At 37.7% G+C, this 114,206-nt stretch overlaps 9 protein-coding genes across 12 annotated transcripts; 5 read left to right on the top strand and 4 right to left on the bottom strand.

Annotated features, from left to right (window-relative positions):
* Positions 1-11,134: 11,134 nt before the first annotated feature.
* On the bottom strand, positions 11,135-14,483 carry LOC149018373 (uncharacterized). Of its 2 annotated transcripts, XM_089152657.1 has the most exons (3): positions 14,310-14,483; positions 12,068-12,135; positions 11,135-11,507 (listed from the first exon to the last, which is right to left on the bottom strand). In XM_089152657.1, exon 3 carries the CDS (start codon positions 11,474-11,476, stop codon positions 11,180-11,182), a length of 297 nt encoding a protein of 98 aa, XP_089008783.1. In that variant the 5' UTR covers positions 11,477-11,507; positions 12,068-12,135; positions 14,310-14,483; the 3' UTR covers positions 11,135-11,179. The 2 variants fall into 2 exon arrangements, with proteins under 2 accessions (XP_089008783.1, XP_089008782.1); XM_089152656.1 differs by lacking the exon at positions 12,068-12,135.
* A 153-nt stretch (positions 14,484-14,636) lies between these two features.
* Positions 14,637-21,957, top strand: LOC149018372 (zinc finger (CCCH-type) family protein / D111/G-patch domain-containing protein). Of its 2 annotated transcripts, none has more exons than XM_089152654.1 (4): positions 14,637-14,895; positions 15,463-15,771; positions 19,424-19,484; positions 19,877-21,956. In XM_089152654.1, the coding sequence occupies exons 1-4, from the start codon at positions 14,770-14,772 to the stop codon at positions 20,863-20,865; spliced, it is 1,485 nt and encodes a 494-aa protein (XP_089008780.1). In that variant the 5' UTR covers positions 14,637-14,769; the 3' UTR covers positions 20,866-21,956. The 2 variants fall into 2 exon arrangements, with proteins under 2 accessions (XP_089008780.1, XP_089008781.1); XM_089152655.1 differs by having other exon boundaries at positions 14,782-14,895; positions 15,492-15,771; positions 19,877-21,957.
* Positions 21,958-33,404: 11,447 nt separating this feature from the next.
* Positions 33,405-58,241, top strand: LOC149018370 (dynamin-related protein 3A-like). Its single transcript, XM_089152653.1, has 20 exons — positions 33,405-33,989; positions 34,127-34,409; positions 34,577-34,605; positions 34,700-34,801; positions 39,300-39,368; positions 39,472-39,531; positions 41,756-41,869; positions 42,664-42,712; positions 45,802-45,911; positions 46,422-46,514; positions 46,627-46,719; positions 46,881-47,018; positions 51,966-52,082; positions 52,216-52,314; positions 53,649-53,691; positions 55,928-56,082; positions 56,179-56,325; positions 56,454-56,506; positions 56,740-56,839; positions 57,265-58,241. The coding sequence occupies exons 1-20, from the start codon at positions 33,606-33,608 to the stop codon at positions 57,412-57,414; spliced, it is 2,388 nt and encodes a 795-aa protein (XP_089008779.1). The 5' UTR covers positions 33,405-33,605; the 3' UTR covers positions 57,415-58,241.
* On the bottom strand, positions 44,446-45,741 carry LOC149018371 (protein DJ-1 homolog D-like). The gene is made up of 4 exons (XM_089152829.1): positions 45,730-45,741; positions 44,888-45,021; positions 44,621-44,651; positions 44,446-44,574 (listed from the first exon to the last, which is right to left on the bottom strand). The coding sequence occupies exons 1-4, from the start codon at positions 45,739-45,741 to the stop codon at positions 44,446-44,448; spliced, it is 306 nt and encodes a 101-aa protein (XP_089008955.1).
* Positions 58,242-62,516: 4,275 nt separating the features above from the next.
* On the top strand, positions 62,517-74,954 carry LOC149018369 (uncharacterized). Its single transcript, XM_089152652.1, has 7 exons — positions 62,517-62,634; positions 62,764-62,965; positions 69,608-69,847; positions 70,612-70,723; positions 70,812-70,986; positions 74,025-74,259; positions 74,364-74,954. The coding sequence occupies exons 2-7, from the start codon at positions 62,782-62,784 to the stop codon at positions 74,651-74,653; spliced, it is 1,236 nt and encodes a 411-aa protein (XP_089008778.1). The 5' UTR covers positions 62,517-62,634; positions 62,764-62,781; the 3' UTR covers positions 74,654-74,954.
* A 9,535-nt stretch (positions 74,955-84,489) lies between these two features.
* On the top strand, positions 84,490-94,071 carry SDG4 (SET domain group 4). The gene is made up of 11 exons (XM_089152651.1): positions 84,490-85,052; positions 85,969-86,115; positions 86,829-86,987; positions 87,725-87,751; positions 88,467-88,584; positions 88,781-88,874; positions 89,002-89,095; positions 89,258-89,336; positions 91,024-91,195; positions 92,568-92,648; positions 93,075-94,071. Exons 1-11 carry the CDS (start codon positions 84,606-84,608, stop codon positions 93,259-93,261), a joined length of 1,605 nt encoding a protein of 534 aa, XP_089008777.1. The 5' UTR covers positions 84,490-84,605; the 3' UTR covers positions 93,262-94,071.
* Positions 94,072-94,385: 314 nt separating this feature from the next.
* On the bottom strand, positions 94,386-96,813 carry TIC55-II (translocon at the inner envelope membrane of chloroplasts 55-II). The gene is made up of 3 exons (XM_089152650.1): positions 96,264-96,813; positions 96,028-96,130; positions 94,386-95,925 (listed from the first exon to the last, which is right to left on the bottom strand). The coding sequence occupies exons 1-3, from the start codon at positions 96,737-96,739 to the stop codon at positions 94,804-94,806; spliced, it is 1,701 nt and encodes a 566-aa protein (XP_089008776.1). The 5' UTR covers positions 96,740-96,813; the 3' UTR covers positions 94,386-94,803.
* Positions 96,814-98,255: 1,442 nt separating this feature from the next.
* Positions 98,256-99,989, top strand: LOC149018366 (Peroxidase superfamily protein). Of its 2 annotated transcripts, XM_089154339.1 has the most exons (5): positions 98,256-98,608; positions 98,736-98,836; positions 98,915-99,094; positions 99,202-99,367; positions 99,454-99,989. In XM_089154339.1, exons 2-5 carry the CDS (start codon positions 98,744-98,746, stop codon positions 99,867-99,869), a joined length of 855 nt encoding a protein of 284 aa, XP_089010465.1. In that variant the 5' UTR covers positions 98,256-98,608; positions 98,736-98,743; the 3' UTR covers positions 99,870-99,989. The 2 variants fall into 2 exon arrangements, with proteins under 2 accessions (XP_089010465.1, XP_089010464.1); XM_089154338.1 differs by having other exon boundaries at positions 98,256-98,836.
* Positions 99,990-106,468: 6,479 nt separating this feature from the next.
* LOC149018365 (AP2-like ethylene-responsive transcription factor At1g16060) lies at positions 106,469-110,306 on the bottom strand. Its single transcript, XM_089152647.1, has 8 exons — positions 109,793-110,306; positions 109,565-109,647; positions 109,427-109,435; positions 109,116-109,204; positions 108,958-109,031; positions 108,786-108,836; positions 108,359-108,435; positions 106,469-107,385 (listed from the first exon to the last, which is right to left on the bottom strand). The coding sequence occupies exons 1-8, from the start codon at positions 109,930-109,932 to the stop codon at positions 106,790-106,792; spliced, it is 1,119 nt and encodes a 372-aa protein (XP_089008773.1). The 5' UTR covers positions 109,933-110,306; the 3' UTR covers positions 106,469-106,789.
* Positions 110,307-114,206: the final 3,900 nt, after the last annotated feature.

Raw genomic sequence — 114,206 nt, 5'->3', positions numbered from 1 at the left:
TACGAACCTCTTTTGCCAATTAATTGATTTTTTTTTTTTTAATATGGTTGCAAGGTCCTTTTTTTTTTTTTTTTTGGTTGCCAACCCCGATTTATAAACCGGTGTTCGACCGCGGTCACACACCTGGCTGTAGTGGGTGAGTCTCCCAAAGGGGATTTTTTGCATCCACAAGGATTCGAAACCGGAACTTTGTTTAAGCGAACCAAGCTGCTTACCACTTGGACCAACCCCTGTTGGTTGCAAGGTCATTTTTTAATGTAGAATGATGGAGATATTATATATGCTATGAGGAAGAGTGTAGCCAATTAATTGATTCAATAATTTAAGATTGTCAATTATGTACTAAAACCGAATTAGATTCGGTACGGTATAGGTTTCATTGAACCATGCCATCGGTTCGCACCCAAGTTAAACCGAATTACTGAACTTGTTTTTAAATAGATCAAAATATTTTACTATAGATGAGAATCGAACTCAGACCAATGGGTTGAAAGATGCTAGTTTTAGCGTTGGACCACCTGTGAGCTTGTGGTAAGTCAATACTATATGTTGTGAATTAAGAGTCCAAATCGTCTCCCCAGATGTTTGTGCTCCCCCGATGGCTGTTGACCACTAATTATAGGGGGCCCACAAGGTTAGGATGATGAGGTTTATTTTTTTTAATGTTTTATTATTATTACTTGTGGGCCCCACATAATTTGTGGTTGTAACGTCGTCGGGAGAGATAATCCACACTTTGAAATTAAAATGAAAATTTTGTCACGGAGCATAATCAAACCCAAACATGTTCATTTGAAGGTGCAATCTTTACCGTCTGACAACGGTTGTACTTATAGCATTTAAAATATGCTTATAACAAATATATTTAAACTATTTTTTTCATACTCCCTAATCTTACCTCCGAGAAAAAGAATACAATCATCCGCAAACATTAAGTTTGCCAATGGTTCAACTCTGCTCCTTATCCATATCCCTAAAACCTCCTTGACTCTTACCTATTTGTCAATTAAGCTTGAAAGACCTTGTGAATAAAGAAAAGTATTGAGCTTTATGGTAAGGCAAGCAATCAATTATAAGAGTCAACTCTTTGTTTCAGTCCCAATACATTACCTAGAGTGAAGAAGTGGACTTCGTGTTAGAACTGCTAATCAAACAAAGTAATCAAACTTTACTTAATACTGAATCTCAAGAACCTAACTAATCATGCTCTTGATTCAATTATGCGGAAGACAGGATAATGTACTTACCTCCTGCCATAGAAACTTATTTTTGGAAGTCGTTTGCAAGTTCTTTTCCAAGAACATTGTCGTTTGCTACGTTGAAGAAATCCAGTTCTTCCAGTTTTCTTTAGCGAACCCAATTGATGGAGAAACATGAATAATCTTGCTAACAAAATCGGGGACCAGAAAGTCACAGTAAACCTTCGACAATCTACTTCTCAGAATGCAGGTTTTGTAATGAGCCCAGTAGAATCGGTGTTCCCATCAAACACCTCCAGGTAACCACCAATGCAGTTACCTTGAATTAAGTTGTAATTCTAAAGAATATTTGGGCCACATCATAATTAGGAGAAGTTAAAGGCTTTAATATTTATTTATTTAATTAAATGAAATCCAACATTCTCCCACTTGACCCAAATGCCATTACATCTTAATTCTTAATGTTCAAACAAAAAAAATAGAACTGTACGAATCATAGTGGTAGAAACCTATGACTTAGGCGGTACATTCCTTATATCTCAATACAATCTTTATTTTCCTGCACAAACCCAACTTTATGAATAAACCTCAAATGTTTATTCCTAGTCCAACAACATGCTTGTTATCTCAACATAGATGTATACAACAGAAATGAAAAACAAACCGCATAATATCATTACATCAGAATGTGTAATAATTACTTTTTATAAAAATAAATCTTCCCGAAGTCCCAAACAAACAACATGGTCCTCAAAAGCTCTAGGTGGCATGCCCTTTGTCAATGGATCAACAATCATCTGTTCAGTCCTTATGTGTTCTATGAGCATTTCCTTAGCTTTAATGTGCTCTCTTATTTCTGAGTACTTAATATCGATATGTTTACTTCAACTTCCACTCTTATTATTCTTAGCAAAGAACACTACTGCAGTATTATCATAGTATAACTTCATTGGCCTAGAGATAGACTCAACAACTTTTAAACCCATAAATGAAGTTTCTCAACCATATTCCCTGCACAGTAGCCTCAAAACAAGATACAAACTTAGCTTCCATGGTAGAAGTAGCAACCAATGTTTGCTTAGCACTTCTACAAGATATGGCCCCACCAGCTAGTATAAATATATAGTCAGATGTTGATTTACGTGAATCAACACAACCCGCAAAATCTTAGTCCGAATATCCGATAACCTCTAATATATCGGAATATCTATATGTAAGCATTAACTCTTTTGTTCCCTGAAGGTACCTCATGACTTTCTTTGCAGCTCTCCAATGATCCAAGCCGGGATTACTCTGATATCTCCCTAACATTCCAACGGTGAAAGCAATGTCAGGTCTCATACAGACCTGTGCATACATCAAGCTTCCCACTGCGGAAGCATATGGAATGTTTGCCATTTGATCCTTTTCAATTTCCAACTCTAGACACTAGTTCAAATGGAACCTGTCACCCTTAACAATGGGTGCAACACTTGGTGAACAATCTTTCATCCTAAATCTCTCAAGAACTTTGTTTATATAGGCTTCTTGAGATAGTCACAAAACACGTCAGGATCTATCTCTATGGATCTTAATCCCAATGACATAAGATGCCTCACCCATATCCTTCATATCAAAGTTTTGAGATAGAAAGCTTTTCACCTCATGCAGCAACCCTAAGTCGTTGGTTGCAAGCAAAATATCATCTACATATAACACAAGAAAGATAATTTTGCTCCCACTAACCTTGTGGTATATACATTGATCCATGACATTCTCTTCAAAACCAAACGAAGAGATCACCTCATGAAATCTTAAATACCACTTCGAGACGCCTTGCTTAAGTCCATAAATGGATCTCTTAAGTTTACAAATCAACTGTTCACCACTACTCGAAATAAACCCATCAGGTTGTTTCATGTATACCTCCTCATGCAAATCTCCATTGAGAATGTTGTTTTCACATCCATCTGATGTAAATCTACATTAAAATGGGCAACTAATGCCATGATGATGCAGAAGGAATCCTTCTTTGACGCGGGAGAGAATGTCTCCTTATAGTCAATGCCTTCCCTTTGTGTGAATCCCTTGGCAACTAGTCGGGCCTTGTATCGCTCAATGTTGCCCAATGAATCTTTTTTAGTTTTAAAGACCCATTTACAACCTATTGGTTTTTTTCCTTCAGGAAACTCAACAAGGTCCCAAACATCATTATGTGCCATAGAGTCCATTTCATCCTTCATAGCTTCATGCCACAAACCAGATTTATCACTATTCATTGCTTGTGAAAACGTTTCAGGGTCTATTTCAGTAGTAATATCGTAGTTAGACTCTTGCAGATACACAACATAATCAGTAGGTATTGCTGATTTTCTGACCCTAGTAGATCTCCTTGATGTTGTTTCAGCAGCCTCTAGTTGGGGTTGTTGAACAATAGGTTGCTCCTCAACAGGATGCTCTTGATGAGAAGGATTTTCACCATGATCTTCTAAAGTCGCTTCAATTGCCATATCACCAACCTCTAGAAGAGGTTGTTACAGAATCAGCTGATTCTCCATAGCAATTTCAGCAAGACGTGGGTCTCGAGTCACTGATCTCTCAATGTCCATCAAACTAGGGTGAACAACTAGTATTCCACTAGATGAAGGAGCACCAACCGCATTATCTCTTTTATCAGAGTCCAAGTCTCTAAGGCGATCACTCCCACTAATCACGTCATTCTCAAGAAATTTTGCATTTCTTGACCCATCAAACCTACTAGAATGATTCGGACAATAAGACCTATAACCCTTGCCTTTTCAGAATATCCAACAAAATTTGCACTTATGGTTCTTGGATCTAACTTCTTCGCATGTGATTTATATACTCTTACTTCAACTAGACAACCCCAAACGTGTAAATGTCTTAAACTCGATTTTCAACCCTTCCATAACTCAAATGGCGTTTTAGGAACCACCTTGGTTGGAACTCTGTTTATAATATACGTTGTTTTAAGAGCTTTTGTCCATAGAGAAGGAGGCAGTTTGGAGTTACTCATTATACTCATCACCATATCCAACAATGTCCTATTTCTCCTTTCTACAACATCGTTATGGGATGGTGTGCCAGACAAGGTGTATTGTGCAATTATACCTTGCTCTTGGAGAAATACAACAAAAGGACCAAGTGTCTGTCCATCACCCGTGTATCTACCATAATATTCACCACCCCTATCTGATCTCACTATTTTAATTTGTTTACCACATTGTTTATCTACCTCCGCTTTGTATATCTTAAGAGCATCCAATGCTTCATTCTTATTGTGAAGCAAATAAAGATACATAAATCTAATGTGATCATCAATAAAGGTAATAAAATATTTCTTACTACTTAAGCTCATGTCAAGGCAACAAATATCAGTGTGTATAATTTCTAATGTTTCTGAACTCCTATTGGCACCCTTCTTAGACTTGTTAGTCTGCTTTCCCTTAATGCAGTCTAAGCTAGTCTCGAAATCAGTAAAATCAATAGTTTCTAGAACTCTAGAGTTTACTAATCTTTTAACTCTATTAGTAGAGACATGACCTAGTCTCCTATGCCATAAGAGTGAAGATGTTTCATTCACAATACTAAGTTTAATACCCATTGTATCCTATGAAGCAATTAAACTATATGAAACATCATTCAGCATATTTTTAAATAGACTATCAACCATAATACTACAACCAACATCATCAGAATTCTTAAATAACTTAAATGAATTCATAACAAAGTTGAAATTGTATCCCAAAGGTACTAGTTTAGATACAGAAATTAAATTCCTAGAAAAATCAGGAATATGAAAAGTCTGGTCTAAAAACAAAATATGTCCTGAATTTAACAATAATTTGACTGTTCCAATAAATTCAACTCTAAAAGGCATCTGGTTTCCAAAATAGATGCAATATTCACTTCCCACTGGTTTCCTTCGATTTAGAAAACCCTGCAAAGTATTAGGCACTTGGATTGTAGAACCAGAATCAATCCACCAGTCATTATGTGAAACACAAACATTAGATTCAAAACACACAAGAGAGAGGTGATTACCATGCTTCTCCATCCATGCCTGCCTCTTAGGACAATCCTTCCTAATGTGCCCCTTCTTCTTACAAAAGAAACACTTAAGATTGTCATTCTTCATGGTAGGCTTGACACTGTGCAACTTTCCTTTTCCCTTCCACTTCATATTGGAAGTCGGCTAGTTCGAACTGGGACCACTAGCTAGATTCATAGACTCTCCCATCTCCTGCAATAAACACCCCTCCTCCTAAGCACACATGGTCAAACACTCATTGACTGACCAGCTCTCCTTAAGTGTGTTATAGGAGATCTTAAATGGAATATATTGCTGAGGAAGAGTCTGTAAGACGAAGTGCACAATTAAGTCATCAAAAATCACCATCTTCAGTGCCTTTGAGTTGGGCAAAGATATCTCTGATTTGTATAATATGCTCACACACCCCTCTATAGTCATGAGTCTAACTGAAGCCAACTTACTAATGAGCATACCACCCAATGCCTTGTCAGAGGTTAGGAATTAAGCCTCAATGGCATCCAGGAAATCCTTGACCTTCTCACATTCAGGAATAGACCTACAGATGCTAGGCATAATGCGAGACTTGATGAACATCATACTCAAACGATTGGATCACTCCCATTGTTTGTATAGCTCAATCTCTGCATTAGTATTAGATTCAGTAGGTACCAAAGGCATTGCCTTGCGAATAGCATAATCCAAGTCACGGTAGCCCAAGTTCAATAGCACAGATTCTTTCCAATTGGTATAGTTGTCTCCAATAAGTAGAGGAAAATCATGATCAAAGAAAACAACATTGTGTTCTACTGCAAAGGAATCAATAAATATGCTTACTATAACAAATTTAGAGGCACAAGCATAACCCATCAAACATAATTATTAGTCTACAAATGTACACTAATACAAATACATAAAATCGCATATCATAAAACCTCCTTGTGGGCAAAGATCTTACATATAATGATTTTATCTATAAATTGATGAAACTAGAAAATTATTGAAATTTCTCAACACCTGTGGGCTACTTAAAAAATTACAACAACTTAATATTCCATCATAATCGTACATAAAAAAACAATATTTCATGTGGGCAAGATATCATGTCTTCACGCACAACTAGAATTCAATGTCATTTTCATTCATGTGAACTAAAGAATAATCACTACATATGAACATATTTTTCATAATGAAGATGTTGTGGCTAATCCAAATTATTCAAATATATATACATATATATATATAAATTAAATATGACATTTCATCCCAAAAGGGGGGGGGGGAAATGCATGTTTTTAGCTCAAAATGGCGCGTCTGACGATCACCATCTAAACTACTCATCGCTCCCACTTGCGGACTAATCTATTTGCCCTTTGTGATAATCATAGTGACAGGGCGCACCGTCTTGCCAAAAAACAACCTTCCGTCATCAGAGATGGGATCCAAGGTCCACTCACGAGATCCAGACTTCCAATGGACACTTTCCCGATTTTAAAAACAACTTCTATGGTTATAGATCAAACATCAAAATCTAAAGATCTAAAGCATCATGGATCATCCACAGAAAATTTAGAAACAACTTCTATAAAGGATTAATAAATCAAACATCAAAATCTAAAGATCTAAAGCATCATGGATCATCCAGAAAATTTAGAAACAGTTCCAGGCAGAGGAAAAACTGGCTCTAATACCAAATGTTAGAACTATTAATCAAACAAAGTAATCAAACTTTACTTAATATTGAGTCTCAAGAACCAAACTAATCATGTTCTTGATTTAATTATGCGGAAGACAGGATAATGTATTTACCTCCTACCATGGAAACTTGTTTCTGAAAGACGTTTTGCAAGTTCCTCTCCAAGAAGATCGTTGTCTCTTACGTTGAAGAAATCCAGTTCTTCCAGTTTTCTTTAGTAAACCCAATTGATAGAAAGATAGGAATAATCTTGCTAACAAAATCGGGGACCAAAAAATCACAATAAAGCTTCGACAGTTTACTTCTTAGAATGCAGGTTCCGTAATGAGCCCAGTAGAATCGGTGTTCCCATCAAACACCTCAAGGTAACCGCCAATGCGATTACCTTGAATTAAGTTATAATTCTAAAGAATATTTGGGCCACATCATAATTAGGAGAAGTTAAAGGCTTTAATATTTATTTATTTAATTAAATGAAATCCAACATTTTGAAAATCTTGAAGGTTAAATATGGGGATGGCCTGCAGAAATATTTGGGACTGCCAACGGATTTTGGGGTATCAAAAGTGAATCTCTTTCATTTGTTGAGTGACAAAGTTGAAGAGAAGTTTCACGGTTGGACTAAGAAGTTATTGAATTAACTTAGTAGGGAGATTCTTTAAATCTAAAGGGCCGGTTTGAGTTACATATTAACTGCCCTGACAAAGTGGGGTAGGGTTCAGATTTAGTTCTTGGATCAGTTTGGTCGAGCCCAACCTTACCTAACCGTGTTTTAATTGAATTAAACTATAATTACATATGAACTACGTTTAAATAACTGAGTAAGCCACATCCCCAAATATATTTTAGGCTAAGGAGTTAGCTCAGTTGGCAAAGATCAACACTTCTTAATTAATAGGTAATGAATTCAGTCCTCAAGGCCTTCTGTTCGTATAAAAGCTTTTTCCTGAGAATTAATCAAGATGTGCACAATCTAATATCAAAATGGTGTAGAACCACCTTCAAAACCATATGGACATCTGATTTGCATGGCAATCACCATGTAAAAGAGGACTTCTTAGAAACTCCCCAATAAAGATTTATTTACGTAATATTTGGATCCTCTCTCGATGAGTGTCTTGAAGAGTTATAAGATTCAACCATGTATAATATCTAATCTAAAAACACTCATTAAATTGTCCTAATCCTTATAACTACAATAGCTGAATACTTATGACTCATTAGACACATACAAGAGAAACAAACACCCCCCCCCCCCTTACCACAAAAAAAAAAACCAAAAGGAGCTAATCCATGTAAGCATGTCAGTGGGGGCTCAAAGTATTACGTTTCTCTACATAGCATATAGCAAGTTATCACCCATTATGATTTTCAGCAATAACTCTAACTGTATTATTCCTGGAGATAGTAAAGAAGTTTGGAAGAACCTCGAAAAGGCTAAGAACACTAGAATGAACACTTGAACTATATTCACATAATAAACCCTAAATCATAGAAGAACACCATCCACCCCATTTTTGTCTGTAATCTACTTGGCTGCATTTGCTGATCTTGGTCTCATTTATTGCCTTCTCCAACCAAGCATGGCAATTTTATATCAAAATATTACAAGACAATTTTTTACATGCAACAACTCACAAAAAGAAAAACAAAAGGAATAATTATTATTGCCCCCTATACTTTGATTTTATTACTAATTAAACATCATTCTTTATGAAATTACTATTGCCCTCCCCCTTCTAATAATTTTAAGTGGTTGTTAACATTGAATATGTAATGTCTATTTTGCCCTTTATTAAAATTAAGAAGTCAAAAATATGACATTACCCTCATTTATAGAAACTATATTGAATGTCAATTATAGCCTTAAAACAATTATCTTTGTTGTAGTGTGATACCTTGTTATGAGGGTCTTACTATTGTACTAAAAAAATATAAATCATTTAAATTTTTAGGTAAAGTTCATCTTCAATAGAAGTGTTGTCCTTGTTATAAATAATATTGATTGTGGATATCCATCACCCCCCAATAGACAATACTTCCAATTGAAGATCTTAACCACCTCAAGATATAATCTTGATGATTCACATTCCCATATTTATTGAAGATTCAGTGATCTCAACACGCAATGTTGGCAGTCAATATTTCTATTCTATGCACCTTCTATCCTGGGCTGCAATCTATCTTTCCATATTAAGAATATCTTATTGTGTACAAGAATCATATATTGTATTTCTATATCATAGTAGATGCTCCTTCTACTATAAATATGTAATGCACTCAACTGAATGAATCACTTCTGATTGATCTTGTTTTAGTTTTCTTCTTTGTCTCTGATATATTCTCTTTATTTTATAACACGTTATCAGCACGATTCCTCTCGAAGTAGTTGCATTTTGAGCACAAATCAATTGTGTACGACTCCGCTCAAATTAATTGTGTTTTGAAGTAAATGTTATATTAGTTTTATGTTCAAATATTCTCTTTAATCTTCATTACTTCAAATATTAGAAGATGCACTTATTATTTAATCTTTACATAAGATTTAATTTGATATTTTATTCATCTTTCATAATTGCATTTCCAAGACCTTTGGTGTCAAGGTGGATCTCAGCATCAAGGACCCATGACAAGTAATTCTTGCCCGTTATATCGAGGGCCGCAAACTCCAATTTCGTAAGGTTTGACATCATATAAGCTAATATAAAAGATGAATAAAATATCAAATTAAATCTTATGTAAAGATTAAATAATAAGTGTATCTTCTAATATTTGAAGTAATGAAGATTAAAGAGAATATTTGAACATAAAAGTAATATAACATTTACCTCAAAACACAATTAATTTGAATGGAGTCGTACACAATTGCTACAATTGATTTGTGCTCAAAATACAACTACTTCGAGCGGAATCGTGCTGATAACGTGTTATAAAATAAAGAGAATATATCAGAGACAAAGAAGAAAACTAGAACAAGATCAATCAGAAATGATTCATTCAGTTGAGTGCATTACATATTTATAGTAGAAGGAACATCTACTCTGATATATAAATACAATATATGATTCTTGTACACAATAAGATATTCTTAATATGGAAAGATAGATTGTAGCCCAGGATAGAAGGTGCATAGAATGGAAATATTGACTGCAAACATTGCGTGTTGAGATCACTGAATCTTCAATAAATATGGGAATGTGAATCACCAAGATTATATGCTGAGGTGGTTAAGATCTTCAATTGGAAGTATTGTCTATTGGGGGGTGATGGATATCCACAATCAATATTATTTATAACAGTCCTAAATTTTTTTTTCTCCTTTTTCTTTTCCTTTAGAGAATTTAATCTAGAGATTGGTAGGACCACAAATTTATGGTTGTTGAAACTCTCATACTCCACTTAAATTTTTCACACTCACAATGATGAAAATTTTACAAACAAATTAATATATAAGATGCTAATTAATAAGAAATTTGATGACATGCACAATGGCTAGCATACATTAGGTGATTTTCAATTCACAACTTTGAATTAAATTTGATATTTCCTCATATGTAATTTTATTTAATCACATCTTTAATTTATTCGAGGTTCTTTTTAGAAAGAAAAAAAATCATATCTTTCCTTTATCCAGTCATTTCTTTTTAGAGAAGAAAATCATATATTTCTTTATATAGTAGTTTCTTTTTTGAGAAGAAAATAGATTTAAAATTAAATTTTTTTTTATATAGTTAATTAAGGATAATATTATAACTTAACAAAAGGGTAAATAAGTAAAGAGATAATTTCAAAATAATTTTTGGAATTTTTGAAAAAATATATACAAAGTGTCACATCATTAGTAATGGAACTTGGCAATAAGGGGCATTAGTTTTTTTTTTTTTTTTTAGTAAAAAATAAGGGACATTAGTAATTGTAGACAAAGTTAAAAGTTAGATTAATAATTTTATAAAATACATGGGATAAAGTAATAATAAAATTAAATTACGAGGAACAATACTTATCCCAAAACAAAAACAGAAGAAAAAACAAGAAACAAAGAGAGGCTATCATCAAGTTTGGAACCAAATTCAATCAAAATTACAGTCTTAAAATTAAGATAATCATAAGAAGTAACAATATTTCAATCCAACATTCAGAAGACTAAGAATATAATACCATCGACACCACCCCCAATATACTTGATTTCGTATTTACCCCAGCAATCAGTTCTTTTTTTTTCTTCTTTTTTTGAAGTTAAGGGTTAAGAGTTTCTCAGAGATGTTTCAGTTTTCCTTTGGATACAGATGCTTTTGCCTCCTCCAGTCGACACAATGCCTTCTGTGCTCCTGTCAACTCCGAACAAGGTCCAGTTGCTCCCAGAGTGATAGCAAAGTAGAGATAAATACAGCAGAGGAAAGCCAGAAGCGCAAGAGTTGTTAGAAGAAAACGGTGCCTTTGAAAAAGGGTTGACAGACTTCCAAACTCTTCACGGGCAGAAAACTGTCTCTTAAATGAGGACAGTGGGCTTTGGGCCCTCCGATGTGGAGAAGATAAGCTGTCAAGAACCATCGTTTTTCACAACTCCCTGCCTCAGCTAAACCTGGAATTAATGGCACATCAAATCTCACTTTAATGGGTCTTAGTAAGCCAATTCCATAAGTCAATGAAAATAATACATTGTCCCAGGAAAGAAGGAAAAAAAAAGAAGCAAGAATAAGTTTGTTTCTTCTAGAACTCTTAACACCCTCTTCCAGTAAAAATAATAAATAACAGTTCAGTCTAACAGATTCAACAAATGAGTTAGATTACCGTGAAGGGTTTAGTTGAAGCATAAACTGGCTTGCATTTCATCAACTGAGTAGAAATGTCTCTCTACACCTCAAAGTATATCAAAGACAATAGCTATAGACCAACAGTTTACAATAAAAAGTCACATTTCCACAGAGGCTGGATATGTAAAATGATTAAAATCAACAATGACTGGCTATAGAATGACACCCACAAGCTGTAACATTTCCAGCAAACACACAAAAACAAACTTGACTATATTGTATCTGCTTGTCAGACACACTACATATATGATAAAGGATACATAAGCGAAGACTTCGAAAGGAAGTCCAGTAAATACAGTTACATAAGAGTAAGAAATTATAAACTCACAATGAATAGGTTATGCTACAACTGTTCCAACTCCGCAGTTACACAGCATCTGGGACTCATTCAGCAACCTAAACAATAAAATAATGCCAGCATAAAGGTGGCTCATTCACACTGTGACAAAGACATTGTGCATATTAAATTAGAAGTGTAATATGGCATTTCTTATTCTCTCTCTAATTTTACTTCTCTATACTCAACTTATTTCTCAGTGAGGGAACAATTCGATTATCACTAATAATGCCTTCAGAGCTAAACACAATGTCGTCATCGGTCATGCCAACAGGAATCGCTGCAAATAGCTATCCTACGCAACATTCATTAATATACAACAATGCCTACTTTAATGGAATGAATGGGCTCCACCCACCTTAAAGAGATCAAGACAGGCAGTCCCAAGAGCCAATTTTTCTAAGATTCATAAGATACATTCCGTTTTAGGCATCAGAACCACATAGAAAATTGGCAGTAGACCTCAAAACCTTACTTGAAAAGAAAAAAATAAATATGAGAGATAAGAAAGCTGCCACACTCAATGGAAAACTAAGAGCAGAATAAACCATTCTAAGCATGAAAAAAATCACTCCACATATTAAGTTGTTCAAGATGAACAAGCATCCAACCATTGGCCTCAATGGAAAGCTTCACCCAACAAGTCAGATTAGAGACAAACATGTCCATAGATTTCCAACATCAGGCCTGGAAATCTCTTTTCTCTCTTGAGGAAATGACAAGTCTAATGGGAAACAATCTTCTCTTTAGTAGTTAATCTAAGAAGAAGGTCAAGACAGCAATGATCACATGAAGAAAGAACTTTATTTTCAGATTGGTGGGCAAGGTCCAGCATTAATTTGTTACCAGCAGAGTCCATCCTCTGTGATACTGTGCCATGTAAATTCAATAAATTCTTAGACCTGTATAAACCTCTTATAAAGCCCAGAAAACTTGTGGACACATGTGCTACTCAGTCCTCATGCAGATTACTTAATAAACCATATGTAATCAAACAATGGTTCTAAAGAGAATCCATTTCTAACCACTTGTCTGAATTTTAACTAAATAACCAAGAACATGTTCCAAGCATCCACCTACAAGATTACTCCAGTATACCCTCTAGAAAAGACTAGAAGAAATAGCTCTTCTAGCACTATAGGTACATCCTTCAAACTCTGAAGTCATGAAAAGAGATCCCCATTTACTTGACAAACAGTTCCAATTCCACTACTTTTTAATTTAATTGGAGAAGATAGTCAAAACACCCATTTACTACTCAACAGCAATTGAAAAAAAGACTTAATGCCCTGTCAAAGTGGGATCTACCTAAATCTCTAAATACCCTGTCAAAGTGGGATCCATCTATAAGTCATATAAAAAAAATTCAAAATTTAAGACATCAACAAAATTCAATCTTCAACACAGTGCATTTATTCAGAATATTTGCAGACCAGTTGACACCATCTCCACATTATATTCCCAGTTCACCAAATTTTTGGGGAGTTGGCAGCAAGTAACACAGTCTGTTCACTAAAGCAATATAACCATCAATTGCTTTGCATCCTATAGTCTGCATCTTTGACAAGCCTACATCTTCTCTGGTTCTTCTAGCTTCATCCAGACCATTTTTTAACCCTATTTCTAATGTTTAAATATTTCTTTCCCCACATCTCTTTCCAACCTCCGCTCATCATATCATGGTTCCCTTAATAAGCAAATACTGTTCAGATTAAGCATTAAATAAGCCTTTTCACTCCCTGTTTTTTTTTGGATGATCATGGGGATAACGCATAAACTTATCTAGCAACACAATTCCATCAATGCCGTATGAACATTATACTAATTCCTGGAAAAGGAGAAGTCTTTCATACCCAAAGAACCCGTTTCAATCAAAATTCATCAAATACCGATCGTGAACTTCAACATTCCAATTCCCACCTAAGTTCAGGCTGCAACCTCAAATTAAGACAACCAATTGATTTGAATAAGCGCAAAGGAAGAATCTAAAAGGGGATCATCCGACCCCCAGAACACACTAAATTCAAGAATGAATCAAATTTCAAATCATTCCATTGAAACCCATCTTCCACATCAACAACATAAACTTGAAAAGAAGAACATTTTAGGGAGAGTACCAAATCAAGAACCCAATCGTCAATTTCCGTAGAAAAGTGAAACAAGAAAAAGCGGGACATAACAGCTCAGATCCACTGCGAATCTTGAATCGAAGAAGAGGAGAAGTGGAACTTACAAGAAGGCAACAAGAACAAGAACAAGCTGAGAACAGAGGTTGCGGCAACAAAACAAAAGCAACTGGAAACAGAGCTCTCTACAGTAATCGTTTGTATCCACCCACCGTCTTCTCTTTTCTGCAACTTTCCCGTCCCTGTTGCCCTCCGTTTAGAGATCGGGCAAGAGAAATAGAGAGACGCGAACTGAATTGTGAAAGTTTTAAGATGGGCTTTGTTGTTAAGCTTGGTGGGCCTTAAGCAAAGTTATATTCTAATGGACCAAGGCCCATATCAGGCCCACATCAACTAGCAATCTTCTCTATCCGGACAGCTGAGAGAGTCTTCGAGATAATTCTCTAAACGGAGATTGCAGAATGCAGACTATTCTTCCAAAATCCAAACAAGGGAGCGTCTTCATGACCCGATTGCTGGTTTCCTGTTCAATCTGATTCCCTGTTTCGCCCGTTCACAATCAATTTAATGGCGGACGAAGAAGAAAAAGCATTGGAAGAGCAGCTGGAACTTCAATTAGAAGAACAAAGGGAGTCGCTGACGGCTATTAATGATGCCCTAACATCAGATCCATCGAATGCTGAGCTTCTTGCGGTAAGTCGGCTAATACCTCGTCACCAACGTATTTCATCAAGAATTACTTTAGTTTCGTGTATTTTTAATCTGAGTCCTGAAGGTGCTTTCTTCTATATGTAAATAAAATTATCATAGTTTGGAGCTGAAATCTTCGAGTTTTACGCAATAGCTGCGGTTTCGCTTCATTACGTAATTACGTTGGGTGATGGTGTTACTGCTTAATTGACGGTTAGGCTAGTGTGAGATTACTCATCCCCATCAACTCAGAAAAAAGTGATTTGATTGTTTGGATTTCCGAGTTCTATCGTGGGGAATAGTAGCAACTTCACAAAATCTTTTCATCTAATGGGATGAATCCAATTTATAAACGAGCTAGATTTTGTCTGAAATCAAGTTGGAGAACTAATCACCCCCTTTTTTTCATGTTGAAAATTGAAAGCGATATAGTATCATTATCTTGTTCGTGTGTTCTCTTATCGATATTTTTTGGTTCTGATGGTCTTAATTTGTTTATTGTTGAAAGTACTCTTTATTTGGTGTGAAATAATTTTCTGCAGTAAATGTTGACAAGTTTATTGTTAAAAGGTTCATGAGGAGCTTGTTGTGGCAATCAGGGATGCGGAGGAAGGGCTTCTAATCCTCAAACGTTCACGGTTGTTGCAAGAGATTGACTCAATACAAGGACCTGAAGCGACTACTGAAGATGTCGAGGCGGAGCCCCTTGATCCAACAAATGTTGAGGCAGAACCATTGGAAGTAAATGGTTACGATGTCGGTTCAAAATGTAGATTCCGTCACTGTGATGGTCGCTGGTATAATGGCCTTATAGTTGGATTTGAAGGCTCTAATTCAGCAAGGATTTCTTTTCTCACACCCACGTCTGAAAACATGTTGGTGCGTCTATCATTCAATTCTCCTCTTTTTTGTTTTTGTTTTTCTTTTATTTGAATTTTTTGTTTAAGTTTGAACTATAAATATTTGGTTATAATCATCCCTTCATGGGGCTACACTTTGAATTTCTTACATGTACTTATATACTGTTACAATCTTGTCTTACATAACCACTATGAGCTTTCTTCCTTTAAATGCTTTTGTAATTATAATTTTATGTTGTGATAAATAACAAACATGCTCGATGCATCTCTTAGTCTGTTTTTTCGTCTTCTGTGGCATCATTAAAGGTTTGAAAGGACCAGGAACCCAGTATGTAGCCCATTCAAATAATCTTTCATGAGTTTTGTTGCTTGTGTATCTTTTTCTAATGAATAGCAATTGCACAAAAGAGCACTTCATTTCTTGTCTATTTCCTTTTGGATCTTTTTCCTTATGTTATTGGTGAGCCACAGTGATATTTCATTTTCTATCAAGATCGGCTGAAAGCTGAACACCCTTAAATTCTTGACCTGTCTTTGATGTATGTCCGCAAAAAAGCTGAGCGTAGAGATAGGTGCAATGGAAGGATCTCTTGCTACATGCTATTAATGAGCCTGGTAACCAGAGAAATGGTAATTGCTTTCTCATTTACTGTGTCTTTGTGGCTATGGTTCAGTTCCATTTCTATCTGCAATCCTAACCTGTTGAGGTTATACTTGAGATGTATATGTTCCTGTCAGCTTTTGCACATCTTCTTGGAGATAATGAAAATTACTTGGGTTTTTTCTACTTCTACTGACACGGACTGCTGGTGAACAATCTGCTTACTACCTAAGTATATCATCGTGCATCTGAAGTTGACTAGTTCTACTATTTTGTTGGATAATGAGTTGGATAACAGAAAATGAAAAAGAATATTTTTCATGAGAGAATCTAGGAGCAAGATTAGCTTAATTGGAAAAGCTTGACCTCTTCCATTTTTTTTATTTGGATTTCAGAAGAATCTGAAATTCTATTTTATCCTCCTATCTTCATTCATTTCCAATGTGCATACCTTATTCCTAGTCCTGTGAAAATTTGTGTGGGTGATTCTCTTCCCAAGCCACAGACTTGCTCCATGGATATGTTTTACAATTCCCTAGTAAGTATCTCTGGCACTGGAACATTCAATGGTTTCTTGTCTTCCTTGAAAATTTTCATTCGCTGCTCAAAAATTCTCTGCCCTTCAGTTTTTTGCAAACCTCCACTCTGATTTCTACCTCCTCCAACACCTAGGATTTTTCTTCAGTCTTCTCTTTGTCTGATTCATTTGTTAGGTAGTTGAGATTTGATTTTCCACTTAGGGCTCTGACTTCTGATTAGTTAGGCTTCATTTCTTTAATCCTGTTAGTGTGAGTGTATTGGTTTGGGTCGATGGGTGTTCATTGGTGTCTACCTTGGGACTATGTTTTTATCTAGGTAGTAGGTTCTTATTGTTTCTTTCATTTTCCTACTATTATTAAATTTTGATTTTAGCTAGCTAAAAAGTTCTATTTCCATTATTTAATCAGTTTCCTGTTTAGCATAAATACGTTGGTTGGCATTATAGATCAAGTTACTGAACCAGACAGCCTTGCCCTATCTCAATCTCTCATTTTCTAGTTTGTTTTGTTTTTGTCAAGATTTAAAGTATCGATATTGAGTATCATATCGGTCAGGTGATTTTACGAGACATGTTGTCCCATATTGAGTATTGTAACGTACTGGTCAATGTATATTAGTGCAATTCAATTGAGAGACATATTAAGATGTATCGTATCGATTGTGTCCAATATGGATGTGTATCAGATAGTATCATACCGTATCATTGGATACTTTAAACCTTGCTGTCTGTTCCATGCCTTAGTTTTTTAAACAGGAAAATTGTCACCAACTGGTGACTTGGTCTTTGTGCGTAAATGAGAGCATTCAACCCCCAATGAAATTAAAAAAACACGTCCAAATGCCTTTGTGTGCACTTCCATTGGCCATACTGATGCGGACACTACATTGCCGGCTAGTGTTTACCATTTAAAAATAGACCCTGTCTTTTATGTTTTATTTCTGTTTCATCAACTCATTGTATCAAACTTCCAGAATTACCCTTTTTCTTTTAGAATAAACTCTAGCTCCCCTAATAGCGTTTACTTAAATACCTATCTTGATTCAGATTATGGATTTTCAATTGAACCTTTGATTTGAATTATCAATTATCCTTGTGGGCCTATAATGATCCAGTTTGAGGGGTATTGGATCCGGGATCAAGTTAATTCCTTTGGCCTGTGGTCATGAATCAGTGTTGAAATTTCTGTCTGAATACTTTCTTCAGCAAGATATTCTTTGCATACAAATCCTAGAGTTCTACTAGAATCCTTCGACAACTTTGTTGTATTTCATCCCTAGAGCTTGCCGCTTCTACACACAGGATCAATTTCTTACACACTTCCAATTCTTGTAAGTTAAGTTACCTTCTGGTCCATAATTTTGCCTACTACCTTCTACATCGCAGCCTTACTCTGATGTGCAAAGCCTATTTTGAGTTTTGAGGCTGCAGTGTTACTTCTTTCACATAATCTGCTTACTCCTTTACCATTGTCCCCTCTGGCCCGGCTTGTGCTGAAGTTATGGTATTTTTGCTTCTCAGCCAACTTCTCGGTCTATATCCAGGGCCTCTGGAGTATCCACCCACCTTTTTTTATTGTGTATGATTTATGGGGCTTGACTCAGTTTTGCTCTATACATTCCATTACTGGTCATTTGATTCATGTTGGATGGGAATCAGTTTGTCATTCCCTGATCCACTGAATAATCAAAAAATGCTGCTTGCTTGGTTCCCATATTTGAGTGATTCTTATCTTAGATTCCAGAATCAGGTTGCAAGGATTCATCCCAACTTGATGTTAATCACTTGATTCTACTTTGACAAAATATCTGTTATCAGATTCAATCTAAAAAGGGCCTTAGTTTCCATCGTCAAACAAAAAATGTCCAGGGTGTGAACTATTGTTTTTTGCCCCTTTCTTTTTCCGTTCAGGAAAAAGCAAAGAATTCAGGTTAACTGTCTATTCTTTTCTTTTCCTCTGGGTTACAGTGCATTATGCTGTTTAAGTTACTCATCATTGGCATCTGACTGGGTGTCTGAGTTGTAGCCATCAGTGGCTGGGCTTTTTTCTATTTCTATGTTACTGAATCCGTAATTTCAGTTTATAATAAACATAGTGGAGCTTTTTCTTTCTTCCTTTTTTTATCTGTGGATTTAATAAACTATTGACCTGAAAATTAAGTGAGGGGTATTAACCTGAAAATGCTACTTGTAAAGAAAAATCTTTTCCCATTTCTCTCTTCTTCCTTTTTATTATTATTATTATTATTTTTTTTTTTTTTTGGGGGGGGGGGTGGTTTGGAGGGAGGCTGAGGGGTTGGAAGGATAATGGGAAGGGGTAATGGTTCAATACAAAGTTTGGTTAATTGGTGATGTATTTGTCAAACTGGATTTGCTTTGCTAACATATGTGAGATTTGAAGTTGCATGGTCTGCTTGGCATGGTTAAGCAGATTTACATGGAGCTTCCTATTAATAAAAGTCTGCTGGAAAACGTAGAAACCTTTGTTCTTGGTCACATCAACTAACTCATGTCACCGGACCCAAAGTGCAGATGTGCAAGTTCTTCCTACAGCAGCGGTGTCGATTTGGTAGCAACTGCCGCTTATCGCATGGTATGTTGCCATTTGACTCCAGCTGGGGCTTAATACATGGGCACTCCTACTGTAATTACCCCCCCCCCCTTCCAAATGATCCATTTCTTCTTTTGTGATGCTCTATTGTGATTCTCATTTATTAGGTTTATCTTTTCGATATGTATGGTGAGGCCTTACTAAATCCTTCATTGTATTCTGTTAATATGGCTCTTCTTTATACTAATGGAGCATGTGTACGTCAAGAATATGGCTCTCGAATGCCCCCTCCCCCAAAGTTAGTAAGCCTGTAGGGATAATTATGATCCAATGCTCGGTGTTGCACATCTTATTTTGGTTTTAATGGGTTAATTTTTCTCTGGTACTCATCTGTTAGCGTTCAACATGCCATTAACAATGGCTCATTTCTACAGGAGTTGATGTTTCGCTATCTTCCCTCAGAAAGTATATTCCAACAGCATGGAAAGAGTCATTGGTAGGATCCAGCATCTGGGCAGTCTCAGATAACAAGGCTGGGATCTGGAGGGAAGCTGAGCTTGAATCATGGGATGATAAACTTGGCATTGGTCGAGTTGTCTTTCGGGATGATGGAAGCTCTGCAATGTGTAGGGATGATGCACTGTCTCTGTCTGAATATGCTCAAATGGATTCAGAGGAAGAAGATGATTCGGAAGCAGACCAATCAGATTCTAGTTCTTATGAAGAAGAGAGCCCTCAAGGTCTAGGGTTTTTGGAAGCAACCACACAACAGCGAGGCATCCAAACTGAAACTGCTGTGTTTGCAACATGGGAGCATCATACCCGGGGCATAGCTTCCAAAATGATGGCCAACATGGGTTACCGTGAAGGGATGGGCTTAGGTGTCTCTGGCCAGGGAATGGTTAACCCAATTGCTGTGAAAGTCCTTCCGCCAAAGCAGTCTCTTGGTCATGCATTGAAGTCTTCCACAAACAAAGACGATAAAGAGAGTTCAGTGAAGAAACGCAGCAGAGGTGGGAGAAGGAAGCGCGATAAGAAGTATGCTGCAGCTGTACGGGCAGCAAGAGATGAGGACAACTTAGAAACTGATGTTTTCAGTTTCATCAATAACCAGCTCAGGATGCAAAGTGGAGCACAGAATGAGTCATCCAAGAAACAGCAAATTAAAGGTGTAGGGGAGGCAAAGAAAGAAGACAGACGATCTTTGGTAGCTTATGACAATGAAGTGAGGGAATTGAAGCTCCGAGTTGAGAAGCTGGAAGAAATGGCGAACCGGAACCAGAAAGAGAAAGTTGTCTATGAAGCTGCTTTGAGAAAATTGAATGAGACCCGCGATGCTCTGGCAAATGCTGAGGCAAATCAAGCAGCTGCACTGAAGACTGTTGTCAGCAAGGAGAAAGAAAAGAGATGGATGAAATTTTGAGTTAGTAAACTAACCATTCTACCTGCATCAAGTTATGGAATATAATCCCAACAACCCCCCCCCCCTTTTTCTTTTTTCTTCTCAGAATGCCTAGTCTATTTGTTACTTTAAATTCTGAAGTCCACCATCCCACCATATAGTAGTTTTATTTCCCTACATGTTCTATCCTTTTCTGGTCTAACAGCAAACTTTCTCTATTTATTGTATATTTACATTTCTCTATGAGGTATACAGAGCTAGAGGATTTCCCTTTCTATGTGTATTAAGCTAAGTTTATGCTATAAAAGAGGTCTTTTAATGTTTTCCTTCCACTTTAGTTTATGAATTTCCACAATCTATATTGAGAAAAAGGCCTGCTCAGCTAAACATAAGCATATATAAGCGTACAGTGTCTTAACAACGTGGATCTTCATCTCTTGACTTCGGTTTCTAAATCCCTGTTTTACACCTTCCCCATTAGACTGTTTGAAGTTTACCGACCTGCTGTATTGATCAAGATGTTAGGCTTTCCATCTCCTGCATGTCTTGTGTTTGTCTTCAACATTTTTCCTCTTCCTTCTGTAACTTGCCCATAACTTTCTTCTTGCTCTTCTGGGTGTTGTCTTTCTTTGTTTTGGTTACAGATAGTTGGGAGCCATCCTACTTATGATCGTTCTGGTGTTCTCACAGACAAAGACTACATCTTGTGGTGGCTTGTGCATGTTACAGCAAGGTTTTTATTTTTATCTTAATATTCTTATTGCCAAAGCTAGGCTTCTGGAAAAGGTAAACTCATCTGTCTCCTATATCTGTTCTACAGCCCATGGTAGAACTTTTTAGTGTTTGCTCCTACGACATGTTGAAGTGAATTTGTCTTGGCCTCTTCATTGATTCCCACAATCCCATGGTAGGCATCCAAATTTAATGGTTCACATACAGTGTCTGCCTTTAGTTCAGTATTTGTGCTGACCATTATACATACAGAGTCCAGGTCCTGACTAATACTCATGGTTGGATTTTTGGTTGATATATTACAATAAGCTCTAATTTCTAACAAATATGGGGTGAAATGAGCGACCTTGGGAAGTTTCATTCAAATTCGCCCGGCTTGCTTCTACCAGAAACCACATCAGCCATTTTGGGTGCCAACTGATAGAACGTATGAACATGTGTTTCCCCCATCAAGCACATTCTGATCACCTGTTTGTCTCCTTCCCCTCTTCTTCTTCTTGTTCTTGTTATTGTGCAGCTGTGGCAACAGAAGCTGATTCAACCCAGTTTCAACAACGTCTCCCTCTTAACCTCGTCCATGTCCTGCAACCTTTCCAGCATTATATAGTCCATTCCTTCTACCTCCATCTCCTTCTCATGAAACCCCACCCCCCCAAGCATCCTGCCCTAACCCATTATAGTTTTCCCCCCCTTGGATGGAAGCAGGGGGTTTGGCGTTCCTGCCCTACACATTCTCCATTACTCCTCTAGTACCGCCCGACATCAACCCGAGAAGAGGAAGAGTGTTGAAGGTAATTGTTGCAGAGCTCCTTGCAGTGACTTCTAGTCAAGACTGAAAGATAAAACAACACCAGTATTGATGGGTTTATGTTTAAGGTGTAGATTTAACATTTACCTCAAGATGCTTTACATCACCTATGTATAGGGAAAATTTTCCAGATGGACTGATTTTGTCATTTTCGATAGTTCATAGTAGAATATTAGTTGGGCAAGAAAAATTATCAAAAAATAAAATCTATTTGAAGAAAACATTTTTAAAAGTATCTTATTAGATTATTTTTTATTTTTTTTTTCAAAATCAGTCCGGAAATTTTCCCTATGTCATATATTGTACCCTTCTTGGTTAATGATTTTTCACAAAATCATTTCCCAAGATTCATCGCCTATTAGGTAGATACATGATAACAAGGAATTCATCCATACAAATTTGAATATAAAAAGCTCAAAAAAATCCTAGCCAAAAATCAAAATTTTAAGTTCATATCTTCTTTTATGGTCTGAAAGGTTACATCCAATAAGGAAAAAAATCCAACTTTCTTTCTCCCAAGGGTATATCGGTATGTTTCATATCAAAATAATTTTTTTACCTTATCTTTTGATTTCAAAATTCGGCTGAGATGAATTCAGAAAAGGAGTTGTAGTAATTAATGACTTTTCCAAAGCTTATGATAGAGTTGAATGAGGTCTTGTACTACATATTCTTCGGCTTAGGATTAGGCACCCATTTCATCTCTCTTATCCAATCTCCAATTACTTCTTCCACTTTCTCAATTAAACTAAATGGTTATCTTTTTGATTATTTCACCCTTTCAAGAGGACTTTGCCAATGATGTCCTCTAAGCCCTTGCCTATTCTTATGTGTTATGAAAGAACTTTTGTGAATTCTGTCAGCTTACATGGACTTTAATTGGTTCAAAGGAATAAAAATAGGCAAATTTATTCAAAAAATTATCCACTTATTTTTTGCAGAATGATGCTTTACTGTTTTGTAGAGCCTCCTTAAATGACTTACATTCCATCAAAGGGACTCTTTATAACTACTTTCAAATGTTTTTGGACTGCACATAATTTACTCTAAAATGACCTTTTTCTAGTGCTAACATCCCCTCCTCAATGCGTGATTCTTTATCTTTGATTTTAGGAATTCTAGAAATGGAAGTTTTATCTAAGTATTTGGGAACATATTTGTTTAACTCTCGATCTCGTCACAAAGATATGCAATTTGTTGTCAATAAAGTGGCTTTTTGTCTCAGTACCTGTGCCCCGGTTGGGGTCCATTCGTAGGACATACACGAACGGTATAGATCAGCTCATGAGTTGAACTAATTCTTGTACGCACAGTCAAGACACGAACATTCTTCATTGTGAATGCTATAGTCCCCAAGATCTTGTACACCATATGGATCGGTCGTTGGCAACTCGTATTCTTGAATTTCGGTGACATTTGGAACTGCAACAAATTCCCTGGAGGGTGAGCTCAAAAGAACTCAACGAGTAGTTCGCAAACAAATAACAAATGTCACAGTCCAAATCAATACATTACATAGTGCAATATGACATGAGGCAATATGCAAGATCTTACACACACACACACAAAAAAAAAAAAAGGCAATAGGCATGAATGAATGCAACTATACTCTAACAGATGCTAATTTCTAATGGTAGATGTTGCTTGTATCTCAAGATATTACGCAAGTATACGTATCGCAATCAAGTAATAAATGATAAGTAAAGTATCGATCCCACGGAGAATTATATCCTTAACTTTCAATGTAAAAGTAAAATTGATTTAAATGAAATTAACAAGGTTGATTGGTGATTGACTAACTAAATAACCAAATGACAGGTAAAGAAAACTAAGGAACTAAAATGTAGATTAAGCAATGGAAGAAACTTAGTGAGTGACAAGTGTGTTGGGAATCAAGTTTCCCTTCCCTTGAATTTTATAATGCAAATACTAAAGCAATACTACAACCCCCAAGATAATTCAAGAACTTGGAATGAATGGCAATATGGTATTTTCCAATACACATAAGCTAGCATCCTAAATCAACATTTGAATTAAGAATGCAATTTAAACCCAATCCAATCAATGGTAATGTGAGGTTATTGGGTATTCCTACCCAACCTACTAATTAACACAACCTATTTAAAGATTATGCTAATTCACACAATTCAACAAACACCTAGACTCCATTAATTTTCCAATTAATGAAATCATAACATTCATTCAAGAAAGATCATTCAAGAACTGAAATTAGTCAATATAACATGCTGAATTCATTAACAATAAAGTAGATTGCAATAAAACTAAAGAACACATGATTAGTTACATATCAAAATTCAGGTTTAGGTACTACTATCATCCCAACACAACAAAGATTTAGCCCATAACAAAATTCAAATGCATAAAACCAAGTATAGTTGACATGAGACTAGAAAGTAAGAAGATAGAGTTATAAAAACAAGAAGAAACTAAAGCTTCAATGCTTCCACACAAGCTCCAGCTTTCTTCTCCAGCAAATCAGCAACTCCAGCAGCTCCTTGCTTCCACAAGAGCTCCAGCATTTGTTCTCTACCTCCTTGCCTTAGTCAAGTCTCCTCTTTTCTCCTCTTTTCCTCTCCTAGTTTGCCTTCCATGTTTTTGCCTCCTTTGTACCCTTCTTTTCCCCCAAAAGTGCTAGGTTAAAATTGGCTTGTAGGATTAGAACCTTTTCCTTTGATATCAACGGCTGAGAACCATCATGTATTTACAAGAATATTGTCCACTTAAGTTAGCCCTTTTTGGTCATTTCCATTTGAGTTGGATCTGAGAATATTCTGCTCCGTTTTGCTGCAGCAACTTCACAGCAAAGTTAGAGGAAAGCTTCTTCTCCTATTATGGCTCTTTACCTACATTTTTCAAGAGAAAGAGAATCAGTCAAATTCATCCACAAATCTGAAGAGAAATTCATGTAAAGGTGACAATAATGAGCTAAACAAGATTCAACATGTTAAGACTAAATAAGACAACATCTAATGAATATTATCACTAAAACAAAAACAAAATGCTCTTAAATCAAGCCATCTCAAGTATAAAGTTACCAATCTTAACTCTATTTCATAAAGTTATCAGTAGACACGCATTAAGATAAAACACTAACCTCCTCTGGTAGGTCTCATCACTCGATCTCTCACAAGGTTGGTTGTCAGTCTCGAGATCATGGGTAAGGGGTCAAAACATTCCTCTTGGACTACCACCATGGCTGGGGTTTAGGTCACCACTCTCTCACCACACCATTGGTATAAGTATTGGCGTGTTAAGGTTTATACCTAGCCCAGTGCAAGTCAACTACTCAATCACATCAACCTAGGTTCAGATACCTCTCCTCATGCATCTCACACTCTTGGTTCAGTATCCTCCCATACTAGAGTCAACGTATCCTATGGCACCAACTAATTTAGACTACGCCTTCTCATGTCCCTATTGGTAATCCACATATAATGGACGGGAATCTCTCATGTCCTCTCAAGGGTTGGCTACTGTTCTTGAGCGTCCATGAGCCCAAGTCTATTATATGTAACCCTACCAATGAATAACTCCCACAATGTGGTTGTGTCCTCTCACATGTTGATTACCGGTCTTGAGTGCCCACCACCCCACACTACTGCCACAAGTCACTCGGCATCAATACCCATGCCGATAGGGTGTGATATGATTGGGTTCCTAACGAAACTCCACTATACTTCCTATTTATGGCATCCAGTAATCGTGAAAAGCGTCAAGGGGCATCATAGGATTGTGTCCCATACCACATCCACTGATGTCCTAAGACAGAAACACCCGAATAGGTACTCCGCAATTCACAACCACAACTAACATTCACATAGCAAGAAGGTTCAATCATTAATCACTTATATACTAAAATTTCAGAGTCCTAATAATCATTCCTAAACCAAAAAACAACAGCATGTAAACATGTAAACAAGTTTTAAACAATCAATAATGTAACAATGGTTATGTGAAAATGAACGTCATCACCATGCTATTGATTTGTAACCTTGTAAAATACATCAAAGAATATCTTCACGCTTGCCAAAAAGTCCTATTAACATGTTAGTTCAAAATTAGAAATAACCCTAGAAGTATGGTATTGAAAAGAGAAACAAAGGACCAACACTGCAGGGTGTGGTTGGTCGGGTTGGTTGCCTGGAGCAACCTGGGCAATCAACTAGAGCAATGGACCAGAGCATGGGATGATTGCTCAAGGCGACCAGGCCATTCAAGCAACCTCTGTGTACGGACATATTTGGCTCAGATTGTCGGAAAGCTTACCAATTGGGTTCTAAACTACTCCGAAAATACTTAGAAAATTTTAAAATCACACTAGAACATGATCTATCATAGTTTAGACATAAAAAAAATTTTAAAAAAACCCTAATGAGCCCTATATTTGGTCTTCTCCAAAATTGATCTGAAAGGTTCATGGATGAGCTAAGTGAATGGGGATTCACTCTAGAGTAAAGAAGGTAGAAGAAGTAAGTTGATACAACAACTAGGTCTTGGCAGTAGGAGGAGTCAATCATAGAAAAGAATTATAATGAAGAAAATGAATACTAACCTTTAAGAAAGCAAATCACTGTTCAAAAACCTTGACAGATGCTCTCCACATTGTCTTTCACCTTGAGGAGTGTTCTTTGACGAGCTTTGTCGGCTTTAGATCATAAGGACACGTTTTAGAACTAAAACACATTAAATAGGGCTTCAAAAATCAAATTTTCAAATTCACCCTTTTCTCCAGGAACCAGGCTAGTCGCCTTGGGCGACCAAGGCAAGCAACCCGCCCTTGGAACTTTTGTTCCAAGAGCAAAGCCAAGGCCTTGAATGCCCAAGCTCTGCCCTAGTTCTTATTCTACACTATAGAAGAGACCTACCTAATTTTCTAGGACCTTCTACACATGTCATCACAATTTACTTCATCCATCTACCAAGTTTGTCAACGTTCGAATTAGATCTCCTTCCAAATTCTAACAAAACTCCCAACTCAGCATTATCTTCATCTAATTCCATTGGTTCGGAATCCAATCCAATCCAATGGTCTCTACCTGGATGGCCCACAGTTGCCTTCTTCCCACACTCCGGGTTTTAGGTCCTACAATATGGATTTTTGGATTAGGATTTTGAGGGATTTCACATAAGCCATCAGAGAATGTCAAAGAACTCGTGGCATAAAGGAAAAACATTGTAGAGATCTTCGAGAGAGCTTTCCTTTCACCAACTGAACTTTCTAAAGGTTAGTATATCCTTTCTTCTCCTAAGTATCTTCTCTTGATTCTTTGCCGTTAGTGGATTTTTATGGAGAAATCCTTAGAGAAAAGAGACCTAAACCCTATCTCTATCTTGGCTTTAGAGTGATCCTACAATTACTCTATTCTACCATACTTTTTGGATAGATTTCTAAGAAGATCCTTTTCACATTTCATTAGGTTTTCAATTTGAGCTAAGGTTTTGAATGCCTATCAATACTAGAACTTGTTCTTAGATGATTTCAGAGTTTTCAACTTGCTTTGGTTGAGTTTTAGAATCAAATCCCGAAGCCTAGAGTGTTCTAGAGTAATAATTTGTCCGTACTCAGACCTGGGTCTCCCAACATGGGTCTCCCCAGGTGACCAACCCATACCCCCCATGGGTCTCCCCGAGCAACACATACCCACCGATGGGTCTCCCCAGGCAACCCATGCCCCCTATGAGTCTTCCCGAGCAACCCTCTAACCCCCCTCCCCATGGGTTGATTAACCAGGACCTCGGGTTTGTTTATAACCTTTAACAAACATTTAAATATGATTATTTGGGGTGTGTTAAAGCACTTTTTGGTTTTCCCAATCGAGGGGCGGGCGCATATGCTTATTTTTTGGGATAATTACCGTTGTTCCCCGTACTTTGATTTTATTACTAATAAAACCAGTATTTACAAAATTGCTGTTGCCCCCTTCCTTATAACGGTGTTGAGTAGCCGTTAAGTTTGAATATGTAATGTCCACTTTGTCCTTCATTAAAATTAAGAAATCACAAGACGATACTACCCCATTTATAAAACCGATTAAATGTCAATTTTACCCTAACTTCATTTATTTTGAATTAAAAATATTGGTTTTCCACCATTCATGAGACCCCTGAAAAAAGGGAAAGCCCCCCCCCCCCGAGGGGGAGGAACCACCAATTTTGGTTTTGTTTATATTTTCGACATAGGACCTCGAGTGTTGTTTATAACCTTTAACAAACATTTAAATATGATTATTTGGGGTGTGTTAAAGCACTTTTTTGGTTTTTCTCAATCGCAAAGTGAGGGAATTCGTTACTTTATGCTTATTTTTTGGTTCTCAAGAAAGGAGGGGAAAAAGGGTATTGGGATTTTAAATAGAGATCCCGGGGGGGGGGGGCTTGTATTGCGTGGTGGTTGGACTTTGCATTGGTACATTAGTAAAAACAGTATGGGGGGGCTAGTGTTTTTCCCCTTTTTTTTTATTTTAAATGTGATATTTGACTTATACTTTCAATTACATGATGTTGTTTGGAGCGGTTTACAATCTTGTAATGCTCTGAAACTATAGTTTATGATTATTTATATGATTTACTAGTGCCTTTGTTGAGTTAGAATAAATGTGGACTTGATCTTGGGTTGTGGTTTTACCATTGCCCTAAGAACCTTAGAAGGAACATATATAATAGGGAACATCTCTAGGTGGTCTAGATGAAACATGGTTAGGCACCTTGTCATGTCATTACCCTATCGACGGGGGTGTTGAGGCCAAGTGACTTGTGGCAGTAGTGTGGGGTGGTGAGTGCTCAAGGCCAATAACCAATCCTTGAGAGGACACAACCACTCTATGTGGGTCATTCATTGGTAGGGTTGCATATAATAGACTTAGGCTCATGGGCGCCCGAGATTGCGAGAGGCATAATGGGACACAAAAGCTTCTCATCCATTATGTAGATGACCAATAGGGTTAAGGGGAGGCATAGTTCAAATTGGTTGGAGCCATAGGATACATTGGGTCTAGATAGGGAAGGATATTGAAACAAGTTGGTTAGTGTCATAGGGGAGGTATCTGAACCTAGAATGATGTGACTAAGTAGATGACTTGCATTGGGTTAGGATTATCCTTGATACACGCCAGTACTCAGGCCAATGGTGTGGTGAGAGTAGTGACCTAAACCCCAGCCAATGTGTGAAGTGATTGTACCCCCTTACCCAGGATCTCAGACTAGTAACCAACTCGTGAGAGATCAAAGTAACAAGACCTACCTAGAGGAGGCTGGTGTCATATCTTAATGTGTGTCTACCTAGATAGAGACTTGCATTAGTTAGGGTATAGAAGCAGCATTGCATACTCGTGACAATACATACCATATTAGCATGACACCATTATAATTCATGTTTGAATAAAAGATGTGCATATCTATATGAATTACTCGCTGAGTTCTTCCTCATCCCTTTGTGGCTTCTTGTTTTAGATGTTTATACAGGTGAAGAAGAGATCCTAAGCTCGAGTTCGAAGATATTTCCCATTGCTTACACAGCTGAGGAAACAGTGAGAACTTATTGTGGATCGTGGTACGATCCAAGTACTGGTGTGGAGTACTATTATGGCCCTAATTAGCAATGATAGGAGACGCCTAACACGCCGTTGGGACTAAGAGCTAGACTAGACCCGAAGATGCAAGTGTACAAGCGCTTGGAGAAGAAGGCAAAACATTAGAAAAATTAGATTTTTGTCCTAGTTTATTCCTTTTGAGAATTATCTTCATTAGATTAGACTTCACTTCCGCTTATTTGTTTTGAGATCCTTCTAAGATCCTTGAATACTTTTGATATTTATTCTTTAATATTGAATACTTGATTTACTCTTGCTCATGATTGTATTATTATGTGGAATGGTGTGTGATAGACATGAAACCTGATCTTGTGGCTTTAGATCACTCCCTTGGGTATTCGAGTGAATGGATATTGGTTGGGTGGATGTGACACCTTCTCCCTCCATCTAAACACCTACCTAACCATGATTTTAAAGGTAGATGCACCTACATCAATGGGTGATTTTTTACCCATTAATTTATGCAAAATGACATACAAAATTATATCAGAGCTGCTGATGAATAGACTCAAAACCCTGATGCCCTATCTAGTTTCATTCCAACAAACAAGTTTTATTAAGGGGAGACATATCCAAGACAATACCTTGATTGCCCATGAGATAATGCATAAAATACATCACCATACAAAGAGAAAGAAAGGATTTATGACTATTAAATTAGACATAAATAAAGCTTATGACCATTTGGAGTGGAACTTCATCAAAAGTACTTTGAAGCATTTTGGTTTCTCACCAGCATGGACTGAATGGGTCATGTTTTAAATTATAACCCCCTCAATTTTCGATCTTACTACATGGTACTCCATTAGAATCATTTAAACCCACAAGGGGTCTAAGACAAGGCAGCCAACTCTCCCCATACATTCTTGTTTTGTGTGTGAAAGTATTATCAACCCACATAGAGAAAACCATGCATCAAAGGAAATTGAAGGGAATACAACTGTGTGGAGGAGGAGAAAGGTTGTCACATTTGGCTTTTGGAGATGACCTAATACCCTTTGGGCAAGCCACAAGCTGAGAGGCAGGACCATTCTATAACATTATTCAATAGTACTACATTTATTCAAGACAACAATTGATAATGAGAGGACAATGGCACATCATAGCCCAAGGACAAAACCTTCAACAAAGAGAGAATTGGAAACTCATTTCCATATCATTCCAACATCATAGCTTGATATCTATATGGGGATCTCACTCAAACATGGAAGACTCAAACAAAAACATTATCAAACTCTCCTGTAAAGAGTAAACAATAGATTGCAGAGATGGAAATCTAAATTACTCAGGCAACGATAATGAACAATACTTATCCAAACTACTATTGCAACACTCCCCACATAGTATATGTCATGTTTCAAGCTTCTAGGGATAGTCATTCATGAGATGGAGAAACAAGTTAGAAACTTCTTTTGGTCTCATGGAGATTGAACTATGATTCACAATTTGAACTAGGATACCTTTGTCTCCCAAAAGAAGACTGGAGGACTCAACTTCAAAAATCTAGAACTCTTTAATCTCCTCTTCCGGCTTGGAAGGCATGAGAATTATTGGAAAACATGATAAACCCTTATGGAGAACAATGATGAAGCGAAAATACTTCAAACGCTCATCTTTCATGGAAGCTAGCGTATCATCAGTGGATTTGTGGGGATGGAAGTCCATCATGAAGGCAAAATAACTTATCTGAGAAGGTCTTTTCTTGCAAGTTGGTGATGGACATCCATCAATCAATGGATACATCATACACAATTGGATCCCTAAAATGGGAAGAGATTTAGGATGCTTTGCTAAACATGCACCATTTAGGGTAGTGGAACTAATTAACTAATCCACAAATATATGGAAAGGGAAGTCATACAACAATGGTGGAACACCCAATCTGCCTAAAAAATCCTGAGTATTTCTCTCCCAGTGGCTCAATGCAACAACAAAAAAGTATGGAAATACACAACCTTTGGGAATTTCTCGATCAAGTCTGCCTATTGTTTAGCTATGAACCTTGCAACGACAATGGTGCAATCGCCAAACTTCAACTAAAATTATGTATGGAAAATTAAGCTGCCCCCCTCTAACTATTATATTTTATGTGGAAAGTGATTCACCAGTGGCTCCCTACTACATTCATATTATCCCAAAAAGGATGTAATATCTCAACAACTTGCTTAACACTTGGATCGGCTGAGGCTTGCAAGATCATATACTAATGACATGCATCTTTGCTACTTCAATATGGAGCTAGTTTGATTTACATCATTGGGATCAATCAAATTCAATTTCATCACTAGCTTCAACATATCATTCTAGAACTCAAGTAGGATTCCAGCTCAAAGGTAATACTTAAGTCCTTTGTACTTCTTTTGGCCGATCTGGGTGCATATGCATCCCTCCTAGATATCCCTCCCTCTTTTTTGAAGTGGACTTTACTGTTTGATGAGTTGGGTTGTAATGTAAACCGTGATTTTTCCTTAACTACATAAATAAAATCATGTTTGCCATGAAAAGAAACCACGATCTGACTAGAGTTGTGAGAATGGATCAAGGGTTTTAGAGTGAAAACACTTGGTTTTTTTATAAAAGAATGTAATTTTTTCTATTATGTCCTCTACCTGAATTTAGGGATGTAAATAGATAACCGAAATCCACTTCCGAATTTTCATCCGCATCCGCATCCATTTAGGGTATCCGACTGTCCAATTACTAATAGGATGTAGATATGGTATTCCCCTATCTTACCGGTTATTATCCATCTGATAAAATTATCCAATTAAGTTATTTATTTGAATTTGTTTTCTTATTTTTATAGACCTTTTACTTGAGATATGTGATTATTTTTTTAGATTCTTTACTAAAACAAATACCAAAGTTACTAAATTCTAAAATTCCAAACCTAACGGTCACAAATAAAATGATAAAGATATCAACAGGGTAGTAGAAAACTTGTATTTAATCTCTATTCATACCCATTTAAAAGAATGTATTTAAGAAAATAATTATCCGATTATCATCTGAATCCGTCCGAAAACTGATAGAGTATTATCCGAATTCGTCCAGATATAATAGGATGTGGATATGGTATTACCACTATCCGATCAGAATCCGATCCATTTACACCCCCTACTTGAATTGGACTTTTAAAGTGATTTTGTGCAAAAATTAGATCTTTCTATTATGAGGGTTTTATTATTATTATTAATACCAGAGTGGCCCTAACATGTAAGTTTCCTTTGTAACCAGGTCCAAAAGGACAGTCTGGTTCGTTTCTCTTCTTCTTAAGGGGAAAATATTTTACCCCAAAAAAAAGAAAAAGTGAAAAAAAAATTAGAAAATTCGTGTGCTGCAAGAAAAAACCCGAAACTTTCTCTTGTGGTTCACCGTTGCTTACAGGTCACAGTGAGGTCCCACGTTGGGGCCTACTCTCTTCGGCTCCAAGCTTCCAGGTTCTGCTTCCGTATTCGGTGCTCCCACGTTTCTCTTGTGACCTCCGAATCCAAACTCTGAAACCAGAGCTGAACGATTCGCTCTCAAACTTCTCTCCTTTAGTTGCTCCCAATTCGTAACAGTTGAACCCCATATCTAAACCCTAACTCTCTTCATTTTCTGGGTTTAATCTGATGGAAGACACGTTTGATCCAATGGAAGAAGCTCCTTCTTCTCCACCAAATTCGAACGTTGTATCCATCGGTTCTTCTGTGATTCCAATCATCAATAGATTGCAGGATATCTTTGCACCGTTAGGGGGATTGGCGAAAATCAAATTGCCGCAGGTTGCAGTTGTTGGGAGCCAGAGTAGTGGTAAATCTAGTGTTCTCGAGGCTCTTGTTGGAAGGGATTTTCTTCCACGTGGTGCAGACATCTGCACAAGGAGACCACTGGTTTTGCAGCTGGAGCAGCGGACAATTCGATCCGAAAATGATGACAGAAGGGAGTGGGGAGAGTTTTTGCATTTGCCCAGGAAGCGCTTCTATGATTTTTCTGCCATTCGCCGCGAAATTCAGGTCGAGTTAGTAATTTTCTTGGTTTGGCTATCGGTAGTCTTCTTCAGGTTCTGAATTTTATTCTATAACTGATTTTCTCACTCTGGAAACACGTCTTATTTGAGAAGTTATTTGAAGTTAGTTATCGAATAGTGCAGGCTGAGACCGAAAGGGAAGCGGGAGTGAACAGGGGTGTATCAGATAAGCAGATTCGTCTCAAGATATCCTCTCCTAATGTCCTTAATGTAACACTGGTTGATTTACCCGGGATTACTAAGGTCCCAGTTGGTGATCAGCCTACTGATATTGAAGCAAGAATTAGGACCATGATAATGTCTTATATCAAGCATGAAACTTGTATAATACTGGCTGTTTCTCCTGCCAATTCTGACTTGGCAACCTCAGATGCGCTACAGATGGCAAGAACTGCTGATCCTGCTGGTAGGTTTCACATTAAATGTTTTATTGCGTTCGGTTTACTTCAGGTCCTAGTCTTACTATCCACATATTCTAACTAGCTTCTATTTGAATTATTACACGGAATATATGCTTCATGTTACCTTGGTCTTCTCGCCACTTTGCACCACTGACAATGAAATTATTTCCAGGTTTGCGAACCATAGGTGTGATCACAAAGGTTATTTCATTTTCTTTAGAAGAAGATGCAATTCTTTCTTTCACCTCTTTGTGCATGAGCATCACATAGAAGTATCAATTTTATTTGGCTACAGTTGGATATCATGGATAGAGGTACGGATGCTCGCAAGTTTTTGCTCGGTAAAGTGGTTCCGCTTCGCCTTGGTTACATTGGGGTTGTGAATCGCAGTCAGGAGGTAAACCATTTTAGAAGTATTTTAAGTTCTTTTCTTCTTGGTGCAGCTGTTTTCTTTGGGTCATTGGCAATGGATGTTTATTAGAAGCATATGCTAGTCAGAACCAACAATACAAAAATGTTAAATTTAGAAAACATATCAACCTTACATAAACTCAACCTTCTGAAATCATGATAGTCCTCAAAATCCAGTTTTGAACTCCACCATATATACCTACATAAAATTGATTGGAAAAAGTAACTTCAGGGTGGCCCAAAGAAGGGAGCTGTTCATGAAGTGAGTTGAAATTTCAATCATGGGAATGGGTGCCAGTGAAATAGACAATGAAAGAAATGGAAGGAAATAGGAGAACAGGATAAAAGTTCTTCCATATGTTTTTGGATTTTTTTCTCCCCTAGTTTAACAACCATAAAATGTAGTCTTCCAACTTAGAAGATTGGTCAGTGTATGGTAAATCCAATCTCATCATTTTGTTATTTTGAAGATGAATGGCCATATCCTTTTTCTATTGGACACCTCAAAACTTTATTATCTATATGAGAAAGTTTAATGGGATATAACCAAAAATAAAAAAATATATTTTTTTTGAGGATGGGAATGTGTACCCTTGTCATTTGATGCCATCTGTGCATGTAACGTAGGCTTGTAAGGGATTCTTGAGGCCCATTCCTTAGCCTAGTAAAGGGGCTTATATTAGCCGTATTGCACTATTAAGGAACCAATTGTTAGTAGTTTATATTTGAAATCATTTGATTCCTCACCTAGTAACCTAAGAGGCTTATATTTAGCCATACTGCATTATTAAGGAACCAATTTGTTAGTAATTATCTTTGAAATCATTCGATTCCTCACCCACCAATCGACAATGATTAAGTGTCTAATTGAACCAGGGGTATTTTGTTCATTTTGAACATTTTCGTGAAGTCCAAGGTCAAAATGTCATTGGGTCCAGCATGTTATTAGGACCTAGCTCTATTTTCATTTTCGTATTTTCGTATTTGAGTCATTAGTTTGTGAGTTATTGAAGAGTCCTTATTAGGAGTATGATTCCTAGGTTGTTTGGGAATCCCCTAGTTTCAGCCTGCTTCTTGTTAGGGTCCCATAGGCCATATCTACTCCTAGATTCCAAATTGGACCCTTCTAGAGTGAGATATGATAGAATCCTTGTTTGCATTAGAATCTTTTGTCAAGTCAGAGTCATGCTTAGAATTAAAGTGTTCATATGAAGCCAAGTTGGTTTCCTAAATTGAGTCCTAGTTTGTTTTCTTTTACTTTTTAGAGGCTATAAATGAAGCCTCCAACCTCTGTATTTGCAAGTTGAATTGATGGATAAAATTATTGATTTAGAGTAGGAAACAAAATCATGGGCTTCCGTGGGAGGTCTGCGGTAGCCTTGTGAGAGTGATTTCAGCCAGTGTCTTCAAGCTACACCTGTAATTCTTCAACTCCCGCAGCTTTCTTTCATTCCCAAGTAAGAACAGCACACCCCCAGCCCCTTCCCAGACCTTCTCTCTCCCCTAGCCCCCACAAGCACCCGCAGCCCCTTTCCTCTTCCCTACAGACGCTGCTTACTCCCCCCTCCCCTGTAAACTCCTAGTTTCCCATCCCCAATCCACCCTACCCCTTGCCAAAAGGATCACACCTACCCCTACTCTTTTTTTGTTTTTTTTTTTTTTTTGGGGGGGGGGGGGGGGGGGAATGGATCAGTCCTACTTTCATGAAAAGGTCTTCATCCATTAGGTTTTAAAATCCTGCACTTCATCTTCTTCGTTAAATTTTTGCAATTCATTTTCAACCTCTAGACCTAAACCCTGAATCCCTGAATCATACTCCAAACCTACTTAGGATTAACATCTCCTATACCTACTCTACTTCCTTCCAAGTCCTAACCCTAGTTGACTTCCGTAAGAGTCCTACTCCAAGTAGGAAACCTCAAAAGTAAATCCATACCCATTAGGAAACCTGAAATTATAAAACAGCAACAAAAGCCCCATTCATAGCCTAACCGAAACCCAAAGATCCTATTTTCTAAACCCTAACATTAAAATTCAGTTCTGAGAATACAAAACAGCAGCAGCTGAACCTTAATATCTTTCAATTCGACCCTAAAATTCCTCAAACCTAACCGTAAGACATAAATTCAGATCTGAAATTAACATTCCAGCAATGTTTCAAGTTTAGAACCCTAATCCTGGCCGAATTCTTCTAGGCCTTTGCTTAACCCTTGTGAACCCTAAAACCATCCCAAACACCTACCACCAAAGGCATTCTCTGCCCTATAAGGCTGCTGGTTCTCAAGAAAGTGGATCCTGGAGTGAGCTCGATTCTAGGGCATATTTCTAGGGCATATTTCCAACAATTAAACCGTAGAATTTGGTTCATATCAGGGAGGCAACCAGTTATCTTTGAACCACTACTATGGTTCCTCCATGTGATACCAACTCTTCCTCAATTGAGTAATCCAATAACTTACTCACAAAAATGCCATGTTCATCAGTATCAAAGTGACACTCTGTGGTCTGAAAAATCCCAATCACGATCCTGTAAGAAATCTAGTAGAGACTAGAGAGAGAAATCGAGAGAGGTGAGAGAGGGCAGTAAATTTCATTAGGTGCTCCCCTCCTCTTTTATAACCTGGATTGCCTTCTTAGAGTGGCTTCCTAACTAGCGTGCTTTTGGGATTACAAATCCAATGGCTAGTGGCCTTGACAAGGCCTAGTGTCCTTATATGCTATGGGAAGAGGTAGGATCCTCTTAGGTGTCTTACCTAATGCAAACATTATATAATATTAATTGATGTCATTAACAATGGTATGGAGATTTTAATGGTTAAATTAATTCCAAAAACTCCTAAAAAGAGTTATAAACCACAATTTAATCATATTAATTCAATATCAGTAATTCCGCAAAAATATGTCATGGAATTGATTATAAGGCGTGTGTAAAACAACTACTGCCACACGCAGCTAACGTTACCATGGGCGTCGACATTCAGGTATTCCGTCAAGTGAGTGTTTTGATCCCTTCCCTCTCATTTTTAGTCAAGTGGCTTCACTCCTCTCCTGCTTTGCAGTATTAACACAGCCTTGCTACCTTTAACAAGAAAAGAAGAAATAATGAGGGATGGAATAGAGAAGAAAGAAGATCAAAGAAGATAGGGGAAAGAAAGGAAAATCTGAGAAGAATTAGACTTGAAGAAGGGGATGAATGAGAACACTCATAAGAAGAAGAAGAGAAGAGGGGAGAGTTTGGGGGGGGGGGGGGTGCAAAAGCCCAATGCTAAAGCTTAAATTCGTCTTTTTTTTTTCCTTCCTCCAAAAGTCTCTTTTTTTTCTTCTTTTTCTTCCTATTGCAGTGTAAGGGCCTATTTATAGCTTGGCTAAAGCTTTATAAGAGTTAGAAATTTAGTATATTGAAATGGAAACTAATTTCCTAATATTGGTGACAATAGAATCTTATGGAAATGGAAACTACTTCATTTTATATTTTAGCAACATGCATAAAAAACTAAAATAGAAACTACCAAAATAGATACTAAACTAAGATCCTAAATCTCCCAAGAATAAAACCTTCATGTAATCTGATCTTGGGTCTGACAAATCCTCTATAGAACATTCCTGATATGCCACATAATGGGCTGTGACACCATTCACACAAACAGTGTTTTTTGGCCTCTTTTTGGTCTTCTAAAGACCATCTGAAACAAAATGGGCTGGCTTGTGCTAGCCTGGTCCATTACTGGTTCACTTGGTCCTAGTTCCATGTTAGTTGTCCTGCATCAGAAAGTCAGGGTCCCTATCAGTTTAAACTCCCTTTTTGTCCTGTAGCACATCCAGTAAACTAGACTGAGAAATCAACAGTTCAAAGCAATATCATTGATGCCGTTTCTATCAGATTGACATAGATACACAAAGAACTTATGTCAGTGATTGGCTGAGAACATTGAACATGAGAGACTCTTTAGTGATCCTGGAGTATGAATGCGCTGTATGTGCACTCAACGCCCATGAGGCTGTGTCTGGAATCCCCGATTTTGGAGGGCATGTTGTGTGATGATCATAGGAAGTTAGGGACAAGGTGTCTGTCCTTTCCTTAATTGAGTACATTTCTAGGTAAAAGGGACTAAGACAACCTGTTAATATTCTGCAAATAAAGTGAATCTGTAATAATGTTAACTAAAAATATGGACTTCCAATGCATGGTTGATTAGAAATCCAATAATCTAAATCTCTAATTCTGTCTTTTTCATTGACAAAGTCTACAGGTTTCATTGAAAAGTAAGTTCTAAGATCAATCTTGGGCCCACTGGTTTGACTAGCTGGGTGGTAGTACACAAACTAAGATTTAATTGCTCTGGTCATTTCTATTCATAAAATTATTTGCAATTCACTTTCATGTTTTTCCTCAGTTCCAGAGGAAAATTAGATACAGTGAATTAGAATACAGTCCTTGTTCTTTTTCTCCATCAAGTTGACATAATTTTTGTTTGCTGTCATAGGACATTAACCAAAACAGGAGTATTGCAGAAGCACTAATCTATGAAGAGAATTTCTTTCGTAATCGTCCTGTAATTTCCTCTTACCAAATGACCACCTTGAACTTGTTACTTCCTGTGTAGTCTTGGTTTGCAACTAAACATAACACTGTTGAATGCTGTCCATCCATAACAGGTATACCATGGTATTTCTGATTGCTGTGGCATTCCTCAGTTGGCAAAGAAGTTGAATCAGGTTGGTTTTACTTGTGTTGTTCTTTGTATTTTTCTTAGGATTGTGTTTAAATAATGTGGTTCTACTTTGTCCCTAAAAAAAATGATAAATAAAAAAACTCCATAAACAGTATCATTTTTTTCTTTCTTTCTTAATACTGATTAAGACAAAAGAGAAAAGTAAAAACTGGCAGTTATGACAATGAAGAACCCTTCTGATGTCCAATGATAGTTTTGGAGACAGCAAACTTCACCTATTCTTATTGTGGCTTCCCTCCCCCAAGGTTGGAAGTGGATGCACGAAAATTAGTAGTTGAGTGTTTGAGTTTGATTAGGGTATCTAATAAGTAGACAGTTATTTTTCTTGGTAGTCCTAAAGTTTATTGTTCATGTGAACAATAATCCTATTCTATTTCGTAGTCTGTTTCTAATTTTGAGACCTAGTTTGAGTTTGAAAACTATATTATTTTATGTTGCTCTAAATATAGATGTAACTACTCAGATGAGTGATGAATTGAATTTTGAGTTTTGTCTATTGTTACTATTGAGGTGCAATGGCATAACATGGCTGCATGACCATATCTTCTCTCCCCCAAAAAACCCCATCTTTTTCTCTCCTCCTTTTTTCTCTCTACTCTTATGTGATTTCTTTTCTTTTCTTTCCCAAGAGCTTTTTCTATCATTCAAGTTGAAGATTTTCAGCAAATTTAAGTTGAATTATCACCGATTCCAAATCCAATTCTTCTTCTAATCCTCTAATTCCAAACCCTGTTTCCCCTTTTTTCTCTCTATTTTCATACTCCCCCAGAAATCCAAATTTCAAATTCAGGTTTAAAGAAAATGCAACTGTTTAAAACTGTTCCAAACATTAGGGGTCATCCCTATATATCATTACCTAAGTTATCTCCTAGTTTCATCCCATCCAATTACTATATTCTATGTTCTTGTGTACCCCAAGAACTGTCCCAAAATCCCAAAAAGCCCAAATCCTAACCTTTTGAATTGATTGGAAGGTTGGCCCCCTTGTTGATCTTACTCAATCTAGGGGTATATCACTTTCGACCTAAATGCCATCCCTTTCTATCTGCTAAAACCTAGAATCTCCTCAACCCTAATTTCACTTAAAATCTAAAAAGTCTGCAGATTTTAGGTTATCCGTTTCCTACTTTCCCACCTTCAAAATCTGTTTATTTTTGGTGGAAACCATCTTAACCCTCCTACTTCATCAGTTCATCCAAGTTTCAGCTCTAAACCCTCTACTCCATCGAGCCCAAGATTTTCCCAAAAACCCTGATTTCAGAAATGCACACTTATATCATTCGTTTTAGCCCTAATTTTGGACTATATACCCCTCCCCCTAAAAAAATAGAAAAACACATCACTGTATGTACTCGAACCTAGTTTCAGTGTATTCCTAGCTTTAAAACCCTAAAAAAGCAAACCATAATTTTGCTCTAGTTCTCTCCACCCTTGTCCAAAAAAAATAATAAAATAAAATAAAGTTGGTTCCTTTGAATCTCTTGGCAGCATTGTTTGGTAATAGAACCTTTCAATCTAAGGCTGCATCAGAATGGTATCAGAGGTGTGGCTGAATCAACTATGGACATAAATATCTCAATGTGCAACTTGCTCCCTCAAAGAAAGCAAATAAGGGGTGAGATCTTGCCCTGTTGAGGTAATTCTCTTGGTGAAAAGCCAGATTTTAGTAGGATAAAGTTACAATAAACTTCTGAGATATCTGAGATGTTACCGGGATCTTGCTGAGGAGAAAAAGATAAGACAATATTTGCAAATGAACAGCCTTGGGGAGGAGTAAATATCTCTCCGCTATATTTACTGACTGGTGAATAGAAATGCCAGATTATATAATACACCTTACTAGCACATGAAGCCTAGAAAGATGATACGTGCTTATTACCAATTTACCTATTCCATCCTCACAACATGTACTAACATAAAGTTATCTTCTATATGCTAAAAATCATTTCCAAATATTTGTCATGTTCACCAAGGTTCAGTTTTCTGATGAGGTTGCACTGGGAAGCCGGCAAGGTATGCTGCTGTGGTAAGAGTAATACCTGTTGCAGTGAGGTTGTATGCTGAAAATGGGTCATTAATGCATGTTAAAGGAAAAAAGAGGGTGAACTTTTGGGGGCATAGAGAAAGTGAGAAACAGTGCAGTACATGTGGTATTTGGGAAGGATATTGTACATGTGGCTGAACCTGGTGATGATTTTCTTTTTCAGATTTTAGAAGAGCATATTAGAGCAGCCCTTCCAGAATTAAAGGCTGAGCTGAAATCTCAAATGGTTTCTGTTGTAAAAGAGCTACATGCTTGTGGAGAATTCATTGAATCAAAAGTAAGTTCTATCTTGATCTGACAAGATAAATATTGTGATATGTTTTCCATATCTGTTACTTGTGCTTGTAATGCAATTTGATATTTGGCAGACTTTACTTTTGACTCAAGAATACCATGTTAACTTTGCATGAACACATAGCTCTTTAACAACTGGCATCATGGAATTTGAAACTAATAGATTCTGTAACTTTTCTACTATAATAATACATTCTTTGCCATCCTCCTTATTGCTTCAAGTTTAAAGAGTATCTATATCTGGAGGATCGATGTCTATTTTATGACATGATAAAATTTGTTTGCTTGTCAACTAAAGAGAGGGTCACAGTAATGAGTTATGTTCATTACAGTACCGGTGTTGGACTCCATGAGTTCTCCTTGTTGCTTCAAGGTTAAAGAGTGTCTATATCTGGAAGGATCAATGCCTTTTTCTATGACATGTTAAAATTTCTTCGCTTCTTAACTAAAGGGGCAATGTCACAAGTGATGTTCAGTACAGGTGGACTCCATGAGGCAGATGGCCTAAAAGCTCTGTGCATAAAGAAATCTCTATTTTGTCTGACGGAATCTCCATATCATGTTTCTGACCAGAATGACTAATGGCTGATAGGACAAGACCTTGTAAAAATACAGAATGTCTATTCCTGTGCTTAAATATTTTTCATTGACCAGTAGAAATACATGCATAAAAGCATAAGAATGTATATAGACACGCATGAAGGAATATCTGTTCTGTCAAATTTCTGAGTTCTTTTTTTTTCCCTTTTCCTTTTCTTTAATGTCTTCAATGATTAGGCAGAGCAAGAGGCAGTTCTGTTAAACATTCTGACAAGATATTGTGAAGGTAAGTTGCATTTATGTTTTATCTAAATTATTTGTTTTTTTTATATTCTATCACTATCTTTTCCAGTTTCTAATATTTGTGTCAGATTATTCTTCTATGAGAATTACAGTCCTAGGAGAGTCTTGTATGATTTGGAACATGTATGGATTGTCACTTCACTCTTTATAACAGAACTAGGGCTAGACTATGGTAATCCTTAACATTCACCTGGGTGTTTGAGCTGATGAGATGATTCAAATACCAAACTTGCCACATGGCAGACATGGGTGGATCCATGTGAGAGAGGACACATAACCTAATTATTATTAATATTTCAAGCCCCAAATCTGGGAGGGGGCTCAAAACATGATAATCGAATGAATTTCCAAAATTACAATTTTTATATGATAATCTCTCACACTTGAGTTATTTTTTAGACACTTTTGTTGATGGTTTGGAATGAAATTTGAGTTGTGAGATGGGTGTAATTTGTGTGATTCTTCTTCTTCTTATTATTATTGTAGTTAATTGAAAAGGAAGAATTCTGTTTTTCAGTTAGTGCCTTCCAGATTTTCTGTACTACATTGTTAGCCAAATCCATATTCTGGTCCTTTTTTCCCTTGAAGTTATCATTCTGCTTGTCAATTAATAAATAAAAGGACATGATTTGCCAAAAAAAGAAAAAGGAAGGGAAATTGCAGTTGAGTTGACTTCTTATGTTGCATAGGAAAAATCTGATGGTCAGTTATGGTGATTATGGTCTAATTGTGCCCCCTTTCGGCTCACTAGTTTATGTTTTTAGACAGCTTAGTTTTATAGCTCGATGATTTTTGTCTGCTGTTCATTTTTTGTGGTTTTTGTCTGGATTAGTTGCATGAAAACGTCTTATTGTTCTTGTTTCAATGTGTGCTGCTTAGTAATGATTAACTAAATTTGCAGCTGACATGACTTGTAACTAAATTCTCTTTTTACAATGTTATTTCTATTTTAGAGTTTTTTACATGTGGATCCCCGTAGTAGATCATAAACTAATGTTGGGTCCCTTTAGTGCAATATATTATGTGTGAATTCCAATAAGACTAACACCGTTAACCACTGTTTAAGTGTATTCAAATTTCAAACTTGGAGGGACCAAAATATCCATCAGGTTGTTTAATACAATATATTGTGACTATAATACCCTTTAGTCATTCACAATGTGTGTGTATATATATATTTTAAAGCATATATTAATTAACGTTAATGACTAAAATTATCTCTTTTTAAAACCATATATTAATTTATGCTTAAACCTAAATTATCTTTTTAATCATTATTTTATTATCCACTGTCCTACTGCCATCACTTCCATCTCCAATGAGATAGACTCTCCCATTGAAGACCAATTAACAGCATCCGGTGCCGTTGTTCCGGCGAGTAAGCTAGTAGTTTTTTAGTAGAGAGATTTGGAAAGGAAGGGGGAAATAAATAAATAATTAAAGCAATTCCTGCCTCAATAATGGCTGATGCAATCAATACTGAAATCATTTGGATTGTTGAGAGATTATACAAATTTGAGAGAAAACGGAGGATTTCCCTATTGAAGCTTGAAAATTGGATTTCAGTTTCGACTAAGACCACTCATGCTATCTTAGGGAGTTTTTTGTCCGATCCAGTCAATTCTCTGGTGGTTCTTCCCTTAGAGCTTGAAGAATCAACGTCTCATTCAAAGGGGATGATGCATCGCAACCTCTTGCAGCAAACATGATCTCCCTCTAGTTCATTGATGTGGTCATCACACACTTGTCCCCTTTCTTCTTCCCCGGGCTAACTGCATCCACCCTGAAACCCAGAGCCCCAATGGCTTGGAATGGTTTGTTTATCTCATAATCCTCCACATAGTCCTTCAAAGGAGAAGAGGAAAACACATTTCAGAACCTTAAAATAAACAAACAAGTTGTTGAGGCTCTGATTCTGCAATCTGCGAAAGTGATTGAATTGAAGAATATTCATGAATAATCGGTGCTATATCCCACAAAGGAAAAAGGATTGCTCTACTCTGATGTTGCAAGATTTTAGCTTCCATCATTCGGCCAATCAATGGCACTAATGACATTGGAGTCTTGAAGGGCTGAAGGGCTGAAGGGCTGAAGTGATTGGGTCAGGTTCTGACCAAACACCACCGGCAAGATTGATAATTAGCTTCAAGATCTAAACGCGGTGCATTTCTTGCCTTGCAGGACGCTGTCGGCAATAAGGATGAGTTGGCTGTGACAGGTGACTACAATTGGTTTATGGGCTTTGTTGAATTCAGAAACAATGATACAGATCCCGAAGGAACTACAGCCTGGCTAGGACAAGATTGAAACCATCACCCTGCTGTGACTGTGAATTAAGACTTCCTGGCAAATACGACTTCTCATCCAACTCCATTTGATCGAAAGCAGAGAAGCAGTCATCAGTTTTTGGATCTCTATCCACTGTTTCATGCTGCAGATTCCATCTGAATTCACTTAAATTATCGCTCTCTCGATCGCTACTACAAGTAATCGTTGTTCCGTCTCGAAAGGTAATAGGAACGTTGGCATAGAAAGAAAGTAAGATCTGTTATGGGGGGTATTTTGGTCATTAAGCGTTAATTAATATATGGTTTTAAAAATATATTATTGTGAATAACTAAAGGGTATTTTAGTCATAACACATTGTATTAAACAAACTGAGGGTATTTTGGTCCCTCCACGTTTGAAATTTGAATACATTTAACGTGGCTATCGATGTTAGTCTAGTTAGGACCCACACGTAATATATTGCACTAAATGAACCTAAAATTAGTTTATGATCCAATAAAGGGACCCACACGTAAAAAATTCTTTATTTTATTGTTAAACAAAATATACTTCAGAGATGAGTTGACTCCTACAAATTATGACATGTTGTAGATGATTGGGAATAACTGATCTCTGGTTTTTGTCAACAACTAGTGTGAACTCCAATGTCCCTTATAGTTGTGGATTTTCTTGCTTTCCCGTCTAAACTTCTTTTCATAAAACTATGTGTACTTTTTTAGCCATGTTATTCGTTTCTCCTAATGTCATGCTTATCTCCCCTTCTTTTTTTCCTTTTTACTATAGCGTTTTCTTCCTGGGTGGATGGAAATTATCAGCACATGTCAACTACAGAGTTGTCTGGGGGAGCCAGAATCCACTTCATATTTCAGTCTCTGTTTGTAAAGAGCTTGGAGGTGTGTAGTGGGTCTTACCATTCCTGTCCTTGCTATTGGATTCTTAATTAATTGTATTTGCTGAATCATATACTAGTTAACTACTTTTTTTTTCCTTATTTACCTTGGGATTATAATATGCCTTAAAAAAATTTCAATTTATTTTATTTCAACTATTTCCTTAAAATGGGCAAAGCTCACAGGAATATTTTTAATAGAAGCATAGATGTTCCAACCCATGGTTTTGTACTGGTACCCTATCAAATCCAAGATGAAGATCTATGGGTGGGAGTAGAGAAGTGTCTCTGTTTATTGTGGTCCATGATCAGGATGCTGGACACCATCCTAAATCTTTACAATTTCTCTTAGCTCTTTTTTCGGTGGAAAAGAAGATGTATAATTCACCTTCTACTTTTTTTCTTTCTTCAAATGATATTATAATTTAACCATATTTTTACTTCCTAGTCTTGGTTTATCGACAGTTGATTCTAGGCATTGTGTCGAAAAATGTTACTGTTATTTTTCTTGCAGGAAGTGGATCCTTGTGATGGTCTGACTGATGAAGACATCAGAACAGCTATCCAAAATGCCACTGGAGCTAGAAGCGCTTTATTTGTGCCAGAGGTGAGCAGCAAGATATCTATGATGCTCTCTTACCCGGTACCTTGAAATGACTTCTGGAAGTGCATTATTCAAATGTCTCTCTGTGTTGATCAGTTCTGGACTTTTGTACCAGGTCCCATTTGAAGTTTTGATTAGAAGACAGATTTCTCGGTTATTAGAACCCAGCCTTCAATGCTTACGTTTTGTCTATGATGAACTGATAAAGGTGAAGAAAATGGGTTCTGTTTGTGAGTTTGTGACACTATTGCTCCTCACAACCCGATTTCCAAGAAGTTATTTTGCAGTTTTATTTGACATGGTCTTCCCGTCTCCTGTTCGAGTAATCTATTTTATAATAACTGATGAGTTGTTCTGTATTTCTTGTAGATTGGTCGTGGTTGTGAGTCAATTGAAATGCAGCGGTTCCCAGTTCTGCGGAAGCGTGTGGACGAAGTACTGGGAAAGTTTTTGCGTGATGGTGTAAAACCGGCTGAGAGAATGATAGGAAACATTATTGAGATGGAGGTAACTAGCTGTATATTATGAAAGTCTTTCTCAGAAAAGAAAGGGATTATAGCTAACATCTGGAAGTCTAAAAACAGTAAATCATAGCTAGTGAACACTATGCCTTTGAAAAACCTGGACAACACTGATATCTTCAGGATGTTTCTCAGATTTATGGACAGCCTGATTTGGCACAAATTAATGGACTTTTAATAATTTTATGATTCACTGTACTGTGTGATATAATCCAAATTGAAGGAACTAGGAGAGCTAGGGGCAAACCTAAGATAACCTTAAGAGAAGTAGTGAGAAATGATTTGCATAGCTTAGGCCTTGTATCTAGCGTGACCTCAAACAAAACTAATTGGAGGGCAAGAATCCATGTAGCCGACGCTATTTGGTTGGGAAAAGGCTTATTGTTGTTGTTGTTGTTGTAATGTATTGTCCAGGTCATGGTGTTAGGTTTTTAGTTTCATCAAATAAAAGAAACTTGGAATAGAATTTAAAAAGGTTCAGTAAATAGCCTCATTTCAGACAAATTGACTTATTTGTTATTTCTTTGTTGTTCCTCATTCTTAATCCATGCATCAGGCCCTCAGATCTTGATTTGGGCATACCTGTAAGTCTTCTCCTTGCATTGCCTAAGTGGTAAACCTTAGAATTATATGTTCTGCATATACGGACACCATACCGTGTGCTTACATGACCATGTATACTTTTCAAAGCTGATTTTGCATTGGTTTTGGATTAGTTCCAGACTTCCAGTTCCCATGTAAGCCATTTCATGGATATTCTATGAGCCAAAAAAATGGAATTTGCTTCTGGAAGATGATAATTACTTAACAGAAGTTGCCCAGATCAGAGAAAATTCTTGAAGGGACTAACGAGGTTTTTGACGTCCTAATAGAATATAGTTGTTAGAAACCCAAAATTTTAGGCTCAAGGAAGACTGAATGAGAATTGGTGATGTAGCCTAGATTGATATATGACCAACTAGGAGCGAGTTCTGCCAAGATCTTCATCAGGACTAACTTATGGGAAGTTAGGGCTTATGGGGTGTGTTTTGTGCTATGGGGTCAGTGGATTTGTGGCTGAAGTTAAGGATGATCTTCTATTGAACTGCCAATAAATTTCATGTGGGAGGGTTAGGTTGAGTTTCAACAAAACTAGGTTAAGTTTCAAGGCAAAAGGGAGATTCCTTGAAATTGGGAAGAAACAAGGATACAAGTGACGTGTTTGTATGATCTAGGGGTTCAGAATAGGGTGAAACTTGGATAGAATGGGGGTTCTATCATGTATGGTGCGGATAATACTATTAAAGTTTGAGAGGATTTGTCTGGTTGGTTATCAAGTTTGGTTCTCAATTTTTCATGTCAAGAATTTATCAGAATGGGCTGAAACTTGGAGAGAATGTAGGTAAGGATATAGCAACATGATCCTCCAAGTTTGGTTGGATTTGGATGGCTAAATTGAAGATATGGGGTTTCTTGTTTGCAGGGTTGTCAGGGGTACAGAAATTTCAACATGATATTATATCTTGAAATTGGCTTGTCAAAGTGGGTTCAAATTGGGATCTTAGGCCACTAGGCTTGGGAGAAAGATGTTCCTCAAGGTTGGTGGTTAGATTGGTTTAGATTTGAACTTGAATTCTGGGTGTCTTGGGAGGTCCAAAAATTCAAGAAAAATAGGGGTGATAAGAGAAGGGGGAGAGGGATGTTGGTTGACAGATAGTTGGATGGGGAACCTTGTATGAAGCTGTAGATGCACTGGAGTGGCTGAAGTCCAAACCCTTAACCAAAAGATTTCAGCTTGTCTTCATCATGAACTTTTGTATCAAAACCTTGGAGTTACGTTACCATAGCTGTGACATTGTTCTAACTCAGAACTGTAAAGAGATTACAAGAATTGGCAGCAAAGCTGGAGAATTTCATAACATAATTAAGACTTTTTATAATTGTTAGGGTAGTTTTTTTCTTCTTCTTCTTTTTGGGTTGGGGGGGGGGGTAATGCTACTGAAATTAAAACTTACCCAGCTGAAATTTACTGGATTTGAAACTACTAAATGTAAAATACTGAGGATTACAAATGTACCTTGGAGCTTCTAACTGCTGGACACCAAATCTCAGAGCCCTCACCAGGGCCTGGACCAGCATCAATCAGATTTCGAAAACTTCAGTAAGTTAAAACTCTTGAGCAGAACAGATCTTATGGCCTTCAAACTGTGGGCCAAAGGGTCACTCCAACAGGTCAAGAATGTTAATGAATTGGGTCCAGTCCTGGTGGTTAGATCTTATGAGAATCTACTCCAATTAGGAAATCCCAAAACTGCAGAATTTCTGGGAGTTCTTAGAGAAGTTAAGATGGAATTCAGTTAAGGATGAAGTTAAAAGAACAACAATGAACTGAGATAATCAGATTCAGCTAGGTAAACCAGTCATTAAAGAAGTAGATTTTGACTTCAACTGTGAAACCGAGCTCAATTAAAGTATAGGCATATATGGTTCTTAAACAGCAGTATGGACCTGAGAGTAGAAATGCACATTGAAACCATAATATGTTAGAATAACTAGATTTCAAGTATTGAACTCGAAAGGAGATCTAAGTGCAGCCACAAGGTGATAGAGTTAAAAAGTCTGACAATGAATTGCTTCAATGATGTAGAAGAGATAGAAGAGGAAGTAGATAAACAGGCTAGGGCTACCAACTAATTGCCATTCAGAATCTGGCAAGTATGCTATTGATTCTAAAGGCCACAAAATGTTTGAAAAATTGAATACATATATTTCATAAATTTATGGTTCTAAATGATTGGGCAATATATTTGCTCTCACACATCTCATTAGGTTTAAGGTTCCTTGGTATATGCTTTTTGTTGATGATATAGTTTTGATAGATGAGACACAAGTAGGGATTAATATACCATGTTATAATTATTCAGAACAACCTTAGAATCAAAAGGCTTTAAATTAAGTAGAACGGAGACAAAATATCTAGTGTGTAATTTTGGTCATAATTGGACGGATGATGGGGTGGTGAAACTTGATGAAAATGAGATTCCATAAATCAATTATTTCAGGTACCTTGGCTCAATCATAGGTAAAAATGGTGATATAGAGGATGATGTTTCCCAAATAATTAAATTAGGGTGGATGAAGTGGAAAGGTGCATCCGAGGTTTTGTTTGATCAATATATTCCTTTAAAGTTCAAAGGAAAATTCTATAGGTCCGTTGTACGACCAACTATGGTAATGGTTCAAAGAGTTGAGCTGTTAAGAAGCATCATATAGGTAAACACAGTGTAGTAGAATTGAGGATGCTAAGATGGATGAGTGGCAGAACTAGGAGGAATAATATAAGGGATGATCACATTAGAGCTGGTCTGAGGGTAGCTCAAGTAAATGATAAGCTATGAGAAAGTCGTTTGACATGCACGACTATGTTCAACGGAGGCCTGTAAATGCCTTTGTACAGAGAAGTGATTTAATCCAGATTGAAGGAATTAGAAGAGCTAGGAGCAAACCTAAGATAATATTAAAAGAAGTGGTGAGAAACTCTCTCTAAGGAACTCGGCAAAATAGCCCCGTAAAGGATATGCATAACTTAGGCCTTATATCTAGTATGGCCTAAAACAGAGCTGCTTGGAAGGTGAGAATCCATGTAGCCGACCTAATTTAGTTGGGACAAAGTAAATACCCTTGATTTGAATCCAATGATAATTAGAAAAAATCAAATTCGAAGAGGAAAAAAAATTCAACCCCCCCCCCAAAAAAAAAAAAGATTGGATTTTCACTAGTAGGTTCCAACTTTCTAACGATGAGGTTTTTCTCAAATCGTAAAATTCCATGAATCTTGTTATGGTGAAACATTGCTGAAAACCAGAAGAGTGGGAAGATATTCGTTTGTTTTGGTATCTAAACAGATAATTTCATTGAGAGCGATATTGACATCATTCGCACACAGACCGGAAATAAATTCTTCAATATGTGTTAAATCAAATTATCTTGGCTTTGTTGGAAAGCTGGTTTTGTGCCTCATCTAATTGCAAAAAAGTTTCATGGAAGTTATTTGACGAATCAGGTTTTTTGGAGAAAACATATTTATATGCTGTGATGCTGTGGTAGTATGATCAACATAGGCTTTCTTCCCCCCGGCCTTCTTTTTGGGGATCCCTTACAACCTCCTATTGCCAAGGGACGTGCTTCGAAAGACCCTTACATAGCTAGAAACAGCTTACCTGCACAGTAATCACGCTAGTTACTTAATGACTGATGAAAGACTAACGAAACTATTCTAAATAATACCCAACTTAATCTGAATGAAAAAGTAAATCCTGTTTTTGTAGAACCCACCCTTATTTTAGGCCCGCTAAAGTGGCTTACTGGCTTATTACAATAAAACCGTGTCCAAAGTCCATTATGTATGTATCCCAGGTCTATTTGTAAAATTGAGTTCATAGATTTGTTTCTTTCTTTGCTGGGATGTAACATCGTGGTCCATATTTCCCTATGGGTTCTAGGGGACCTGGTGATGCAACTTCAGGTCGCAGATTAAACAAAAGCATGTAGAAGTGATGAAAAAGGCACATAAAATCTTATTAGAAATTTAGCAGATTTACCCCTTATACTTCTCCAGTTCACCGTTCCCATGGAAGACCTTCAGGCTTATTGATTCTCAGGATCTACCTCTGAGATGAAGTATTTAAACCTTTGTAATTTTCCAAAGTACTTTTGTTATGTATTCTGCTTTTTTGTTAATCCAAATCGACTTGCTTTATTGGAAAAAAGTTTGACCTCAGCGTTGTGGTTTTCTTTTTTTTTCCATTTTTGTTTTGGATCAAGTTTGATACTGGAACTTTGTATTAATACCACCACGTCATCAACAATAAGAAGATATTTGGTGGAAGGTATTAATTTTTATGCAAGCATTGTTTGTTTATGGCACTAAGCAGCAACATCATTTGTCATTTAGATGGACTACGTTAATACATCACATCCAAATTTCATTGGTGGAAGCAACGCTGTAGAGCATGCAGTACAACAGCTGAGATCATCAAAGGCATCCATGACCCCTTCAGTCAGGACAAAGGTACAAGGATAGTTTTGGATGACAATCACTAGTATTTATATGATGGCTGGAATTACACTAAATTTTCAATGATGGTTTTCCAGCTCTTTCACTGAAAGTACTTTTCTTCTCATCGCTTTTGACATGGTTTTAGGATGGTATGGATATGGAAAAGTCAACTGGGTCAGTGAAGGGGCAGAAATCTCGAGCAATTTTTGCAAAATCTGTTCCAAATGGAATTTCGGCAGAACAGGCATATTTTCAAACCCTCTTTTTATCTTTCGTGCTCTAGCATTCTACTTAATACTTGAGGTTCTTGCTAGTTTCTGTTTTTTTGTTTGCTTATTGGAAAGGTGAACGTATAAGCATGTTTATTTTTGTGAGGATGAGTACAAAAAAAGTTTAAAAGCGGAAGAATGATCCACAAAAAATTTAAAAAATGAGTGTGGATTCTTATTTTGGGTTTGAAACAAAGGGAATTTCCTCTCTTTTTTTCTTTTTTTATTTTATTTTATTATTATTTTAAAAAAAAAAAAAAGAGAGAATATAAACAAGAGAGGAAGAAAACATAGATGTGCGAAAACCAACTCATAATCCCTCATCTACAATGAGATGGCTCATAAAGATGACACCATAGCATGCATGACTAGAATGCCTTGGATGATGGGATACTGGATATGGATTTATACACAAGAGCAGTATGTCCTAAAAAACCCTTGTTTGGGTGACGTGATAAATACACTCTTAAGATTTGAAGACTACAACATTTGATCATTGTTGAATGAAAGAGGAAACAAACAAGCACTACACTATTTGTTTCTCTTCTGACAATCTTCACCATGCATTTCTTAGCTCCTTTTGAACCTCATAATGTGCAATGTGCAATCTGCAACTCCAGGGATTCTAGGTTCATGGTAGCTTCAGATAGCTCTAGAATTCAGGTTCTCAGGCTCATGCAGGTTCAAAACACGTCTAATAAAATTAGTTAGTTTGCAGTAGAAGCTTGAGAAAACGCACCTCCTGGTCCCTTGTGCTTCAGATGGTAAATATTTTAAATGGAATGATTTCGTTGGACATTGCCTTTTTGAATTCTGTAGCTTGCCTCTGGCTTCCAAAAACAGGACCCCAAGAAGCTTTCCCCAACATATCTTAGGTATGTGGTAATATGATGCATTGAAAGTGGATACTGCCTGAGTTGTTTGCTGCTAGTTTGATTTCTTCACTCGGGGTTAATGTTTCCCTGAGTGCTGAGACAAACGTCGCCCCCTTCGAAAATAATTAAATAAGAAAGAAAGCAAAAGAGTGACAAAGGCGAGGATCAGTATTGTGGATACCTATTGGTATATAATGGTTTTACTTCTTTTTCTTTGGTTGTTAATAGGCAGATGTTGAGCTGTATGTTAAAATTCACATGCTAAGACAACAGCCTCATGCTCCTGTGGGACATGGGAAGAATAAGAAGGCTCAATTGCATCTGTTTTCTGTTGGCATCAAACCTTCAATTTCATTGTACTTTGAATTTGCTCCAGCATCGTTCTTCAGGAAAATAATTTCTTCTTACTATTGCTTACTGTTGGCTGGTAACAGGGAACTCAGCCTCAATTGAATAATGATAAACCAATATCATCTGGTGAGTTTATGATCTCCAGTCATCTCTGGTTTGTTTGGTTGCTCCTTGTGAGTAAATTTTGAGCAATGTATCAGAATTTATTTATTTATTATTATTATTTTTTAATCCCAAGCTTATCAGCTAGTCATAGTATGTGACTGGAATTGGGTAATTGCAGTAGATCATGCATGGAACTTCTTCCCGTAGGAGCTATTGGTCAAGGAACTACCTATTATATGTAGTACCATGTAGTTGTCTTGATATATTTCTCTAAATAGTATAGCAAGGTTGAAAAGAAATGTGGTTCAAAGTGCTGAGAAATGAAATGAGTCTGCTCAGATAGTATATGACCGTGGGAAATGAAGGAAGGAGGAAGGGATTGTGTATTTGGATAATGCATGGTTTGTTAGTTTTTCATTCTGGGTTATATTACATTACTATGTTAAGCACTTTCCTTTAAATTTACAATGTAATATGATGGAAGCCGGAATAGATTGAAAAGAAATTTGTATTGCATAGTAGTTGCCTGGTTCTGTGTTCTTTGTTTCTTCTACTTCCTCTCCCTTCCAAGTATTACATGTTTTCTTTCTCTGTTCCTTCGTTCTCTTGCTGTTTGAAGTTGTCCCTTCTTTAATCTTTGTTGTCTCCTGGATTTCTCTTCACTTATATCCTTCTTTGTTTTCCTTTATTTTTTCTGGGCAAACATCTTGTATGAGATTGGACCATCTTTCTCGATTTCTATTCTCCTCCCTTTCCTGCTGTTACTCTCTTGAGGCCCTCTTTATAGATGTATCTATACTAATTGTGTATTTATTATATCTGGACTACTCTGTTCTATGGTGAAAAGGTTCCAAACTTTTTACTCAAGTTTAATAGAACTAAATTGGTTTAGACTCAGACATAGGAGCTTAACTACAGGCAACCTAGCACCTTTGTTGGTTAAATTACAATCTATCTGCGGTAAGAACTTCAGTCTGTAACCTTATCTTAGATTTACTCGTCCACAAGATCCAATTTCAGCATCTTTTTCTTGGTCATTAGGTTGCTGAGTCCACTGGTTGCTTGCTCGGGGATTCCATAGGGCTTTGAACTATCTCTGCCTCTCTTTTTTTCCTCAGCCGGAGGCCATAAATGGGACCTGCTTACTGCTAGTACTCCTGCTCCGACGTGAGTTGAAGATGAAGACCTTTTTATTAATATGCCCTTAAGGTTCATCTTCTTTATAACTAATTCCCCCCTTCATCTTCTGTATCCTTTTTGCCCCTTATTTTATTTTCATCCCCAGTTCCAAGCCCCCTCCTCCCCATCGTTATTTTCCAATTATCATTGTATTTCTTCTCCTGTTTAATTACCATACCCAAAATTTCTATTCAATTAGAATACTGCCTTGCTTGCTTATAATTGGGTTTATTCATTTGGATAGGCCCATGAATGATCCAAACTGGGTTTTTGGAACCCATGATTGCACCAATCCCTTCACCTCTATACTTAATTTTATACTTCCTCCTATGATGATCATAAGTTCCCAATCTGATTAAAAAGGTATATGTAGTTGTCATGTTTTTCGAGGCCATACCACAGTCTTCTATCACAGGCTGGGAATAGTTTTTGAGATCGACTGAAACTCTGGATGTTCTGGCTGATGTTTCAATGGGGCATTCAGTTGCAAACATCGATCTTTTGGCTTGAAACTTCAGGGGACAATAATTGAACATCAATAAACATAATGGAACCTTTAGAGTGGAAACTAAGAGGAAAGAAGAAAATAGTTATTATAGTTTTCTTATTGCGTGTTCATGTTTCAAAATTTCAAATTTTTTTGAAACACATTGGACTTTTCTCTACTCTGTATTTGGATTCATGACCTAAAATTCTTCTTTCAAAAGTCCAGTATGTATGGTTGATCCTGACCATCTTATCTAGCTTTTTCCCACAATCAGATTGGAGTACCTATTGCAGAAAAAAGAAACAATTGATACTTGATAGTTGTCATTTTTTTCAGTTGGTTCACCTTTTCTCTACAAGTTCAAGTAGGATTGTGCAAAGTTCATTTTATGTGTATCACATACTTCCCTTACACCCTATGCCATGACTAGTATTTACTATTGTAGAAGTCGGAAGATTTAGTAGTGGATGTATTCATTATATGCTTTGTCGGCTTGTCATATTCTGCATGAATTTCCTGGTGACTGATGTTTGTAAAAAGAAATATTTTGGAGCTTTATTCATGAGTATGAGTTACTCCACACTTTAACAGGCAATACAGTTGGAAGGCCTTGGGGTATTTCTTCAATAATTGGAGGCAGCACATCTCGAATGCCATCAGGAGAAAGTGCAGCAAGCAAACCTTTTAGCGAATCCTTTCATGATGCTGAACTTGAACATGTATCATCCATAATCCAGCTGAGAGAGGTACAATGTTGTCTTTTGACGTTGTTTACTTTTTACTGTACCTGTCTTCTTTTCTGTTACATGCACATAGCTATTTCTTTGCTGCTATCATTTCAGCCCCCAGCCATCTTAAGACCGTTGGATGCTCAGTCGGAAGAAGAAACAGTTGAAATAGAGGTTACTAAATTACTTTTGAGGTCATATTATAACATTGTCAGGAAAAACATTGAAGACTACATTCCAAAAGCAATAATGCATTTTCTGGTAACTTTCCACAACTTCCTCCCCACCCCACCAAGAGGAAAAGAAGAAAGAAAAAAAGACCCACAAAAAATATGCACGTTTATTACTAGGGTACTAATATCCATTTTTGGGATGTTTGTGTGCCTTAGGTCAACCATACAAAGAAGGGCCTTCTTAGTACTTTCATAAGAAAACTTTATAGGTATGTCATATATATCACTTCATTTCAATGATGTTCATTTTTTTAATTTTTATAGTTTCAAGGTGCACTCCAATTGCCCAGCTTTTGACCAATTAAATGGCTGAGACTGTGTGTGTAGTGCAACCACAAAGATTGCTTAGGATGAAGAAACAATAAAGTCTTTACTTTCTCTGTATGATACATAACGTCTACTGAAATGGAGCCTCACATCTTGATCATATTAATACATGCAGAGAGAACCTCTTTGAGGAGATGCTTCAGGAACATGAAGAAGTTGTGATTAAAAGAAAACGCACTCGAGAAATTTTCCAGGTTCTGCAACAAGCGCTTCAGGTTAGTACATAAAATAATTATAGAAAATCATCAGTAAGATCATTGAGCTGGTCCATTATGTCATTATGGTGAATTAACCTAATGAAGAGCCCTGCCAAGACTTCATATGCCATGATTTCAAATGAAGGAATTGTCCCAACCATTAATCCACAAAATTTCTTTTGGGTATCAAAGGAGACAATGTTCATTGTCAGCTTGGTTGGGTTGATTTTGCCTAGATGCTGATGGTGTCCTTGAATGATGTGTTGACTGAGTACCCACTTATGCTGTAATGCAGTTGTGCTGCCTAAGTAGCTTTCATAAAATAATTATCTGCCTAAATAGCTTTGATAAAATAAGGAACATTTGAGCTAGTACTGCCAGTTTCTTAGTATACCCCCCTCTCAATGCTTTCATGAAGTGATTTTTGACATTGACTGTTCCAGACGCTAGAAGAAGTTGAATCTGATGTGGCATCTCGAAGCTCAAATTCTAGCCCAGGCACTGATACTGCCACTGGTTTGCCAAAGATTCCAGGCCTTTCATCCTCTCTCTATTCTACACCCAATGGAGATGTCAATTTTTCTTATATGTGATCTTCGAAGGCCAATTTCACAGAGCAGTCATTTTTTGCGACTCAAACAGCGGATTCCACCATTTGAGCTTTGAATTGAAAATCTACAGATGGAACTTAGGTGCATTTAGGCAATAAGACTGACTGCCCAATGCCAATTTGTATATTATTACTGCATTGTTCTATACATCTTTCACACATATTTTCTTTCTTTTGATTTTGTATTCTTTTTTCCGAAAAGTCATATTAGTTTTTGATCACTTTTTCAAGCTAGTAAGGGTGGCATTCACCAAAACAAGAAACAAGCAGTACCATTTTTAAGAGTTGTAGCCTAATGTTGCAAGTAGCAAATTCGTGCTTGGGAATTGTTTAGTGCTTGGTTGTTGACATCTTCAGACCATACAAGTGTTGGTTTCACTATACACATTATATTCTGCATTTGTTAAGCATGTGTCTATTCAAGAAATAGAATTTCCTTTTTGGTCATAGTGTGATCTGTTGTGTTGGATGCATGGCTCAATGGATGTTCCACAATACTTCTACGATTGTCCAATCTAACTCTCTTTGGTTGATAAACCCAAGTTTAATGAGATTCTTCTTCTTCTTCTGTTCTTGATAATTTGCCAAACAATCTCTAAACACTGTTTGTTTGATGAAATAAAATAAGTAGACAAAAAGGGTTGTGTTATTTTCAATAAAATCTGTGGAATAAAATGATATAAATCTGTTCAACTAATGGTTAGAGTAATTGTGGATGGCTACACCAATCCTACTTTTGTCCACTTTTCTATGGTATCACTCTTCTAATTTCTAGTATATCCATAAACAGGTCCCTTGTATGTTCCAAAGGCGATTTTGTTCATTCTATTATAGTCTAAAACAATAGTTTTACATGAAAAAGGGTTTTGTTTTGTTGCAAGAAGTGATATCAGATGAATGATTGTGTGGAAATGGTAATAATGGTTACTTCACACCATGGAACAATTAGTTACAAATCATTACTGAATGGGCTATTAAATGTCATTTTACTTCCAAATCAAAATCTTCACTTAAAAAAAAAATCTAAGAAAGAGTGCAGCAATAAGATACAAAATCACAAGGGAATATCTACCCAAAAAAATAAAAAAATCACAAGATAATATAATCTTATGTCAAAAGCGTTTACCTGTATGAAATAGAAAAAGCGAAAATAGATTAACACAGGTTCGAACAAGCTGAGTTGAGGCGTACGAACAAATTTTTTCCTTAAGGTATTTGAACACACCCTTAAGTGCATACCGGGTTTAAACAATAATTTTTTTTTACTTTTCAAAACATGTTTTTTTTCTACTACAAAAAAACCAGAGAGCAAACTCTTGTTTTTAATTTCTCATATAGACTTCTAAACTCATATGAACACCTACAGAGGAGAGTGACATTTATTCGTAAGGTCACCTCTGAAGGGAAAGAGTTGTGACTAATTGTACAATCACCTCCCCACAACAAAACCCAAAAATGGTTTTCTGGATCATAACCATAACCCATCCTATACATTTAATATTATATATGTCTTACGGCCTTGTTGAACTAGGGTCCAGGGACCACGACCTCAACTAAGCCTTACTCGGCCTATTTCAACACATGCATGTGATTCATATGTAATTCTCTAACAACATAACCCACTTAGGAGTAATCAATGAATATATAATTAATATTATCATTAGTTCCATCTAATGTAGGACTAAACAAATATGGTAAATTATGTTACCTCATAAATGTCGAATTATCAAAATCTTTGGATCGGAATCTTTACATCCAGATGAGTCCTATAGAGGTAAAAATCAAATAAGAGTCCTAAAACAAAAGTAAGGAGATAGAGTTTTAACGTTTTTGAAACTTATATAAGTAATATATTGTATTATATTATTTGTTTTTTAAACCAAAATCTAACAATCCCCATAAGTTTCTTATGAAATCTCAAAAGTTAGGAATCTTTTAATTTTTTTGTTCAAAGATTCATGTAATATGAACGTAGTCGAGGAACGCATAAACTAGTCCAAATAAACTTTTAATCTTAGAAAAAGAAAGAACCACTTGCAAAATAGGATTATTTTTACTTAAGAAACAAAAATGTTAAATATCATAGTGAAATTGTAGGATAAAATTTGATATATGGCTAAGAATACCCAAAAAAAAAAAGGTGAATTTTAAAGAAATGGCATTAATTAAAAGAGTCTTACAAAAGCTTGATGCATCACCCTTATCATAATATTCCAGGATAAATTTAACCTGGTTTGCCAAATAATTCTTGATGCATGGGTTACATATTCAGAAAAAAATTTATTGTTAAGACCATCCAAAATGCGCAAAAGGCTAGGAATCAAATTTAAGCTGCCAAGATTTTCGGGGTCTTGATTACATACTGTTGTGACATACCAGTGTAGCACACAGGGTAAATATTGAAAAACTATTTACCTATTATATATATATATTCCAGGACATCACATCAAATGGTTGAAATTCATTTATAAATTACATCAATTCTCTTTGATGTGACTTATAAATTATTTCAACAATTTGATTTAATGTTTAAATAACTCTAACTCATAAGCAACAATCGATCTTAATTCAATTCAGAAATTAAAGTCTTAATGTTTCCCTCCCCCCCCCCGTCCCCAAATTTCCATTAGATAGGTGTGCACATGGGTGAAATAACCACTCTGCCATTATTCGAGCATCTATAAAGATGCCACCCCTACTTGTGTTTGATTGGAGGAGCTGATCATAGGGGATCCCACATCCATCAGTAAAGTAAGTCCAAGAAAGTGTTACTCATGTATCAATTATTCAAGCAATGACTAATATTTTTTAGGAAAGAGACCATAGGTTAGACTTTTTGTGATGGTCTATGTAATAGTTCTCACATCTAATGTAAAAAACTACTAATTCTAAAATAATAATAATAATAATAATAATAATAATAATAAAGTGTTATTTATAAACCTTTGATTAATACAAAAAAATAATAATAATAATAAAAGAAGAAAAAAATAAAAAATAAAAACACCATCCTAATTAAATGGGGACTACATCAACCTTTGCCTTCCAATCAATTCTATTTGAGGCATTAGATGCAAAGCCTAAACCATGTACATCATTTCTTTTCATTTCTTCTCAAAGTAAATTTAAGTTTGTCCCTAGCACTTCTAGTTTCTTCAATTTATACACGTGCTTTTGGTATAAGAGCCTCTTTTATAGAAATAATAGGACTAAGGAGGCATTAGCTTCGAACCTTTCCCCCCTTTTTCTTCCCGACTTAAATGTACTTATAATTGGTATGATTATGATAAGTTTTTTTTTTTTTTTTTGTTTTTTGTTTTTTTTTTTCAATTTGAATTAAATCATTTATTAAATGTGCTTGTGTTGCGTCACCTCAATCGAACTTTAGCTCGTAGATGAGGACCACTAGTCAAACTTCATCCGAATCCAACAAAAGACCAAGCCTTATCTCACAATTAAATAAAAAATAAAAAAATAATAATAATTTGAGCAAATTGCACTGACACCCCAAAATGAAGGCTTTAAAACACTGACACCCCACTTTATGTTTTAAAAACACAGACACCCCATTCTTTAAACACACTAGTCCATTATGTTAGTAAAACCATTAACCCACTGTTCAATTGTCTTTAATTCCAAAAATGCCCTTACCCTATCTATTCTCTCTCCTCACTCGGATCTCCTCTGCTTCACCCTGTCCACCTTCACCTCCGGTAGCACCAGCAACCATGGATGAAGAACTTTGTCTTCGATCGGTTCGGTCAGCCTTCGCCGAGAGATCCACAATTCTAGCGACGATCTTCTTCGTCATCCTCACTCTTCGAGTAATCGCCGTTGACGGAATCACATATATAGAGCTTCAGGCCGCCATTGATGCCCTTCAATCGAAGGGTTATGGTCTCTTCGGCCACGCCATCGATATCGAGACCTCCGATCTTCAGTATGAGCTTGTGACCGCGGCGATTCATTTACCTCTTTTGTTCCCATCGATTCGTCTATGTACTATCTGGATCTGGCATCTCAGGCTTCGAAATACATCCAGACATTACGATTCCATATTTCCCTCATCGTTTCACTATCGCCGATCTTCGTACTGCCTCTATGTCTCAGATGCCTTACCTTGATACTCTGGTTCCTAATCATGCTTTCTTTATGGCTATTAACCACACCACAGATCTAAAATTTGCAGCTTCCAGAAGAACATAGTTGAACGTCTATCTACTCAAAGAATTCCCAACTCAACCAGAACTCTATAAAGTTATAATCTTCCTTCTCTCAACAACAATAACTAAATTGTAAACACTTAAAACAGAGAGTTCAACTTCAACCTTACCTGAACCCAGTTCTTCTTTCCGGAGTAAAATGAAGTCTATAGCCGCTACAATTTCACTAGTTTTTCTATGCCTTTTATCGACAAACGTCACCGGCCACCGAATCTTGTATGATCGGAACAACAATAACTCGCCCGTAGCGCCTTCGCCTCATCCAAACGAAGCCAAGAATCCATGGGATTCATTCCATAACTTCACCGGACGTCGAAAAGGTGATCATGTCGACGGCAAGCAATACCTTCACGAATTCGGTTACATGTTTGCATCTTCCAATTCTTCTTCCAATTTCACAAACAAATTCGGCGACAGCCTCGAATCTGCAATCAAAGATTTGGCAGCAAGATTTGACAGCAGCAAGTTTTCCGTCGCTGCCGATGCATGGTTTTGGGTAGGACGAAGAAGGCGTTAATGGAGGAGGCGGCGGCGGGTGAAGCAGAGGAGATCCAAGTGAGGAGAGAGAATAGATAGGGTAAGGGCAATTTTGGAATTAAAGAAAAATGAACAGTGGGTTAATGGTTTTACTAACAGAATGGACTAGTGTGTTTAATGAATGGGGTGTATGTGTTTTTAAAACATAAAATTGGGTGTCAGTGTTTTAAAGCCTTCATTTGGGAGTGTTAGTGCAATTTGCTCTAATAATTTAATATAAAGCACTTTTGTAGAGGAAGTTAAAAAAAAAAATAGATGAGATGGGTAAAAAGACGGTGATATCCTCGTGTGTACACATTTTTGTTCGCAGGCGAAATTATATACGTTCGGCACTTCGGCGTGCTTGATAAACCGGAAGACTCGAGACTTTTACGAACGCGATTCTTTTCTGGAAAACTCGTCTTGACCGTTTCTTCCTTTGGTTTTCGTTCTCCGATCTCAAGGTAGGAATCCCTTCCTCTTGGTAACTTTTGTTTTGTTTCAATGGAGAATCGAATTATGGTTTGGAAATTTGAATTCTGTTTCTGTTAACGAGGGTTTTTCTTGCATTCTGGTTTTGGGTTTATGATCAGTGGGTGATTTGAGAAGAGATGTGGGCAGCTTCTTGCCTTGCTTCGTGCTGCGCAGCTTGCGCCTGCGAGGCATGCCGATCAGTCGTGTCCGGGATTAGCCGACGCTCCGCTCGGCTTGCTTATTGTGGTCTCTTCGCTTTATCCTTAATTGTCTCATGGATTCTCCGAGAGGTTGCCGCTCCTCTAATGGAGAAGATTCCATGTAAGTCTCTAATTTTTTTTTTGGTTCACTTGTTCTTGAATTGTAATTCTTCTTCATCGACCTTGAATAGAAAATGTAGCAGAATTTGCCACGGAGATGAGCTTACTGTGTTTGACAATGACCAGAAGAGCAAAAGAATATTAAGTTCTTTTTTTTTCTGGGTTGGAGGAGAGGGGAAGGGTGTCGTTGGGTGGTTTAATTGAAACGAGTACCTGGTAAATTGTTAACTGACAATCTTTCCAGCCTCGGAAAATTTTAATAGTAACCATGCTAATTAAATGGGAGAGGATTGTTCTAGTGCCATCTTTTATCATTGAGTTGTGTGCTCGCGTGAACCGATTAGCTGCTTTGGGCCTTCCAATATTGTTGGTGTTCTGTTTTGCGAGTGTGTGCTTATAGATCGAACAGGTTTTGTTTTGAATTAGGGTGGGACTCTTCTGGTACCCTTTGGGGTTTTCGGGATAGTTATCATAGGATATCTTGTGTTGTTGGTTGGTTTGGTCCTGTGGGCTTGTGCTGGGGCTCTTTGGACTCTTTAGTGATCCACTCTCTGATTTTATGCTCTTGAAAATCTTCCGGGTGTTGCATTAGCCGTGGGTTGGGGGTGTTCTATCTTTTCGGTCGTTGGGGTGAGGAGCATCCTACAGACTGTAAAGATTGTGAGAACTCCTCTTTTTGTACTTTGATGACTTGTGAAGTGGTGGAAAGCAGGTAGTGGAATGTACAGAAGTTCTATAGATTTTATCCTTGCACTTCAAACTTTCTCCGTTTGGGCCATAAGTATGTTGGCTAATTCAATGATGGTGCTTATAGTTGGTTTTGGTGCACCTTGTGATGTAACCCCCCAAATTGAGGGCCATTTATAGGATCACTCAATTGAATTCAGCAGTACAAATTAGGAGTCCACAAACCCTGTGGTTATGGTGTGGGGGCTGTTTTGAATGATCTAGGGTTTGGGGTAGGGTAGGCTGTTCTGGTAGGGCTCAAAGCCAAGTTTTTTGAAGACTAAATCTGATTTTTATATTTTTCAAATTCAAATTCAGACTTCAGGGTTTTTGGGAATTTAGGGAATAGTTTTCTAATTGTAGGATTTTTAGGGGGTGGCTAGGGTCTGGGTGTGAAATTCTCCAGTTCGCCCCCTGGTGAACCCAACAAACTGGAAATTTTCGCTGATATTTTGGCCAAAATTTTGGCCAGTTTCGGCCAGATTTGGGGTATTTTAGGTCATTATGGGCCCAAATTTGGTGTCTAGCGTAATTTGATGCCAATAAACATAATGAAACTTAACAAATTTGAATTATTTCTTATAAATTCTTCCATGCAAATTCTCCTCCCTAGTCACATTTGGCATGTTACCTTATTAGGCCTGAATAATTGGGACATAATTAGAAAGATTGTTCATTGACCTTGAAGATTCCACTAAATCCTTTCATAATTTAAATTGTTTCCTCTTTACCACATTTGGCACGTTGCCTTTTGAGGCCTAAATCATTGGGATATAATTGATAAGATTGCCCTTTGATTTTGAAGATTTTGCTACAAAATGTCTTCTTAATTTGAATTGTTTCCATAAATTGTTCCATGTAGATTCACCTCCCTAACCACATTTGGCACATTGTCTTTTAAGGCTTGAATCAATGGGACATAATTGGTTATTGTTCATTGACCTTGAAGATTCAGCTATAGAATCGCAAGAGAAAACCCCTAAAAATCACAAGAAATTGCCAAAATATGGCATGAAATTGAGATATCGGTGATGTATTGGTCGATTTGGTGATTTTTGGCGAGATTTAGCCGATAATTGGTCAGTTTCGGTTTCGGTCAAAGCAAAAGTTTGCCAATTGGTGAACTATATTTCGTGCAAATTTTGCCGAAATGTTTTACCTTGGCGAGGGTTAAGATTAGGTTTGAAGATAGAGGAGGGGTAGAGGATGATGAATCCAAAAGGGTGAAGGGTTTGAGAGATCTAGGTGATACGAGGTTAGACTTACTAGGGTTGAAATGCAGAAAATTAGGGTTTCAGTGTGCAGTTGGGGGTGAGGATTGGGGTTGAAATCCTGAGTACGGGAAGGGAATAATGAGTCCTAACGGAGGTGTGCATTGGGGAGGGGATTTTGAGTCATGGAAAATAGGGGTTGGGGAAGAAACTAAGGCTGCAGCAGGCTAGGGGAGGGGGAAGGGAGAGCTCTGGAAGGGGGAAGGATAGGGGCAGGGGTGGGGAAGAGTACTTATTTGTTGGTGGAGAGGGAAATTGAGGAATTGCAAAAAAATAACAAAGCACCAATCAGCCGCAGTCTTCCTCCTTGGAAACCATGACTCCCATCAATGCAACTTCAACCAATGTTTATTCAATAATTCAAAAATTGGCTTTTTACAACTGTGGTGCAAGGATTCCTACTAGGACTCAAACTGGAAAACAAACCAAACTAGGATTTCTACTTTACTTATGACTTTCACTCTACTAAGGACTAACACTTATCTCAACCTAGGATGATTCAAATTACACAGCGAGAGTAGAACTAGTCTCTTAGTAGAATTTGGACTCCAATTAAAGGAGTCATCCTCTTAAGTGGGACTCCTAACCAAACTAGGACTCTTTCACAACTTGATGGAAACTATAAGTCAAATACCAAAATGAAAATAGAGTTGGACTCCCACATAATACTGAATCCAGCTAACACTAATTGTTTAGTACTGCCCAAATTACTTGCTTACCCTTTACTTGGTGTGTTTTTCCTTCATTGTTGTAGGGTGTTGGGCAGCAACCCTAGGCCCTGTTTTGGCCCTTGGTCTTCTACTGGGATGGCCCTCCGTCCGGTTCATATCAGCTTGGTTAGTTGGTTGTGGATATAAATATTTACCTAGGTCTTGTGTTCTTATTCTTGTCTTGCCTGGCGTCCGTTCTTATTATACTCTTGGTCCGGGAAACTGTTGATTCTTCTTTCCTGGATCTTGCTTGGTAGTGTCGGTTTTTCCTTTTTCATGTTCTATCATCTTGATGTGAACCAAAATTCTAGGGTTTAGCTTGTTGGGATGTTGCCCTAGGTTTGGGCTCACTCCAGGATCCTCTCTCAAGGAACCAGCAGTCTTATTGGAGATATCTTAGGGAAATTAGGGTTGAAGGTTTCGGTCAGGCTTAAGCACAAAAGGAAGGGGTTTGAAGCATGCAACCTTGCTGTATTTTCAGTTTCGCCTGGAATAAGGCCAGTTGGTTTAGGGTTTTAAGCTGTAGGTGTCTTGAATTTCGCTGCTGCCTGCTTATTCCAGATCTGTTGGTTGGGTTTGCGGTTTTTCTGTTGGGCTTGGGAAGGGGCTGTTGTTGCTATTTTATAATTTCAGTTTATGACTAGTAGTTTTGGTCTCTGGTTGTTTGGGTGGTTTGGGTCCTGGGATTTGGGATTCTTGGTTGGGGTTGAGTGCGGAGAGGGGATGGTGGCTAATCCTAGGAGGGTAAGGCTTAGAGTTGGGTGTTGAGTTGTGTGTTTTATGGTGGTTTCTGCAATTAGGTTTTCTGTTGCCTGTTGCTGCGTTGGGGGATGGAAAGAGGGAGAAAGGATCGGAGGGGCTGTACTTTGGGTTTGGGTTGGGAGGGTGGGGGATGACTGGGGGGGGTTGGGTGCCCGGCTTGAAGGGGCTGGGGATGTCTCTGGGGGGGGTGGGCCTCGGTGGCTGGCTGGGCGGGGGCCTCTTTTTGTTGGTGTGATGGTGTGTGATGTTCCTGGTCAGGCCCCTGTTGGGCCCAACCCAGCCCAACAAAGCTTCAAGCTGGCCGAATATCCCTTTTTTTTCCCCCTTCGGCCGTCCTTTCCTTCCGTTCCCTTTTCCTTCGTGCCCCCCGGGGCTTTCGGTTGCTCCCCTAATTTCGCTATTTGCCGTCGTTGTATTCCAATCTTTTTCGATATTTCTTTCCCTTTTGCTTTCTTTGCTTTCTTGCGATCTTCGGTCTGGCATCTTACCAATTTTGTCCTGATTCGACTCAAAGGCTGTGCCAAATGTGGTTCGGGAGATCTCTAGATTTTCTGGAAATAATTCAATTGGCAACATTTTGTAGAAAAATCTTCAATATTAATGAGCAATCTTATTACTTATATCATGTGTTCGCCCAGGCACGTCCTGTGGTTGGGAAGGTATATACATGATTTTGGACACATTTATTATGATTTCGAATGTCTTCAGGTCATACAGATCATCTTTCCAATTATGTCCAAATGATTTAGGCCTTAGAACGTAACATGTTAAAAGTGGCTACGAATGATTATTTATATGGAAGAATTTATAGGTTATCATTCAAATTTACTAAGTATTGTCATTAAATTAGGGTAGATACCAAATTTAGGCCCAAAATGACCAAAAATACCCCTCGAAATGGGGGGTTCGATATCTGCCGATATTTGGGCAAAATCTTGCCGAAATATGTGGCGAACCGGCGATATGGAACGAAATGTTTGAGGCTGAATATGGGTCTTGATAGAATCTCATGAGTCAGTAGTTTAAGATTTACAGTTCATTTCACTCAAGGTTGAGTTGTTAGGATAGGGTTCCTTAATTTTAGGAACCTTATCTTAAAAGTAGTTCTATTCTAGTTTGATTTAAAATTCATTTGTTGAGTAAAAAATAAGTATCTATAAGAGATTCCTATATAAGGGCTCAAATCTCACAGTAATTTGATTCCTTTTTTTAGCGTTGAGAGAGTCTAGTTTGAGTTGTAATTGGATTTCATCTATAAGGAGATCCCAGTTTGAGTCGAAGTCTTTAATTTTAGGCTATAATTAGCCTCTTTCTGCATTGTAATTCTTAGTTTTGAGTTGATGAAAATTATGACTTGAAGAAAGACTTGAGAGAAGTTGGGGGATCCCTCTGGGAGGGTGACCTGTGGCTGGGTTAAGCTAGTGTTTTCTGCAATTTTCAAGTTTTTCTTCTAACTTCCAGCATTCAAACAACAGAGGCAGCTTTATACAAGTTTCCAAGTAGGTTACAGCACCTTCCCGTTAGCTCACGCAACCCTAAAAACCCCCCAAACCCCAGCGCATCTAGTCCCTGCCCCTTCTCCTTCGTTCCCCAGCAGGACCTAGCCCTTCCACAAACCCTAGAATCTGTTTCTCTCCTTCCTTCTTGTCCACGGCTCCACTTCCTACTCCCACTAGGAAACGTTCAACCCAGTCTTGTTTGAACCCCATTTACCCTCATCAGAACCACATAACTTATAGATCTAGCCCTAACATTGTTAACCCAAAACTGCTCTGTTTCTGAACTTCTTAAAAATCTGCAATTCATCTTTTTCATGGAGCAGAATCTGCCGAATGGAAGAAAGTGAGGAAAATCCTAAACACCATACTTCAGCCTCTACATCTCTGAATGTGTTTCTGAACTGCAGGTGAGTAGCATTAGAGTTCTGATCTGCAGGGTAGCCACCCATTCCCTAACCTTGAACCCTAGCTGAATCCCATTCAACCTAGGATTTGAAATTTCAAGTTTGAATTCTGAATCTTGTCCAATTTCATGTATGTATTAACATTCCCAGCAGCTTATTGGCATCTAAAGTCCTAGCCAAAACACCACAAAAATCCTAATAGATTGCTAGTTCTACTTTAGAAGATCCTGGATATCCAACACTAAACCCATGTTGCATCATGTAGTTGTTGAATTACTGCTGGAGCTTGAAGAATAATGCTGGAAATTGAAGAAGGTCTTGTAATGCCACCGTGGCCCTCCCAAGAAGACCACGACTTTGATTTCCTCCAAACTCAGATCTTATTTAGTTCAACTTGTCCAATTACAGAAAATGGAGGCTGTTTTTATAGCCTCTGAAAAGAAATCATAAAAGGACTCGAAATTGGAAAACCAATAAGAACTCTAATTGGCTAACCAATTCTAACTCAAGCAATTCAATTCAAATTCTAAGAGTAGTTATGGAGTCCTAATAAAAAGTAGAATCAAAATGGACTCAAAATTAGGGGACCCAACACAACTGGGAATGACACCTAGTCAAGGACTCTTCAATAATTTATAAAATATGGACTCAATAAGAAAAGAAAAATAGATCACAACAAATTGGACTCAATGGGACCCAGATCTAGACTCCACGGAATTTAGAAAAATCACCAAAATACCCCTTGTTCGAATTAGGGGTGCCGAGGGTTTGGGGAAGTAACCCTAGGCCCTGTGGAACCCCTGGAAACAGTTACATCACATCTTCCATGGTAGCAGATTGTGACTTCCTTGATTTCACGACTGTTATCATTTTTTCACTTGTCCACAGACCATCAGTCAAGTTCTGTTACGGATATGGTGTGTCATTTGTTTTGATGAGCCAATCACATTTATTTAATTTAAATTGGGGATTTTGGGGGAAAAATGCTTAATGCATGTGTTCAGCAAAGCTGCGGTACATATTGTTCAGCAACAGTTCAATATATATTGTTCAGATTTGTGACTGTTCTCAATACAGTCTATTACAAATGTGCATCTCAGTGTAGATTTGCCTGAAGTTAAAAGGTAGAACTCATGTGCATAATTGAGCAGGGCATTGTACCATTTCATTTCCTGTACCTAAGCTTAGTTAGACAACTAGAAATTATCCTGAATATCCAAGTTCGTAATTCATAAGCTAATCGTATAATGATTGTCTGTGTCTCTGTGCAGGGATTAATCATTTCCAGAAAACTCCTGATAGAGAGTGGTTTGAGACAGATGCCGTGTTGCGTGTGAGCCTGGGAAATTTCCTTTTTTTCACCATCTTTGCCATTATGATGATTGGTGTCAAGAATCAGAAGGATCCTCGGGACCAATTGCACCATGGTGGATGGATGGTGAAGACTGTTAGCTGGTGTGTGTTAGTTATTTTAATGTTTTTCCTTCCAAATGGGGTCGTCAGCTTCTACGGTAAGAATTTTGCTTTTAACGTTTGCGATTAAGATAGTCGCTGACTTAGTGTTGGAATCCAGGCCAGCTTTTCAAATGGTATTTGACTGGAACCAGCATCCTGTCAGTTTGGGTGAAACGCCCAAAACCCATGGAGAAGTCAACTGAGCCCCTTTTCATTTCAGTTCTTTAACTCTACTAATGAATACCCATGTACATGAATTGGATTTGGGTTGACCTGTCAAGGAAGCTTTGGATTGGTAATCTGTAAATTACCTGGCCCACATTAGCTGGACTGCAACAATATGGTTAACCAATCCCTTTGACCGTTGTGTTTTTTCCTAAAGGTTATGTTCTAAACCAATTGTCAGTGGTTTATAAATCCAAACAGAAGGGGTGCTATCTGCCTAAAATTTACGGTTGGCTAGTTATATGATGTGTCTTGGGAATTTGAATGCTAACTAAATTGTGGACCAGTTTTCCCAGACGTTCATACTTGTAACCTTTTTCAATAGCTCTGTTTGACAGTAGGAAAATAGTTTGAAATAAAATTATAATTTGATAGGTGGTGCTGTGGGAAGATGTGGGGGTGGGGAGGTTTGCTCTGCCCACATATTTTAGTCAAGGTCCTTCTGTAAATGAGAAAGAAATGTACAGAGATATTGGAAAAAGGGCACATGTTGGAGAATACACCTTGAACTCCAACCCCCTCCTCTTCTCTTTCTTCTCTCTCCTTCTCATGTGATTATTTCTGCTTGATCTGATAGTTAAATATTGAAATGCAGAGACAATATCGAAATTTGGCTCTGGATTGTTTCTTCTTGTCCAAGTAGTTCTCTTATTGGATTTTGTTCATGGATGGAATGATAACTGGGTTAGGAAGGATGAGCAGTTCTGGTACTATTCTCTTCTTCTTATTCTTTTAACATCTCATTTTTATATTTTGGTTCTTTCTTGATTTTCATCTCATGCATAATGAATACAGGTACATTGCGTTATTTGTTGTCTCACTTGTATGTTACGTGGGAACATTCTCCTTCTCAGGCTTGCTCTTTCATTGGTTCACTCCATCTGGACATGATTGTGGACTCAACACTTTCTTTATAGTTTTCACTCTGATTCTTGTGTTCATATTTGCTATTGTTGCACTGCATCCTGCGGTAAGTGGTTTTATGTTGTTTAGATTGGATTGAACCATTTTTTTAAAGTTCTTAGGATGGAGTATGATGTCTACATGGGCACACGCGCACCCTCTCATTTATCCTATATACTTGCATGTGTACCGAGGATGTACATTCCTACAACATGCACAACAAAACATGGTGAGCTAGCTATTAGAAAATGAAACTGTTTGTAATGTATCCCTTCTTGGTGACCTTGATTGCTTGATAAGATTCACTTTTCTATTCATTGTTATTAACATGCGATCTTGATTTTAAATCTTTATTTTTTGGTGCAATCGGTTACATAGTAATTTTAGTATAATAGTACAAAATATGCCAACTTATGTTCTTTGATGGCATTATATTTTTTCCATTTAATTTTTTCTGAAATTTATATTTGGTACCAGTCAAATATTAATTTCCAAAAAATTCCACACAAAATTTAAACAATTATCCTAGACCTTTATGTTAACTTTCTTCATGCATGACTCTATTTGGGTCAGTTGGGTCTACTCCTACCTCAAATCTAACTCAATTTTTTATGGTGCCTAAGCTTGGGTAGTTTTGGAGGTGTTTATTTTGGAGGAAACTTCTTCTTCTGAGGCCTCTTGCTTTCTTTGCTATTTCGACTCAAATTTCTTCTAGCTCCTCTATCCCCTTCTGGGTCAGGGCGCAGGTCTATAACCCTTTTGGCTCCCGCATTGTGTATGAGTCTCACACCCTTAAGGCTGCCGCCCTCTCCATCTTCATTTTTTACTGCTCTTGTCTCCCCCTTCCCAATCTCATCCGAGTCTCACATAGGTTTGGACCTCTCCTCCCTCCCCCTTATCTCTTTGATATCCTTTACTGCACCATTTGGCTCCTTATTGATGAGGACATTAGTGGGCAGTTCCGAGTTTACTGGCGACGCCGACATAGAGATCATCCCACAACAACATCTATGTGGATGGACGATGAGTTCAGAGGTTATCGGATTGCTATGATCCTATGGTTCGATGGGAAGCATTGCTCATAGGTAATTTGTCATGTTATTTTCCTTAGTCTTAGTGGGTTGGGTAGTAGTTTGCTATTGAATTTTTTAATTTCATGTTTGAGTCTTTATAGGCTGGGCCTAAAGTCTATTTTTGCCAAATTTTGAATTATTTTGGGTTTGGGTCATATGTATTACTTAAGTTGGGGTTATTTTGGGAATTAAACATGTAAGGTTGGGAGGAATCAATTCTTTTATTTAAACCTTGTATGGAATTCGTTTTTAGCAGTAATAAAAAAATTAAAAAAAGAAGAAGAAGAAGAAGAAGATTATCTCTCTCTCTCTTTGCGCAGATCTCTCTAGCTTGGTTTCCTCTCTCTCTCGAGTAAGTCCTCACTTTACCTCCTTTCTCTCTTGCGTGATCAGACTCATCTCTTCTTCTTTTCTTCCCTGTCTAGGATAGTTGTTTTCTTCTTTCTTCTCTCTCTATCGATTCTCTCTATTCTTCTCAGATTTTCTTTTCTTTCTTCCTCTTCCCCTACGATTTTGTCCGTCAGAATTTTGTTCTTTCTCTGTGTACTTTTTTTTTCTTTGTTTCTTCTTTTCCTTTTCTCCTTCTCTTTTCTCTCTATTCATACAACAGTCTTGATGCATTTCTCCATCTTAACCCTATGCCCCTTCTTGGATTTCATCATTGTTTAAAAATATTTTCCTTCTATTATTTCTGTTCCTAGATGTTTTCTAACCCCTGTTTTGGCAGCTAGAACCAGCAGGTAACTTTATCTCTTCCTAAATATTTCTCATTAATTCTTTGGCAGTAGTTTTCTTTAAAACAAAACTTCCTAAGATTCCCTTTACATTGTTAATTGTTGAATTCTTTGTTAGAAATCTGATATTGGTTAGGACAGCTCTATTTTCTTGAAGTTTCTTAATACTCTTGCTTTCAATTTAGTTTTATGATGCTAAGATCCCCATCCCCTTGTTTCCGTATTAATTCTTGTTTAGTTGTGCTTATTAGTTAGGACTTATTATGTTTCTTTCTCTACTTTAGCTGTCTTATATGCATGATTAATCAGAATTCAAGTGCTACAATTCCTTTTATTTACTATCTGTCAAGAATAGGTGTTTCATTCTAAGAGTCTAGTAGCCCACTTTGTAGGTCCCCTAGTTTCTAGGGTTTCTTCTACATTACTTACCTCTTCCCAAACCCTCTCCACATTCTCTTCTCTAGAACCTTTCTCACCCCACCAATCAACATGTCCCTTGGGCCTGTTGGTCTGGTTCAAAGGTCACATCTCATGCCATTGCCTTACACTTTGGAGAGCCCTTAACCTTGGTCTTCCCAACCAAGATTTTCTCGTTAGACGCCACATCCCTGTTAACCCTAGTTGCATCCTTTGTTGAAGGAGTCATCCCTTAGGGGAAAGCCCTCACCTCCATTTTCCCGTGCTCTAACGTCCTTTGGTTTCGCTCGAGATTGGTCCTAGGTTCTGAAATTCTTCTCAAGTTCTATTATTCGTCATCGCATTGGCAAGATAGTTTTTTGAGCTACTATTATCCATCACTTGTGGTGTGCTTAACCTTAGGCAATGGACTTCCAACTCTAGGTTTTTGAACATGATTTGGAAAGCCATATACTTAGTTGTCTCCTCTAGACTTTAGTTAGTACCTCACCTGCTGTTGCGGGCGCCTCAAGGAATGGGCTTATTGTTGTTACCTGGCGTTTAGGCTCTTCTTCCAAACTCTTCCTTTAAAGCTGGTGTCCCTTCCTTTCTCCCCCCTCAAGGAATGGGCTTATTGTTGTTACCTGGCCTTTGGGCTCTTCTTCCAAACTCTTCCTTTAAAGCTGGTGCTCCCTTCCTTTCTCTGACTTTCTTCATCCAATCTAGAGTCAAATTAACATTTTACATTGAAGAGGGAAGCCATCCAGCATCTTACAGATTAAAGGGTTTAACTTGCAGTGTTTCCTGGCTGATGTATGTTTTCCATGTTTTCCTGTTGTTGAATCATAAGAGTTTGGCCGCGATGCTTTCCTATCTCAGTGTTTCATTGATCTTGCCGACAGGTTGGTGGCAGCATTTTGCCTGCTTCAATTATATCTCTGTACTGTACATACCTTTGCTACAGTGCACTTTCAAGTGAACCAAGGGACTACGAGTGCAATGGGCTTCACAGACATTCCAAAGCCGTTTCTACAGGGACACTCACATTGGGACTTCTCACAACAGTTCTCTCAGTTGTCTATTCTGCTGTTCGTGCTGGATCTTCTACAACTCTCCTTTCAGAATCAGATGATGCAGGTCATTGTTTGCAACTGATATGATTGAAAAAAAAACAGAGCCTTTTGTAGTTCCTTTATTCTCTAGCCATCTCTCACATTCTAGTGTCTTTTTGAAATAATCAGACAGCAAGCCTTTGCTTCCGATGAAAGAGACTGATGCTAAGGATGAGAAGAAGGATGAAGCTAGGCCAGTCACATATTCATATGCCTTCTTCCACATCATTTTTTCTCTGGCGAGCATGTATTCAGCAATGCTTCTAACAGGTTGGTCTACCTCAGTTGGGGAAAGTGGAAAGCTTGTGGATGTTGGGTGGCCATCCGTTTGGGTACGGATTGTAACAGGATGGGCCACTGCAGCTCTGTACATATGGTCTCTAGTTGCTCCTCTTCTGTTCCCAGAAAGAGAGTTCTAAAATGAACTACTGGTAGTCTGGTAGAGCATTATGCTACAGGTTTTTATGTTATGTTCTCGCCGTAAGTTTGTTTTAAGTTGTAATTATGTTTAGTGGCCTTGTTATCAACATCTCTTCAGTTTAATGCCCTGTATTGTAATGTCACTCTCCTCAAGTTATAAATACAGTAGGCCTCATACCAAAATAAATAAATAAAGTACGCCTGGCCATTCGAGATCGTGTCATAAATTCACAAAATGACACCAATATTTTAAAATCAGAGTTTTCGTTCTAAGCCGTAGCCCTACCCCTATTCTGACTGCTATTTTCTTCAGTAATCAACCTATTCCATCAGAATGGAAGACCCATGCTGAGGCTAATGGTAATAGCACAAAATCTACCTCAATGGATCAGTCATTGATGGAGAATTAGGTGGCCACTGTCTCTTATTTCTTGTATTTCCTAGACTTATTTGCTTTTGGTATTGTTTGTCTATTCTCCCTCTTGTTTGTGTGATATTACAAGTAGTTCCCTATTTCCTGTTAATGTTTGCCGGTTGTTGCTTATTGCACTGCTAACCTTTGATGACTTTTTTCTTTTGATCTATAGTGCTTTCTAGTATTAGATCCTTCACTGCTTTGTTTTTATATGTAATTCCTTGTCTCAATTTCTATAGTAGTTGTTATCAAATGTGTTGTATTGGTTTTGTGGTTCTGCTGCTCTAGTTGAACAAGTGGAGGTTTTGTTTGATTCCTGAAATATATGAGGGATGAATGGGAAGTTTAAATTAGCTAGGTTGGGGCCAACTCTGTAAAAAATATCAGCCAGACCTTTTGTTTAGAAAAAAGTTCACTGGGATTCTTCATACCAATCAGTCACTAGGGGAGGTACCTAGTTCTGGTGTCAAGGGTTTCAAGGGGGGTCTTTGGCTTCTCTCATTGGGGAATCATTCTTCCTCTAATTCTTTTCTCTTCATCCCCACCTTGTAGTTATAAATATTATCAACAACCTCAATTCAATTATCTTTGTCTTCATTTATGCCCCTCCCTAATATACATGTTGTTTGTATTTATAGAAATCACTCTATCAAGAACTAAACTCCCTCCATCATCCTTTTATTATTTGGGGGGATATAAATGAAATCATGACTCCCTTGGATAAATTGGGTGCTCCCTTTCGTCCCTCTCCTACACTCCTTGAGCTGTTGACCCTGTAGATGATTTCTTTCTTTGTGAACTAAAAGGGATGCTTCTAAATTCTCTTGGTCCAACCATGAAATACATCATAATGTAACCAAAGAGAATTTGGATAAAGTGTTGGCATCATTCGACACTCTGATGACTTTTCCTGATTTGAAGGTGTCGAAACTATCTGCTCTTGGTTTTAATCACACCCCCCCCCCCCCCCCCCCCCCACCTTTTCTAATTAAGATTGATGCTTTTGTGGTTATAGTAAGGAAACTTTTTCATTACCAATTGGCCTGGTATAGTCATCCCCACTTGGCGGCTGACGTTAAGTATAGTGTGGAGTAGTTGGCAGGGTGAATATTTACAAGTTTAATTGGCCACTCTGACTCGTTTTCTCAGAATTTGGTATACCAAAAACTTTGGCAATATTGACACCTTGTGTCATAGGCTTGAATCTGAATTACTAGTTATTGAAGAATCTCAGGAGCCTGATTGGGAGTTGTACAATCAAAAGAAAAGTTTATTAAGTGGATCATATTTTGCTCAATAAATGTTTTGGTTCCAAAAATCACGAATGCACTTTGTGACGGATGGTGATAGGAATACAAAGTTCTACCACCGTGCAACCAAGATAAATACTAACAAAAGAGATTTTGAATTCATTAGAGATGGTAATTCTTGTATCTCCAAGCCTTCATCTATTGTTAAATGTGTCACACCCCACCTGTCGGTATCAATCCCGCCTAACAACCCGTGGGTGCGATCCACGGTTTAGCCATCAGTGATAATAAATTCACATAATACCAAATCAAGAGCAAAGAATAATTTAATAATTTAAATAAAAGGATATACAAGTGTCCAGAGTCCAATAAAAAAAATTATAATCCAAGGAATGAATGAAATAAAAGTGTCCAAAAAGGGTATCTCAGCAGAAAGCAAAAGAAAATTAAAATTTAATTGTTATTTTGTTCTTTCTCGAGGTTGGCACTCTTCTAGTATCTCGATGAAAGGAGTCATGAAACCCTCCTTCATTGCAAAAGAAAATTAAAATTTAATTGTTATTTTGTTCTTTCTCAGGGTGGGCACTCTTCTCTTCTAGTATCTCGATGAAAGGAGTCATGAAACCCTCCTTCATCGGCCTATCAAAATAGCAAACCACCTAGATCCTCTTGCCATCAATAGGTGCTATAAGCACACTCCATAAACCCGTAGGTGGCTTCGTGTTGTGCAACACCACATCCCAACATCCCATTGTCATCTCTAGAGTCTCTTCATGGGGGGTTCTCCTAGTCATACGGAACTTCTCCCATTTCAATATAGCCATCTAAATAATATAAAAGTAATCCCACAAAAGGGTGAGTTTTGACGAACTCAGTAAGGTAACAAACCTCATATATATATCAACATCATAACATGATAAACAACATAAAGGAAAGATGATATGCATAAGTAAGGATGCTTCTAGCAGCTTAACCATGCATGCCTCTAACATGACAAACATGCTTGAAGATATAACATCAACCATCCTCTAGGTAGGTTTTGTCACTCTGATCTCTCACGGATTAGTTACCTTTGTTGGGATCCTGGGCAAAGGGTATGGTGCTCGTCAATCAACCATTGCTGGGGTTTTAGGTCCACACTCTCTCACCACAACCATTGGCATAAATATTGGAGCATGTCAAAGATTCTAACCCAATACAATGTCCTACAATAACATACTACATATGGTCCAAATACTTTCTCCTATAGCACCAACCAACTTGGTTCAATATCCCTTCTCTACCTAGGAATGAGAATCCTCATGAATTGATTCCTCTGTTGACTTCATTCCCTAACCCTATGGTGGTCCACATATTGTTGGGGTGGATGCTCTCATGTCCCCTCATGACTCCCAAGCCGCTTATTGGACACCCATGAGCCCCATCCTAACATATGCAACCCTTCCATGCACGATCAACAGTGGACCATTGAGTCTCCGCAAGGACTGGTTACCATTGTAGGATGAAACAGTCATGTCATCATTATCACGGATCATTCGGCCTTAATACTCTTGCTGAAAGGGTAATAGCATGTATGGGTATCTAACCATGCAATCTAGACCTCCTAAATATGTAATTCAATAACCAAAATAGTGCTAGGGGCATCAGAGAACAATGTCCTATACCACAGTCCTTGATATCCCAAGCTAGGAATACCCAATAAGGATACCCTCAATAATAGTTGCAACAAAATAAAGTACATTTAATCATCATCCACAACATGTCATTATCAAGAAAAATCATGTCCAACTATTGTAACAACAAGTTATAAGACTACTTATGCATTCAAAGCAATAAACAGTTTATCACATTTCATGTCAATTGATATATAAATAATTGTAATTGTCACACCCCACCTGCTGGTCTCGGTTACCCGCTAGACACCCGTGGGAGTGATCCATCACAGGATCCACGGTCTTACCCATCAATAATAATAAATGCAAGTAAAGATAATCATGAGCAGGAATAAGTTCAATAATTAAATAAAAAGATTACAGAGTCCAAATACTCCAATAAAATAATCAAGGAAAGAATAAACTATCAAAAGAATAATGAGTTCAGCAAAAGCAATAAAAAATAATTAAATAATCTTCTTTCCAGTTTCTTTCTCTAAAGCTAAGAACTTGGACTCAAGTTTATCAAGGTGAGGGGTTCTCCAATTCTTCTCCATACAATGGGCAAATTGCCTGGCAACCTGTCTCCTCCGCCATCAATGGGTGCTATAAGCGCACTCCATGCACTTGCAGGAGCTCCCGCACAAGCTATCTCCATTTCCCATTGTTGGTGCCACATCCTCTTCATACGAGAAGGCTCCTTCATGGAAAACCAATCCATCTTCCGGCGCATATCATCCATCTGTACATGCTAATATAACATAGAAAATAAAGGAATGAGTTCTGACGAACTCAATAAGAACAACATAATTCTCATCCATATGTCAAACCATCAGAAATGCATATATGATATGTATAAAGTGCAAAGTATGAATGCTACTAAGATCTAACTATGTCAGTCTCTAACAGTTGACATGTTTTAAGATATACACCAGCCCTCCTCTGGGTAGGTCTAGTCACTCTAATCCGGAAAGGATTGGCTACCTCTGTAGGAATCCTAGGTAAGATGGTAAGTCCACACCTGGCTCTCAAACCATGGCTGGGGTTAAGTTAATGCTCTCTCACCAAGACCATTGGCATGAGTACTGGCGCATGTCGAAGTTTCTAATCCAATGCAAGTCATAATGGTGACATACTACATGAAGTCCAGATACATCCCCTATGGCACCAACCAACTCGGTTCAGTATCCTTTGCAACCTAAAAATGAGAACCCTCATGGACTGGCTACCACTATTGGACTCTATTCCATAACCCTATGGTCATCCACATATTGTTGGGGCGGAAAGCTCTCATGACTCCGCACGACACCCGGTCCGCTCCTTGGACATCCATGAGCCCAACCCTAACATATGCAACCCTACCATTGTATGAACAACAGTGGACCACTGAGTCTCCGCACGAGACTGGTTACCACTGTAGGATGAAACAGAGTCACATCACCATCGTCACGGGTCATTCTGCTTCAATTCCTATGTGGGGTACCTAACTATGCAACTTTAGACTTTACATAGGTATGTCATCCAGTAGTTATGATAGTGCTGGAGACATCAGCGAACATGTGTCCCATACGACAGTCCTCTAATATCTCAAGCCAAGATATCCCAATGGAATACCCTTTCCATCAGAACCACAAACTATCATCATCATCATACCACATTCATAATTGATAAAGCATGTGTAAAGACAATACTGTTGGTGCAACCTAGAGGGGGGGTGATTAGGTTGCAACTAGTGGATTGTCCCAATTTTTCGGTTTGTGCGGAAATACAAAGTAAATTGAAAATTCAAATGAAATTAAACAATACAATCAACCACAAGACAAGTATTTTATAGTGGTTCGACTTTGCAAGTGTACGTCCACTCCTCTTTTGGCCTTAAGAGAGTATTCCACTAGTGATTCTCTTTCAATACAATGGGTAGAGATCAAACCCTTTACAATCTTTGTTACGGGGCAAGAGCACCCTTTACAATCATTGTTTATCTTAGGGCAAGAGCACCCTCTTCAATCTTTGTTCACGGGCAAGAGTACTCAAAACCAATTCTAATCTACCTAGACTAGAATTGAAAAGAGTTACAAGAGAAGGATGTTACCTTAACAAGAGGTGTGACACTTTACCTCTTGTGTGTGTGTGATGCAATAAGAGTTGTATGCTCAAGATATGAAATGCATGCACCACCAAAGCCTTCAATCACCTCAAGCTTGACTTCCATAAGCTTACTTTAACACCTTGGTATGTTCTTCAAGGTTGGGGAGAAGGTGAAAGGCAAAGCACAAGGCTTTCTTGCAATTTGAGAGCTTTATGATCACTTGAGGAGTGGGTGATCAAGTGTGAGTGTTGTTACTCTCAAATGAGGTGAATTGGGTTTATATAGAGCACCTTTGAGTGCCAAAACCCAATCCCCAACGGATAGAAAACGTTTCATTTTTGTCCGTTTTTCAGCCGGCGACGTCCGTCCGGTCGACGGTCATCCGTCTCAAAAGTATCCGTTGCAAACAGTGTGAGGATATTCTCTTTAAACGAGCCGTTATAGTCATCTGGGCCGACGGACATCCCGTCGCGCCCCGGCTCGCGGACATCCGTCGCCGCTCTCGTTGTTTCGAGAAACAGAGTTATGAAAACGGACGGACATCCGTCCGGGCCTGCTCGTTTTCTAAACAACTTTAGGGCGGGATATGGCTTGGATTTTTGGATCGTTTTGACAATCCTAAGCGTTGTACACCTTACTAACATGTCCTAGGTCACTCTAGTAACATGGATTACATATTATGGATGCATTTACATGTGTGTGTATGCAAAGGTCTCCTAAGCCCTGATTTAGCCTAAGTCTTGATCTTTGACTTAGTCTTCGACTTGATTTTGTGCAACGGTCTTCATGTCCATCTTGGCATGGTCATCTTGACTTAGACTTCATGTCCATCTTCATGTCTGTCTTAGCATGATCTTGGCTTTGACTTGCATATGGTTTTGACTTGGAGTTGGTCCACTTGTTCTCATTTTGAACTAAAACATCATAACTCAATATAGCCATTAGTAATTCATGCTTATTATCATCAAAACCAATAGAGGCTGATGTGGCAAATGCTGACATGGCATTTCCCAACAAATACAAACATCAAACATATAATAAGATCAGCATGCTATTCATGGTTGCAGCAGTAAATAAAATGAAAGAATAGTATTGAAAGACACTGGACTATCATGTTCAAGTCATTTCATAAAGATGAGGTTGTATGTCCTTACTTGTAAATAAGTAGAAACCCTCTAGATTGCAAACTAGAAACAATTATAAAACTTTTACTTTAAACAAAGGACACTTATAAACAGGGTTACAATAATATGTAAGTCAAATGAATCAAATTGGACAAAAGCCATAAGTTTTTTGCTCTCTGGAAACCAGCCGGTCGCTTGAGCCAAGCGACCGCCTTGAGCAACCACCCCAAAAACAGTGAGTTCAAATCCGAAACTCAGGCTTTTGATCATCCATTTTCAATCCGATTTTGGGATGATCTCAATCCAAATTTCAAACCTAACAAACTCGTAACCAAGGAGTAACATGAAACCTAACAATTAACACCAATTTGGTTACCCAAAACCCTCCCCTTGATTAGATCAATCCTTTTCACAAAAGCAGAGTTTCGTTTTCAGACCTGATCTCATCAATAGTATTAAAAAGGTAGGTACTGTAATGAAAGGATCATGAACAACCAAAGAGGAAAAAAATATACTTTAATCATAGCCAAGGGTAGAGAATGAGTGAACAGGGAGTCACTTACCTCAACCAGATCAGCCGGAAAAGAAAGGAGAAGCTTCTAGATCACTAGCAACACTTCGCTCACCTTCCAGCACATCTCTATTGCTGCCTAATCACAAAAAACAACAATCCCGAATATAATATTCGTAAAAGAGGCGAGGGTTGCTATTTATGGAAGTCTAGGGGGAAAATGGGGAAAAATAGGGCAAAACCCCGCAATCAGGACTAGGCGGCCGCTTAGTCCAATCAACCACCACTAGCAACCGCCCCCTAGTATATTGCTATACAAGGTTGCTTTGCTCAAGGGGTTGAAGTCCAAGTACAACCTAACCCTAATCAACACATGGGGGAGGTCTTGCCTTCATTTCGGACTTCTCTAGACACCACTTGCCTTCCAGAGGTCCAACTACCATGCAAAGCAAGCTCTTCAACAAGAGAATCCAGATCCATGGGTTTAGGGTATGGATCATGGACTTCTATCCGGACACTCTACAAATTTACCTGGCTAGACCTTCGGGTTCTTGGACCTACAATATGGATCCCGGGTTAGAAATACGGGGGTTGTTACTTGTTACAGTATTCCTCTGAGTTTTTGTGTTGTAAGGCCACTTCAAGATGAGAGGTCAAAACTTCCACACAAAGGACAAATAGATACAACAATAGGGGATCTCCTTGTCGAAAGCCACGAGTGGGGTGAAAGGGCGGCAGGGGTGATCCACTAACTAGTATCGAAAGTTGGGTGGAAGTTATGCACTTTATGACCCATCCAATCCACTGTGGGGGAAAGCCATAGCTAATTAGAGCTGATTCAATAAAGTTCCATTCCAATCGGTTATATGCTTTAATCATATCCAACTTGACTGGCAGTTGACCTTTCTTCCGCTTCTTATGAGAGTGGATTTTGTGCATCAATTCAGGTGTCAATAAGGATATTGTCTTGAATATGTTGACCTTTGACAAAACCATTATACTAAAAGGAAATAAGATATGGCATGATTTATTTCAATCTATTCACCACAATTTTTGAAATGATTTTATATGTTGTGTTGCACTGACTAATAGGGTAGAAATCTCCCACTGTATCCGTGGCTTCAACTTTAAAGACCATAGTAATGAATATATGGTTAATATTTGGATGAAAATGGGTGCAAGTGAAGAATTATTTGGACCATGTGGCATATTTCAAGCAATACATTTTCCCAAGAATGTTGGTAGAAAATAATTGGAAAACCATTTGATCCCGGGGATTTGAGCCCATTTGATCCAAAGACAACCTCCCTTATCTATGTGTCTTTAATAGGGGTTGGAGTAAGAAGGATTAATCTTCAGTGGAAACATGATCTTTTATTGGGGAGAAATAACTTGTCAGGCAAGGTGAATGGTGTGTTGTGAAAATCTTTTGGAATTGTTGATTAAGAGCATGAGAGACATGTTGGGGATTGGTGAGGCTCATAATTTGATGTGTAATGGTGCGAATATGGTTTCTGGATCTGCACTTCAAGGTAGATAGGTGGAAGAATCTAGTATTACGGTCACCACATGTGCTCCATTGGATGTGAGATTTTTTTAGCCTATTTGAGATGAATTTGATCTGAGTATCTTTTTTTGTGGGATTTCAAAAGAATCTAGTTTTATTGGGTCACCACACGAACACAAATCGCCCTTCACAACCTTCATTGCCGCCTCCAACGTTCGAATCAGGGGGGGCCCCCCCCCTCCCCCCCCCCCCCCCCCCCCCCCCTCTTCTCTCTCTCTGATTTCTGTTTCTCCATCTCCCGGCCGCCCCTCCTCTTCCCACCTCCCGACTCCACCTTCCATCTCCCCGTCCGCCTCCCCCTCCGCCTCGCCTCTCGGCCAATTTCTCTCCCATCACTCATTTTCTCCGCTTCTCCCATCCAACCTCACTTTTCTTCTCCCATCTTCTCACTCCCATCACCCGCTCCAACTTTCCTCGCATCGCGAGGAACACCGACAAGGTCGGCGCCCTTGGCTCGGACAACCGGATCCGGAGTGACAAACAAGCCGACGCCCTCCGCAGTGAGTTGCACACCCCCCCCTTTTTTTTTCTTTTTTTATCAAATAACAAATCAATTCTCTGGTTGCAACGTTCCTTGGTGCACACCTAGACTAACTCCAGCTCTGGGTACAAGTTTCTTTGGGTCAAGCTTTACTGGCACGCTTTATGGCAGAGCCGGTTGATAAGTCTGAACCTTCTCCGCACTTTTGTTGCTACCATCGCAACAATCGTACAAGTTTTGTGTCCGCCCTTGAGGTGTTTTGTATGTCCGTCGTTAAGACGTGTTGTATGTCCGCCGTTAAGGCGTGTTGTATGTCCCCCTATGAGGGTGTTGTATCTCCGCCCTATGTGGCGTGTTGTGTTTTGGTGCTATAGTTGCTACGGTTTTGCTCTAAGGGTTCTTTGGGCTTGTCCCAACCCTTAGCCTGGATGACCCTGTCTATTGCATGTACGCCAGTTTGGTCGCTTTCCGCTCCTTGGTTCAGTTTCGAACCTTGTGTATTCACGTAGTTATGTCTGTACTTTTTTTAATTCTCTGAATGAAGTGCTTTTTACCAAAAAAAAAAAAAAAAAAAGTTCCCACACGAACACAAATGCTTCAGCCAAGCAGTTGAATAGGTATTTTCGTTATTTGTGTATGAACCTCAGGACATTTCAGTAATTTCGAGTCTAGGCCAATTTCTACAATCATTTTCCCGCTCAAAACCTCAATTTCAGATTTCTCTCTCATCAACCAAACCTGGCAAAACCCCGACAATCTCAGAATGAACGAACAACTGAGCGAGTGAGAGTGCGAGAGAGTTGAAAATCTTTGAGCTCAAATCCTTGACCGGAGGATGGTGATGCATCCGTTTCCCTAATAAATGATCCTTCAAAGCTCTTCAATGATGCCGGATCTCAGCAACCTCTTCAGCTCCTCTTCGTTAGCACTATCTCGCTGCCCTAATCTCTTACCAGTGGCTGATTTTCCTGACTCCAGCGGTTCTCTTTACCCGGTTCCAGTTCAATCTGGAACCCTGGAACCGGAAGGTGGCAACGGCTGGAGTTGCAGTTTAGATCGGCGGTTACTGTATCCCAACGGACATAAAGGGAAGATTTCTACAGGAATAAACGGTATGGGGATTAAGGTTGTGAGGAAGAATTCTAAGAGAGTGGCTCGAGGGGACTTGGAGAAGAGTATTAGTAAGAGAGCGAACTCGTGTAAGTCTTTGGCGGATCATGTGAAGGACTGGGTGGAGGAAAAGGTGAAATCTGGAGTACCCGAAAGAGAGTGTTTTCTTCCTTTTCTTGCCAACAACGTTCCAAGGCTGGTAGTTTCTTGTTCTTTATGGCTTTCTCTTTAAGGACCTTGCTACCAAGTAGATTTTGGCACATTTGTTTGAATTGCATTTAGTACCAATTCTTTTCATCGGATAGTTTACAATAATTTGAAACTTGTTAATTTTTAACTTAGAAACCTTTAGTTTGAGTTTGTCTGCATATCAAGATGATTATGATACTGAAATTGACGTCACAGCATTTGGCTTCATAAAACTGTGATATAACAATTTAGGTAAGACGGAGAGGGATATCTCTTGATAAACACCTTTTCTTGTTCTTTCGGCTGTCTCTCCAATATTTAAGAAATTTTTGAGATTTATCAACTGGTAGACCAACTTATCGATTTCATCCATGTGCTGGTGTCTAGTGTGGGAGGGTTGGATAGATTGAAGGGAAATGTGAACGCATCTTGGACTCTGGGATGTGGGTTGTACAGTTATGTAAAGGTTCCCATGGTCTGTGATATCCTAATTAAGCTTTCTCAGCATGAACTTGTTCGCAAGTTATGGGACTGATTATTGCTGGACACTGCATGATTATCTTCTAATATGGTCTTGAATGCCCTTGCATTGGATAGTTAGTTCTAGACTCTTGACAATGCCCTATGTTGTTGGAGGATAATATATAATAGCATAACATTTCTTATTCTTTGATAACTTTACTAGATCCATACAGTGTAAATTGTTGTAGATTTTTAAAATGACTTGTTTAAATTCTGGAAGCTAAAGGTTAATGATTAGTATATTATGGGAGCTCATCATCTCATGATTCGCTTCATGTTTGCTAATGCTTAATCATGAAGTTTTTTATTCTGATCGTATTCCAAATTACTTGATGCCTCCAAAGTTTAAACATGGAGCATCTTTTCAATTGGGTTAACAACTCCTTATGTTATTTTAATTCCAGGTTGAATGTCGCCTGTGCCATAAACTTATCTACCCCAAGGAAGAAGTTTTATGCTCTGTTCGTGGATGTCAAGAAGCTTTTCACCCTACATGTGCTAAGCAAAGCCTAGGGTTCTCTAATTCAAGAAGTCTCAAGTGTGCCCAACATGTAAGATTTATAATTTTTTATAAGTGACTGAAGTGCTAGTGCATTCTTCATATAGTGTTCTTTACTTTCCCTGCAATTACGTGAGAAAGACTATACTGGCAAACTAATGATGCTATACCTGAGTATTCTCTTTGGATGTTGTAAACTTGCTTAGGGAAAAGCCTCCTTTTATCCCTTGCTGATTTTCATTCTTATTCAATGTCATTGAATATCTTGAAGTAGTTCGTTTGTTGTTCCTTTAGATTTTGTGTCATAAACACATTTTATATCATTGGAAAAATGAAAATACCCTGAAGCCAGGGGCAAAGTAGTTTGAATGTAGTTCATTTAAAAAAGTTGAAAACCTCAATGCCGACTAAGGAGGTTTGTTGAATGCCACTTATTTTCAACTGATTCATGCATACAACAGTCATCAAGGTTTATGTTTACTGTAAACTTGTGGTGCAAAAATTGGAAATGAAGATATCTTCAAGGCAAAGTGGTGTAAAATATCAATTGAAAAAAGTTGAAACCTACATTCACATCCATTCATTCAACTATCTAATTTGTTTGTTTGCTGTGAACCTATCATTCCTTTGGAATGTATTACTCCTTTGATTACATAATATTTTAGACTAACTTTTCATCATGCATTCTGCTCAGTGATATCCTTGTGGCATATTGGTTAGACTGCAACTTCATGAGCTTATACGTGCTACATGATTGTTGGACAGGCTTGCTTCGTTTGTAAACAGAAAGGTTATTGGCGTTGTGTGCGATGTACAATAGCATCACACCTTAAGTGTGCACCTTGGCCAGTGATCTGCTTAGAAAATCAGCCAAGGGGGTTTATTTGTTGGAGGCATTCTGAAGACTGGCGCTTTGAAAAGAAGGTCAATCTCTTCTTTCCTTCTTCACAAAGGTTTTCTTTCTTGATTCTTGTTTATGTTTCTTTTATATTTCTTTCCTGGCAAGGAAAAGTAACAGGTTTCATTAGATATTATCTACAAAAAGGAAAAAATGTGATAACTTGACTGAAGGTTTAAAAAATTAACTCATCCATATATCCTAGCAACTGCTTTCATCCCTTTCCGCCTTCCCTCATCCATCTGTCATTTTAGCGGCTACAAAGTGTTCATATGGAATGGATAGGTTTTTCAAGGAGCATCTTGCAGTAATAGATTGCACAGAATGTACTAGAAACAATCTGTTAGGTGGAAACTTATTTTTGACTGGTTCATAATTGCCTATATCTTATGTGAGGCACATGTTTCAGATGTTTAGATAATCTTATGGCCAACATTATTATATCCTCATGGGCATATTTATTTTGACCATGGGCTATGGTTTTGGCCATTTCAGTAATTTTTCAGCCTATAAGCATAGTATAGGATGTGATTTTCCCATCTAATTTGATGTCTATTGTAGATGCTATCCAAGACTTAAATATGTCCAGGGAAATATTGCATCCTAAGTTAAAGTTGATGGACAATTCAAATTGCTTTTGGAAAGGATAATGACATGTAACTTGCTTGGTGTCTATCTTGCTTATGTAGGGTTATATTACTTTGTTCTTATTTTTCATTGATTAGGCTGGCTGACAGGGCTGATGTATCTTGTTGATGACCAGCATGCAGTTCCGACAAGTGACATAGAGGTCAGAGCTTTCAAGATCCTGTTTCAGCGTATTAAATTTGTACACTGTATTTGTCTTGCTCTTAACACTTGCATATGGCTGTTCTTGTTTTTTTTCATAAACTAATTTTTTGTTTTCTTGTTTTTTGTTAAAAGAGATCCATAAACTAATTTTTAGTTCCTTCTCTCTTCTTTTTTTTTCTTCTTTCTGAAATGGTTCTGAAAACTTCTGTTTTACTTGGTTGGATATGTTACCATCTCAAGGAATCCATCCGATGCCCAGATCTTGGGCATGAGTCCAAATGGGTATAGCTGAACCATTATAAAATGGGGTTGATTTATAAAAACAAGTGTTCTAACCTTCTTTTTTCATAACAACTATGAACCATGTCTAAGGGACCAAGAGTCAGTGTCTCAGAAAGCGATAACTGTAGTTGTCAAGATGTATATGGAAACCAAAGGCATTGGATGCAGGGTGACATAATACCTGCCTGTATGACCAAGGGGACATAGTTGTCAGGAAACCTGGATGCCAAGGTGGTCACTTAAGTAATGCATTGACTATTACGGCCATAACAGTGTCATGCGTACTTCATTGGTACATGTAAATGTCCCAATAGCACAGTTATTTTGCATATTTCCCCTGTTCCATGACTAATTGCAGAGTTTTTTATTCTCCCCTCCCTATCAATGTGGTTATGTCCTATGCACTAATATTTTTCCTCTATATATTTTAGGAAATATTCTGCCGTTTGCCTTTACCATACACTGAAGAGGACTTTCAGATTGATTCGATGCTGAAGGATACTCTGGAAAATCAAATGGAGCCAACTCCATACGTACACATCAGGCGTAGTATCCTGTTCATGGAATTTTTTAAACAGAATTAGGGCCAATTGTGAACAGAATTTTTTAAACAGGATTAGCACTGCTTTCCGTGAATGAATTGAAATAATTATGTTTGAGAATTTTTCTTGCATGAGATTGAGTGATTTGCTCTATGTTGCCTACAGTTTCCAGACCATATTGTGTTGTTCTTAACTGAAAAAAGATAACTACCTGGTTAAGAAGAAACGTGATGATCTGGATGCTGATGTTGGATGCACAAACTGCATGAATGAATGCTGTGAGGATTGTGTGTGCAGGTGGTAGAGTCTTGTTTACTCTAGTTTATAGAATATCTAAAGATCATGTCACTACTTAGTATATAATGGTTTTAGATGTTTTCAATGAAGAGTTATTGGAATATGACATCAACTAATGGTCCCATAGGGTCCAATGCATAAGCTGCTCAAAGGCGTGTCATTGCTCAGAGGCATGCTCTAATAGACCTTTTCGCAAAGATAAAAAGATTAAAGTCGTAAAGGTAATGCTCACTTCTGTCCTTTTATTTTGAATCCAAATTATCTTACCCGTCTCAATTTGCATTAATATTCCACTCTAATTGCATACGTTGGTTTTTGTATGCTCTCAAGATTATGGAGTTGTCTTTGCCCCTGTATGACTGAAAACTTCATCTCATTTCCAGACTCAGTTATGCGGATGGGGAGTAGAGGCAGCTGAGCCCATTAAGAAAGGGGATTTTGTAATTGAGTATATTGGGGAAGGTTAGCTATCAGTTTATCTTTCTTTGAACTTTTAGTGCATATATTCAACTTATTTTCTTCCATCTTTTGTTAACCTCCCTAGGTTGGGGTGTTTTGATGTGGAAGTTGTTCCTGTCAAGTTTATCACCCATGTATGTCAGTAATAGATGAAACAGTAAAGACAATGGTTGCAAGGTAAAACCGTGAGCGTATGTGCCACCTTTTCCTTGGGCTACAGTCATAGAACCTGAGCAAGCTCTAACTAGTAATGCCAAAGTCGGATTATAGTAGTGAATCCTCATTCAGAAACAATGGCATTACTAGCTCTGCAGATAGATTAGCTTCTCTGTTATCTGTGAAATTACTCCCCAAATAATAGGACTATGACAGGGAAATAAATGTTATCGGATGATTCATAAAGCAGTGTTGATTCATTAAGTGGGATCATGCAAATATTCCAACTCCAATGACTCAATAATCAGTAAAGACGGGCAAATGAATATATTGGTTAGTACAGTTGAGAGCTAAGTGAAGACTTACCAATTAGGTGAAATTAAGGGATCCGCTCGTTTCTGAGTCCTAGTGACACAGATTTCCGTCTGTCGCTAAGCTGTGTAGGTGTGTAAGTATCACATTCCTACAAGATGTATTTTTTGAATGAAGAATTGTAATGGGAGGAAGCATCACAACTTTTTGCAATACCCCCACTCGACAATGAAGAGAACACATGAAAAAGTCTAGAGGAACTGCATACCTCTTAGGGAGATAACATACTACCAGCAACTGTATTTTCACAATATAGGCTTCTTCCAATGTTTCATATTTCATAATATTGTGACCACAGTGATTTGTCACCTCATTCTTGCATGTATGCTGGCACCCTTTTTCCTCTCATCCTGCTTTCTCATTTGGTTGTCCTTTGAGGATTGCTGGTGAACAAGGATGCATTTTCAAACATATTCGCTAATATTCCTCCTGTCTAGAGTCTTCTCTATGGTTATTGAAATTTGTACGTTTTTCTGTTTTCCTATATCTTTGAGGGGCTTTATCTAAGCTCATGGAATATTTTTTGTATTTAAACCAACTTATACTTCTTTGTTTTGAGGGGTCAGCAATCTCTGTCCAAGAGACTGCTGGAGCCACTCAGGGGTGTAGTCAGTAGAAAGATCAAGTGGTGTCTGGGCTGAAAGATGGAAGCTTTCACTGGTGTTAGTCCTTGAAATTTCTTCCTTGCATCTTATCACAAGTTTTGCAGTTACCCGTACACATTATATTTTTGGAGAAAGTAGTACCGCTTCCTTTTCGGTTTCTCTTTTATCCCTCCGCCAAGGTTTTTGTTTTTTTCAAAGAAATAATCAGTTTTTGTGTTGCCATCACTTAGACACATTTGTATGTCTTTATAATTATCTTGTTGCAATGTAGCAATATACTTACAAGATGGAGTCTTTGCCATTTGTATTATGTGGGAAGTAAACTTTTAATTTCCTTGCTCTGACTCAAAAATGAAAGCTTTTTTCTTGTACCAACAATTCTAACCTCTGGTGGTTAAGGTCATTTATGCAATTGTAAGAATTTGGGCTCATGGCTTCTCTTTTGAATAAACCACTCTTGCTCAATATTCCATTCACTGTCTTGGGCCCTCAGCTTTTAGTAGATTGATATATGCTTGTGTGCATATTTTAAGTATTTCTTTTCCCTTTTGTTCTAGTTATTGATGATGCCATGTGCGAAAAAAGGCTTTGGGATATGAAACATAGGGGCGACCAGAACTTTTACATGTGTGAAATTCGAAAGGACTTCACAATTGATGCAACTTTCAAAGGCAATGCTGCTCGTTTTCTGAACCACAGTTGTGATCCAAACTGTAAACTGGAAAAATGGTATTTTGTTATCTATATTTTTTTTGCCATCTATTTTATGCATAGTAGTTGTGGAGTAGTAGTAATTGTTGTGATTGCTAAATGGAGGACCTCACTGATTGTGTTATGTAACGTTGGGCCCCAGTTAGTCCCTTGGAAAAGTTCCCAGTCAAGGCATTTCCATCCTCCAGTAAAAAGTACTTGGCTATAGTTCCATGTGAAACTTTAGTCTGACAGGCACTAGAAGGAACTTTTAATTATTGTCAATGAAATGTTTTGTTGGTCCCTAATTGGTATTACAGACTCCTTGCTGTGGAGTAAAGGGCAGTTATTTGAGGGTATGAGATCTCTTCCTCTTGTGGGTGGGTGGGCAAAATGTATCCTAGAGATTGATCAAGTTTAGTCATCACGTGCTGCAACCTGCAAACCATTCAGGTGGCCTATGGAGTTATTTGCAGCTTACAAAGACAGCCATTTTCATAGTGTGGGAAATTTTCCTTTAATGCAAGATCTGAAATGGCTAATGGGTCAACATATGAGCTGGCCAAAGTGAGTATATATAGTCTGTAGACAGACATCCGTATTTGTAATTGTATCTGGTAAGTTATTTTGTAGGAAGTGGTAGCTGTTTTCTCTTGTCATTTGCATTCATCTTGCTTCCTCAGCCTTGATGGTGTAAATGCCCAATTTTGTTGATCGTGAAATGTACTGTGTAACATAAAACTGACACCTCTCATTCAATGAGCTCTTCAACATTGTATTGCCAGTCTACTCATTTACCTGTATAGTTCAATGACTGTCCTGTTGAAGATGGTCAGATTGGTGGCATCTAATGTGCCCTGTGGTAATGGGCTCCTCCAGTTGTTAATTCTGCATAAATATTTAATATCATCATTTTAGTTCAATATTGGCAAATTAAAATCCTTAAAGATGGTATGGTATTGCACTGTTTGGTACCTATTCTGAAAGTGGTTCCAATGATGTATGGTGTGTTGGTGGGACGCTTGTTAGATTTAGGTTAACTGAACATGAGAAATCTTCAGCACATTACTCATGTATTCTTTAGTGGTTCTTCAAACTGGGGAGGAAGTACATTCTTTTTCTAGAGTGGACCAAGCATCACAGTATGTACTATACTTCAATGATGCTATCTTGTTTCTAATCTTCAGTCATCAAGAATAAATATTATGTTTTCAAAACTTAGTTTTAAGTAGAGTATTTTAGATCCTAGGATTGGGGAAGTTTGGGTATATCTCGTTATTTAGGTGGTCTAAAAATTGATTGATGATTTGAAAGTGGTGGATATGTGTGAATAATTAGAGAAGGGATTCATTGCAGATGCTAGGTGCTGGATCTATCTTATTTACCAGCTATGTGTTTTGTTTCTTTGCAGGCAAGTTGATGGGGAAACCCGTGTTGGTGTATTTGCTGATCGATTAATAAAAGTTGGGGAACCATTGACCTATGACTATAGGTATATTTTGCTTTATTTCTTTCTAAAATGCTTTGTTTCTAAAATTTTTTTTCCCCTTATTTAAAAGTTGATTTGTCCCTTCTACTAAGTGTGGGAGCCTTGTGCACTGGGTACTGTCTTTTTAGTTCTGCTTTTACCATATTAGATAGATTATGCTACTTTACTGTTCCTTTGAACTTCAAGTTATTTCTAATATTGCCTAGGATGAGTGTGGTTAGATATACCATGATTACATTTCTGTCATTGTACTTTCAATGCACAAACTTGTGTATGGAGTGGGGTACTGGCTTTTTCTTGGTAGATCATTTAGCCAGCCTCAATTGAAAGAAGACTTGGAAATGTGATTGATAATTACATTAAATATTAGTATAGTTCAATTCTTTTGTTCTCACACAGGAAATGTTATATACTTCTTGTGCCCCACAGATTTGTACACTTTGGACCCAAGGTGGAGTGCTGCTGTGGTGCTTCAAATTGTCAAGGCTACCTTGGGGCCAAGAAAAAGATCAATAAGAGGGTCTTGTGCTGTACCAAGGTAAATAAAGTGAACTTGTGCTGGGGTGCCAAACGCAGGAGAACTTCAACCGCATGCCTGGAAATTATGCATCAATGATCTATACAGCAGTTTTTGAAGGTGCGTGGAATCATGTTGTACAATGCTTGATTGCTTTCATGTATGGGGGAAGTTGCACCCTGATAAAGTTCCCTGAGGTATCTCCTTGTCATTATGTGTAACATTTTTGGCGGCATTCATTAAATGCAAATCCCCCTTTTTTCTTATTGATTCCCTTCTGGAAGAATGTGGTTGTGGAGTGTTTACTGAAATCCTCAACATTTTTCACTTGGATAAAAAAAAATGTGCAAATGTGAATTGAAGTTGGTTGTAATTTGTTTGGTAAATGTGATTCTCCTGTAATATTACTCATTTTTTTAGCACATGTTACGTTTCTTAGCTGATGCATTGATGCAGATTTTTGTACCCTAATATACATACCAGTTAAAAGAGCCAACTGGTAAAGAAATAAAATTATTGGTTCCAGTGATAATATTGAACCGTGAAGACTCCCTAGCTCCTCATAGTTTTGCAAGCTCGTTGATATAGGATTTCCTAGTTTCTGAAAATTCATCCATAAATTTCTTGATTATGCCTTCTTTAAGTCCCTCAAAGTACAGTTACCAAGCCTCTCTTCCAAGTCTGGCCATCAATCAATTGTTTTGTACTTTTCCCCTTGTAATTACTAAGGTTCAAAGCATGTAAGTTTAGGCTGTGGTTTGTGTTCATGTTTTAGTGGGATCACATTTAAAGGTACTTAGTTCACCCTATTTTATCACAGAACTCTAAAATTATACAACAGCTAAGCTACGATCAGCTGTACAATTCATAACTACATTGATTGAAGCAATCTGTCTCTTGGGTTGAAACTTGAAAGTAGTCATGCATATATCACTTAGATTTTTTTGGGGGCTGTACTTTTGACAATGGACGTTTAAATGTCCCTCAAAGTAAATAAATATATCCGAAACATATAAAATGCAATGAATCTTGTAGAACAAACGATTATTGTGAAAATTGTTGAAAACAACTAAAGACGAAAAACAAGCAAGAGGCAGAATACCACAAAGAGAAAGCATACCTAATAAAAAAGCCGTTTTTGTAATTGGGACATATTTTGTTAAACCGCCCATAGACGCATGTCTCTAACCTAACAGAATAGGGTTGGCAGGCTCACCTTTGGTTCATATTGCTTAGATACGGTTCATAAAACCAAGAAGTATAAGATTTATATCCTAGGCTTACAGATGGGAAGAGGTGATCCCATTGAGATGAATAGATTAGAATGAAAAGAAAATTACCACTTTATATAGTTTCGTTTTATGAAGTACCCTGGTTGGGTCTTTGTTCAACGGTAAATGGCCATGGTGCTCCATCCATTGATACTTTGAACTAGGTTTTTATCAAGAATATGAATAATTTTAATGACATGGGGCAAAACATACATTTGTTGCTATCAGCTACTGGAGTCAGATTTTATGCTTCTGAGAGACCATATTGGTTTCCCAGCTTGCGAGTTTGACTCTAAATCATACATAAATTCCAGTTCCCCTTTGTATCTGCTGTAAATATAGAGAGAGAATTATAGAAAGTCCCTTCCTCTCACAATAATCGGTGCTTCCTGATGAAGTTTTCTGTGTTCATTGCAATTGCAGCAGAGCAAACATACACTCCAGCCAAGAAAATTGTTGTTGAAACCAAGTAAATAGCCTTCCATTGTCTTCCAGACACTAGAATTGCCAATGCAACTGAAGTAAAGGTCAAGACAGACAAGCCATTCTTCCAAGCTTGGAAGACTTGCACAACTTCTCTACATTCTTTGCAATGGATTACATGACGGAAATATCGGTTAACTGGATTAGAAGCATGTATGGTCCCTGCTCCCCCTTTGGCTGGTAAAGAAGCTGAGATGCTAGCAACCAGTCCTGCTGGTGCATTTTCCACCACAGCAGGCTCTTTTGGCAGTGAAATTGTGCTATGGCCAAAGTGATAAGGCATACCATGACCCACTTTATCCATCCACTTCCTGTATTCAGCAACCCATGTGTCTGAGGACTTGAGGTTAAGGTAGAGCTCCTTTGTTGGAAGCTTTTCCTTCATAAGAACCTCATTTTGAGATGAGAGAAACCCCATATCTTGCTCAAAAATCTGACATCCCTTCTGATGGAAGTACCACTTGGGAAGTAAATTCGCGAGGAAGGACTGCTTGGTTGATCCAAATCTTGCAATGACCATGGACTTTCCTTGTCCAGCTGGTCGACAAAGAAAGATAGCAGAGAAATACTGTTTCACACCATCTTTGTCAACAAACTCTCGGTTGTTCTGAAGAACACATGGTGCTCCAAAACGTAAGAAGTTCAGCATGGCTTGATCCTTTTCATTACCCCATTTCCCTGCAAATCCCCGAGCGGTACGCTCAGTTACAGTGAACATTAGGGGTTGAGCATCTTCTCTCTTTGCACTCCAATCTGTTCGATCATGAGAGATTGGGATATGGGCAGGATCCATTAGGTTCTCAAGTAGTATTGAATGATCATATGGTAGCTCATGAACAGTGGAGGAGACATCTTGGAATCCTGGCTGAGCATAGTATTCAAACCAAGGCAATTTTTCAGGCTTCTCAATGGTGCTGTCTGACATCCATACCCATACAACTCCTTGAGATTCCCTCACCTTGTATGTTTTGACACAAGCTGATTGTGGAATTTTTGCCCCTGCTGGAAGCTACAGAGGACAATTAGAAAGGGAACTGATCAAAATTGTTTCTCATGTAAGTATTCTTGAAAGCCTAGACAAGATATGCAAAACTAGAAATCTGAGACAAACCTGAGGTATCTTTACACATTGACCATCACCTTCAAATTGCCAACCATGGTAGAGGCATTCCAGTCTTCCATCAATCAACTGACCTTCAGATAGTTTTGCCAGTCTGAATCAAAATTTATGCGTTCTAAGATGCTCCAGGACATAAATCAGGCAGTGGGTTTTCTTTTACATAGGAGATTTAAGGGGAATATGAGACCACAAGAGTAGAAAATAATCCAAGAGTTTGAAATGGTTACCTATGAGGGCAACGATCTTCATAGCAATGAAGGACTCCATTCCCATCTCGGTACAACACGACTTGAATGTGGAAGACGGTGAGACCCAAAGGAGCATCATCTGGGACTTCATTGGAGAGATACAGAGGATACCACTCCTCTCTCCAATCATAATCTACAACATCTCCTGTGCCCTTCTCCTCCTCAAAATTAAACCCTAGGGGAAAAACCTCTTCTTCTGGCAGTCCCTGTCCGACGTCTGCTGCCACTGCCGAACACCTTATCAGTTGAGTCCTCAATTGATTCAACTTTGCTTTGTCATACAAATCGGTGTGAGAAGAAATGAACAGATTGGTAATAGGTAGAAAAACTGTCTCTGTTCTTCTTCTTCTTCTTCTACTTCTTCCTGGTAGATTTTTGGGGTTGTGAAACAAAACTGAGAAGGGCAGTGGTTTTCCAAGAGAAATTTCTGAATGGAAAGTTTGTAAGAGAGCCATTTTGTGTTGAGAAAGAAGCCAAGAACCAACACTTCTTGACTCATGACTAGGGGAGTGACCTTTTTCAGCGGCTTCAGTGGTGTCTTCATTGATGACCACACACATCCATGCTTATATGATCCTTAAAATTCTTATAAGAGGCACAAAAAGTGCCAATGCCACGTCTTTCACCATTTACCAACTTGGAAAATTTTGTTTTGTTGTCATGTGAGTATTATTTCTTGGGATATATGGTTTTTCAGATTCAAAACTATTATTGCTCTTCTCCCACCTTTGTAATCATTGCTATTGAACCTAGTCAAGCGGTTAAAGATCCACCCTCTTACAGGGAGGTCTTGGGTTCGCACTCATTCGGCGGCGTATATTAGTAATTTAATTCCCACCCCATAGTAACAAGCTAATGAGAAAAAAATTAGGAAGAAATTTCAAAAAATTGGAGAGTGGAGGGTGGGGGGTTGGTGTTGCCATGGGCCCTTGGCCTTGGGGTAGCCCCCTATTGACTCCATTGCAAACTGCAGTTCAATTCATTGGTCTGGTCTGGTTCAATCGAGTTGAGTTAATTTCTAGTCTACGCAAAAACAAAGCAAAATCATTGAGGTAAAGTTCAACTTTGATCCGATCTGATTTTGAATTTTTTTAGAGGTTCATATTGATCCATCATTCGTTTTAGTTCAATTCATTTTGTTGCTGTAAAAATCCTTTCAGTGGAAGCTCATAGCTTTAGAAGAATAAAACAACTTGTAGAGCTCTCAACGCTAGAAAGAGTAACCCAAGAGTGCGTACTTGATAATGATGAATGTATGAGTATTTATAGATCTTAGGAGATGTTACCTTGATCGGCTTTGCTTGGGTGTAGCGGCTGCACCTGCAGCCAATGGTTGGATGGGCAATCGTACACCCATCCAACATTTGAGCTGTTGAATTAAACGGCTCGGATTAAGGTGAGACTACAGCTACACATCCAGCCATTGGCTGCACGTGCAGCACTGAAGCAAAATTGTACCTTAACTATGTAGTAATAGAATTCAAATGAAAGTCTATAATTGTTGCTAACTTTCTGAGAAAAAGAATCTTATCCTCCAAGAGAATATTACTTGGATTGTAGTTGTGGAGTCCAATCTGGACTCTAAAAATAATTCAAAATACCTAACTTAATTGGAATCCTTATCCTTATATTTAAGGAGGTTGGATACAATTCAAATTGTACACATTGCTTAGTGACTTCGTTTTGTTCGTGGTTCAACCAAGGTTTGGTCAGTTTGATTCTTCTTTGATCGACCTTGGTAGGTTTATTATAAATCGTGGAGAACACATTCAATTTTCTCATCAATAGGCGTGCTCCAAGGGTCCTTAATCTCACTCACCCCTTATGCCTGGGAAATATTGGTTGGCCTCTTTATATCACTGACCAGTGATAACATGTGTGATATTGACCTATGCATTTGTGGCCCCAGTGCCAAGGAAATCAACCAGACAGTCTCGAATGGAATCAGGCATCAAGGAAAGAAGCTTCAACTGCAACAGGTTTGTCTTCTAAAATGAGGAAAAAGCAATATGTTCCACACTCATCCCCATTGATTCTACTCCTGCAAGTTACTAAATTTAACGCGTTCATTTAAGTGCCCAAACAGAACTTAAATGCCTTATGGTGATTTTATTTCTCATCATGAACTGAAGCTTCAACAAGTTCACTACCCATCTACCTTGTCTGAACCCATTAAATGCAGCCTTAAAGATTGGGAGTATAGGATCTCTCTCTCTCTCTCTCTCTCTCTCTCTCTCTCTCTCAGTGCAACCATATTCAGCAGATAAGAGACTCAGGAATGCAATAGAAACCCTCTTTGTCCACATTCTAAAACCTTTCATCTGGTAATGGAGAAAAGACTAAAAATGATCTTCTTCAAGTTTCTCCTTCTTACTACCTTCACTTCTCTCTTCTGGGTCTTGGCTACTTCTACTCTTACCTTTAACTTCTATGCATCTTCCTGTCCAACAGCAGAAACTATGGTGAGAAGCACAGTAAGGTCTGCATCATCTCTTGACCAAACGCTGCCTGGGAAGCTTCTTCGTTTATTGTTCCATGACTGCATGGTAGAGGTGAGTTTTATGCTTTTCTGGTTCAGAAACCAAAATGGTTTGTCTTGTAATTATTCAAAGTACCTGCTATGTTTATAGGGTTGTGATGGATCTGTTCTCTTGGAAGGAAATGGGACAGAGAGGAGTGACCCTGCCAGTACATCTCTTGGAGGTTTTTCTGTAGTGGAGTCCGCCAAAGAGCTTCTTGAACTTTTCTGCCCATCAACTGTTTCTTGCTCTGATATCCTTGCTTTGGCTGCTAGAGATGCTGTTGAATTTGTATCTTTCTCTCTCTCTCTCTCTCTCTCTCTCTCTCTCTCTCTCTCTCTCTCTCTGGGTTTGAAGCAATGATGAGGGAACTGATAAGAAAATTGTGTTTGAAATAGGCTGGAGGACCATATGTACAGGTTATGACAGGCAGGAGAGATGGGAGAATGTCTCTAGCTTCAAATGTGAGACCCAACATCATAGACACAAGTTTCACCCTGGATGAGATGAATGACATCTTCTCCTCTAAAGGGTTGTCTCTGGATGACCTTGTCACCCTTTCGGGTATGTGAGAATTCTATGCATGCTATCATTTTGCTATAGGAAGAATAGACGATTGACTTTTCTAGCTACCTTCTTACATTTTGCAGGAGCACACACCATAGGATTAGCACATTGTGGTGCATTCAGTGACAGGTTCCAAGAAGACTCCAATGGAAATTTGACACTAGCTGACTCATCATTAGATAAGATGTATGCTGATGAGCTCATAAGGAGGTGCCCTGCAGATGCAAGCTTGTCTACAACTGTTAACAATGATCCTGAAACATCAATGGTGTTTGACAATCAGTACTATAGGAACCTCTTATCCCATAAAGGGCTTTTCCAATCAGATTCAGTTTTGTTTAGTGATGAAAGAACAAAGAACGAAGTAGAGGAACTCTCTAAAAGCCAGGAAATTTTCTTTGAGAAATGGAGCCAGTCATTTTTTAAGCTTGTAAACATTGGAGTGAAGACAGACCAGGAAGGAGAGATACGTGGAATATGTAAATCAATCAATGGATGAGCTACTTCAATTGTGTAAGGCCTGTTGCAATTGTTTCTGTATGTTTTTCAATTCTGTCAAAAAAACATTATTAGATTACACAAGGAAATTTAGGAATCCCGTTCGGTATCTACATGATTAGAAGAACCTCTAATTAACCAACCTCTTTTTTTTTGGATGAATAAAAAATTCATTAATCAAAAGAAGAGCAAAAAAAGAAATAATAAAAAAAAAAGGTGGGAGTGAGAGTACAATAAGAAAGTAAAGAAAAAGCCCTACCAAACCAACAAGGCTCACGGCAAAAGCAAAACAACAAAGAAAATAAGCACAATTGGCTGAGACTAAAGAAAATTTCATCAAAGTGGTGATGGCCTTTAATAGATCGGTTGCTCTCCGCCAGCCCTAAAGCGGAGGAGAAGGTATTTGAATTGGTAGAACCTGCAGAAGGCTCAGTGAGGATGGAAGGGGTCAGCCAAGAGACTGGCCAAGGCAGAGAAGGGGAGCAAAGAAGGGAAAGGGACTAACAAAGTTTTTAGTTGCCCACTTCAAATGGGGAAACAAGTAAGCTAACATTGGTTCCTACATCTAAACATGCACATAATCATGTGATCAGACCATTTAGCAAGGAAGTTGAAAGTCTCATCCAAACTAATAATGTAGAGTGATGAGTTTATTTTATGCATAATATTTTGAGTAATTTATAACTAGATATATTTTGTTGTGTTTGCAAATAGTTTTAATCATTTTACCCTACTATTACATGCAAATGAGCATCAGATGCAATTTCCCTGAATTTAAGCCACTTTGGTAATTTATATTTATCTTGATAAATCTTGATTCAAATTTATTATCTATCCTTGTAGTGAATTATCTCGATACTTGGACTCCATTAACAACTAGGATTTGCTTGAAGCAATTAGTGGAGTTTGAAGGTTGACCAAAGAAAGTTAAAGAGAAAAAGAAATCCTATCTAGAGAAGGAAGAGGGGAAAATTCCATTTTTGAGTGTATTCTATCTAGTTTTCATCGAGTTCTTCATCGGATGGTCATCCAGTGTCCGATCGGGCTGATTTTTGGACAGGAGCTTTACGACTTCTTGATAGTCAAATCGAATAGTGAGATTGTGCATTTAAGCTCTCCAAATTAGTGCGATTTATATGTCACATGAACAAACAAATTTCTTGGTTGAGTCAAGTAATCATATCCCATGTAATCTAGAAAATCATTCTATAAAATGAGAAAAAAAAACTCTAGCCATAAGGGATACTTTTAGAATGGTGGAGAAGAATTTCAAAGAGGAGCATAAGAGGAGCTATTGCCTAGGGCTGGAGTTTTTCTCCCTCTAGAGTGATGCTTCCCTTAACTTCTTCTTCTCTCATGATGTTCTAAAATTCCATTGCTGGAGTGTAGATGGATCTTTAAATGAACTAATTTATTAATTTCTTTCTTTCATGTAATATAATTTTCTACTCTTTGCTCTCTTCAATTTTCTTTTTAATGTTTGAATTTCTGATCAACATTCATGAATTTCATAGTATGATTTCATACATGAAATAGTAAAGAATGCATGCTAGACCCATGACTGAAGAATGCATAAGATAGGAGATTCTGAACCTTGGGTAGATTAATACATGGGGTTTGAAATTTGCTAGATTTACCCTAGCCCAATATGTAATGGACTTATTCAAGCCCAGGCCCATCTTACAAAATATCCCAGGGCTAACTGGAAATGCCTTCCTAAAGTGGACTATCCAAGAAACCCTACATCATTCCCTCATGCTATGCCAGTACAGGGAACTACACAACAAAAAATGATATCTTGTGAAAATAATAGTCTTTATTTCTTTTCTTTTTTTAAGTCAAATATATCTATGATTTGCACTTTATTCTCAAATTTTTTTGAAAATAATAGAAAAAGAAGAAGAATATTGCTTGGCCGGCTACAACTACACAGACAAGAATGGCAAAATACCAACTCACTCATCATATTTAATGCTAGGTACCCATACAACCAAACAATGTTCTTTTTAGGGAAAAAAAAAAAAAGAATGAATTATTATCATAAACATGAACATGATGATGTGATGTCTTGATCCCAAATAATGTTTATCTAACATCAGGCCACCATCCACATGTGCAAACATTGATGATCATATTAACTGTACTAAAGGATAGATGATGAGTCCATGTTTCATTTTCATCACCAAAGCATCATGCTTGACAAACCTTTGAAGTTGATATATTTCTGCTCTTTCTGATGAAACAGATTGAAATGATAAGCCATAAGTTTTAGGTGTAACTATATTTAGGACGGTTGGTTAGGTGCTGCAACTCCCTTAATTCTCTGTCTGGTTTGTAGTTGTCAGCTGTAACTATATTTATTTCTTCCAACTAAAACCAAAATCACATCCAACAATATATAGACTCTACTCTACTGTTACAAATTTCTGGGATTACAGTAACCATTTCAAGCATCTCTCTCTCTCATGTTAACTAGTAGTTTGTAAGGATAATGAGGGTGGGTTAGGGTTAGAAATCACAAGCTTGTGAGAATAAATAGTGTTTTATTGTTACTGTTGTAATGTTTGTTTCTCATTCTTTTTGGTTTGGTAGAGTGTTTCTTGTGATCCTTCTCAAGTTCAAATCCATGCCAAAACTTTCTGTGCAAGTAGAGTTCAGGGAATAAGAGGTAATTTCTTATGTAGCTTTATCTGCTATTTCGAGGTTAAGAAAATGGGTCTGGGCTAGCTAAATAGGATAAGATTTGAGCTATGATTTATGAAAACCCAGATTGAACCGACCTTGTTTTACTCCCTATAAACTATAATAAACAATATTGCATGTTAATGATAAGCATGTACATAAAGACTTCATTACAATAAATGCCAATCCAATATTTGATCTCAAGAGTGATTGTGTTGATGGGATCTATACAGAATGTGAGCTGTAGAATCACCAAAATAGTTAATTTAAAATCAAGTGTATCTTTGATTAATACCTTTTCTTGGTTAAACTAAAAGATTCAACTATGAAGCTTTATTTGAACAAACCCTAGTTGTAAGTTGTAAGTGATGGGTTGCTTAGTTTTATAGTTTGTTTCGAAAAGGGAGAAAGAAGAGGTGAAGGGGTGGCAAGGTTGTATATGAAGCATATCTCCATGAGCCATAAAAAAAGGACTGTTCACCTTCTCTCTAATAAAAAAACCCTAAAGAATATGCTTCATAATCCATGACTTAAGTTTACAATTGGTTCTAAACAAATCAAAGATCCATTAACATAGCCATGCTCCAAGGCAACCATCAATGTGAGACTATTTTAATAATCTTTCGAGCTGGCTTTGAACGGTAGTAGTTTTGAATAAAAGAACGAACTCATTGACAAAAGATTCCGTACAAGTATAGTTTGGGCGCAAGAGGAGAATTTGCCCATGTAGTCATATCATAATAAATTTTGCTAACAAAACTGTTTATGATAGAAAACTATAATTGTGATCCACGGATTATTTTACCAAGACCAACTTACAATAGTTTTAAATGAAAGAGTCAATAAAATAAACGTTTTAGTCTGATTTTGAGCTCTTTCATGCTTGGGGAATGACTAGCTAGCTAGGTTAATGTGAAGGACCGGCATTAACAATAGTAAATCTTACTTTTTTAAGTTCACTCAAAAATGGTGTTCCACATAAAATATTTGTTCACACTGGAACGTCATGTTTGTGAAAATTGACTAGAACCAACCTATTTAATTTAATTAATTGCATTTGGAACACCAATTGAGAAGAAGAACGTTAATTTGGCCAAGTCAACTCCCTGAGTGTTAAGAAGTTGTTATGAAACCAAACGATTTTTTGTTATTTTGATTTGATAAAAATGAAGTCAACAGTTGAATTCCAAAGCAGTGTATTTTTTTCAGTGTTGAATAACCCATTAGGTGGATAATTGGAGTCCACTGTTGAATTCCAATACGGTGTTCAGTTTAAGAACACAAGATGGTTAATCTATCAAATGAGTTGAATAAGTTTATCTTTTGAATAAAAAAAAAAAACTGGGTTCATAGAATTATCAAAATGCACGTAAGCACTGGTTTGATATCATGTAAAACTGTTTTTACATATTTTTATGCTGAGAGATCGTTATTTGTTTGAAAATGACATTTGATAAAATTTCTCAACGAGGATACGAGGTAAAAGAACAAGCTAAAGGGGTTTGCCAGTTGGGGTTGTGGTGGTCTTGAGAGATTTTCACCGTTGAGATCACTTTTATCAAGTTTCACTTCCTCAATAAAATATGTTCTTCATATCATTGTCTCATCAGTTCGTTCGTAAAGACCAACAAAACAAAGCCTTATAACAAACACCTGCTATCTCCTGTTCTTCTATTCTCGGAGAACAGGAAAAGACCAGAAAGAATGTTATCAAATGCATCCCAAAGTTCTCGTAGAATTGGTTCTAGATTACCCTATCCAATGGGTAGGCCTGGTGTTATGGCAAAGATGACTCTGTTATAAACTACTAGTCATGGGTTTAAATTTGAATATAACGAGAAAAAAAATGTTCGAAATATTATCTTAGAATGTTACCAAGCGCTTTTTTTGACATAATCACTTCTTGATGATCCTATCCAATAGGTAGGACTTCATTCTATAGTAAAAATTAATGTGTCATGAAGAAATAGTCATGATCTAAATTTGAACATAATTTCTATACAAAATGAAATAAACAACTAGGTAGATTACGGTTTTCACCAAACTTATTGCACAAGGTAAAAGTTTTCCAAGAAAACTTAGGGCAGTGGAAATAAGTTTTACCGACCTAAAATATGTTTAGAACACGTTGAAACAATTTATTTCTCTCATGATATCATGAGAAACCATATGATTATTGTGTCATGAAGAAATAGTCATGGTCTAAATTTGAACATACCTTCTATACAAAATGAAATAAACAACTAGGTCGGTTTTCACCAAACCTATTATTGTACATAGGTAAAAGTTTCCAAGAAAACTGTGTGGAAGTAATTTTTACCGGACTAAAATATTCTTAGAACACATTGAAACAATTTATTACTCTCATGGTATCATGAGAAACTATATAGTTAATTTTTTTGACTAGTTCATGGTAAACCTTAGAATATAGAGAGTAGCGTGTGAGAATGCGGTTTTAAATCCTCCTAAACAAATTGGCTACAACAACCACTTAAAGTCTAAGTAGAGTTGAAATTTAGTTGGCATGGTAAATATCAACATCATACATATATATATATTTTTAATTTATTGTAAAAAATCCAACTTTGCCTAACCAATTCCTTGAACATTGAGTACTATTTCCATTTTCAAAGGTTAACCTTTTTTTATCTCCTTAGCATACATGACCTTTGAAAAAAATGACAAAGAAGATATCTAGAGTCAAATATATAATGTGAAACTTATCACTATGCAATTGATATGAGACAAGAATCCAATATACTGTTTTATCACAACATGGGACCAAATTCATCTCAATTCAGAGATATGAAACGTTTCAATTGAAATTTAATAGGAGGTCTTCCAAGGAACCCTACAATACATCAATCAATCATATTCTCTCTCCTCATATCTCTACTCCGTAAATAGACTTTCCTCCTTTCAAGTCTCCTGTCATTTCTTTGATTGTATGGACGTTGGCCAACACCGGCTGCTAATAAGCCCAAGAGATGAAAAGACAGATATTTCAATAATACCTCTTCACTCTTATTGTCGTCTACATAGGAGGCTGCTACTACTGCATCATAAATGCATTCAAGAAATTTGAGATCTCGTAATATTTGAAACAAATTTCAAGTACTATTGGTCTTTTTTTTTTGAAACAACTTTTTATAAAAGTTAAACAAAACAATTATAGCATACATTTATGTGGCAGTTCATATCTGCTAAATTAGCTGTCAAATTAAAAGTTTTTTGGATTGTTGGGGATTTAAACATGATAAGATGGGTCTTAATACAATTTTTTAGATCAATCAACAGAGATATAAGATTTAAGGGCCATTTAAAAGTGTTCATTCTAGGATATAGATTGTTCAGTTCCTTTTCATTGCGCCAGATTTCTTATGGTTTAGGTTAATTACTCTAATGAAGGCAGACCCAAATTGACGGCTGCTACTAATCATTATCGAATGGATAATCATCGCATAACCTGGAGGTTATCTCAGGAGTCCTCTACTAGTCCAAACTAGTAGAAGTCTATCGCTCAACGGATCTAATTGTTAAGATCCAACGACTACCCGAAGAAGGCTCAAAGAGCATCCAACGAAAGATATTCGAAGGTACACTCTATATAAACCTCACTGCCATACGAGGTGAGGGACAGAGATTCACATACACACTGGTAGACGTAAACTATCAGAGGCTTACGATCTAGATCACCTTTCCCAGTTCTTCATTCCTTAGCTCTGTGTTTCTAGCAGAGCCGTTTGTGATTAAGTTCATCAACTGACTTAGCCTTCGGAGGTGGACTCCCGACCCCGCGATCGGACCACATCTGACTCTTTCGTTTTACGCAGGTCATCACGAGGAGATCTAAGGGCTGAGCAGATTTTGGACGCATCAATTCCATATGACCCCAACGCTCTAAGTTGCTCTATCTAGTCCTGGTTTATGAACTCTTTGTATTCCCCAAAAATGAAATTTCATGAACTCTCAATAATTAAAATTTTTTACCAACAAAAAAACAATAATTAAAAATTACAATTATAGATTTCCATTGAAGATCTTAAAGAGCAACATGTCTTATTAAATGAAGGAAAAAGAATTCTTCTTTCCCCCACTCTACAGGAACAAATCCCAACAAAGGCCTCTTTAACCTATCTACAAGCTACCCATAATAGTGAAATAATATTAATAATAATATAATAATACTAATAATATTATGTAGTGGGACCCATACAAGATCTTATGTATATTTCCCTTTCACCTAAAGATTCCATCTCCACCGTCCATCTCACACTCTACAAGTTGTGCCATAAAAGAGCTCAGATCGACGCCTAAGAACATATCGTCGTCGGCGGCGAAGCCAAAACTGCCGGAATCTTGATAATCAAAGTAAGTCGGCACGTCGTCAGGGAACGCAGATCTTGGTGGGTCCGATTCTTGTGTCGTGGAAGGGCTCTCAGCCGTCGATGTACTCTCCAGCAACAGATCACCGACGTCGAAAATGTCCGTGGCGGCTCCACCGCTTCCGCTCTCCGCCGTTGGTGGCGGGGTTACGAAGGTTTCGCCACCGGCAGCGGCTGGACTTGGGCTTGGACTTGGGCTTGGGCTTTGTCCTTCCTGGCCTTCCTGGTTTAGGAGGAAACCTGAAATTTCCTGATGAAGAAGGGTAGGATCGTAATTTGGCAAAGTGGGGTCCACAGGAGATGACGATGATGAGGAGTTCGTGGTGTTCTGAATCGGATCTGGCCGTACGTATTTGACGTATCGGCTGAGGTCAAAGTTGGTAACGGCGTTGAGGCCACGGTATTCGATTGCTGCCATGTCGTATGCGGTGGCTGCTTCTTCTTGTGTAGCTGCAAGGAATAATAAAAAATTCTCAGTGGCAATTCGGGAAATGCAATAAAATAACAAAAAGTTAAAATCAATGTCAACCAGATTCGGTGGCGGTTCAACGGAAAATTTGTGCAAATCTTTAATAGCCGTTGGAAGTTGGCCACCCTTTCTTATTCCAACCATTACCAACCTTATCTCTTTTTTCTTTTTTTTTTTTTTTTTTTGAATTATTCTTGTTAAATTAACAAAACAAACCACCTGACCTCATTTACTTCTTGAAACCCAAATACATATTTCTTGTACACAATATGGCATATGTATTATAAACTGACTCTTTAGTCTCTATCAGTCTCTCCCCCGAATGACACTGATCAATACTCGGGTAGAAGAAGAGTAGAGTATTGAGGATCTCAAACTCTCGACATTCATTACTTACCAACTTTGACATGATTCGTAATGGACAGGCGTTCATGGTAGTTAGCCCCACAAGTAATAAATTTCCATGGAGAGAAAACATAACCTAACCCACCAGTAAAGACTCATTCAAAAGCAATAGCTTAACATACACTTAAGTTTTTCGATGGAGATATTAATAATAGAAGAAGTAGCTCCACTGATTAAGTTCAGATTAGGGGGACATAAGCTCACCTAGACAGACCTAATCAAAAACCTTAAAATTAGTACAACATTTTAAGTAAACACTAAAAAATATTATTAACATTTGTTAACTTCAATTACAAGGTTTGATAAGGTGAATTGGCCATGTGTGGGGCCCTAGCCAGCTTGTCTTCAACCGATTAGCAATTTCTTTGCACTTTCTTTCTTTTCACTTGTTAAGTGTCTTGTTGACATAGCTAACCCAACTTAGACCTTGTCACTTACTAATAAAATCAATTTTAGTCTCTCTCATGGGTAAACAAGAAGATTGACTTGGTTTTCCTCTTTTTCACTAATTTTTTTCTTAAAAATAAATAAATAAATAAAAAGAATTACCGTATGTTCCCAGATAGAGGTACTTATTCCCGAAAACTCTCCCAATCCGAGCTTCCCATCTACCATTGTGGTGGTGCCTGCAAATTAAAGCCAACACATTATTGTCGTCATCATGCCATTATCATTCGATGGTGACATATATTATCTGCTTCATACTGACTGAGGTTGGTTTCAAATTCTAAACTTGCAAGCAACAGGTTTTCCACAAAAAGATAAAAGGTGTAACATGTCTACATAGTACAATTTAACTATAGCACTAAAGTTTGCGAGAAAAGTTCAAAATGCAAGAGAGTTAATATCGGAGGTGAAACTCAACCATAAAGAAGAAACCAAACAAATAATCACATAACATAGGCATTTATTATGATTTGTCCAAATGTCAATATCCTCCACTAAAGAAGTTCAAGAACTATTCATTGTCAATTACCTTGCAACACCTCTATATTTCGAGACACCTCGTGAAAATCCGCTACTTTTCCTGCAATCAAGCAACATAAATGGGGAAAAAAAATTTAATACAACATTATCTAAAGTACTTGAATTAAATAACCCACTTGTTTTATTTTGATTTTTGGTTGAAATTAACTTGAAATTAGTACCTTCTCAATGATCCAATATACTCTTCTCTTGATAAGCCCTCCATCTCTCTAATCTCTTCTTGATATGTCTCTAACTACACACATTAAATTGAACTAATTAGAGAATTAGAAACATAATTAAATTGTAATGCGAAGAAGTCAATGAAGGAGATACTCACCGGAAAGTTAAGTATGGTGTCTTGTCCCCAGTACTTCAATGCTGCCAAATCATACGCACGTGCTGCTGCCTCTTCATCATCATAAGCTCCTTTTAAGAAACCAAAATTAATTGCAGATTAGATGGATCTGCTCAGAACCAGAATTGCTAGCTAGTTTGGGATGGATGGACCCATTAGATTAAAACAAGAGAAGTAGTTAATTTCTTCTTGAAAAGGAAAAAGTTTGTTCTTTTAATTATTTCAAGTGTGCATGTCAGCACTAATAATAGATCAGAAGCAGGTAAGCAGAAGAAATAATTAGAACTTCTTACCGAGATACACTAAATTTGCAGAAGAAATGAATCGCCAGGTACATGAACGAAGAAGAGAAAGCGAATTAATTAGTAAATTGATTGAGAAAGCAGAAACAAGTGAAATCTTGAGAAATGATGATCGAGGGGGTTTAATACCTTGTCTTCCTTTCTTGGTTTGAGAATCATTCCAGCTATTCTTATCCCACAAATGAGCTTCATATCTACCAGTCCATCTATGCCTGCAGGAAGAATCAAGAGGAAGAAGAAGAGATGAGAGTAATTCTTGATGAACCCATGAATGTTAGTGAAGTAGAAGAGAAAGAAGAAAGAAAAAGTGATGAACCCATCATGAAGAGGTTGTAATTGAGAAAGCTGCAGACCGACCTGGTGACTCCTCTGAAGGTTGAGCTTCTCTGGGGAGGAGATTCTCTTGGGCCACTCTTCCTTCTTCGTTTAATCACTTTAGTTGCAGTGTTATTGTTTGAGGAAGGATCCTTCTGGGTTTTCACGGCTCCTTTAGCCATGACTTATGACTTATGACTATGGTGGTGGTAACAGCAAAGATGGAGAAAGAGAGAAAGTTGTAGAAGGAAGGAATTGAAACACAGGAAGAGAGAGAGAAAGGGGGGGCTTTTATAAGAGAGAGAGAGAGAGAGATGAAGCAAATTAAGCTGGTTAAGAATCTTAACTCGCTCCAAGTCTGTGAGCGGCTTAATTTTGTGGACTCTGACTTCAAGCTTGTCTTCACTCGGCTTGTTGTTCTTCTTCTTGTTCTTGTTCTTCTGATATGAAAGAGAGAGTCAAGTGTTTCTCTCTCTTATATCATAATTCCCTAGCAAGGCAAGGCAAAGCTTTGATTTCATTTGGTTTGATTTCAAGAAAGAACGGCTGGTTGTTGTTCCAATTAATTAGGGAATTTGATATATCTTTCTTTCTTTCTTTCTTTCTTTCCTTCACTCTCTAAGCCTCCAGCGCGACAAGACGTCCAGCGTTTACCACGTGTCCATCATGCGTCAGTTCGCTAAACTAATTGGGTCTGCACCGAAAAGCAGATAATCAACCCTTCCTTCTCTCAAGTCTCAGCCTTACGCCTTTACCCGGCCGACCCGGCCGACCCGGCCCCCAATAAATGGTTAAAAATTTCCAACGCTTGACTTAGTAATTCATCACCAATCTATTTACTTTACTCGACCAAAGGGTGGGGGTGGAGGGTGGAGGATGGAGGATGGAGGATGGAGGATGGAGGATGTCACTACCTTAATCTTCCATCACGATATACACATTCGAGGGGAAGAATCTGCCTTATCAGTGTTCAGAAGTAGATATCTGTCTTAAATGTATGATTAAGAGAGCGTAATCTTGAGAACTGACAATATTGAGACGGAGTCTGTATCTCTATCTTTAGGATTAAAAAACTGTGCTTAATTTCCTCACATCTTTCCACCACATAATTAGAAGGAATATCTCAATGGATGCACAATCACGAACAGAGAAAAACATAAGCTAAGGGGAATCTCTCCACCACATAATTAGAAGGAATATCTCAATGGATGCACAACCACGAACAGAGAAGAACATAAGCTAAGGGGAATTTAACGTGGTTTGGCAAAACCCTTCCTATGTCCCACCAGAGAGAAAAGAAGTCCACTATTTCAAAAAACCTCACACCCCACAAAGTATTATCATTTAGCTTCTGTGTCTATTAGGTTATCCTACAGAGAATATTTATAGGGAAACTTAAAACCCTAATCCCAATGTAATTACGAGTTTAACACAATACTAGTAATTGACCCAAATCTTGTTTCAATTACAAATACAACCAAAACCATAATTACATCGACCCACAGAATACAAGACACCCAAACCCAACAATCTCCACCTTGGCTTGAATTCTGCAAACCACCTTGAAGAAAATTGTTGATGATGTCTCTCTGCAATCAACAGTCTCTATGTATCCACCACACCTTATAGCATGACCCACATCCCCTACAAGGATGCTTTTGTTACCGCCATCACTAAACCAGCATGGTGCACACACCCGCACTTGATGTTTCCCGTATAGCTCATCATCACTATACGATGTGATGTGGCTCCATCTCTCCTTCTATCACAGCCGGCTTCGAGAGATCACTGCCACTCACCAAATCCAAAGTGAAAGTCACTCGCTTCTTTCCAAAATTTTACCATTGTTTTGCGCCTGAACAACCTACAAATTCTGTCTACCTGTACCCCTTGCCAAAGTGTCAACTGGAACTCCACCTATTTCAACACTCCTTGCAAGCCTATAAACCTGCTAATCATCTTTCCCCGCATCACAACCATTGATCCCCTTGAAACCTTGAGAACTCCACCTTCAGATGACCATCTGAAACCTTTAGAATCTAGAGTACTCAACGAAATTAGATTCTTCCTTAGATCTGGCACATGTCTCACCCCATTCAAAATTCACACAATCCCATCAAACATGTCAATCCGCATAGTCCCAACTCCGACAACCCTACTTTCTGCATTATTTACCATCTTGACTATACCACCTCACATGCATGATATGTAGTAAATTGATTCTTGACTGAACACATGTGAAAATAATACCTAGAGTTTAAAATCCAATTCGAAGTATTCAAACCTGATGATAAAGTTAGAAGGGCATCATCTCTTCCATCATCGCTCAATAAGATAGCAATAGATGATTCATCACTCTCCCCGTCCTTCCTTTTCCTATCCTCCTTACGCCTTAAACAATCTTTCTCTCTATGTGACATTCCTCTTTGCAATAGTAACAAGTTACTTTGCAACTAGCAGACTTTGAGCGACCCCTTGACTTGCTAGACCCCTCCATTCTCCCATTTGATCTTCCTCTACTATGACCACCCCTTACAACCAAGGCACTACTTTCATCTAACTCTCTATTATCGTTATTTTTCCGTCGTATTTCATTCATCAGCAATGCAGTAATAACATCGTCAAGTTTCAAATTATCCTTACCAAAAAGTAATGTTGTCACAATGTGATCAAATGACTGAGGCAATGATGCCAACAAAAGTAACGCATTGTCTTCCTCCTTGATCTCCTCATCAAGAGCCGACAACTCCGTCAAAATCCTGTTGAACTCATTCAGGTGCTTGTCAAAATTTGCTCCCTCTAACAAACGAATGCTATATAATTGTTTCTTTAAAAACAATAGATTTGTCAACGACTTGGACTTGTACCTGCTCTCCAGCTTTGCCTAGACTTCATCTGGATCCACCACCCCAATGACTTCACAAAGAACATTATAAGCAAGATACAACTGGATCGTACTATTTGCTAGATCCCTCAACTCTTGCCACTCGTCTTCTTCCATCACCTCTAGCTTTTCTGAATTTTTTCCTAAAAGCCTTAACAGTCCCTTCACGCATAATGATGTTCTTCACCCGTTGTTCCCACAAAGTGAAATTGTTATGACCATTGAAAAGTTTCATGGAAAAATTAGAATTCTTCACCACCATATGATTTGTGCCCTTCATACCCATCAACAACCCAAAAAACATGTTCGTTGATCTCTGTACGAACTCACAAAATCAATACCAACGGAGCGAAACCTCCTTGATCCGTCACTTTTACTGAATCCAAAACGCGCAAAAACCTTAGGAACACTTAACTCCGTACAAAAAACTTTCACACAAAATCCTGTGGAAATAATTTGTACGATACCGATCCGGCAATAAATTAAAAAAAAAAAAAAAAAAAAAAAAAAAAAAAAAAAAAAAAAGCCTTCCCTTTTTTCCGTTTTATTCTCAACTGAACCTCTTTTTTTTTTTTTTCTTTTTTTTTCACTTTTTCCACGATCCAACTTCAGTTTTCCATTTTTTTTTTACTTCAAAATAATGTAATAAGCATTACATTAAAGCCAAGAAAAAAAATTTTAAAAAAACTTCAAAAAACCCTTTTCTTCGGTTCTTCCTCACGATCGACACCTCCTCTTTATTTTTTTTAATCACGATCTTAAACAAGATCGTTTTTCTCCCTTTTTTTTTTGTTTTATCCGCACAAAACATAAGAAATAAAAAATTCAATTCTCCTAGCACATATTATTTCATTTCTGGATCTTTGCACACTCCGGCAACGATCCACCGAAATGCCACTTGTTAAGGATAATAGATGCACAACCACGAACAGAGAAGAACACAAGCAAATTACACAAAGGGAATTTAATGTGGTTCGACAAAACTCTGCCTATGTCCACCAGAGAGAAAATGAGTTCTACTATTTCAAAAAACCTCACACCCACAAAGTATTACCATTTGCTTCCATGTCTATTAAGTTGTCCCACAGAGACTATTTATAGAGAAACCTAAAATCCAAATCTCAATGTAATTACAAGTTTAACCCAGTACTAGTAATTAACCTAAACTATGCACCAACTACAAATACAACTAAAACCATAATTACATCGACTCATAGAATACAAGACACCCAAACTTAACACAAAGTAAATCAAAAGCAAACCCCTTTTAATATTTCCGAGGCTTGACTTGGCAATTAATTCATCACTAGTCTAACTACTCAATCGACCGGAGGGTGAAGGTTGGCACTACCTTAATCTTCCATCACTGTATATACATTCAAGGGAAGGGATCCCCCTTATTACTGTTTAGAAGTACACCTCTCTCTTAAATGTATGATCAAGGGAGCTCAAGCTGAGGCTGTACGGATTTGGGTTCCTTCATCCCTGGCATGATTGGGACTAAGTCTGGAACCTCTATATATAGGATTAATGGACCGTGCTTAATTTCCTCACATCTCTCCATCACATAAT

This window comes from Hakea prostrata, chromosome 4 (genome assembly GCF_041222555.1).
Source record: "Hakea prostrata isolate BN-2017 chromosome 4, UWA_Hpros_2, whole genome shotgun sequence".
NCBI classification, from domain to species: Eukaryota; Viridiplantae; Streptophyta; class Magnoliopsida; order Proteales; family Proteaceae; genus Hakea; species Hakea prostrata.
This window is presented reverse-complemented; position numbering and strand designations above follow the sequence as displayed.

What these genes read in the sequence shown, in the direction of transcription:
- LOC149018373 (XM_089152657.1), bottom strand. Translation starts at nt 11,476, where the DNA reads ATGGTTCTTGACAGCTTATCTTCTCCACATCGGAGGGCCCAAAGCCCA.
- LOC149018372 (XM_089152654.1), top strand. Translation starts at nt 14,770, where the DNA reads ATGGCGGACGAAGAAGAAAAAGCATTGGAAGAGCAGCTGGAACTTCAA. An exon ending in CGAATGCTGAGCTTCTTGCG is followed by an intron (nt 14,896 to 15,462) that starts GTAAGTCGGCTA and finishes TATTGTTAAAAG; the next exon opens with GTTCATGAGGAGCTTGTTGT. An exon ending in CCACGTCTGAAAACATGTTG is followed by an intron (nt 15,772 to 19,423) that starts GTGCGTCTATCA and finishes CCCAAAGTGCAG; the next exon opens with ATGTGCAAGTTCTTCCTACA.
- LOC149018370 (XM_089152653.1), top strand. Translation starts at nt 33,606, where the DNA reads ATGGAAGACACGTTTGATCCAATGGAAGAAGCTCCTTCTTCTCCACCA. An exon ending in TGGCAAAGAAGTTGAATCAG is followed by an intron (nt 39,532 to 41,755) that starts GTTGGTTTTACT and finishes TTTCTTTTTCAG; the next exon opens with ATTTTAGAAGAGCATATTAG. An exon ending in TCTATGATGAACTGATAAAG is followed by an intron (nt 46,720 to 46,880) that starts GTGAAGAAAATG and finishes TATTTCTTGTAG; the next exon opens with ATTGGTCGTGGTTGTGAGTC.
- LOC149018371 (XM_089152829.1), bottom strand. An exon ending in CAAGGCAAGAAATGCACCGC is followed by an intron (nt 44,652 to 44,887) that starts GTTTAGATCTTG and finishes TCACTTTCGCAG; the next exon opens with ATTGCAGAATCAGAGCCTCA. An exon ending in AGAGCCTCAACAACTTGTTT is followed by an intron (nt 44,575 to 44,620) that starts GTTTATTTTAAG and finishes TCTCCTTTGAAG; the next exon opens with GACTATGTGGAGGATTATGA.
- LOC149018369 (XM_089152652.1), top strand. Translation starts at nt 62,782, where the DNA reads ATGTGGGCAGCTTCTTGCCTTGCTTCGTGCTGCGCAGCTTGCGCCTGC. An exon ending in TGGGGTCGTCAGCTTCTACG is followed by an intron (nt 69,848 to 70,611) that starts GTAAGAATTTTG and finishes ATTGAAATGCAG; the next exon opens with AGACAATATCGAAATTTGGC. An exon ending in TTGTTGCACTGCATCCTGCG is followed by an intron (nt 70,987 to 74,024) that starts GTAAGTGGTTTT and finishes TCTTGCCGACAG; the next exon opens with GTTGGTGGCAGCATTTTGCC.
- SDG4 (XM_089152651.1), top strand. Translation starts at nt 84,606, where the DNA reads ATGATCCTTCAAAGCTCTTCAATGATGCCGGATCTCAGCAACCTCTTC. An exon ending in ATACGTACACATCAGGCGTA is followed by an intron (nt 88,585 to 88,780) that starts GTATCCTGTTCA and finishes AACTGAAAAAAG; the next exon opens with ATAACTACCTGGTTAAGAAG. An exon ending in AAAAGATTAAAGTCGTAAAG is followed by an intron (nt 89,096 to 89,257) that starts GTAATGCTCACT and finishes TCTCATTTCCAG; the next exon opens with ACTCAGTTATGCGGATGGGG.
- TIC55-II (XM_089152650.1), bottom strand. Translation starts at nt 96,739, where the DNA reads ATGGCTCTCTTACAAACTTTCCATTCAGAAATTTCTCTTGGAAAACCA. An exon ending in GAAGATCGTTGCCCTCATAG is followed by an intron (nt 96,131 to 96,263) that starts GTAACCATTTCA and finishes ATTTTGATTCAG; the next exon opens with ACTGGCAAAACTATCTGAAG. An exon ending in AATGTGTAAAGATACCTCAG is followed by an intron (nt 95,926 to 96,027) that starts GTTTGTCTCAGA and finishes TGTCCTCTGTAG; the next exon opens with CTTCCAGCAGGGGCAAAAAT.
- LOC149018366 (XM_089154338.1), top strand. Translation starts at nt 98,612, where the DNA reads ATGGAGAAAAGACTAAAAATGATCTTCTTCAAGTTTCTCCTTCTTACT. An exon ending in CTAGAGATGCTGTTGAATTT is followed by an intron (nt 99,095 to 99,201) that starts GTATCTTTCTCT and finishes TGTTTGAAATAG; the next exon opens with GCTGGAGGACCATATGTACA. An exon ending in TGACCTTGTCACCCTTTCGG is followed by an intron (nt 99,368 to 99,453) that starts GTATGTGAGAAT and finishes TACATTTTGCAG; the next exon opens with GAGCACACACCATAGGATTA.
- LOC149018365 (XM_089152647.1), bottom strand. Translation starts at nt 109,932, where the DNA reads ATGGCTAAAGGAGCCGTGAAAACCCAGAAGGATCCTTCCTCAAACAAT. An exon ending in TATATTGGATCATTGAGAAG is followed by an intron (nt 108,837 to 108,957) that starts GTACTAATTTCA and finishes GCTTGATTGCAG; the next exon opens with GAAAAGTAGCGGATTTTCAC. An exon ending in CCTCTATCTGGGAACATACG is followed by an intron (nt 107,386 to 108,358) that starts GTAATTCTTTTT and finishes TATTCCTTGCAG; the next exon opens with CTACACAAGAAGAAGCAGCC.